At 42.8% G+C, this 118,548-nt stretch overlaps 5 protein-coding genes across 5 annotated transcripts; 3 read left to right on the top strand and 2 right to left on the bottom strand.

Moving 5' to 3' along the window:
• Positions 1-17,495: 17,495 nt before the first annotated feature.
• On the top strand, positions 17,496-52,275 carry baiap2l1b (BAR/IMD domain containing adaptor protein 2 like 1b). Its single transcript, XM_071921210.2, has 14 exons — positions 17,496-17,870; positions 20,482-20,557; positions 21,146-21,232; positions 28,489-28,550; positions 29,862-29,933; positions 31,056-31,190; positions 37,035-37,187; positions 37,725-37,880; positions 38,567-38,708; positions 38,996-39,212; positions 44,018-44,080; positions 45,324-45,561; positions 51,055-51,101; positions 51,200-52,275. Exons 1-14 carry the CDS (start codon positions 17,820-17,822, stop codon positions 51,270-51,272), a joined length of 1,572 nt encoding a protein of 523 aa, XP_071777311.1. The 5' UTR covers positions 17,496-17,819; the 3' UTR covers positions 51,273-52,275.
• Positions 52,276-52,426: 151 nt separating this feature from the next.
• Positions 52,427-59,161, bottom strand: bri3 (brain protein I3). Its single transcript, XM_071921219.2, has 3 exons — positions 58,574-59,161; positions 56,889-56,997; positions 52,427-53,946 (listed from the first exon to the last, which is right to left on the bottom strand). The coding sequence occupies exons 1-3, from the start codon at positions 58,725-58,727 to the stop codon at positions 53,814-53,816; spliced, it is 396 nt and encodes a 131-aa protein (XP_071777320.1). The 5' UTR covers positions 58,728-59,161; the 3' UTR covers positions 52,427-53,813.
• Positions 59,162-60,205: 1,044 nt separating this feature from the next.
• tecpr1b (tectonin beta-propeller repeat containing 1b) lies at positions 60,206-77,363 on the top strand. Its single transcript, XM_071921193.2, has 25 exons — positions 60,206-60,297; positions 61,097-61,329; positions 62,125-62,307; positions 62,924-63,046; positions 63,898-64,020; positions 65,451-65,625; positions 65,895-65,995; positions 66,096-66,197; positions 67,499-67,626; positions 67,864-68,465; positions 69,161-69,276; positions 69,384-69,539; positions 70,482-70,631; positions 70,784-70,941; positions 71,480-71,607; positions 72,327-72,420; positions 72,553-72,649; positions 72,747-72,826; positions 73,425-73,481; positions 73,583-73,757; positions 74,199-74,334; positions 75,054-75,146; positions 75,317-75,423; positions 75,618-75,737; positions 76,190-77,363. The coding sequence occupies exons 2-25, from the start codon at positions 61,105-61,107 to the stop codon at positions 76,328-76,330; spliced, it is 3,570 nt and encodes a 1,189-aa protein (XP_071777294.2). The 5' UTR covers positions 60,206-60,297; positions 61,097-61,104; the 3' UTR covers positions 76,331-77,363.
• Positions 77,364-79,512: 2,149 nt separating this feature from the next.
• Positions 79,513-111,638, bottom strand: lmtk2 (lemur tyrosine kinase 2). The gene is made up of 14 exons (XM_071921191.2): positions 111,149-111,638; positions 102,941-103,074; positions 102,413-102,566; positions 100,330-100,406; positions 98,536-98,654; positions 98,072-98,159; positions 92,691-92,821; positions 89,271-89,355; positions 88,772-88,893; positions 86,037-86,186; positions 82,743-85,854; positions 82,473-82,605; positions 82,122-82,386; positions 79,513-81,817 (listed from the first exon to the last, which is right to left on the bottom strand). Exons 1-14 carry the CDS (start codon positions 111,249-111,251, stop codon positions 81,793-81,795), a joined length of 4,698 nt encoding a protein of 1,565 aa, XP_071777292.2. The 5' UTR covers positions 111,252-111,638; the 3' UTR covers positions 79,513-81,792.
• Positions 111,639-113,883: 2,245 nt separating this feature from the next.
• pvalb5 (parvalbumin 5) lies at positions 113,884-116,040 on the top strand. The gene is made up of 4 exons (XM_071921243.2): positions 113,884-113,949; positions 115,108-115,240; positions 115,607-115,716; positions 116,018-116,040. Exons 1-4 carry the CDS (start codon positions 113,889-113,891, stop codon positions 116,038-116,040), a joined length of 327 nt encoding a protein of 108 aa, XP_071777344.1. The 5' UTR covers positions 113,884-113,888.
• The last annotated feature ends 2,508 nt before the right edge of the window (positions 116,041-118,548 follow it).

The following is a 118,548-nucleotide window of genomic DNA, read 5'->3' as shown; positions in this document are numbered from 1 at the left end:
GTTTGTGTGTATGATCTGTCTTGCGTGTAACAATGACCAGAGATTACGAGCGAGGGAGGACATTTTCATTCTTGTAAATCTACGCTTAATACCTCTCTCCCCCTTGAGCAGCTGCCACGTCCCAAGCAGCTTTATGGATGGGCTGGCCCTGCTCAGGTTAAAAACAGATTCGGACAGCTGCCCAAGACCGGCGGGTCGACAGAGCTCTGAACGCCAGCCGAGTGCCCGGCGAGGGGAGGAAGGGACTGGGCTTGACCTTCAAGGAAGCTCCTTAATCCCTCATCTGGGCAGTAATTATCTGTGTTTATGAGTGAGTGTGGCTGTGAGCAGGATGTAAGCTACTTGGCATCAAATAGTTGCAGTGCATAGGTGTTTCTCAAGGCCAAGCGGTTCTTTGTTGTGTATCATAATGAATTCAACCTTGTGATATATGTTGGATGTGAACTGAGAGGTTATACCACAGCTTTCTATGGACGTTATGAATGTTGCTATACAACTGACTTGGTCTTATTTGACTGCCAATGAACAAGAAGAATAGTTCATTTATATAATAATAATTGATTTATGGACATGATATATATAAAAAAATCTAAGGGAATCAACAGTGGCTTTTGGAATGAACAGCATTACATAGTGAATGAATTTAATGCTTCATCAGCGGCTTAGTTTACATTAATCCTCAATGTTGTGTTGTATATTTGTTTTGATGCTGTTCATTTTTGATTAACAGTAAAATAAAGATACCACAATGCCTGGTATTGGATCCCCATTTGGAGAAGGAAACAATGTTAAAGAGGCAACAAGGACATCAACTTTAGTATCTCTTCTAGAGTTTCTTTTTTTCCTTGTGGAATATCCTTACCCAATAGATTCCAGTATAAAAGCCATTAAGAAGCTTGTTGTCCATATTTGAAAAGAGATGTGATGCAGTAGGTAGCTGGACAGCACAGAATGTTATACAGAAGGGTGCACAGTCAACATTATAATGACTTGCTGAATATGTCACCAACATGTTGTGATTGTTCCTCTTTTGAGTGTCCTTGTTAATGATGTTTAAATGTAAAATCAGAGATTTTATTTCCTGTAGAAAGTGTATTTTTGCTTTTCTGCTCATGATTTTTGTTCATTAGCAGCACATTATGTAAAAATGCAGAGTTGCTAGCAGCGATGCTTTGTTCAAATGGTGAATGGCCTTTTTCGAGCACCGTATGTGCTTTTGGCTTGTGGACGATTCAAACTTTTTGTTCGCTTTTAAAGCAGCGGCAGCACACTGGCAGCTCAGACAATGGGGAAAAAAAAACAAGAGAAAAATCTGTTTATCATTGCTTTAAAGTCACCTTCATGTACCCATTTACGTTTTGCATCTTTATGCCATGTGGTTGAATGTCCTTTTGCACCCAATAAAAGACTGAACAAATTCCAGAAGTGTGCCAATTAAGAGAGCAACCCAATAATGTGACAGAATAACTGAACAGCTGTTTCAATAGTTGAAGGTATACTTCATTAAGATATCAGTACACTGCATTAGTGATGAAAGTCAAAGAGTTGAGTGTAACACAGCCAAGGTTATGAAGCATTCCTCAGTGATCTTTCATAATAGGAGAACAATACCTTAATCTTTGATGCAGATCAACAAAGCATCATAACACACCCACTATTCCAACTTTTTGATCACACTCATTTTAATTGAAATGCAAAAAAGAGGTGTGTGTCCAGTTGGTATATCACTTAGTAGGACGAGCCATAAAACACATGAATGGATGTGTCCTCTCATCTGGGCAGTGTAATGTTGTCAACAGCGGAGAAATCCTTTAGCCTGGCAGATTTCCAGGTGGAAATGAAAAAATCTGCCCATGTGGATTATGGGAGCTGCTATAATGTAGGGCACTGCGTTTGTGAGCCTTCCTCACTCTCCTCTACTCTACTCTGTGTGTTGATGCTGTTGCTGATGCTGATGCATGTGTTGGTGGTGGCACACCAGGGGGTCCCTGTATGTTGGTATAACAGCAATCCCAGGCCCCAATTACAGACTACTAACAATGGATGAAAAAGTGAATGAATTTCTTTAAGTATGTGTTGTAACAGTGACGCACTCTTTGTTCAGACTGAGAGGAGGGAGATCTATCAGACACAGTATAATATCCATCTGGAAAATATTTCAGATTTTCCTTTTCAAGGATCAGACTGCTCTCAAGCTTTCTTTCTTCTGTCATTGCTGCTGTGACGTAATACTTGCAACTTTAATTGCAATCTTGAATTGAACTGAAAAGCAACATCTTTGAGTGTGAGAGATATCTGTCAACAGGATAAACTGTGTGTGTCTCTATGCGTATGTGCATGTTTGTGTGTTTGTCGTGTGGGAGATAGAGAGAAGCACTTTGTTGGTGTATTGGGTTTGAACTGTGGATTTGTTCCAGTTATTGAGTTTTTCTCCCACTGGGGAAGAGTATGTAAGGGGGATTTCCAACCAGTGAAATCCTGGAGGGTTAGTGAGGAAATTATTATAGTAGCTGCTACAACTGTAATGATACCAGTACATCAGAGGAAACAATATTACCAATTCATTGGCGTTACCAGCTTCTGCCTCTCCATTTATCAATTACACACTGCTTGATACAGTGACAGCGGCACCCAAGGCACATAATCATTTGGCACGTAGTTTATTAAAGCTTTGTATTTTCCCCCATCCATACGCTCTTCTCTCAGTGGTTGGGATCAACAGGCATTTCCAACGTTGCCCAAGGTTGTGTTTAAGCGTGTGAAAAGCCCATAATTAAACTCAAATCACATTGAGTGTATTTGATTGTCAGTGGGTACATGCAAGCATACCTGCAGGGGGTGGGGGGAACGGGCTGGGTGGGTGGAATTAAAGTGCCACTGTGCTCCTAGCACCCTTTCACAGAGTCCCCATGGAACCCCGGAGAAGGAGGGCTGTAAAGACTGTGAGAAAAACAAGTTTCAAAATTGAGAGCAGAGAAGTCCTTTGGCTTAGTAATTAAAGCCTGATGGAAGAAAAGCCTGTGCAGAAGGAGAGGCTCTCCAAGGCATTTGAAAGCTGCTGCTTTCTTGGATGTCACAGACTATTAGTCAGACCCACAAACCCCCTTCAGCCTGCATTGCTGCCTTTATAAAATTATGCATCAAAAATATTCTATTCTGCTCCGCTTTTTGGCTCTGTCTGGCAGCCATTTTGAAATTAGAGCCATTTCAAAAGCACCCTTCTCCTTTTTGTCTTTGCTTCTTACATGTCTGTGTTTGGTTCTCGGGTTGTTAGAGACAATATTTTGCCTTCTCTAAATGAAATTGAAATTGAAATTGAAACTTGAGCGAATAATACTGTGTACAAAACTAATGGTGGTCTATAAAACATTATTCACTCAGTTTAGCAGGATAGACATCCCACGTTGTTTTGTTAAAAGAAGTGCTGAACATCTCTCATATAACATTTGCCACCATTTTAGACATTAACCATGTAGTAAGAAAGAATAGTTGTCAAATTCAGTGCTAGCCCAGTGTTTATTAGGCCAAGGAAAGCTACCTAACTGTTGGGGAATGAGAGGAAAAGAGAGTGCAGACAGGATGACATGAAATAAGGATGAACAACTTACACTAACTTACACTAACCAGCTGCTGTATGACAGTTTGTAATGCCACCTCTCTGAAGATCACAGAGCCTTGTGGATGTTAGATGAAGATGCTCATTCATCTTAATTAAATGTTACAATATGTTCAAGTGTGGAATATGGTAAAAAGAAAATATAAAAATTTGTCATTTTTTCATGCACAGACTACAAAGCTTAATAGCATCAAACCTGAAATACAAACCTAAGTAAAGTCTATTCTAAATGCCTAATCTAAATCTAACACTTCATAGAAAAAGGCTATATCATCCTCAGCCCCAAAAGAAATAGAGTACAGAGACCATTTATAAATAATAGCTAGATTTGCACAGAAGGAACTTTAATAATAAATTTGGAAGACAGTCTGGTAATACTTCATTTTTCTAACAGCAAATACAGAGCTTAAATCTCTCTCACTATCTTTTTTGATTCAAGCTTTCTGGCACCTGTGTAGACTGAAAATGTTAACTTGTTCTTTGTCTTTACATCTGCCTTGCAACAAGCAGTGAAGCCCTGCAAACCACCATGCCCTCACTATGCATCGCTTATGGAGCTCCATTATTCTCTCTAAAGCATCTGTGTTCCCCTCTAACAAATAAACATATTGACTGTAAAATGGCCTGTATCCACCGCTCCCTCCTTGCCTGTAACATAATTTATAGGGAAATATCTAGGCTGGTCGGATGAGAAGAAAAGAAAGAAGATGTTAGGAGCTGTAAATCTTCTGGTAGTCGTAAGTTGTCCCTCCGTGTAACGCTGTTTTTAACGTAAATAAGTCAGTTCACCTAACCTATCCACATGCATCTCACATAAATATACAGCATATAATCAGCAAATAAAAGCTACCAAAATATGCTACTCAAGTATTGTCACTTTGTTGTACTTTTACTTAAGTAGAAGTAAAACTACTGGTGTAAAAATCGACTTAAGTGAAAGTAAAAAGACAGAGTTCAATATCGATTCTTTAAAGTAAAGTCAGATTACTCTCGTCTTCTCGACTGACTGACCACTGGTGACTGTCCACATTTGCTATGCAATGCTTATGAGAGCCAATAAAATGTGTACTCTGTAATCTATGTGATTTAAAATGTAGCAAAGTATAATATTTCAGTCAAAACATACTTGATTTATTGATTTCAAATAATACTCTTGTGTAATTACACAAAAGCTACGACTATTACATCTACTCAATGTACAATGCACATTAACAACAGTACAAGTAATTAGTTACTTACACCCTTCTATATCATAAGGAAAGGGGAGAGAGAAAGGCCAATCGTTCTAAATGTACAACTCATTGGGGCGTCCTGGTGACTCAGTGGTCTATTTTATTTATTTTATTTATTTATTTATGTAGTTTATTTGATAGGGACAATGCAAATTAACATAGTGCCACTTCAACTGGTTACAAACAGTTGATGCAACTGATGTTCTGCAAACAGAGATTATAGCTATTGCTAGTTTCCAGCTCCTGTCCCTAGTTAGGCTTAAGTTAATTTGGGTTTGAATGGGTTTGAACCCAGCCCAGGACATTTGTCGTATGTCATCCCCCTCTCTCTCCTAATCTTTCCTGTCTATCTCTACTATAAAAACTATCACAATAAAGGCAAAAAGCACACAAATAAACATTTAGAATGCATTGATATTGGGGGTTATTGTGTATGCTGAATGCACGCTTCCCTTGATACCCCCCAATCCCCAGCAGAGGAGATATTACAGTATAAATAACAATAACTAATTTGTTATGATGGGAAGCAATGAAGAACGAGATCCCTGTAGTGTGAAGGTGAAGTAAAGACAGGTGAGCTGAGTTAGGCGTGGCAGAGTCCACGTCACCCCTGGGCAACTCAATCACTCGAGCTGAAAACACAAAGTACGATCCACAAATCAGTACGTCTTGACTGAAGATTAAACACACTCAGTCATCGCTTTATTATCTGATGTTGATTCAGAGGATTGATTCAGAGGATTGACCGGATACGCACTCCCAAAGTCACCCAGTAATAAAGTAGACATGTGACTCTTGATGATCCTTTTATCTTTGTGGAATCTAATCAGATTTCCGTGGCTTGCCGTCCCCCAGAGGGGCCGTGGATAAGTGTGTTATCTAGATCACTCCACCGCTGCTAACTAAATCACATGGTTGTACCCACACCACCAATCAACCCCTCCTACCCAAGAGATGAACCCACCTGCTGTCACCCAACTCATGGGTGTTTTCACGCATACACATGTGCATACGTAATCACACATGCATATGTATACACACACACACGCACACACACACTGCTCTTAGTGTGATTAAGCTCCACTGCCTTCTGACATTAACAGATCATCTGACTTTCATCAGGAAAAGGATCTGTGGCCGTAAAGCCATTTAAGAGTCTATTTATAGAGCCTGCATGACCGCGTTCTATTTATGAACGTGAATTTGCTGTTCCCACTGGTCACAGGTGAGTCCATCCTGCTTGGGATCAAGTAACAATTTCTCATTTATTTTGCCCTGAACAAAAGACAGAGAAGAGGCAAAGGATTGAAGAGGCAGATGGGAGGACAGCAGCAGCAGTGAGCATGTTCAGTGAACGGTCAGAAAAACAAACGTTAGATCTTGATGTCTGGAAAAAATAAACATCTGTCTGTCTGACAGTAGTGTGAGTGGAATGGTTATGATACAATAAGAGGGAGGCACCCCAGAGATGAGCAGCCCAGCTGCCTGGGTCAGTATCCTCCCGTTGCCCATATGCTCCTCCTGCGGACTCCCTGTGGGGGGAAGGATGCTAGGTGAGGCTGAGGCAGATGCATCTTCACATGTGTTCAACAGGGGAAAAGTGGCCGGTTTATCATATAAATGGTGTGTATGTGTGTGTGTGTGTGTGTGTGTGTGTGTATATATACACGTGTGTTCATGCTCTTTAAAGACTTAGACTTAGACGTAGATCTTAGTCATTAGCTCTGTGTCCTTCCTGTGTGAGATGTGAGATGTTTGGCGCATAATGGGATTTTCATATGTTGGGTCCAATTTATTCCCTACATTTATTTAAACTAATGCGTGTCGGGCACAGATGTAGAGCTAATGAGACCTTTGTAAACTGTAAACAAGTACGTATTGCACAACATAGCACATAAATCCATGAGGCAATATATAGAATCAAAGGAAAGAATTACATAACTAATGTTATTATGTTTTAGCCTTGCTTCATGTTACACAACCGCTCCATCCTTGATAAAAAATGCACCATGAATAGTGGATGACCTCATTAAATACATTGGCAAATATATATTCTGTAAGGAAGACAGCGAAACAATATTGATATGCACAGTTGGAGGAGATTTAGAGGCAGGCAAGCTCTTGCCGCAGACCTGGTTTGTGGCGGTGCCCATCGTTCACCTGAGTTACAGTGGCCATGATTGATCACAACGAGCACTTAGGCTGACTCATTGTGCCAAAGCCCCACAGGAGTTTCAAGGTTGTTCACATTAACGGCAGTGAATTTTGCATAATTGATGACAGGCTTGTACTAGACAAGTAATTTCTCTCAAGGCAATAGACAACTAAAGCCGTCATTTTCCTCTAATAGTGTTTTCAGCCCCATGGTGTAATCCAGCTGGATATGAATGTGCGACATGTGGTTGACGAACTTAAGAACTTTCTGCAAATAGTTATTATGGCTGCCGTTTGGTGCTCGGATGCAACTGGTTTAAGAGTCACAGAGGGTGATTTGAGTTTGGATGCACGTCCCTAGCTGGAAGCTTTTTTCAGTTTGTTTAAGGAAATAAAGTTTCAAGTAGGGAAACATCCCATCCCTATGATGTCTCTCACATATCTCACGACCTAAATGGAGTAGGCACACCGTATGATGTTCAAGGGGCTTTGGGACTTGACTGCATACCCTCCCATAACAATCATGTGTTGTGTCCATGGTGTTCTTTGAGGACAAATCAGGTGAAAACCTATGTAAATGTGTACTCACTCAAGGATAGGTTGCACGTTTAATCAACTGTAGACAAATGCATGGGCACGCATGCACACATACCCGTCCTTTAAGGTTCTTTACATTACACTATACAAGATCCATGAGTGTTCTCTGCCTGATTCTGTATTCTCTCTCTGTAGGATGGCGCTCTCGAACAATCAATTACATACCATAACCCATATGGTGGGAGTAACACTGATTACATCTCAGCAAGACACATGTGAGCTCATCCTTACTTGACTGATGTCCCAAGAGCTACGATACAAGCAGAATAGACATACATACATATAGTAATTATTAAATATTCAACAGGTTTGCTCTTTGGAAACTCTCCCGTTCACATGTCAATCAAACACAAGCATGAATTGTTCATTTTGCCAGGCATTGTGTATGTATTGCTGTGAAAAAAAGAACACGACTCATCAAATGACAGGCACGTAAATATCACATAATGACAGCAAAACACAGCTTTTGCTTGTTGTAAGGCAGCTTTGAACCACATGGTGAATTCAGAGGGATTGGGTAGGTATAATTAACCCAAAGAACAACCTTGGGTATTTAGAGACGGCATCGTGATGGCAGAGACAGCAATTAGAGTGTGTGTGTGTTTGCGTGTGCGTGTGTGTGAAGACCCTTCAAGTGCAGTGAATCAAGGTCCCTGAGCACTGAGCTTTGTAGCTAAAAATGACAGCTCTTGTCTCAGACAAGATTCGTGGGCGTGTTGTGTCTCAGTGCCGCGCTCCGAGCTCACAGCTTTGAGTTGTTTGGCATGATCAAAATGTCTGGATTCCACAAGGAGCTCTACATAAACATGATGATTACAGGATTACTTTAGTGTACACTCCACATTTACTGTAAATGCTGATATTTCAAAATATTCCCTTTCTTACAATGCTGCCACAAGGCATTGAAGTGGGTTTTAAAGCTGTAAGTGGCTCTGTTTGACACCAAATCTGAACCTACGCCCTGCAGGTACGAGTACGAGGCTGTCTTATATCGTTCCAGAGGGTTGTGCAGAGTAATACATGAGTCCCCGGCTTTCCCTTTTGGGGAAAGAAGTTAATTTGTGAACAGCACAAAGTCACCTTTTACAACAGATGACAGGGGCTCGATTCTGATACTTTGAAAATGTGATTTCTCCTCCATTTCAGAAGCAAAAGATGGCCTGAAAAGAGAAAGTAAGCACGCTGCAGCCTCTGTGGAAGCATTTCACCACTGCATTTCGGCATTTTCAAAATTACACTGATTGGTCTAAGGGAGGCGCTAAATCGTTTGTTCTATTGTCCATGTGTCACATGCGATATCTCAAACACCACTGGTCAAATTTTGATAAAGAAATCTTGCATGTCCTCTTCAACATGATCTCACACAAATACGTGAAATGAACGGCGATTTACGTGTTTACACGTATTATGGGAAAATAACGTTTCTCCACCACAAACTGAATCACATTCCCCCGCAATGAATTGAAATGCGTTCCTCCGCCACAATTTGAATTACGTCCCAAAGGTTGGTTAACGGTTAAATTTAGGCGAGTAAAGCGACTTTGGTTAAATTTCGGCAAGTAAAACAAGTTTGGTTAAGGTTAGGGTTAAAGTTATGGTGAAAAATGTTCGTTAAAAATTAAAATGTGACTTACGGTTGAAATGTTCTTTGAAAACGCTGGAAATCGAACCCCGGTCGCCGACATTGAAGGCAAACGTATACGCCCATCCACCACCCCGACCCCGACCCCGACCCCGACCCTGACCCTGACCCTGACCCCACCACCCTAACTGGCCACTGTTCTGGCTACTTCAATGTCACACTACTTCCTGTTTAAAGTCATGTCTCCTTCACATAACCGTTTAGTGCTGGGAAAACGTAAATTTAATGCTTTACGTTCGCACCAACACGTAATTTGCTGTTAAAATGTTGTGTTCATTTCATGTTTTTCTGTGAGATCAGTCTGTGCATGTCACCACTCTAAGATGTGGGGGAAGGAGGGCGCTGCAATTAGGCTACAGGTCAAAACAAGGTTTTTCCCTCACCTCATGCCACACCTCCGGCTCAAACGGCAGAAGTCTGGACAACGTCATCATTCAAACCAGTCAAATTTCGCTAGGGCAAACGCAGTGCCTGCATGTTTACTGCCCTAGGCACAAGGAAGTTGCTACAGTTAGCTAGCTAGCAAAACAAACTGACGTGATACTGGCGTGGGCTATGGCCGTTCCTATTCTGGCTTTTAAATTAAAATGATTGACTTGATTAATCCCTGGTGTGGGCAGTTACTTTCCTAGTACTGGGATTGCTACAATAACAATAAAGATAGAGAGGAATGGTTTGTATTAAGGGAAAATTTGTTTCCATTTTATCTGGTGCTTGTGGTTTTGTTATCATGTCATCAAAGCATCACAGTCTGTCAGCCAAAGTTTGATAAATCAACTTTTACGTTTGCTTGTTGTTAAACGCACCATTGCATCCCTGTCGTCTTCAAGCTCAGAAGCTGTAAAGTTCAAGTTCATTTCAAGTTTAAGTTCAAGTTCATTTATTTATATAGCCCTTCATCACAAGCGTGTCTCAAAGAGAAAGAGTCTTAACTAGATCTAACTGATCAACAGTCGACCGCAGAACAGAATGATGCAACACAAACGTAAAAAAGCAATACAAAGCACAAGACACAGTAGCAAGTAAAGGCTTCATTCAGTCGATCTGGTGTATAAGCACACTTCTGGAAAAACATCTTGATTCTACATTTTCATCCATTTTTATCTCACTCGTTTAACTTAACCAGTTTGTATCAAGATCAACTCAAATTTACTCGGTGAAGTAGCATCTCATACAATTTTGAGCACAAACTCTGAAATGCAGACTATGTGTTGTGGACATGAATTATGTCAAGATTACATTCCTCCACGAATTGGATTATATGACAATAGCATGAATCGGACACACCATTTTCACCGTTAATGGTTAAGGTTAGGCAACCAAAACAATTTGGTTACTGTTAGGGAAAGGCTTTAGTCATGGTTAAATGAGAAAAACTTTAATTAAAAATGAAAACTTCACTCACAGTAGAAATGGTGTGAGTTGTGAATCAAACCCATGTTGTTGGAGTTGAAGGCAAATGCATACATCACACTACGACATGTTTCTAGTCGTGCCTCCACTTACTTACTACTGTAATCCTTTTGTTGTAGGAACACGTATATTCCTCTCAGTTTTCGTGCACAGAGCACGTATTTGCATTTCAAGAGATCATACTCATTTCACAAAATTTCAGGAGACCAGGCTGTGAAGTATCTAGTGTTGTTGCTAAGCTAACGATGCAAACTTGTTCAACCCGGGCAGAAAAAACAAACCAAAAGTTTTCACGGAGGTCGTGCGAGAATCCTGTTTCAAACTCAGAGCCAATCAATGCTGCCTTTGGCTCAGCAAGCTCTTGTTATCCCACATTTTATGATGAGAATTTCTCAGACCTCTGTTGTATTGGACGACTCCGGTTTGGTCGTAGCAATATCACATTAAAGTCAAAATTTATGTCATTAAGCGGGAGGTCAAGTAAATGTCAGATGAGCTGATAAATCATGAGGAACCTCTCTAGTTTTCAGCAGCCGCACTTGAAGCAATATACAATCCGTCTTAATGTCCAGTAAAGGCCAGCAGTCACTGTTGGTACTGGGAGTCATGGCTGTTTTGTTTACCCCTAAATGTTTTGGGGTTGTGTTTTCAGTGGTGCATGGAGAGCTCATGCATGGAAGGGGGGGGCCTCAGTTTTACCCACCACAGCTGATCCAATGAGATGTCTCGCTTGGCATGAGCGAAACATCCAGTTGGCCAGTTATAAAAATTTTACACACCGCTGACTGCAATATTATCAGAACCAGTGACTGCTGCTGTGCCCCTGGGTACCTGTGCCTGCTTTACGTGAGTGTGTGAGTGAGAGTGTGTGTGTGTGTGTGTGTGTGTGTGTGTATGTGAGTGAGTGAGTGTTTGCTTGTTTGTGTTTTGAATTTTCAGAAAGCCAGAGAAATTGTCCCCACCTACAGCACTGGGAAGTCAAATATTGAATACATTCCTGATTTGCTTATTTGCTTATTACAAGGTCACCACAGACCTGACTGCTGGTCCTGAAAATGATGAGGTAGTATTTTGGAATGCAGAGGATGTGTAGCTCACTTTTGAGGGAGTATAGGCGGCGGGGCTCACTCAGTACTGCTCTAAAAAAGATGTCCTCGGTCACTGCCTGCAAGACAGCTCATGGAAGACACCCAGCATGAAATATTTCTCATTGTGTCTGCTGGGCCTTGGTTCAGGGCATGAAACTGCAATATGCTGTGACTGAAGAAATGAAGTGGCACAAGGTGCGGAGGGGTGAGGCTGCCAGTGCTTCAAATGAATCTATTCTGTTAAATGAATTTTCATGTTGCTTACTTACTCTCAATAAGCATGCCTCAGATCAAATCAGCCCCTGCATTCCTCAATATACTGTTAGAAAATGACTGACTCGAAGGTGACCCAGCGATTCAGTGCTGCTTGATAGTGAAGCAGCAGTTTCTCCTCTTAAGAATATCAATTCCAAGCTCTGCTCTTGTCACCGTATAAAGACTGAGGACAGAAATATGCTTCCACCACTTTAAAAAACTGAGGTATGACAATATCTCCATTATGTTCACACCCCACTAATGATAAAGTTTGGATACTTATTATACTTCTGACCCTCTTAAAACTACAAAAAAATCTATTTTCACAATTGACATTTTCCTCTTCACTCAGGTACTTCTAGTACTCCTTCATAACAAAAATCCCCGTTTCCTTTTTTTTCCATCACTATGAGACTGTCAAAGCTCTGTACCTGGTGTTTACTAATGATCTATACCGGGAACACCTTGACATTGAAGAAGGCACTTCACGCGGTGGAAACTTCGAAGCAAAATTAGCCCGTGTATCGTCTGCCGTCCTGTCACTTCAGCTCCCGGAAATATTTTTCTGCTTAATAGACCGTGGCATTCACTATCCATCTTACTCCTAATGGTTACTGGAGCGGTCTTGTCTGCGGAACACTTCTACACTTGTGTGCAACAGCGGCTTGTTGTGCAGTTTTCGCCCTCTGGCCGAGTGTATCCAAGAATTAGTTGTTTCTCTGTCTCTGTTCAAGCTCAGTTTGGCCTTGAGGTCTTCTGCTTGGCTGGTGAGGTCAGATATATGATTGCGGTGAAAATAATGAGCTCGGTCCTGCAAATTTGGCCCTGGTCTTGGTCAAGATGCATCTAGTGTATCTTGAGGACTATGTATCTCCATTTTATTTGGTCTCATTCCACTCATATACCTTTTTAGATATGGATATGGTATGGATAATAATAATCAAAATGCAAACTGGAGTACAGTGTTTGTGAGAATGAAGAGTATATAAAAGGTATTTGTGGATTATTCTTTCACAAAGCTAGTGCTGATTAGACTTGTTAGGCTGTGTAAACCAAATGTACCCTACCTCCAAGGGCGAAAAGCAAATTCTTTAGCCGGCAGCCATTGTCTACCCACCACTTTTGTGAAGCGCTGCCAGGAAAATATGGCATGTCTGAAAAGGAAGCGGCCTTGCTAGAATCACATAAGGAGGCTGTCTTTTGAATGGCTTGATGCACGAGCTATTCCTTCGAGACTGATGGTAAAGTGTCCTTGATAGGGCCTGTACAACAGGAACAATGCAAGAGAGGTCACACATATCTTGGAATATTTTTGGAGAATGTACAGTATCTGCAGAGTTTGTACAATACAAACTCTTTAAGCTGTGCTGAAAGAGATGTGAATCCAGCAGATTATCTGGCAGATCAAGTCTTCCATGAAAAGACCTCAACAACACATTGTTCAGTGATGTTGATACACAGCTTGGTTGGAGAATTATATGTTGGCATGTCATAAACCTTTCCTTGAACCATAACCAATAGGCTGTTATAATTTAACCATAATATGGCCTATAGAGTCGAACAGACTTCTTAAATTGCATTACTTGTAGATTATAAAGTTTGTGTCATAATGATAGACAAACACAATCTGGATAAATAAATAACACAGAAACAATTGTACTTTTTCATGTCTTTATTGAAGACATTATTTAAGCCTTGGATGGAAAAAGTATGTGAACCTTTAAATTTAGAAAATGGTGGAACCTCCTTTAGCAGCAGCAACCTTCAGTCAAATGTTTCCTACAGCTGCTGATCGGACCTACACAACGTTCCTCTTTACAGAACAGTTTCAGTTCTTTGATATTTTTGGGATGTCTTGCATGCATGGCTCGCTTCAGGCCATGCCGCAGCGTTTCAGTCGGGTCAGGACTCTGACTTGGCCATTCCAAAATGTAATTTTTCATCAGTTCAAGCCCCTTCTGTTCTGTAGATTTACTTCTGTGCTCAGGGTCATTGCTGTGTGACCCAACCCCGGTTTCAGATCACAGTTACCCTGATCTTCTCCTGGAGAATTTCCCGACACAATTTGGATTTCATCGATCCCTCGATGATTGTAAGCTGTCCAGATCCTGAGCCGGCAAAGCAGCCCCAAACACATGAAGCTCCCTCCGCCGTGCTTCACGGTTGGGATGAGGTTCTGGTGTTGGTATGCAGTGGGGTTTTTTCCTCCAAACATCACATTGTGTTTTTTCCCTCAAAAGTTCAACTTTTGTCTCATCTGTCCACCAAACATTGTTCCAGTGGCGTTGTGGAACATCCAGGTGGTGTTTATCAAACTCGAGACAGGCAGACATGTTGGTTTTGGTTTTTTTTTGCAGTGATTTCCTCTGTGGTCTCCTCCTATAAACGCCATTCATGTTCAGTGTTTTTCTTATTGTGGACTCATGAGCACAGACATTAGCAAGTGCAAGAGATGCCTGCAGATCCTTGGTTGTTACCCTGGAGTTGTTTTTCATCTCCTTGACTGTTGATTGATGGAGGCCCAGGTCTTTAAAGATGCTTTGTAGCTTGTTCCAGACTTAGGAACCTCAACAGCTCTTCTTCTGAGGTCCTGTGAAGTCTCTTTTGATCGGGGCAGGTTTCATCAAACTTTGTGGATTCTTTGATAGTGCAGGGTACCTCTGAACCCATGTCCCCTTTCATTGAAGTCATTATCGATGAGGTGAACATACTTTTCCCAACCTAGACTTTGGATGCTTAAACAATGTCTTCAATAAAAACATGTACAAATGTTTGTGTATTATTTGTTTATTCAGTTTGTGTTTAGCTGTTGTTATGACTGCGATGAAGATCAGATCACATGCAGGTGAGTCCAAAGCGTTCACAAACTTTTGTCACAACTGTAATGGGTGGAAGAAGTACATCAACTCTGTAATTGAGGTAAAAGTAGAAATACTGAAGTAGAATACTCTTGTAATGCTCTGCTAAAAGTATAAGAACCCTTCATTCAAAATTCTAATTGCATTCAACTTATCTTCAACTGGTCAAGTTTTCAGTGGTCCATTTAAACTTTTCTCATTGTCTCACTGTCATCAGAGTACCAAAATGTATCATTTTCATTCACTTATAATATCTAATATGGAAAATCTTGTTGCTGCAGCTAGTTTAAAATGAATTCTATGTCTACTTTGAAATATACCAACGTTTAAGTATAAAATTACCTTAATTGAAAGTACTTGAGTAACACACAAGTACCTCAAAATTGTACTTAATCACACAGAGAACTTGAATGAAAGCACCAAGTTACTTTGCAGCCCTAGTGAAATGTGAGCAAGCTGTACTAATTGACCCTCACAAAAAAGCCTTATTTCACATCAAAATCCTTTATAATTGATCCCTGCCTACAGGAACATAACGCAGTGTGAGTTTGTCAGGATGGCCAAGCGAGGGATAACAGCAAGAGAAAGAAAAAAACAGAATATCTCACATCTTCGCTTCAGAGACTAATTATGCTATATTTGTCACCTTGCAGCATTTTGAGGGCTGAAAGCACTGGTATGTGTTCAGAGCCTGAGGGCATGATCTCATTCTACATTCACCCCTTTTGTCGCTCCCCATGGTCGCTCCCCAAAGTCTTAACTTCAAATGACATTTAGAAAGCAAAGGCTTGGCATATTTGCTCTCACAATTGATATGCATGACATTTGCCATTGCTCTGTTGGATTTGTTGGCAAGATGTCCAAACAGAATAGCTAGTGTAGGGCCAATAAGTGAGGTGATGCACTGCTCATGGTGAAATATGAAAGGGGTAAAAATGTAATCAAAATATCACTGGGTACTGACAAATAAGTTGTCAATAGATCATCCTCATCATCAGGGATTTATATGAATGCCTTATGGGATTGTATGTTGATTTTGTGTCTCAAAGGGCAAACAGCTTCTCAGGCTGTCTCATGGTGCTGTCACTATCCTGAGAGGAAATCAACTGACAGTGAGTGACATCTAGTGGTAATGATGAGACTTACTCTGATGCAACCATGTCCCACTTCAAACCTGTGGTCCCACCTCTGGCTTTAACAGTGGAACAGATACACATTTGACCACAGACCTCTACTTGATACGAGTTTGTGCTAAGGAACCCCATCTGAAAAGATTTTGTCTTGGTACAATTATGTAGCTGCTGTAGGCTATATTAGAATAATGTAACTGCCTATACTGGAGGTGGGAAGATAACCACAGTGGGGAGGGTACAGCCTATGATCAAAACAGTAATCCCTCTGAACATTCTCTCACTACACTAACTTCTAGACAGTGAAATCATAGCAAAATCAAACCAATTCTCATTACAATGGTGTATTAAAGGTGTAATAGACATGCAATTGGAAGACAGACTATGCAATAGGGCTTTGGTCATCACCACATACAATGCAAGCTCCGAAAATGGCTTTAACCTGAATGCCAAATGCCTCTAAGGTTTTAAGTCAATGATCCTCTGCTATGTGAATTATGTGGCCTTCAAGTGCTCCTCCTAAGCTCCTACTAAAATCAGAAATACGACTTGTCATGCATGCTTGAAATTTGCTGGAAATAATAATGAAATGCACCCTGTAAACAAAGCATTTGTCGGGTGTTATTTTAGAAATCATGTGCGCTGAGCATCTGCAGGATGAAGAGGAGAAAATGAGCACCAGGCATGTAACTGATGTTTTAATTAATTTGTGTGAAGTTGCTGTATATCTTGCAATATAAACAAAGTCTAGGTTGAATACTATTTGCAGTTGTTGTCTCTTCAACATCAAGAGGACAACTTATAAGAATAAGTAAGCACAAAAATGAATGACAACCAAAATAAACAATGAAAAGAAAGAGAATGAAATAATCAAAATATAATCATACAACAATACTACTTATTTACATAGTAGGCCAAACAATATCATAATAGCCTAATACCATTACTGTAATGACTGGCTGATGGTGTGTATTGTCTTGTGGATACATTGCCTCCAGGGAGCGCCCGTCTCCAGCATTTGGTCAGTGTCCACCTTTCCTACCTGCCGGGAGCTGCGTCAAGCCAGCGAAAGATAGCCAGAACAGGACAAGTACGGCCTTCAAAATAAAAGCGTAAATTAAAAACAACACATGATGAATCAAGTATTGGATTTCACAGGACAGCAAAAAAATGGCATCGAAATCCTCAGTGGAATCGTAATCTTAAATAGGCTTGATAGTGAAATCAAATAGAAACTGAAAAGATGTGGCCTATAGTCGTTTAGATACTATATAAAATACATCAGTTTTAATCCATAGAGTCAATATTGTTCCCAAAAGCTGCACATTTGTTGCTCTAGTGCCCGATGAACCACCACTTAATGCTTTTCACTGACATTTCAATGCTTTTCAGTGACATGGTACTTTATAACACTCAAAAGAGATGCAACACATGGTCGTCAAAACGACTTTTAATTTGAAAGTTATAAGCGGAAGTGTTGTTTGTTGTCTTAACTCTGTGTGGCTTGACACCTGTGCACCTTTCTTACCTACCGGCCTCCTCCCCTTCCCTTAACTAACCACCTACAAGTTTGACAGCTCAGCTTTTTGTGCTCACACTGACACACACAGCACACGACCAGACAGCTGGCCTCTCTGCCGTCGGGCTACATTTGTTTTGTTTTTATTTCACAGTTTTATCATTTCGGTTGGTATGTGCGTCTTGCGTCTCCTGCTGGCTATGAGGAATTTCACGCGTCCGTAGGTTTGGTCACTTTTCCCAGTTGTGTGTTGGCGAGTGGACCTTCTTGGTTTGTGTTGTTTCTCCTTTGTCGGACGTCGTGAGGGATATAAACATGTCGAGGGACCCCGACGAGGTGAGCAAGCTCACCGAAAGTACATACAAGGTGAGTACTGGCGTGATGTGAGGCTGTGAACACAACAGGTGCGACCACGACGTCAGAAAATAGTGCTGTGTGTGTGTGTGTGTGTGTGTGTGTGTGTGTGTGTGTGTGTGTGTGTGTGTGTGTCCAAAATCCAGTGACCACCATCGGGACAATTACGCCTGCTGCTGTAACTTTCCAATTCCAGAAAACGACCATTAGAGTTGTCCAGTTGGCTGAATTTTAAAAGGGATGGAGCAGTTTATTGTTTCACACTCATTTAGGTTTAGTCCCCAATTTATTCATTTTAGTTTAAGGTAATTTACCCAGGGATGTAGTGGAGGGTGAACTCACCTGAACTCACTTTACTTTCCTTTTTAGGCTGAGATGCATCTGTAATAAGATGATAGATAATGTCATAGAATAGCCTACATCATAGTAAATGGCTTCAAACAGTTTTAGCCTTTATGAAGCTGGAGTCTTTGGAGGAAAAAAAAAAACATAGATTAATGCTTTTCTGAAAACATAATTATTTTTGCCTTAAGACATTTTTCTTTATATTTGTATATATTTGCCTTATGGTGATCACCAAGCTGAGATCATATAGTTTTTCCATCTTTACATTCACCTCTACATCACTGAATATACCCCAAATACAGACACACCACTGTGTGGAAAGACTTAAAATCATTTTCCTTCAGAAGCAGAGCAGCTGTCAACACTTTGTGCCTGGAGTTGACTGACTTTCTTAGAGCCAGCAATTGACTGCTAATGGTTATGGATCAGTGCTTTGGAGAGAATGGCCACACCCTAAGACTGTCATTCATTCCCTCATGAAAGCCCTACCTTGGTCGACCAGGGCCATTTAAACCGCTTTCCATAATATTAGGCGTTAGTGTATTCTGGTAGCATCTGTCTTCCAATAATGAACTTGAATTTAATTACTGCAGATTAGCAGGTGCTTCAGTGATGTATTGCTGATCCATTTTCTGCACCGTAATGGGGAAATTGTCTTCCAAAAGAAAGCATCACTTGCTTCTAATTGCATACAGTGCGCTTAGTGGCTGCATTGGGTTTAAAAGTGAAATCAAATAGAGGAAAAAAACTGGATAGGAGCCATCCACATATTCACCATCGCACCATCCCTATTTAGGAGCTGTAACTATCACACTGTGGCCAAGGCCTGCACACCTCACTCAACAGGTGGCACAGTGAAGGTGTGTGTGTGTATAAGGGAGCTGTAATACACGAAAGACTGAATGCTTTTTCAGCAGCATTTAACCTTCTTGAATAGCTGTTATTCTTTGTTCTCCTCGCGGGACAGCCCCCACAGCTCCTCGGTGTGATGAAATGCAGGAAAAAGGTTTAATAATTTAGCTGGTTGTGTGTGTTGTGTGGTAAGATTATACAGCAAGCTCCTCCGTAGCCATCACCTCTGGCTCGCAGCAATAGTTAACTGCTTTCCAAGGCTCTGCTGAATACTGCACGTTTACATGAGTGGTGCAGCCAATTAGAGCTCCATTGTACTGGCTATAATGCCCAAAGATTTTCCAGAGGGAATCATTATTTCATGATCTCTGAAATAAGACAAGATTTCGAATTTCTTCATGAGATCTATTTGCAATATTATATGACAGTTCTGACTAACTGGTCTGAATTAATATATGCTATAAATCAGAGGAGTACCTCGTCAATGAGAGGAAGGTGTCATTTCCTCTTTCGTATCCTGTCATGAGAGTGACAGTATCACTACACTATATGTCACTTATTGCCAAAGCTCTGAATTCTCACAGCTCACATTACAAGGCTCATGAAACACTGTTTCTGGTGTTTTGCTTACGGTGCATTGCTGAGGTTTTACTTATCACTTCCTGGATTCTGGGCTTGGGTGTCAACCTCAGCTCAATCCTTATCATCTCAAGCCATATAGATACTAGTGATAACCGGGTCAACATAGGACATGACAAGAAGGAATAGCTCAATAACTCAGATAATTTAGGGATATATGATGCATCTGATAGAGACATATAGAAATAATGATTATGGATGATAATTGCACTTGGTGGCATTGGTCAAGGAATGATTTCGAATGGGGACCCCACCCTCCCACTGGTTTTACCCATTTAAAAACCCACAATGGGGTAGTGGAAATGTTTAAATATTCTTCCATGCTTTGCTTTCCTCTGGGCTTCCTTTTCACTCACTGTGTCATTCATTCTCTTTGGTCTGTCCTCTCTTTCTTTTCCTTTTTTTGCTGGCTTACTTCTATTTTGTGCTTCAGTTTCTGTTTCGTTTGCCTGCTTCCATCTAACATCCTTGTTTCCTTCTGTGACATTCTCTATCAGACAGGCAAGGACTATTGTCATGGCATGCAGTCGAAATTTGCCTGTAGGTCGCAGGCCAAGCTCTGGTTAATGATTAGTCAGTGGCTGCAAGTAGCAACAGGGTCTGAGATGACTGTGTGTACTGACTTACCAATTTCCATCCTCCCTACCACATTCACATCTGATGTCATTCAGTTATTCAGTTGGGCAGTCACCCACTTGTTCACTCATTTGTGTTTCAAGAAAATACACGAGAAAATCTATAATGAAATTCTGGCTAATTATTTCCCCTTTTGCCTCCGCTCTCCCAGAATGTGATGGAACAGTTCAACCCTGGACTGAGGAACCTGGTCAACCTGGGCAAGAGCTACGAGAAATCAGTGGCTGGTGAGTATTTTGACAACCTTATTATTATGGAGCCGTAGTAGCCAAGAGGTTTGGGAAATAGGCTTGTGAGCAGAAGGTTGCTGGTTTGAATCTCAGGACTGGATGTGTAAGTGAAGGCTTTCACCATTGAGCTGCTATTGAGCGGGGCGCTTTGCCTCTTAGCTCCAGTGGAGCTGTACAGTGGCAACAGTAGAAGATTGTATTTGTACTGGGCAGCTCCCAGGTGTGAATGAGTGTAACTATGTGAATGTGAAGCAGGGGGTTGCTGACTTTCCCTGGATAAATTAAGGTTAAATAAAATAAAGCCTCATTAGCCCACTCTATTATCACAAGAAAACAGATTCTTAAACTTTTCATCCTGGTGCCAAGGCTCATTAAAATAATGCTGGGGTCTTGCCATATATGCTCTATAAGTAACAGGCCTGTAATAAGATTTGGAGCCAACTATGCCAGACCACTGTCCAACCAAGCATTCATAGCTCACAGAGAATAAATATTTTAGGGTGTCTTTCAGTGGTTGTCCACAGATACTTAACCTATACTAAACTATTTTGACAAACATTAACATTCAATTCTTTATTTCCCCAGCAATGACCCTGGCAGGAAAGTTGTATTTTGATGCAGTGTCTAAGATTGGGGAGAATGCTGCGGTGTCTCCTGTCTCCAGAGAATTAGGTAAGTACCCGTGTTGTCCTGTCACCTAGCCCGCTACTGGGATCAACCAGGGGAAATGTGCACACTGTGGAAATAGTTTGACTTTGCAATTTACCAATAATAGCTGAATAATTGGCTGAAAGACATTTTCAGGATAAACTCTCTTACATATGTCAGCCCTATGACCATATGTAGAGTAGAGGTTAATGATTTCTCCTAATTTGCCAATTACGTGAATGCTATTCTGAGGTCCGCAAGCCAGGAAGTAGCTGTCAAATGGCAGCAGCTACAGTATATTTTAATTAGTACTAGCACCATGATTTAAGCCTATGATGGAGCGTACTACAGAGCACCATTAAGTGTGACAGTGCCTGGTACGCTTAGCAATACACTGTGGCACAGAGTTTGTTTGTGCCCTGTTTTTTTTTTTTTTCTATCCAGCTCCCAAGGGTTCAGTCCCCAGAAGCTAATTTGCAGTTCAGAGATGTCTGGCATCTTAACTCACTGTGTGTCACTAGTGGCACACTTTCATTTAACCACTGTATGCCTCAGCTCCCCTGCTGATTTGTGCAGAAAAACTGCTGATTAAATTCAGCCACACACAATGAGAGGGGCCGCTGGGTGTTGTAATGTGAGTCTCCAGTCATTTTTAATAGTTAATGCTGTATGTATGTGGCTGTGTATGCTACAAAATAGTCCACTGTGTTTTAGGATGGTCCAAGGTCTTTCCATATCGCAGACTCATTTTTGCAGAAGTAAATGTAAAAGTAATCCGACATGGCAGCAGCTCTCTAGCGCACAATGCTTTCTCCACTGTAGGTTATAAGATGTGTTCAGTTCACAGGTGATGCACTCTCTGTAATGGCTCCTTGCTGTTTGGATAACAGCGGTTCAGAAAAGAGGCTCTGGCATGTGATGACAAACCGCTGTGTAGTTTTAATGGATTTAGGGACGACTTAGACAAGCCATTTGTATTACAAAACAGGTTTAGGTAGGGTGAGGTCATGACGTCTAAGCCTCCTGCTGAGTCAAATTCACCCCTGCCTGGCCTCTGGACACACTCCACTAATCCCTCTGTGTGTGTGTGTCTGTGTGAGTGTCAATGAGAGAGAGAGAAACTCTAGTCTCATGACAGATCGGTTTAGTCTGAGTCATTATGAGGGATTGTGTATAGCAGGGGGTGATTAAAGGCCCACTGCAAACAGCCTCTTCTAATCTAATGAACCAGGCCTGTGAGTCCAACAGCACTGTAGCTGGCTTCTATACTACTGCAAATCCACATCACCCACCAGGAAGTCAAACCTGTGACGAGACACTGAATGCTGTCAGGATTTCACAGACTGCAACAGAGAGACTGAGCTTAAGGAATGATAATGAAGCAGAGTTTTCTTGCTGAAGTCTCCTTTTTGCCAGAAGATATGATTGCTGCACACAGAATGGGAAGTCTCTGCATCTAGTCTCTCAGCCTGCCTGTGGACTTAGTGAAGTTGCCCTGTCAGAAACCTGAGCTCCAGTGACGCGTAGCCAACCAGAAACCAGATACTCTTGAGAGGCATTGGAGGATTGGTGCGCCTCTTCCTCCTACCTTCGTCTCTTCTAGCTTCATTCCTTCAAACTCCAACCCCCTCCTCTGTCAGAGTTCAAATCCTTTCATTCAAAGCACGCAAATATCTTGACTTGTAACCTTCTCCAGTCCAGACAAGGAACAACACCTGAAGGACTAGCAAATTTGAACACCACCAGTTTGGGGCTTGTTGCAAACAGCAGCCGTCTTCACACTCCATATCTGCTTACTGTATTTGAGGTGTAACCCAGCCTTTGCTGCTGCTGGAACCTGACACGACAATATAAGAGCCCACCATGTTGTTTCAAAGCTTGCGTCTCTGCTGGCCAGCATCTCTCCCAAGTCACATTGCTGTCTCAAGGCTTTATCAAGAGGCATGTTGGCTTCTTCAGAGAACATCAGGAGAATGCTGCAGCCGAAGATTGGAAGAGTGTTACGTGTTAGAGTGTTGAACGCCATGACCATGGAGCATTTTGCCGTTCCCAGGGAATTTAATCTCATCCAGTCTTGTCCTTTTGTACCAGGGCCAGGGCTTTGCAGATGCTTCATACACACACACACACACACACACACACACACACACACTCACACGCACACGTACAATGTCCTTTGATGGTTCTGTCCCGTTCAAATGGCATCCAGCCCACTTTACATAATCCAAGCTTGTTTTTACAGTGTGTCAGGTGGCTCATGCAGATGCCAGGATTATTGTGCCCGCAGTCAAAAACAGTGGAAGAACTGTGGGCCACTTTGCATGCTACCAGCAAAATGTTGTTCCCAAAGTCAACTGAGAGCAGGGAGTGTTTGTTTGCACACATTCATTGTTGTTTATTTTTGTTATCAGACAATATTCGGCTCGCAGACTATATTTCCTTCATCTCCTTTAAGCATGGACAGCAATTCACGCTTTATAGAAGGTCTTCATAGAATTTCTTGTCATGCTGTTGGTAACGTGCACTAAATACGGCAAGATGCGTGGATCGCACTTCAAACTAGATTTGCGTGAATCCCTAATACAGTCTCTAAACAAAATAATTATGACACTATTGAAAACAGACAGAAAGGAGCTTGATTGCGATATTAATGAGGTTGAATTAGTTGCAATCAACAGATACATATCACTGCTTTGATCATAGAATTTATTTATGATCATAAACTGTTTAAGCCAAAGCCAACTTGGTTAATACAGTGAATTATAATATATGTATCCTTTTGTGTTCATCTACACGGATAAGGCAAAATAGGTTGTAAAGCAGGCTATGTATGCTAATGGAGACCATTTGAATGCAACAGCATACTATTATATTCATCAACTTTTTTGTGAGCTCAACTTTCATTGATTATTGCTGGTCTTTATTGTCAAATTTGTGCCTTTGCCCATCTTACATTATTACCATCCAGATTAGTCCAAATTCGAGAAAATGAAAGATGTTTGAAATAATCTTGAGCAGATCAGGAGGCAAGAGAATGAGTCCAAACCCCTCTCACACTGCTACCATCTATACCGACCATCTGCCCCAACTGCTCAAAATCTGCTGACCGTTACTGAAATCAAGTTGGGATGAACAAAACAGGGATCAAATCAAGATAAAAGTCGTGTAGTTTGACCTTAGTTTTAGGCAGTTTGAGGCAGAGCATCGCTAAAAGTTATATTTTGCAAACTTGCCTTCCTTTCTCCATGTCATTGTTTTTCTTTATGTATTCTTTTGCAAGTCTCTGTCTCTCTCCACACACACACACACACACACACACACACAGAGGAGCCTGACTCATCTTTCTTTACAGAATGGATTATGGAAAAAGAGAAAGAAACCAAACAATAGCGCTCTCTCTCTCTCTCTCTCTGTCTCTCTCTCTCTCTCTCTCTCATGACATAGCACAGCATGACGTGTTTGTTTGCATGCTGATTTACAGCTCGCCAGAAGCAAACGAGAACTGATTTTAAATCATTCAACGCTGTTGTTCAAACAGCACATACTGACATTGTGACATGAACTATTGTGCCTCAAGGAGGGAACAGCCTTTGGTTTTCTGCTGTCTCACGCATAACTACAGTACGTAGAAATTGACGAACTGTCACAGAGCCACCGTAATAGCCATAACAGCAGCACGGCATGATGCCACATCTAAGCTGAAAGCCAAGCTTCTAGTGATCTTCAGTAAGTTAATAATATAATAATACCACTTTGCTGTTCCACATAATGTCATGATGACATGGATTCACTCATTGCTAATGGCTAGTCCACTCTTTATATATCCAGTGGAAAATAAATACTTGGGAGGCCGAACTGCTCACTCATGAGTAGTTGCCAGCAAGCTCAGTTAAATGCTAAAATGTCAGTTGCTATCTTTTGTATTTAGGTGACAGTCACACCCCTGTAATGTGTGTCAGTGAAATGCTAAACTATTTCCCCCAAGCTCAGTGTCCAACCCCGCTCCTGACTCAAGACACATAAACGTCCTGGCCCGGGTAAACAAGGCCCTGGGCAGCCAGTCCGTATTGTCTGGGTTTATCTAGGTTGGGTTTGTTGGCTAATGGCGATGGATTGTTTCTGGCGTTATCCACATCATGACACGCTTTTGCCCTCGCACCATGCTTGATCGAGCACACTTGTTGCCAGGCAACGTTTTGTATAGAACCTGACAACAATAAACAAATGAGTCTGAACTGTTGGAGAAAAAGACCATTGATTCCTGTGACAGTAGCACGGATATTTTTATACTCAGTAACATGACAATCAGAATGACATTTGCATCGATTTCACTATGCATATTGCATTATATGTTGATGATTTACTTCTTCTGTGAACAAACCCCTCTGTCACCTACCATTGTGTTTGACTCCATTGCACACCTGTTGACCAGTTTAGATTAAGTTGTTCTTTCAATAAGATAAGGGAACTTTGAGGTCAGACTTTAAAGAGTCACAGGTTTTGGTCATTGGTTTATTTTTAACCCAGTGTCCTGGTGAAAACGTGATGGGCTATTCTCACCCTTGCCATGCATTGTGAACTGTGTCCACTGCCGCCGCCCCACCTCCTTCTTTCTTCTTACTTCCTCTTCATCCTCTCTCTCTCTCTCTCTCTCTCTCTCTCTCTCTCTCTCTCTCTCTCTCTCTCTCTCTCTCTCTCCCCCCCTCTGTCTCTCTCTCTCTCTCTGTGTCTTGCTCTCTCAAGCACACAAGGACACTCCCTGTCTCTTTTCTTCAATATTTACCTTTTCTTCCCTCACTATCTGCCTCTTTCACACACTTTCTCTCTCCCCTCCCCTCCCATCCCGGCCTTTCCTCCCCTCCCCTGCCTCCCTGTCCTGCCAAAGGGCAGATTTACTGGGATGATCTGGTGGCCTTTATCCGGCTAGCTGTTTGAACTGTGCTGAGTGAGAGAGCCAGCCTGCTTACAGGGTGAAGTGGGGGGTAAGGTGGGGAGAGACAGAGCAGGGAAGGGCAATGTTTACATACTGACTGTATACCTGATCAGTGTACAAGTCACAGTGATACATTAGACTAGCAGGCTATTGATTGGCTGTCAGGGAAATCATGTACACTAATATTTATTATTCATGGAATGAATGGCTAAAGTGACAGAATTATACTTTGTTAAATAGTGACTGATTTTTATCAGATTAGTATGACTCATTGTAAATGCCATGCTGAACATCGAGACAAATTGTCAAGGCACAAAGACAAATGTTCCTTTTTATTTTTCTGGAGCTTTTTAGAAATCCCTTCTATGAGGTTTCTGTAGACAGGCTCTTTTCACACCAGTATATTTGTTGCTAGAGATTTCGCTCTGCAGCATCCACAACCCTTGAATAAAATGGGAATATTGAATGAATGGACTATTGTTCGTTCACCCAGTCAACAGCTACCTTCTATAATGTCCAAGGTCTTCCTGCAATGTGTTGCGCGGTAGCCCCATGTGTTGGATAAAATATTGCTCTGAAGCAGAAGCCATTCTCTCTGCAGCTTTGGCACTACAATGGAAATTCTGCGTTCAAAGATTTCTTGAGGTTACATCATTAACAGTACAGTATAAGTACAGCTGTAGTTGTTGGCTGCCAGGGAATGTATTGTGTCATGACATTACCCTCAGGCTTAATTCCCTATGCCCGGAAAGCAAATGCCTACGGGATAAGCCAGCCCCGGACTAGTAATAACTTTCTGTCTCAGGTTTCCACTCTGGATGATGCTTTACAGTCTGCTTTATGTCTAAGACGACACATGATCCAGTGGTAGAAATTGTAGAAGTGCTCAGTCCTTCATGTATCCTGCATCTATTCTGCATACACACTGCAGCAGCCAATGTAGACAATTGCCAAATTATTCCCTGTGCCTTGTGGGATTTGAAAACAAAACTCTAAACAATTCTTTGGGTTGAAGCCACAGATCAGCTGCTGTAGTACTGCTGTAGCATTTTCTGTAGCATATCTCTATGGTTTTGCCACTTAATCCCAGAAAGGTGTTACAGTATGGTACCAGTACTCTCTCTATCATGTAAATAATAACAATAATGATAACTCTGTGGGCCAGTGTTCTCTTCTTGATATTTTTATCTCCATCATTCCTCCTCTTTTCCTCTATGATTAAGTGACCCTGCATCTGTGCTAGGCCAAGCTATCAGAATGGTAGGCCCACGCACACATTTGTGCAGACACGCATTGTTCCTCCATGTCTATCAGTCATCTGAGGGGTGTTTAAAATGGTGCATGTCAAGGGGCCACACACACACACACACACAGGCACACAGGCACACACATACACACATAGAGAAGCCTTTTCAATCTGTGAACAGCACTATCCAGGCCACAGACAATATGTTAGAAAGTAACAGACATAAGTCAGCTGAAGGCCATCTGGCCTGCAGTAGAGTGACTATTCTAAGTATTGCATGAAGCCATGAAAGCACAAAACCTAGTCCTTTAGTTCACTAAATCACTAGTCTCAGAAAGGTTCATTTGGCCACTATAAATGAAATTATTTCTGTTCTTACAGTAAACTTAAATCATATCATGCTAATTTAGTGATACCGCACACGGGGCAGTTGTTTTTTTTAATGAGAAACACTTTAATGTGAAATACCCAAGCAGCAGTAAAGAAGTAATGATGTTTGTTAGTAGCATGCATTATTATAATCAGCCACAAATAACTGACGGGATGCCATGTAGCAGGGACATCATTAGGAAATTCAATTATGATTTCCACATTATGATGATGTTTCATAATCCTCATTTGATTGGCTTTGTAAGCAACATGCAGAGACAGAGGGCTATAATATGTGGCCCCCTGCCATTTGAGCTCTTTTTGATTAGCCCAACAGTAGGTGGTCCTGTTTGTCTGGTCCAGGGACATGTATTTATTTTCCTTTCGTTTCAAGGAACAGAACTCAGCTGCAGTTCAGAACTGGTGAGAAATCATTTGTTAGCGTACGACTTGTTTGGTTCAGAGATATCAATAGCTGCTGACATTTGATGGCTTTGGAGGTTTCAAACAGCACATATCATTTAGCACAGATTCACTCATCTACGTGCATATGTGCATTTTGGTCATGAATAGTAAGTTTCTCCATCTCTCTGTATAGAAAAGATTATGAAAGAAAGGGACAAAGAAACCAAATAATACCACTGGCCTATTTTTCATCTGAAGTTAACCTGTACACACTCTCTCTCTCTCGCTCTCTCTCTCTCTTGCTCTCTCTCTCTCTCTCTCTCGCAGGCGTAGTGCTGATGGAAATCTCAGAAGTCCACAGGAAGGTTCACCTTGAGCTAGAGGAAAATGTGAGTATTACGTATGCGCATGTGTTTGTATACGCGTATCCAGGAAAGCCTGTGTCACCTATTTGCTATGGCTCACCCTGTCTTTCTTTCACACTCCCTCTCTACCTGTTGCTCAATATGTTTTCAGCCAAACCTACACTACAAGCTTTATTCACCAAGCGCCATTCAGCCACACACACAGTCACCAGTAGCAGCTTCATTAGCAGTAGCAGCAGTCATTTTCTCTCTTCCTCCCACCTTCATCGGTAGTCACTGCCGTTCCTCCCTTCCCCCCTTCATCAGCTACAATAACATCAGGGACAGGCAGAGAACAAAGAGGCTTGATGAGTAAAGAAAACAACAGGTTTGCGGTATAGGTGCACCTGCTAGTTTATTTCCAAGCTGTTTTACAGGGAACGGGGACAGGCCTCAACATGCCCTGGAAAAACACCTGCTGCATGCTAACACAGCAGTGCTGATAACATGTAGAATATTAAACAAGTCACCACACTTGACTTTTAGTAGTTCCTAACATGGCAGCTACAAGGACTTTGTCTTACAATGTCGCATGAGCTTTGTGATTGGGGAAAAAAACCAACTCAAATACCCTGTATAAGTTGAACTTTGGGGCAGAAAAGTTGCTAGGCGCTCCCCTGAGTCATTGTTGCTAACAGCGTTTACGAGTGGGTTGTCTTGTTAATGGACTCCACTGGGTGAGTCACAATATCAATTCAGCTCAGAAAAAGGATTGGAAGAAAACCTTACCCTGACTGCCATGAGGGTGTGTGTGTAGGTGTGTGTGTGTGTGTGTGTGTGTGTGTGTGTGTGTGTGTGTGTGTGCGTGCACATGGGCAGTAATAACTGTGTGATTGTCTGTAGTCATCTGTGTGTGTGTTCAGTGATTGGGTTTTGTAATTGTAATTTTTTCTGGTGCAACAACACGGGGACTTCATGCCCCATGTGGGTGCCGCCGCCGCACCACAACAAGGCTATGGTGATGTGAGCGCTCCAACACCCTCACACTAATGAGCGAGCTGGAAATAGAGAGAAAGGGAGAAAGCGAGAAAAGTCTGTGGGTATTCCTACGCTTTGTTTCTGACTCATTCATAAGCACAACCTTGGACTCGGCTCTCACCCCCGCCACGCTTGCACTGATATATACACACACACACGCTAAATGATCACTTTCGATTTCTCCCTTTGAGACTTATCTTCCCTGTTTGCCGTTGTCAAGCTGACAAACTGTAACACTCCTTCCACCCGTCCAGTTCATAATCACCTGTCTCTTCTTCCCCTCTCCTCTCTCTCCTCCCTCCTCCTCCTCACCTGAAGTTTAAGAGGTTCCACAGGGAGATAATAACCGAGCTGGAGAGAAAGACTGACATGGATGTCAAATACATGACAGTAAGTAGTTACAGTGTGTGTGTGTGTGTGCATGTACCTGCACATATGAGTGTGTATGTGCGTGTTTATCGGCGTGTAAATTTGCATGTGTGTGAGTCACTCTATGGTTACAGCACTCCATCCCTCCCCCTCATAAGAAGACACACTTCACACACAATCTATCTCATTATCTTTTTTGGTTCTCATCACTGGTTTGTTGTCCAGTATGCATCTTCATTAGAAGGTACTGGCAGTGATGGCAAAGCAAAAATGGTCACATCTACATTTTGCGCTTATTGTAGGCGACTCCGGATAACTGCGCAAGCTAAAGGCTTAAATGTTAAATGTTAGATCATGGAGGAGTGAGATCGTTGAATTAGGCTATTGTCCTTACCTAAACCTTAGAACCGATCAACTCTCCCAATTAGCTCTCCCACCTATGCAGTGCAGCGCTGTGCAGCAGTTCAGTTCTTTAATAGCTGCTCATTATGACTGTAGCTGTGGCAATAAATGTATAATTGGGAACAAGAGTGGAAATTACTATTTTACGGTAAACAAAAGTAGCTGGAGATATACATGGCTTTACAGAGCCTTTATTGTCTCCGTTGAAAGTTTCCTTGTTTCTGTTCGAGTTTCATCGCTTCAGAACGGCAGATGGAGCCACACATAATGATGTCTAGACAGTACGTTTATAAAGTGGCAGAATACATGTATATGTCATATCAGACACACCGATAAAATGTCAGTTAGAGCTAATAAAATATTTAGAATCATGACATATGTTTCGGAAATGGTTGATACTATGTGGCAACCTTTATCCGTAAATCCTGAGAGAAACGGCATTTGCATTTGTTTAGGAATATGTTTTTTTATACACGCATATTGCACAGATGTATGGACATGTGTTGTAAGCCGATGCGGGCTTGGCACCTTCAGTGCGTGGCACTGAAAGAAAACATCAATCAGTCAGATGTCCACACCCTGAGCTGTAAATATCTAGAGGTGACATGTGGGTTGGTTACTTTTCAAAATGCATTCATTCACACTTTTTGGCCATGGATTGAAATTGCCCAGCAACATTGAGCCAGTCAATATCAGGTTGGTTTTCCAGTTTTCCATTCACATGAGTCTGTCCTCCCCCAGGCCACGTTTAAGAGGTACCAGATGGAGCACAAGATGAAGCAGGACTCTCTGGAGCGGTCCCAGTCCGACCTGAAGAAGCTGAGGAGAAAGAGCCAGGGCAAGAACGCCAACAAGTACGAGAACAAGGAGAGCGAGGTGAGATGGACGTGGACACACCTACACACACACACACACACACACACACACACACACACACACACACAAACTCACACACAGATACATAGGTGCTCTTTCTTACACACATATGCACGCACACACAGGCATGTTCACATATGTGCAGACATATTCACACATACAGAAACCTTGACACCTGAGACGTAGCATGTCAAAGCCAGTGTAACATTAGTTGGGGACAATGTGTGAAGTGTCTTGCCTGTGCACTCATGCAAGAGCAGATCTGTTTGTTGTTAGGTTACTGGTCCGTTCCAGGAATATGCCTGCATGCAGCCCTCCCTTATATCACCTCCCTCCACCCGCATGCACATCGACAAAATGGACACGCACAAGCACAAATGTATTTACCAAAAACACAAAAAGGAGATGAACAAGGAAGATGCAAATGTTTTGCCAGACTTGATACTTGATAGATATAAAATACTGTACAGTCTGTTAAGTGCTTAAACTTGGGTACAAATGCAGAACCTCCTCCACACTAAATGGCTGCCAGTAATAACTGACCATCAACAGTTGGGCAACAGTTTGGACCTCCTACTCGCTGGCCCCATCCTGTGAAGTCAGTTAGCCAAAAGCTTTACCTGGCACGTTAAGCCTGGTTATGACGAGGCTTGTTTTTAGACCCGCTGTTAGTGAGGTTTGCTAGACTGCAATGAAAAGTAGCCTTGAGAATGACTGCTGCTGAAATTAACAGCTGTGTCTCTCTCTCTCTCTCTCTCTCTTTCTCTCTCCCTCTCTCACTCCTTCTCTCCCACCCTTACACTCGCAAGCACACATTAACACATTTGCACAAGCACCACACATGCCGATATACTGGAGGATCCAGTCAATGTCACACTGGCCCTGACACAAAAAGAAAAAAACCTCTCGTCCAATTTTTGTCTTTTGTCCTAATTCTGACCATCAGTCTTTTGATAATAAATATTCATAGTTTATTTCATAAAACAGTCTCATGAAAAATCACTCAGTATTACAATTTACAAGCTCCCATTTGGCAGACACTTTTGTCCAAAGCGACGTACACATGAGATTTTAATACAACACAAGCAAGTCTGTATATATTATATAGACTATATTATCACAGCTGGCCCAGTTGAGTGTAATCACGATTATGCATCGTGGCGTGTTGCGTCATAGTTAATTGAAGCTGTTATTACAGCTAAACACCACACCCCAACCGTGACCGTGCAAAGTGATAGTTGTGGATGAGTTTAATCTCAAAACTACGAAATCTTACATAACCTGCCTACCATTGATCCAGTCAGGCAGCCTGTTGGACAGGCTGTGTGTGTGTGTGTGTGTGTGTGTGTGTTTAAGGGTTTGTGTATTCTGTCAACACGGTTTACCCTACCCTAGTCTGGCAGCGGGAACAACCCTCTGACACACACACACACACACACACTTGCTAGGGTTACAGAAAGAGAGGTAGAGACAGAGGGAGACACCTTAAGAGGAATGACACTCCAGCTAAGACGTGAGTCACCATTTCCACTTGAGGTTCATGGCAGCTTTAACCGTCCACATTCACTTTGTGGAAGCCCAGAGTATTGGTTTTGTTTTTCTTGATCGCAGCAAATGAAGTGCTCTGTGGCAAAAAAAAACAGTTTGTCACTGAGTTTCTCAAGTTTTAGCGACTTGAATTGTAGCGCTGTCATTCATGTCCACTTTGAGCGTGCTAAGAACAACATTTTGAAAATATGGTGAAACCACCCCAGGGTGACCCCTCAGACATTAGGTATTACCTCATCCATGCACATCTGGTGAGATATTATCTAGCTCAGTATCTCACTCTCTTCATCTAACTTTTTTCTTGTTGCCCCATCTCTCTCTCTGTCTCTTTACGTCTGCCTGTGTCTTTCTGGCTCTGTCTGTCTCTCTCGTTTTCTCTCTTTCGCCCCCACTCTCTCCCAACCGTTTTTCCTGCCTCCATCCCTCCTTCACCTTCCTCTCTCTCTGCTCTTTCCTTCTCTCTCCCACCTTTCTCTCCCCCTTCACCTTCCCACCCTAGTACGAGTCAGAGTGTTCTCTTGCCGCCTCGCTCACTTATCTGATATAAGGCCAGGTATTAGGAGTTAGACGGCCGACGGACAGACAGATGGGCTGGCAAACAGACAGACAGGGTGTCAGGGCTTAGAGGCAGGAGCTTACGGCAGCAGATGATTCACCAGACACCAAAGACACTTCAAAGCCTGGGAACGATCTGTCAGAGAGGAAAGACAGGATTACAAAAGGCAGGGAAGAACTGTCACAACTGTCAAACAATTGATTAAAAGAATCACCTGAAAAAGGATTCAATCTGCAGGATTTACTCTCACTGTCCGCAATATTAACAAAGATTGAGCTATATTAAGGCTCTTTCATGTCAAACAGATAAAAGTCTGGTTCATTTTTTGTAGAATTGCATTCTGTCTCTTTTTCTATTTCTGTCACATCTCTCTGTTGCCATCCCTCTCTCTTTCTTACCTATAGTTCTGGGGATAAAGATAGGTTGTCCATAGCAACAGGTTTGCTGCAGTGTTGACAGATGTAAAGCGATTAAGAAGACGTGTGTGTGTGTGTGTGTGTGTGTGTGTGTGTGTGTGTGTGTGTGTGGAAATGGCATTTCACAACCCTTTTTTCTCATCCACTTGAACACCGCCCACTTCTTCAGTTCTGGAAAGGTGTATTTTCCCTTCGCTAGTGGAGATGATTTGAAAGCCACAGCATACTCTACTATATTCATCAACTTGTTGTGCATTTATTTGTGAGCTCAACTCTCAACAAATCCAGATTTATCCAAATTCGAGAAAATTAAAGATGTTTGAAATAATCTTGATGGTTTCGAGCAGATCAGGAGGAAAGAGAATGAGTCCAAACCCCTCTCGCACTACTATCATCTATGCCGACCATCTGTCACAACTGTTCAAAATCTGCTGAGTCAGCACAGACTCAGCCTGTTACTGAAATCATGTTGGGATAAATAAAACAGGGATAAAAATCAAGTTTAAAGTCGTTTGACCTTAGTTTTAGAGGCAGAGCATCGCTAAAAGACAGTTATACTTTCCCTTCCTTTCTCCATGTCATTGTTTTTCTTCTCGTTCTCTTGTGCAAGTCTCTGTTTCTCTCCATACACACACACACACAGTTACAGAGGAGCCTGACTCATCTTTCTTTACAGAATGGATTTTGGAAGAAGAGAAAGAAACCAAACAATAGTTCTTGCTCTCTCTCTCCCTCTCTCTCTCCCCCCTCTCTCTCTTTCTCTTTATCTATTTATCTATCCATCTATCTATCTCTCTTTCTCGCTCTCTCGCTCGCTCTCTCTCTCAGAATTTGAATTTTACAGCTCATCTTTCCGATTTCTATGATGCCTTATCTGCGGCTTCACTCCTGTTTCAAAGACAGACAATGATTCCTGTGTATCTGCTCCAGTGCCAGGCAGCCACAGCACAGGTTCCTCTGGCAGCAGGGTGACGTTATGGGATGTCACAGGTGGACACAAACAAAACTGTTGGGGGTACTGCAGAGGGCAGATGCAGAGGGAGGGGACACAGCCAAAGCTTTTAGACTCAAATTACTCCATTTGTGGATATTGAAAGAGAGAAAGAGAAATAAAGGGAGAGCGTACTTCCGCGTAGCATGGGCAGCAAAGAGAAGAGTTTTTTGTTTTGCTTTTATTTGTATAGATGTGTATGTTGGCATTCACAAATTATTTGCATTTGCTTGTTTGTGGACATTATAACCACAAAGGTCAGCTGGTCATGATAACATGCACTTGAGAGTGTGATATCATTTGGCAAAACAACTCATAGAAAAGTAGAGAACAGTAGAGTAGAAGAGTTCATTTGAGGATCGTCTGGCATCCAGACAGCCAGAGAGATACACAGACTCAGTCAGACAAACAGACAGGACTGTTTGAATAAGGATGATATCTCTCCCGCTGAAAGCTACTTAGCTAGAATAAGCTTTTGTCACTGAGATGAGGGAACACACACACAGAAGCACACACATCATGTGATATTTTTTTTTTGTTTGTTTGTTTTAAGAGAGAGTTATGCTCCCCACTGCTGTTTGGAAAAACAATATAATAATAGTAGTGTAATAGTTTTGTCAAAGCAGATATGGCATGACTCCTCTTGGTCTGAGGTTCCAGTTTTTTTTTATTATTATTATTTTATCAAGCAGTGATAAAATAATAAAAAGCACCCATGGCTCCCAACTTCTTTACAACCATTGATGGCTTCCTGGTTCCTCTGTCAACACAAGTGAAAAGCCTCTGCGTTACCCTTGACAACACACTGTCCTTCGAACCCCACATAACAAACATCTCAAGGACTGCACTTTTTCACCTCAGCATCTCCCGACTCGCTCTTCACTCTCCTACGTCAGTGCTGAAACTCTAATTCACGCCTTTGTCACCTCCTGGCTGGATTGCTGTACCGGCATCCTCTCAGGACGTCCCACCCAACCCACGCACAAACTCCACCTCCTCCATCACTACACTCCAGCCCGTGCTTTCTACAATTGGTGCTCGAGCCTTCAACTGTGCAGCACCCGGCTCTGGAACTCCCTGACCTCCCACACCTGCCATGCAGGGACTCTAACTTCTTTAAAAAAAAATAATCAAAACTCATCTGTTTACCCTGTCATACCCCTGACTGTTTCCCCTCCCCGTGCACTCGCTCTGCAAACTCTTATGTCTACTGTTGTTTTCTTTCTAGGATACAATGTTAAGTTGACTTTGGGCAGATTGTTTTGGCTCTGGCTGTGTTGTGCATTACTCTCGGTGAGAAGAAGCATGTCACCCTCTGTTACGTGAAGAATGGGGTTTGGACTGAAAACGATCTTCCATGTGGTTAGAGAAATGCAAAAGCATAGCATGAGCCAGAATTCAAATCCATAAAATCACTGTGTGCCAGCAACATTTACAATTTTGAAGCTCCAAGAAAGGGCTCATTGCTATAATGGATTGCCCTAGTGTTGTAACCAAATAATCTATCGACAGATACATTATATGATAGTTACTGCTTTTTCTGAAACCATTCATCTCAATTCAGTTCATACATTTACCACAGTAAATCTATTCTTCTATTCTTTCTTGGAGTCATAAGTATTAAATGAGTTGATATGGCCACATTGCCATAACAGAAGGAATATCAAATAAAGAAAGATGATAGAATGGAAAAAGCTGAAGATGAAACGATTCCATAAAGACCACACACACACACACACACACACACACACACACACACACTCACTAGTCTAAGAGCCTTTGAGTACCCCCCTGACCTTTCATTATCCCAGGCTGTCAGTGTAGATAAGGCAGCCCCTCCTTACCACTGCTGTGTCCTCTCCCGCTCTTCCTCCTATTCCTCTGTCCACTCACTAAAGACTAAATACAACCCAGTCTGCCTGTATGCTGTTGTCTAATAATACCTGTGTGCCTGCAAGAGAGAGATTAGGACATACAGTTAGGATCCCTGCTCCTTCCATATCACACTGCCCTTTACGTTCTTATATAGCTGTGTGGTGAAAGGGATTGGATGGCTGGGAACCATGTGGACAGGCAGATAAGAAAAGGTGATGATCTAGTGAGATGCTTTGTGATCGTTGCATAAAGGAAGACAAACCTACCAATTCAAATATACTTTGTGTGTGTGTATGGGTGTGTGCACGTCGGCGTATCCAGGTTCATGTATACACACATGCATGTTTTTGTTCCCGTGCATAGATTATGACTGAGCACTTGCATGTGTATGGGCACTAACTGAGGCATGTTGTTCAAGTGAAGTACCATTATATGCGTATGTGTGTATGTGTTTCCAGTGCCTGGAGACGCTGACCAGCCGTCAGATGGACATGCAGAAGTTCATAGCCGACGGCTGTAAGGAGGCTCTGCTGGAGGAGAAGAGACGCTTCTGTTTCCTGGTGGACAAACACTGCAACTTCTCCTACCAGTTCGCTTCCTTCCACGACAAGGTAGAAGACACGCGAACGGCAAACATGCTAGGCCTTTTAACTCGCTGTACTTTCACTTCAACATAAACTTTTCTGCTATAAAACGCTCAATACTAGGAACAACACCAATCATGATGATACACTGTACATGCCTGGGCCGACTTGTGCTCTGCCCCTGTCAGTGTGTTTCATTTAACACCATAATAGATATTTTTGGACTGTGCTGTGCAGGAATATTGCCAGCATGGTATATTCAATACAGATTTGATCTCAATCTCACATTTTATTTTTTCATATTTATTGTTCCACACTTTTTAGAGCGCTTTCACCCAAGAGAAAGGGAGAGAATTCGCCTGGGAGCACTGACTAATAGGGGCAGGGGTCATACTGGAATTAGGTAGCTAAATGGTACATGTGCTCGCTTGATTGACCTGCCCTCTGCAGTGTTAAATCTAACCAAAGTCGGAACAATTTATTCCAAAATGTGTACACCATTTTCACTATGTACTTATGATTGAATCTTACTTTTTTTCTATCATTTTTTTTCCTGGTGGCCAGGCCAGAGACATGCTGACGGCAAAGCTGCCCAGCTGGCAGGACCAGTGCAACGATGCCACCAACATGCCAGAGACCATCCTGTCCATGATTGAGGGGCTGCGCACGCCAATCTCCATCACACCACTGCCCTCCCCCGCCCCCTCACGACACAGCATGGTATGACGGGACGGGAGGGAGGAGGGTACAAATAAGGACAGGTTCTGTTCCCGGATATGTTGCTCCCTTATTTTCTAGTGCCGTTTCTTTTTTTATGCGCAGTACATGCAGGACATTATGTCATCATGGTGGCATCTATCTGTGAGTCTGTGTGTGTAGACACGTTCTTGTGAACACAATAATCAAGAACAATACATGTTAGAAACGTCATACTTACACCACAGGTTCCCCTATAGAACAGATGATCTGATTAGATTTTGGAGCATACATTTGCACATTAATGAGGAAAATTCTTTCTTATAACTTCTTAATGCTTTTAAGGTATAGAATTCATATTAATACCACCCATGTGTTATGTGAAGACAAGTAAGTAACAAAGATGTATAAATATTTGCTAATTAATGCATTAATTACCTTCATTAATTACCTCATTAGCGTAACTGGTCATGTTTAGAACCGTATACTATGGTGATTTGTGAAGATAGTTTAACTAACTTCACAAATCTGCTCTGCACAAACAGCAGTCAAAGTCTGTGTTTTGCTTTTGGGGAATCTGCTCCCAAAACTGTTTCCAGTGTTTCTTTTGTGATGGCAATGCAATTTGATATGCTTAAATAACAGTATTGACCCAACACTTACAGTGTTGCCACCATGCTAACCGGTATTGTTAATGTTCCTGTGGGCAGAACATCTCTGTGGGACGCGAGTCTTCGGCGCTTCCCCCAGCCCCACCTCTGAAGGCTCAGACCAGCCCTCTGGCCAACATGTTCACCCAGGAGTACAGCACTATCACCACCACTACCAACAACAGCACAGATAGGCACTCAGGTACTATAAATATGGCACTGGTTTTCAGTCAGCACCACCCATTGTGCTGGAGAGGCTACAGCATTGTGCTTTTCAACGCGGCGAGTGCAGCGCAAGAGCATTGTTCTCTCTGCGTGAATGGCCTATTATCCTGACTAGAACAACAGAATCTGCGTCGTTTGGGTTTGGGATTTGGGTATCACATGGTTTAAATGCAAGAGAGATTTCTGGATGAAATTCTTTTTAATACATTGTTGTATCTATGTTGATGTCCCTCCTCCTTACCCTGTCCTGTTCCGTCCTCCCAGACCACGGGGGCAGTGAGGAGGGCAGCCTCCCCAGGTCTGTGTCCGTCTCCACGGGCCTCAACAACATGGTGAAGAGGCCGCGTGTGCGCACCATCTTCCCCCACACCGCCGGCAACAACAACACACTGCTCAGCTTTGAAGAGGGAGACGTCATCATCCTGCTCATCCCCGACGAGAGAGACGGGTGGATGTACGGCGAGCTGGAGAAGACTGGAAAGTGAGTCAAGCCCACATGTACTGTGTTTATATGAAACAGACACATGCTAGCAAAGACTAGCCTGTATTCACGCACAAATACAGGAAGTTTTGGGCACGTACGCAATCAGGACATACTCTGTGCACCAGCAGCTACCCTATGTTTATCCAATTATCAACTACAATCCATCCCTTCTTCCTCATTTGTAGCATGCATTTACTGTAATCAACACCTGCCTCCCCATGGCCCAATCATCAGTTGTTTTAAATGTTTGTCTTGTTCCTCCATCCTCCTACTATTCAGTTGATTGATGAGTTGGACTATCCTAACTAGCCAGATGGTCCCCAGCCTGATTGATATCCCAGCCATGCACACACACACAGCCTGAGCTAGAGCACTCGCTGATAACGAAATCAAAGTAAAGTATAGCCAGAGGGTGGGATGTACGATAGAGGACTGGAGCGAGGCAGAGAGAGAAGTTCAGAGTACCACCTGCTCTCCCACACAGACAGGCTCCAACCAAATCTGCTCTCCCCGGGTCTCTGATGTCTGACTTTAAAAACAGGGATTTGATCCAAAGCCCTGGGAAGTGTGTTTTGGAATTTTAATCGTTCATCAGGCTCGATCTCCATCGCTGTCAAGGGAAATTACCTGGCAAATGTATCCAAAAAAATGATCAAGGGTAGAAAGGAATCGGTTCTGAGTTGCTTTTAAAAGTAAGGCTGCCACCAAGTAAAACTTTGGTCTTGCCGCCGTATTGCTGCTAGCGGGGTGAGTCGGAGGGCCTTGAGGCTTAAAAAGTGTATATCATCATGTTTATCAGAACACACCGTCAGATGAGATAGGCTTAATATCCCGGAGGAAATTCGGCTTTGATGCATTCGGGGCTCTTGCGTGGGTTTTTCTCTTTGTCTTACATCAGCTTTGATAACGTATCCCGGCAACTCGCCCCGGCAACACCTCGACCAATTCAAATGCCCGCACAGGCCATTGATGGACTGAGGAATGACACAGAGACATAGATACACATTTGCATCCAGTGGGACAATCATGCACTAGTAGCAATACATTCAGAATCTGAATTATATATAAATGTGACTCTAGTGTGAATGTGAATGTATGTATATAATCTTCACCTCACTTGACTGGTTCAGAAAATATACATAAATTTGATCCCTCTGTCCAAGCCAAGCGAGTTGGAGGAGCAGCTGGCTAGTGAGTTTGCATTCCTGGCTAGGAATCTCTGGAAAAGTGAATGAGTGTCACCCTCAGCTCCCTCTATCAGTATCATGGAGGTGCCGTGGAGCAAGGTTTATAATCCACAGTTGTTTCAGTGAAGCTGCTCAGTGGCCAGCGTTAGAAGACTGTGGTTGCATTGTGCAGCTCAGAGATATGAATGTTTCTGAATGTGTGTAACTGTGTGAATGTGGAGCAGTGCTGAAAAGGAGCATGAGTGCTCAGCAAAAAACCTTTCCCTAAATAAATAAAGGCTATTATTAATACCGATGCGATTGACCGGGGTGTATTTTCCAGTAGGACCTCGGATCCTTTTTATCGCAGGTGCACAAAGGGAACACCCATTTTCCAAGCCAAATGGACAAATATTAACATTTATCGGCGTAGAGGGAGAGGCCGGTTGGCTACACGCTGATTATGAAAGAGTGAACAATCTGTACCAAAACAGCACAATGACACAGAGTCCTTGCTCTGAGCTTTTCTTAGTGACTAGGTGTCACTCATTCTTCTGTGAACCTTTTACATACTGTTATGTGAATGTCTTTAAGTACCTTTTCAAACTGAATGAAACATTTTTTATCATATCAAGGTGAGAAAGCGTGGGGGAGAACTTCAGCACAACTCTGTTTTTTTGGTCCATTAGACACCATTATTAAGTCAAGTTTATTCCTGTGTGTGTGTGTGTGTGTGTGTGTGTGTGTGTGTGTGTGTGTGGGCAGGAACAAATGTCCGCATGATTTCCCTCATTGAAACCACTGAAACCTTATAGGCCATAATGCTCCCAATGCATTGTGTGTGCTGAAAGCCTTGCAGGAGAACCAACTCTGAAATGTTGCTGAAGTCTGAATGAGACTTTAACTCATTTATTAAATACACACAATGATTTAATTCTCAACAGGTGAAAGGTATTGTACTGTACCTCAAAAAAACATTGATTCATTCATAATTTAATTGTTAGTCCCTTTGAAAAACTGCCTTTCTTCATAGTAGCCTAATGAGGAAGATAATCAATTTTCAACCAGAAGGGAAAATGTGGTGTTAATAAAGATTAAGTCCATTAAAACGAAGGGAAAAAGGAAAGCATGTAAACGTTTTTCCATACCAACTACTAGGGTTGGGCGGTAATATGGTAATACGGTATCCCGGGGTATTTGAAAATAGCAACGGTGTCCGTTTCATTACCGTCATAAAAAAATTTCTGGCAGAAGAAGAGGAGAGAGATGCCCAACCTGCACCCCCGAAAAAAAAGATAACTTTGGGCAGTCTCTTGCAAAAAAAAGCTGATGCGGCGGGCGCGGCAGGTCCCGTCGGACTCGGCACCATAGAGGAGCGAGCAGAATCAGAGATGAATGCCTATTGTCGCGAGCCTGTGATTCACGGAGACGAAGATCCCCTTCTCTGGTGGAAGTCAAATGGAGCCAGCCGCTTTCCGCTGATGTCGAGGGTGGCCCGAAAGTACTTGTGCGCATGTGCCACAAGCTCACCATCAGAGCGGGTGTTCAGCACCGCAGGCAAAGTTGTAAGTCCGTTAAGTGCCCTGCTCAAGCTGGAAAAAGTAAATACCGTATTTCCTCTAATAGTGGCCTGTAGTCAATTAAAAGCCGGGTCTCCGATAATGGCCGGGGCCGTGGTCGACACGAACAAATAAAGGCCGGCCTCAAATACAGGCCGGGGGAAAAAACTAGGTCAAAACCTAGTACATGGCTGGACCGTGTCCGTCTCCTCTCTCCGCCGCTGCCTCTCCACCGCGCCTACGGCCCGCATTGATCCTCCCGATCCGACCCCGGACCCCCGCCGAAATCTCGGCCGGGTCACCGGGAACACATCGGTGCCCAGGTTCAGTTAGCTTCAGTTAGCTTCAGCTTACATGCAAACAACGGTGGATACTGGTAAACTCCTGGTGCCTGTTTGTAACTGTAGTTTGTAGTAACGTACAAGTGCCACAAGACGGCTCGGCCGGCGGAAGTCTCTGGAGCATGCCGTCGTCGATTACCGTAATTATCGTAATGCATTGCAGTAACAAAAAAACGTCTACCTAACGTACCGTAACAGAAGCAGATCAGAAAACAAGGAGGCTTCGTACTAAAATAGGAGCAAATATACTTATCAAACAGAGGGAATTAGAAATAAAGATAGATGACATGTTGTTAATTTTGTACATGTTTTGTTGTTATTGTTTCAATATTCTGTTGTAAATATGCAACGTTTGCTATTCCGTTTCTGATGTTCAGAGAATAAAACTGGAACATGTATCACATTTTTGTCGTGTGAAAATCACAGTTGAAGTGCACTGCAGCCACCTTGTGGCGGGAAACGGTATAGCAGCGACTACATAAATTCATCATTTGGAATTAGCGGCTCCCTCCAAGCCATACAATGTGATTTTTAATCAGATGGTAATACCGTATACCGCGGGAAAATTTGGGGACGGTTTAACGGTGTCAAAAATTGGATACCGCCCAGCCCTACCAACTACCAGCTTTTTGCTACCATAATCACAACAGGCATTCATCCATATATACAGCAGCATTGGAGAGAATTATGATAACTCTGTAGTAGTTTTACAATACTCACTGTGAGGAAAGATGGGTTTGGGATTTCTCTCTGTCTCTTACAGTGAGTCAATGTTCACCGGGAGGGAAATTCTCAGGCAAAGTGACGTAGAAAATATGCAGAGGATTGTGGGAAGGTGACCTGCCAGAATTTTGGAGCGTAGCGTCAGGAACGAGTAGACCTCTCAATTACTTTATGCAAATTTTCACGCGGCCAATGTAGGCGTTAACCAATCGGGTGAATAGTGTACTGTGTGTCTGCTCGATTACATTCCTTCATGAAACGTCACAAAACTAGTTCCGCCTGGCGTTTGTTCCTCTCAGTATGGAGGAGTTCATTATTGCCGTGTCCAGTCACCCAGTGTTATATGATCCAAATAAAAAGAGCAGTGGCGTGGAGGACGAAGGCTGAAGCGAAACCTGCATCCGTTACAAACACACCCGCTTCCACGCCCACGAGGCAGCCAGCAGTGTCAAGCATCAGGGGTGTTGTGCATGGACATTCACTGTTGAACTGAGTCTTTATCTCTCTCTCTTTCTTTCTCTCTCTCCGTCTCTCCGTCTCTCTCTGTCTTGTGGAGAGGGGACAGTGGTGGCCATGTGAGGTGAGAGCAGAGCAGCAGCTCTTCACCACAGGCTCGCAATCATTTAGAGAGGCTTTTAGATGCCTGTGGAATGATAGCCGGGATGATAGGGATTCTGGCAGTGGGGTAGACATGTAATCATTTCTATCTCGGTTTCTCTCTCTCTCGCGCTCTCTCTATCTTGGTTTCTCTCTCCCTCTCTCTCTCTATCTTGGTTTCTCTCTTTCCCTCTCTCTCAATTCAATTCACTTTGCATTATTGGCATGAATGTCAGATGAACAGTGTTGCCAGCATCTAAAAACAAAGAAAAATAACTAGAGAAAAGATAAATAAATAGATACAATAATGCTAATAAATAAATATGTAACAATAAATATCTAACTGAAGAAAAACGACTCCTAGTGAACAAAACTGATGTGTGTGTTCTCTCTCTCTCTCTCTCTCTGTCTTTTAGGAGGGGCTGGTTCCCGTCATCTTATTGCCGTGCATACTCTGAGCCACTAGTGAATAACAACAGGTAAGGAGACTCCACGTTCAGGCTAACACACACACACACACACACACACAGGCAGGTCTCATGTTCCAGCCAGCTGTATTGTTGGCAGTGTTTCCTCTCGTTACTCCTGTTAGACTGATAACCTTTCTAATCCTATGGGGGAGTCTCCCCTTCCTCAACCTTTGATTCCTATTGTGTTGAAGTCGCATCCTGCATTCAGTCCACTTGATCATTTGCCCATATTAAACCATTCTATTTAAAATCTATTTAAAATCTTTTAATATAGAGACATGTCACTCACATAACATACTCTTTGAGATTAAAAAAAAACAGCTTTATTTTCAGATTGATTCCCATGCATTTATGAAGTCTGGATGGATTTGTTCGGGCTTCATGGACTCTGATAGACTCCTTATGGTTCATGTGCTCAACCCATATATGGCTGTGTAAACCCTCAGTTCAAGTCATGGAAATGGAAAAAATTGGGGAAAAAATTGGAGTTACACAAGCGCAGCAGTACGTTTATATCAGGAAACAGGATGCCGTGTCTTTGCTGCTGATGAATTGATTTTGCGGCTGATGAGAGAGCGAGAGGGGGTTCAGAGAGTTGACTCCAGGCTTTTCTTCAAAGAGACTAATCCCCGTTGGATTAATTTATTAGATCCTAATGTGCTGCACCTCCCACAGAGAGGCTGCCAGCCAACTGCTACCAGTCACGGAAACAGAAAGTTTACACTATAAGCACCCCTGGGGGACACACACCAACACACACACACACACACACACACCCTCAGAATTCTACCCATAATCAAAATGTATTGCTTCTTTGAACAGCGTGGTTATTTTGAATGCCAACAGCTCAATGATAGTCCATGCGTGCGTGTGCGCACATGCACACACACACACACACACACACACACACACACAGACACACACACACACACACACACACACACACACACATACATATGTGCACATGCCAGGAGACTAATGAGATGTCCTGTAATTGAATGTTTCTATTTGGCTAAGTTCATTCTTTCCTCTTGTTACTCCTTTGTCCCTCCCTTCCTCTCTCTCTCTTCCTCCTTCCCACCCCCCACCTTAACCCTTTCTTTCCCTCCATCTCTTTCTTTATTTCTGACTTTTTCTCTCTTGTTTGCTCTGCCCTACTCTCTCTCTCTCTCTCTCTCTCTCTCTCTCTCTCTCTCTCTCTCTCTCTCTCTCTCTCTCTCTCTCTCTCTCTCTCTCTCTCTCTCCCCTCCAGTGTGTCTGCTGCCCCCTACCGCAGTCGGAGCGTGGTCAACCTGCACCACCAGGACACTGAGACGGACGAGGCGACCATGGTGCTCCCCCCGGCGGACTACTGTGACTCCCCGCAGCGCACCCCGGTCCACAACCCCGCCTCCTCCTCCGTCACCACCATCATCACAAACAACAACCACCACCACCAGCACTCCCCCACGCCGTCCGCAGCCTCCTCCTCCTCGTCCGATCACAACACGGTCAGTCACTGGGCCGGTAGATTTGATTTGGGTCATATGGGAAGAGTCTGTTTTTCTGTTTCTTTCTTTCTTTCTTTTAATCAAATGACGACAAACATCGGGGCTGCCAGCTTTTCTTCATTTACTTTTCATTTCTTCATTTACAATGCAAATTTGCAAACCTTCAGTGACTTCAGCAGAAAGTTATTATACTGTACTTGCATCCTAGTATGGGTGAGCAGGAATTGAACCCCTAACCTTGGCAGAGTCAACCTTAGCCTTAATCCTCTACCTGGGCCGTAAGGGCTGCCGTCCACTTGCCTCTCCAGTTCCAGGTCTCACCTGATACCTACTGCAGCGCGGCTACTGTACCGTCGACTGTACAGCCTTATCTTGGCTGCTGTGGACAGTATGTGTATGTGTGTGTGGTGTCAGGTGAACTTCTAATGTCAGTCTTGGAAACCTGACCGCACTCTGAAGACTCTGTTACGCTCGTTTTCTCAGCGTAGGCAAGTATATTCGATCAAAAATCCAAGTATTGGGACACTGAGACAAAGTCAGTCTTCACTGCTGTAGATGCATCTACTGTGATGTGGATATCGCATGAAAAAAAGCATGGGAGGCAGAAGCACAGACTGACAAGTGTTGATTCTGGGTATTTCACCCTGTGTTAAGCAATATTAATTGATTCAAACAACACTAACTTGAGCTTAGTTTCCTAATACTTAGGCATTAGTCTATCTTTTTACTAGCAAAATGAAGAAGCACACTTAGTATGTCCTCTTCAAAAAATAAATGAGTATCATTGATTATAACTAGGGGGATGGTTGTGTAGAATACAAATTTAGATTAGAAGGTTAGGTTAGAAATGTGTTAGAAAGGCCCCCAGAAGCTTTCAGCTATCATCCGCAATTACAGTCCCAGGTCTCTGATCATCCACATGCTTGTAGGAGATGAAGGTACAAGCTGACTAGGACACAGCTGTAAAGAGGATTGCCCTGTCTGGATAATCCCTGGTGCTCAGACAGGTAACCAGACTCCTGGAGCCTCTACTCCACTCAGAGGCAGCGACACTGGGACACAAGTGGGACCAGGGTCTAGGTCTGGCCTGGATGATTGTCGTCTGTGATAATGAACATACAGCATTCACATTTAAAGTCATGATGAAGGCTCTTTTTCTGCCTTAAAATGGGGGCAGGAAATGTTTTTCAAAAATATGTCCATCCTCAATATTACGTGCCCTTATTTGAGTCGCTCTCCCACACCCACATGGCTACGGCCACGCCTTTAGTCTACGAATGCGTTTCCATTTGCATACTATGCAAAGCCTACAGCCAAAGTTGCGGTTTCTCCCCCCCTGGAAGCTTTTGCAGCTTCCCCATCCTGGCTAAATGGAAATGCAGTGCGGTGTGTCACGGCCAAACACACCTGCCGTGTCCGCACGCTCACATACACACCATCTGAGCTCGATCTCAGTGATACCACTTCTCTAGACTGCCTGTTGACATTCATCATCCATAGCGTGATGATGAGTGTACATCAATTTTCTAAGCATTTTTATTAAATAGCCAAAACAACACACACATACAGCCACCCTATCACGAGAGAGAAACATTTCTGTCAGTGGAAACATCCTGTTAATCACATACACCTACAAGGACAAAGGGGAAACATGAGCTCCTTACATAAGTTACTATACATTACTATACATCCCATTGATTAACATTAATTCTCTGTACCTTAACCCTAACCTTAACTATAACCATTAAATGCCTTATCTCTATCCTAAGAGTTAGGACTGTCAAAATCGAGTCACTTATCAGTATTTTTCTCACCGTTACAGCGTTGTCAGGACGTTTTGTTCACAGTACAAGAACATCACCAATGCACACACACACACACACACACAGCCAGTGTGACTGTTAAGGTGCCAGTAGTTTGTGATGTTTGACCCAGCTAGAGGTTGAATGGACAGATAGTGAAAGGAGATCCTTTTCTGTTCTCTTTCTCGGCCCTGCAATATTCATTATTTACCTCTCATTTGGTATACAGCCACAGGCATAGTAGGGCCAACCACTACCATGCTTATGCCGTGTGTGAGTGTGTGTGTGTGTGTGTGTGTGTGTGTGTGTGTCTCCGCTGTCAGGCTTGTCACTCCACATCCGGCCCACGTCTCTCTACCACTGACTCTGCCTTCTGGTGGAATTCCACTCTGGGTGAACCTGATACCTGCCTTCCCCTCTTCTCTCTCTGTCTATTTTCTCTCTCTCTGTTTTCATTCTTTCAATTTATCTCCCTTTTTTGTCTTCAACCAACTATGTCTTTATCTCTATATCTGCCCACTTGCCTATCGTTCTCCCCTAACTTACCTCTCTTGCAATCTCTCGCTCGCTTGCTCGCTCTCTCTCTCTCTCTCTCTCTCTCTCTCTCTCTCTCTCTCACTCTCTCTCTCCTCCTCCCTCTGTTTCCAGGGTAGACAAGAGTCACTTCCAGGCAAGCTTATCCTCCATTCATTCTTTAGTGACTCACAAAGCTCTGCTCCACCTCCATTCATAACACACACACACACACACATCCCAGAATACGTGGCTAGCTTGTGGGAAAAAGGCTCTTGTGAGGAGGTGTGGATCTATCTAGTATAATACACAGGTTCATGTACAGTGCAGTGTATGAGTGGGCTGCCGAGGGGGCGTGTGTGTGTGTGTGTGTGTGGGGGGGGGGTTTGTGAGCAACTTGTGGCTGCATCTTACTTAAAACTGAATTTTAAATATGAAACGTATAGGTGAAAGGCCTGATGCACTGCGTCAATTTAAAAATGATTGAGTGGGAAAAGTGTGTGTGTGTGTGTATGTGTGAGTGTGTATGGGCGCACGCTATTGTGTGTATTTGTTTGTTACATTGCCCATTGGCAGGGGCAGTAGCACCAGAGGCTGTCTGTGAGTCACTTGTCATGACTGTGTAGGTGACAGCACGACAACGAAAGGTTTTTGTTTTTTTTCTTTTTTCTCTCTGTGTGTCTGTGTCCGAGAGCGTTAGAGAGACAGAGATTAGTCTGCTTAGATATAGGAGGAGGTGATTTTTCATAAATTGAGCTCAAGCCCTTTTCATTCTTGTTTAATTGTACCACTTTCTTTCTCCTCCCCTTTAGTTTACTGTTGTTCATGTTTTATCGTGTTTATAAGGCCTGCAAACACTTTAACTATATGCAGTATTTCCCTCTATTTATGATAGCATTGGTTGACCACCACATCAAGAGAAATTGTGAAATTGTAAATATATTTAGCTATAGAAACGGGGCGATTAGATAATATCCCAGAGGAATAGAGATTGTGTCTATTCCATGAGTTATGAGACATGCAGAATGAAAAGCATTGTATGCTTTCCTGTCCTTTGTATATTGAATTGAGACAGTTATATAAGCTTAGTGACCTTGACTGGTTTTCTTTAGAGGATGGACACTGACTCGCAGTCAGACTCGCAGTGTTTGGCACTGCTCAGTATGTGTATAAAGCTTAGGAAAGAAGAAAGGATTTATCATTCACAAAAGATGGCTAAATAAAGACAAATTTGTTTTTATTTATTAAAATGAGAGAAGGATATGAACTCCAATTAAGACTAGTTAACCTAGTGTAGATATGACGTCAATCTTGTATATTCTATAACTTTGTATATATTGTGCATTTTCTGTTTGATCTTTCATTGCATATAATTAATATTGTGACTTATGGTGCATGACACATAAGCACTCATTGGTCCATACCAACTACCCCCATATAGACAAGCACAAGGTCAATGTTTAGAATTGGAGTTTGGGAAAGATATTAGTGCTGCAACTTACCGGGGCCAAAACAGGAACGGACATGGAACCGAAGGTGAAACACTGCATAACTTTCTTTTTTTTTTTTAATTCACACACTAACGAATATGTCTATTTTCAGTGATCAGTGATCGGTATCAGCAAAGTCTTGGAATGTTTTTTTGTTTTTTGTTTTTTTTACATCATGCAGGTTGGACCGGAGGAGGAAAGGTGAGAGGAAGAGAGGGAGGGAGGGAGAGAGGAGACGGGAGGGTTTGGGGAGGGGGGGCGGAATGCACTGTCACCATGAGAAAAAATGCACCCTCACTGGTTTGGTGGTTAGCAGGTAACCACTTACAGGAATGGATGTGTTGAGAAGAGAGGGAGATCGATCTGAGAGATGGAGAACAAGAGAGGAGTGACGAAGGGGAAGAGAGGGCTTTGACCTTCCTGTGGAGTATCAGTGAAAAGGAAATTGAGAGTAGCAAAGACATTCCTGGCTGTTGATACCCAAACAAGTGCAACAGAGCAAAAAAGAGACAGAGGTGAAGGCATTCCTGGTTCCCCGGCTGCGCTGTGAATCGGCACGCAGAACCATACTGCAGCCTGAGAGCGTTAACGAGACCGTGATCGTGTTTTGACCAAAGTAAAGACACAGTCAGGTGGACAGCATGCTGCCTGGATGTGCCAGTCGGAGCGTGCGTGTGTGAATGAAAGAACGTGCGAGTTTCTGCCCTTAGCAGCCGCTTCCCACAGCTCTGATTAGTGCTCAGTGATTACTAATCCAAACATCTGGAGGAGGAGGGGGAGGAGGAGGAGGAGGAGGAGGAGGAGGAGGAGGAGGAGGAGGAGGACAGATGTGAAACTGTCTGGGTCCCATGAGAAGGAACAGCGGTCACAGTGTGTGGGACGGTGCCAAGGCTAAAACTCTCTGGCCCATCTGGTGGCAGCAGGGTTAGAGAGGAACGTCGCCGTCACTCTATCCACTGCTGACCTCTGGTGGGATTTATGCAGTACTGCAGCAGCGAGGTTGAGGACTGTTTTGACTGTTTTGAATAGCGGCGCCAGTTACCAGGAAAATCAACAATTTATGATCAGTGTGTACTCAAGCAGGCTTTATGATCTGTGTATCTGTGGTGCACGTCCCAGACGGGAAGACAGAATTTGTTTTTCCATCTGCAGTAGAAAATGAGAAACTGTTATTCCTCTCTGTTGATGCATACCTACAGCCTGTGTATTGTGTATTGAATGTCTGGAATTTGTGTGTGTGTGTGTGTGTGTGTGTGTGTGTGTGTGGTACAGGTACCATGTGCCCAGTCTGTTCCCCACCTCCCAGCTGCCTCAGTTTCTCTGCCTGTCACACACACAACAATGACGCTGACTTTGGCTAGTCATGGGAGCGCTTCATGCCGCTGATTGTGAACCAGACTCGCCTTTCCAGAAGGCCCAGATTCCACACGGCGTCTCGTGACACGACACTGCACACCGTCTTTCCCACACTTCCTCTTTCCCATCCATTCATCTAGTGCGTGTGTGTGTCCAATCCTTCAACAGCCTCAAATTTATGTACTGGGTTATAGATCAAACAAACGCGCCAAACACGGTGGGAAAGATTATCATTAACGTATTATCTACAGCGCAAATATGTGGGATGGATTTTGCGAAAGGCCTTGTGACTCACAGGTTCACTGATAATGTATCTGTGTTTCTGTCCACAGGCAACCCAGCCCAACGGTATCTCAAGGCCTCCAGCTCCATTCCTCACGTAAGTCACATGACAAGGCGGGGAGGGGGGGGGGGGGGGGATGCTCTCCCTTTCTCTCATTCAGGCACTCACTCACTCATCTTTTTCTGTGTTCCCAGGGGAGGGAACCCGTTCGCCACAGTCCGGCTACGTCCGACTGTCACCAACGACCGCTCTGCACCAGTCATCTGATAATCCATATTTACACACACACACACACACACACACATACACACCATCCCCGGTCCCAGCCCACCTCCCTGTGTCATCTACCCAGGACACGCAGCTCTCCTCCGGTCCGTACCGTTCAGCAGCAGCTCTTCGTCAGACAAACCTTGGCCAGCATTGAACAAGCTGATGTCTACACACACAAAAAATGCTATTTGAATCTGGTGTTGTTGTTGCTTACTGCTGCAAACCCTATACGGAAATATTTTGGGACCATTTTATTTACGGAACAGATGCTCATATATTTAAGATATATATTTTCTATATCTATTTTTGTCCGACTGTTTGTGGTGGTGATATTGAAAAGACCACATTCTTACCTGGACATGAGAAACTGATCAGAGAAATTGAACTGTTGCAATGTATTTATGCTGTTGATGTCGCTTGTTTGTCGTTGAAATGACTGCTGGAAGATTTTTCTGTTGCCATAGGACAGTAGAAGAATGTATTGTATGGGACCTCTGCATTTCACCTTCAGGTCCGCATGATAGTGTTGCTATTAAGTGTCTAATGATTAAAATGTATTATTCATTCGATTATGTCGCATCCACTGTTGCAGTTAGGAGATACAATGAATTGCAAATGATTTAAAGACAGATACGTCCAAAAAGGCACACAAGTGAGCTTTATCCCCAAGTCCCTCTTGTATATACATTTGTACCACAGATGTCATAAATTGTGTCATTTGCCATCTAATTTAACTTTTTGTAGAGCTAGACGAGTGTGGAGACAGGACTTTTGCCTTAATGAAACAAACCTACTGTACTATCACTGTAAAAATATCACTTACCTGAACATGAGTTGTGACAGTCAGCTCATCCTCACATAGTCAGACAGTGCAGTCATTTCTGCTTCAATCATTATTAAGCCCTCAATATGTACTCTGGTTCTTTTGGTCTTTGGCCTGCCCCACATTATGCCCTTAATAAAAACTGCTGTATGGAAAATAAAGATTTATTTCTTCAAATTGTTTTTCATTTTATCATGCACAACTTTAATTTTCTTACCATGCGTTGCTTTGCTTCTAGGGAAAATTGACACCCAATATATATATATATAAGAAAAGCATGAACTTGTGCATCCACTCAAGATGAAGAAAATCATAGTCAAAAACCATGTTGAGTAGCATTCATTTTTAATTACAATAACTCTTATATAAAAAGTAAGAACCTCAATCATTACAGCGTGCGTAGTGTGTTTCTAAAGCGAGAATATTTCAAATCCCCCCCTTTACCCCCCCAGTCTATTTCTCTTCCTTCTGCCATGGACAGAAAGGAAACACATCCTGCTCTGATGGAAGACGAAGACACATGGAGATACTGCAGATACAGAGACGAAGACATTCTTGATTGATTGTCTGTGGTCGGGAGGAATGGGGCAGGCTGAGTTGTCACAAAGTGGAGTACTAAGATAAACGTCATCCAGAGATTATACATCATTGAGAGATTTCTACGCTTTATTTCTCTCTGCATGCTTCCTTTTAATTGCGACTTTACGCATTAAAATAGGAGTCTGCGCTTCGACATGAGAGTCTCCTTAACGTAGGAGTCCAAAGTCAGACAGTGATTGAGGTTGTAAAGTCGAGGGCATTTCAGATTGTATGTACCTGAGGTCTGCATTGGCCCTGGAAAAGCACAACCTAGCAGAATCATCATCAAACAAACGGTCAGTGCAAATATGGCCCCAAGAAATATCATCAACAAAAACAGACAAAATGCTGCAGAGACTATTTGTCTGACGAAAGTCCATTGTTTCAGCCAGGACACTTTATGTCCGAGGATTTTTCCACAAGTCTCTTTAAACTGGTTGTATATTGTTATTCCATGTGACAGACTGAGCCGAAAAAGAACAAAACAAGATTCCAAAAAAGGGCTGCGTTAAGTGGCGTTCGCTTGACAAAGCTGATTCATCAGTGATCTACATGGATGCTGTGATGAGTACAAAGTCACCAAGCACAAAGTTAACCAAAAATATGTAAAATATGTGAGCAGTGTGGCAGCAAAGGAAAACACCTAAACAAAATCAAACCTCTGGCACAAAATCGACTTGTGCCTCCGTTCATTCTGACACGACAAAACACAGAGGAATCTGCTCAGGTGAATGAGCTGAGCTACATCTAATGAAGAAATCATGATTGATGGAATCTCTGACGATCTCTCAGCTTGCATGTAGTGAAGGCACTGACAACAGCCGGACAGTTAAATACACCATGATCTATCCTAGAAAATGGACACATTTTTCCACACGTGCCTCTAATAAAAACTTGCGTCTGGTTATAATTCATAGCAATATCTTCTTGATCATTTGTTGTACATAACATAATGGCAAAATCGAAGTGCAATATTAAGAAAGGATAACAAAATAAAAGACACGACAATGCTGGACTGCGCGCGCGTGTGTGTTTATGTGTGTGTGTGTGTGTGTGTGTGTGTGTGCGCGTGTGTGTGTGTGTGTGTGTGTGCACGTATAGGAGCGTGTGTGTGAGTCAGCTGCAGTTTGGTCCCTCTAGCCGAAGGTGGCGCCACAGTTGGGACACCTTCTCTGGCGCAGCGCGAAACAGAAGAGGAGGCCCAGAGGGAAGAAGAAGATGGCACACATGATGCCCAGGCAGGTGAAGTCATCCTCCAGGACGCCCACTCTGCAACACACACACACACACACACACACACACACACAGCAGAAAGGTTAAGTAACATAGGAACATTGACCAAACATTAAATATACTGAATGATGCACGTTATTACAATAGTTTCCAAGGTAACATAAATTCATTAAAAAGTGCATTTACGCATTTAATTACGAATCAAATAATGGATGCACTGGGTATTATTTTGAAGAAAAAAAAAACATACAGTATGTGCTTGTTCAACTGTCAGCCAAAGGCTACACAAGACCAAGTCAGATCTATTTTAGAGAGCTTTCATGAGCATACGAGGCCTGATCACAAGTGATCACACTGTCCTAACTACAGTTCATTGAAAGCTTATCTCTAGGCTTGTGTGTCTGAACCATGTACAGACATTTCATGGTAAACAAGCAACCGAGCAGCCAGGAGGAATTGTACAGCTGGAGCGTGACCTGATTCTGAGGGGACAGAAAGTTAATTTTGCAATGTCTTCCCTTTATTCCATTCTATCTTTTCTTCAAAATCCGTTGGAGTTGAAACTCGACGTCTTCTGAGTCATTCTGAGCATCTAAAAATGAGCTCGTTTTCGTTTCCTTTACAACTTCTTCCCCCCCGTAGAGTTCTCTCATAGCCTTAATCTAGAGGCCAGGGAAAAGAGGAATTTCAGATGATGTGAACAGTTATTCTCTAATCGTCTTTATGGTGGGAACAAAAACTTGCTATTCTGATCTGCCCAAGTCTCTCCCAGCAACACGGCACTGGGAGTCAATAGGGCCGTCTTGTGATTGTCTAAAAAACATCTAACCTTGTGCAACTTTGTGAATTAACTCACAGAGCAGTACTCAACATGTTAAGTCTGCTTAGCTTTTGGCTTGCAGTGCCCCGCGGTTTCGATGAGGAATGCCAAGAAGCTATTTTAGAGAAAGGGAAGGGCAGCGTAGAAACTTTTCTACACTGTGCAACAAATATCTAATGAAGATAAATAACCAATTAAGATATATCAAAATATCAAGGGATTCCTTTGAAGGAGAGATTTTAGACAAACAGAAAGCAACCGTGTCTCAGAGGAGCTTTAATCCAGAGTCACTGTAAACAAAGTGCTAACCAGGGTCTCATGACTGCACCATGCCGACCAGCGTGGCCAGTAAATCTGCTGGAGGCCCTCAGGAGGAATTAACATACAAAACACAATAAATCAGCCCAGACCTTGACTGATCAGAGGTGAAAGAGTAGCTTTGAAGGCACTACGCTGTAGCTAATGCTACAAAGTGTATCAGATATGTCCTGGATGTCACACAAACCCCATTCCATCTGTGTGTCTGTTAGCAGGATATCTCAAAAAGTTATGAGTGGATCTGCACAAAACTTTGTGGAAAAAGGAAAAACTGATTAACCTTTCACATTGATTGGCCAACGGGGGATGAGTGGGCGTGGCTTCTCACTAAAAGGCATATAACTTCTGAACAGAATCATGCAACACCAGCAAACTTTGTGGCCTATCAGCAGACATGAGAAGAGGCAAACCCTCTGACATGGAGGCGCTGCAGAGCTCATTTCTGGTTTAGACATAACCATCCTGCCAATTTTTCCAGTGGTAGAAGGGCAGCTCTAATGGTCTGAACAGATATAGAGCTGATTGGCCATGTGGTGTTGTGATAATCGGCTAAAATAGTTTTAAGTGGCTAGAATTTGAACAGGCAGATCTCATGTCCCATTTCAGGTCCAGTCATGAAAATGTGAGCATCTCCTGATGTAAAACAGGTTAGTAATGGGATATGGAAGAAATTATTACCTTTAAGTGGAAATCCGACATGTGGAACTGGCATATATTGACGATTGCATACCGTTGGCAGAGGTATGTGTTCTACTGAGTGCCATCTAGTTTTAATTGGGCTTAACCACGCACATTAATATTATCCTAGCTCCTAAAACAAGGCTTGTTTACATGGCGTCCGAACTCAAAATGTGTGTGTATGACCTACTGTGGCACTGCATCATGTGGTGCTGTGCCATAGGTGTTTGTATTTGCACAGCTTATCTGTACACCGGTGCCAGGAACTGTGGCTTTTATTGACTCTGGCGACCTGGCAATGATGCAAATGGTGACCAAAAGTGTACCAGCAAGCAACAATAAACAATTCTGTTGCATTTACAAAGCACTATGACCGGGAAACTATGAGAGCCGGTCTACCCAGTTACTCAAGCTCCCCAACCAGATGTACAATTTATAATTCAAAAGGAAACAGTGGATGGGAGCACATGTGATTTCCAGAGTTTGTCTGCTAGTGAACCGTGTCCCGCGGTGACCTTTGGCCCCGTGTGGCCTGACCAACCCAGTCACATGTTTGGGGCTGAAATCATCTGACTGACAGGATGTTGATTCAGGCACATTGAAACCAATGTGAAACCACACTCTGTACAACATACAGTATACACAGGCACAATGAGAGTAGATGTGTAGATAGTATACATGTATATATACACAAATAAACACACACACACACAAACAGATGATATGAGCCTCAAGAAGGAACTGTGCTCAGAAACCGGCTTAGTCACACAGTGAACATGGGACACTCATACTAATCACCTGCTAATCAAGAGACCTTGGTGGTAAATATCTGAATGGTCTTGTTTTCATCAATAGACGAGCTGAATGTCTTGGTGCCTCGCTGTCTCCATCCTGGAGTTATGACTGTAAATGTGGTTCCTCTCACTGAATGATTATCCATTCTCTCATGTCAGTCATCCTCATCATCCTTAGCTCAGTGTGTATGTAGTGGCTAGAGGTGTTTCCTGGTATTTTTAAACTAAGATTATTATACTCCTTACATACTTTTGGACTTTTGTACTCCACTGTTAGGTGGTAGCGGAGGTGACAGTTTTTATGTTCTAAATATCCAAGTATAACAATGACCAGATATGCGTGTGTGTGTGTGTGTGTGTGTCCTCACCTGCAGGCAGGGCAGCCCCCCACCACCACTACAGAGGGTTGGATGATGGTGTAAGTCCCGGGGTAGGGCTGCTGGGATATGGCAGGGCCCATTTGGGCTGTGGGGTACCCTGTAGTAGAAAAGGTGAGATAGTACAGACAGAAGTTATAATGAGGTCAATAATTTATCATTTCTCAAACCCTCCTCTGCTTGTATTCACACTTGTATGTTATTTTTTTTTTTTACTTTTATCCAGGGAGTGTTTGTTGAGCATTATTCAGCAGGCTGCTGATTTTGTCGAGTGTGTGAGCAGGTCAGCAACACAGAGACAGAACTCACATGACACAGCTGTTGAGTCATCCCAGGACTGTCAATATAATTTACAAATAGTACTAAAACACATGAAGCCATAGTGCAAGACAATAAACTTCTTTTTTAAGCACCAACAGGAAAAAAAAGGAATAAAGACGAAGCGAAACTGGCTGTTCAGTGCAAGTTAGTATTTGCTGTTTCAAAGTCAAGGTATATAAGCTTTAGCTGAGTATTTGGCCAACACAAGGTATTCTGGAGGAGAGGTGAAGGTGCGAAAAACTATAAAAGTAACTTAGTACATATGGCATTGTATAGACAGCTAATACAGTATATCAAATAGAAATAGCTGTCGTAAGAAACTACTCGGTGTACTCAGTTCCCATATATTCAGGACAGTATAAGCTATGGGGGTAAAGGGCACTGGAACCACTTCTTTCGGCAGTGACGTTTGTGCGGTACAATAACCTTTGTTACCATACATACAGTACCACAAAAGTTGGCCTACAGCTTTGCTCTGGTACAAACACATCCTTGTTCATTTAACACACTGTGCACACAGTGTTTTATAGTAATTACACACTATCCCTTCCAGTTGCAGCAACAGTCTAGTTCCCTTTAAAGATGAGGTGGCATGGAGGATGTGACTGCACAGCAAGCAGGAAATGATAGGCCAACAATGCAACTGCAGGAGATGAGATGTTGCTACTTAATATGACAGCACGACTCTGTTGGTGCACCAGTGCAGCACCGACACTGTTTCAGCTCTGAAGCAACAACAGGCAGAGGACAGCGGCCTGCTTCACACGAGACAGGCACACACTGGACCAACTTTTTTTTATGTCAAGGACCCCCGAAGTACAGCAACGTCGTATTGACTGGGGGGCGAGCTTTGCACCACTGGTTAGGTAATCACAAAGAGCCTAAACTTAACTATCAAGATAATTCACGTCCAATAATTTCAGCCTATGAAAGTCGTTGTCGGCTAGACCGCAACTGGACAGGGGCGGGAAATCATCTGTCTGAAATGACATTATTAAGAAACGGCCAGCTAGCAGGACATTTTGCCTAGATAATGCGCATAGCACCTAATATATTCAAAAAAACACTCGTGAATATGCATTACTGGCCACAGCCACCACCATACTACGCCCGCGCACAACAGGGGCGCCTGCTAAACTAAATTGTTTATACTCATTTCAAGACATGGTATCACGACCCTGTCATAGCTTAGGAAGACCTCACATCACGCTGGTCGGTTAAATCAAATAAGCCTATAAAAAAGATATGTAACCGACTGTGAGCGACAGACGAAGACGGAAGTAAGCAGGAGGCAAACCTCTCGCTTCGCCCGGATAGTTTCTGGTAAATGTCTGGACCAGTGTCGAGCTACTTGCCTTGGCCGTCTGGGTACTGGTACGGCGGCGGGGCCGGAGCGGGGATGGCCCCATAGCCGTGCTGCTGCTGCTGCTGCGGGCCGTACTCATATGTCCCCGGGACGGCGTTGTACGCGGGAGGTCTGTCCTGAAGAAGTGGTTTGCTGTCCACCATCTCCCCCGACGTGTTGCGTCCTCAAGTTGCCTCCTGCTATGCCCTTAACTTAAATCCACAGCAACGACAACAAGCGCGGACAAAATTGTGTCAGGCTACTTTGCTTCTGTTGCCTGAAGAGCCGTGCGACTTTCGTTGACACGCAGTAGCGACAAAAACAAAGAAAACAAAGAAAACACGCTGCGCAAAAATGAAACTTCGTCCCTCTCCATGCGCCAACTTTGTCCCCGACAGCACAACACCCCCAAAACACTCGCCAAATGTACACTTGAAAGACAGGAATGGTCGCAGGCAGTCAGGTAATGGTTAACTTAACTCCATTTCCCTCTCTGCAGTTGGTCCTTTATCGCCAAAACAAGCCTCTCTGTCATCGCAGCACCTTATAACTCGGCTGAAACTCACGAAACGCTTTTCCTTTCTGCCTGGATTGTCACAAGAGAAGAATCATGTGATGCGCTGCTGTAGCGCCTCTGCGCAGAGGAAGGCTTCTTAAAGGGGCAGTTCATGAAAACAGGCTGTACAGACTGTACAGGCTGACAGCAGCGCACTGCAGCAGGGCTTCCTCTCGTTACAGAAGCAGACAATTATATTTCCCTGTGCCATTCTCTGCATCTATAATATAAACAAATCTGGGATGTTAGGAGATCTACCTAAGCTACTATGCAATTGTTGGAATAACACACACTAAATAGGCTAATGAGGGGTCACGGCATGGTTCAGTGTGTGTGTGTGTGTGTGTGTGTGCGTGTGTGCGTGTGTGTGTGTGTGGAGGGAGGGGGGGTGCAAACTTGCTTACACTTCCTCATAAAGCTTGGCAAGAGTCAAGCACAGGTGTGTAGGTGAACGGAAAGATACAGACTAAAGTGCCCATGTCTGCATTATAATGCATTAATGCATTATACACCTCACTGATGAAAAGTAGCGCTGTTTGTCGGTTTCGTCATGGTTTATGATGAATTATTCCAAAGTGTAACAGGTAAAGCCAACCTTGTGCCTGAATAATTCATCCGGCGCGGAATAAATTATTGAAATATGCGCGACAATCAGCTGCGGCCGTCGGAAAAATATCAGACCCCGCTCTGGTCGACCAATCAGAGGAGGGGATTCAGGACACCTGCCGACTTTCAACCAATCGCACCAACACTTCCTCCATTTCCTGTTGTGGCGTCGGGAATTGGACGGAGCATTCCTCTGGTCCAGAATGGGAATTAAATGCCACTGCCGGGATGTTTATTAATAAGTTTGCATTTCACATCAAAAGGTGCATGAAAGAGCCTCAAACGTAAGTAGGCCATGTTTGAAAATCTCTTTATGTGCGTTACCTGCTGGGCTGCCTGTCCCGTGGAGATGTAAACAGCTTATAGCCGACTTTGCAGTGCAAGAATCCTTATACCTTAGCTACCTGTCTTATTGCGCTGACAGCATGCATCGCCTCCTGTTCATATCGTTTATTAACAGGCATATTGAATCTCTTTAAGCAAGGGCCATGGGTATCGGCTGTTGCACCTGATGTCATGACGCGTCTGTTGATATTCCCTTGACAACCGCGGATCGGATACCAAATATTCAGGTACTACTTGTTGTGTGTTAAAGAGCCCATAATGTTTTGATCCATTTTGTAAACAACATTGCGTGTGTGTAAAGCGCCACTGCAGTCTATGAGAAACCTAGAATTCATTCTTGCAGGCTTAAGAAAACTCTGCAGGCTAAATTTACCCCATCCCGTGCTGTTATTTATAGACAGCACACCTAGTGCATTCAATCTGTATTCAATTAGAAACTCCAAACGATTGTTTAGCGCCAGTGATTGCACATTTGTGTTTATAGGAGAGAGCGTTGTAAAAGGCCTGTTTGGACGGATGGCAGAGGACTGGTGGCAGCCAGGATATACTGTATGGCGGATTAGTATTAGCCTATGCTCTCTGTCCAACCAGTGAGTGTAAAGCCAGCCAGAATAAAGATAGGACTTCCGCTCAAACATTTCAAAATAAAACCCTTTATGTTGAAACTTTTTGTGTACCAGAGTGAAAATAAAGAATGCATTTAAGGATGAATCTGCAGTAAATGAAAATAATCTGTCCTCTAATAATCTTCTTATATTCATAGCCATAGACCTATTCAAGATACCAAATAAGGCTGCCAATAAAGACTCAAATATAAGGCAAGGCAAGGCAAGTTTATTTATATAGCACATTTCATACACAACGGCAATTCAAAGTGCTTTACATAAATAAAAGAAAAATAAAGACATAGGTGAAAGACGGTGCAAGAAGATTAAAAAGATCAAAAGATAAAGAAAAGTGAAAGTGCATTAAAGGATATATACCAGGATGCGTATATGTTGAAACTGTGCAGGTGTCTCTGCCCAGGCCCCATCATGCCCATCACGCTGCTGTGGGCGGTGGATGTGTACGGGAGGGTGTACAGCCTGTCCACTGCCAGCGGGCGCTGGGAGCGCGCCGACGACAAGCTGCTGGAGCTGAAGCGCGTCACCGCCGGGAAGGGGCGCAGCTGGGGCATCGGCTGTGATCACCATGTTTACCTCAACATGCTGCCCAGCGAGACCCCCATCCGCTACCGGGAGGAGACCTATGAGAACCAGGTAGGCTGTTCCCCACTGGGTCATTATAGCTGAATACAACTAAAAGTATGCCTTCTTGCAGCTTGTTTATCCTATTGCTGTTATGTATGTTTTAGCATCCATTCTTATCTTTTTATCTTGTGTTGCCTTCTTGTTCTTAGTTGTTTCAATTTAGAGTATGATGTCTGCATACTGTGAAAGCAATGTGTAAACTGTTATAAAAGTGCTATACAAATGAAGTTGATTATTACTTACAAAAACTAGGCTCAAACATTTTATTAAATGAAAATTTAAAAAAAAAAACTGGAGTGTGCGAGAAATAAATGAAACTAAACTAAAAGCATAATGATCAAAAATGAAGTATATAAAAATGAGTGAGAGCCACATCTACAAACATTACATTGCTACATATGAAACTCTGAAGGTATAGGAGTATTTTCCTTTTTTATCATTGGACACATGAATAGTGACTCAGGACACATTCTCCACATCCATTACGGTCAACATAATTAAAATATTAACTAAACTAAAACTAGCAAACCCCATTTGAAAACCAACTCAAACTAAACTAAATTGAACTCTATTTGAAAATAAATAAGTAAATAAATAAATAAATAGAAATGAAAACTAATGTAAATTGGAAAAAACTATTACTCCGTGATTACATATACATCCACTCTAAATTGTTAGACTGAAAAAACTGTTGTAGTATGTCGTTTGAAATGTGTTTTTTTTGTGATTTTACTGATAGGCTGTAGTGTTTTAAATAGATCGCTGTGTGCGTGGGTGATGCTGAGTTTCTGTGTGTGTCTTCAGAGATGGAACCCAGTGGACGGCTTCACCGACGTGCTGCTGCCCACCGACCGCTGGCCGTGGAGCGACGTGATGGGGATGAATCCCCAGCCGCTGCACAGCTTCCAGCTGCCCTGCCTCAGCTGGGAGTGGGAGGGAGACTGGTATGTGGACCAGAGCTGTGGAGGAGAACCCAGCCAGACAGGGGTGAGGGGCAGCACACACACACACACGCACACACACACACACACACACACACACACGCACACACACACTTCTTTCTTTCTTTCTTTCTTTGGTCACACTTTATTTGGATAGTCCAATGTTGATACTCAACTTCCTATCAAGTGACTATAATGTGTCACTAACAAGTCAGCTGAGTTTTAAGTGATTACCCATAACTGTGTGAAAAGTATCTATAGATATTCAGTGTCTGGGCTCGGGTTCCTTTTAGGATTAGGGTTAGGTTTACAAACAGGGTTAGGTTTAGGTTTAGGGTTAGGTGGTGGTCAGGGTTACGGTTACATAGAAATGCAAAAAATAGACAAGTGATACTTTGCTGAACATCTGCTTTTTGTCACCTGATAGTTTCTTTCTTCCTCTCTCAAACACACATGCATAAACAAGCTACTCATGCACCTTGCTACACACACTCAAACAAAACCACCATTGTCAGGTCTGTCTACAGCAAGCCATTTTAATATTTAATCACTTGAGCAAATTCAAATTATAGATACCTTTTATAACTGCTTCTAATTCCAGTCAGCATATCCATCTGTAATTTTGATTGAAATTTAAGCGAGGATCCTGTGTGTCTCTCCAGGGTTGGGAGTATGCAGTAGACTTCCCGGCCAACTTCTCCCCAGACAAGAAGTGGAACTCCTGTGTTCGTCGCAGGCGCTGGATCCGCTACAGGAGATACACAGCACAAGGCACCTGGGCCAAGGTGTGGACAGTCTCCGGTTATATCAGTCAACAATCAATAAAAACACACACATCCTACAGTAGGTAGTGTAGGTGAGCGCAGGTCAGATCAGAGCTGAGAGCGGCGTGTTTCTGGAACAGCAGAACATACTGTTGAGGCTTGTGAAGATGCTGTGGGCCTAATGCAGAGAAATGCCCACTTAATAACCTCAGTGACATATCTGCTCTCAGCCACCCACCATTTCTCTAACATTCAAGCCAAGTTCCTGTGTAAATGCTCCTCATAGTTTAGTAGGACAAGGGATTGTTACATCAGTAAATGTAGGCAGAGTGAATCAGGTGAAAGAAAAGATAAGAGCTTCCACAATGTATCATGAACACTCCCAGTATACTGAAAATTAGAATGTCAATCCTTTTATTTTTCTTTTATATTATTTCATTTTTGTACCACAAAGTTTTTTAAAACTTTTAAAAAAGTAGAAATTCTGCAGCATCTTGTGCAGACAACATGCTGCTACGCAAGTCTGTCCTAGAAGTGTGCTTGATATAAATTTTAAAACAATGACCAGCAACACACTTGGCAGCTCAAGCCATTTTACTACAGCAGGTTTTTGAAGTAGGTAATGCTAAAGAGTTACTTTTAATAAAGAATAACTTTGTAATGTAGTTACTTTTTAAGGTAAGTAACAAAGTAGGGTAACTAAATACTTTTAAATGTAACTTTCCCCAACACCAGCCACCAGGCCTTTTTACTGTAGCTGGTGGTAGTAAAAATGTCCATTTTAGCCAGTTACAGGCCCCGAATGTGACCGGTACATCAGGTTTTCTCTGTTGCTCTTCATCAGTGGTGGTTGACTGTCCGTCCCTCCCCAGATCCCCTTGGACCCCCCCAGGAAACCCCCCCTGCCGCTCTGTGACATCAGCTGTGGAGGCTGGGAGATGAGCGACCAGTCTGGGAGGTACCCCTACCTGTGGGGGGTGTCCCAGCAAGGACAGGTCAGTCCAGCTGAACATTAGAACATATTGAGTACACCCAACTCTTTCTCCAGGCTTACTGAGTGTGGCAGAGTTGGGGGTCGATTCACTTCCACTTCAGTTCAACATATAAATTGAAACTACAATGCACTCAGAAATGGGAGATGTTTAATTTCTCAAATTTTGTAGGAAAATGCCTCTAGCAATGGACATTTAGAAAAAAAAACAAATTTCATAGAAAATTCCCTTACTCAATAGCCTGAATTGAAAGTGAATTGACCACAACTCATACACACTTCAATCAATTCATTTCAATTATCTTCAGTTGAGCTTGGTTCAAATTCAACAAACATGTTGTCGCTGTCAAGTGAAAACCAATCTTGTTGATTTTCATATTTTAACTTCAAAAACCAATTGCATAAACTAAAAAATGCCTGGCAAGCTAAAAACAAGGTTGTTCCTCTTAGTTCCTGAAAAGTTAACATTTTGGAGATATCAGGTTTTCACCCAACAGCAATTTTACTCCCACAGGGCAATTTTCATGGCATACATTAAAAGCAAAATATGCACTATCCATATAAGCCTATTAGTCTAATTAGCACTGTTGAGATCACAGTATTGAGTGTACCCACCTCCTGTTCAGTGTATATTCACTTTCTCAGCTTTCTGTCCACACTGCTGTTGACCAAACACAGTTCACTTTTCGGTTTTGACCACTAGGGGGCAGCACGACTCCGTATCATTTACCAAGTCAAACTTGAAGCGACCTCTTGAGCCAGCTGAGTCCTGTCACTTTCCCAGTGCATCTGTGCAAATGTAAAACCATGCCAGGGATTCCTCAGCATACCACGCTCCAGCCAACAAGAGGAAGTAGAGGACTTTTAAAACTGAACGCTGTAATTTGAAGCAGGAGTTTGTCCCGCGAGGCTCTAGATACGGTTTCTAGAACAACACTGTAATTGTTATTGAATAATGACAATATGTAAATGTTCCTATATTTTAGCAATGCATTTCTAAATTCTTTAGGTTACATTCAAAATGGTAATATGCAGGCTCAATTCCCATGGTTTGATGTTCTGTGAATTAACTATAAAATGGGCTGTGTGGCTCACTTGCATTGACCTTCATATGCCTTTACTATGTACATACCATATTAAAGCCAGAGAGCATGTTACACACTACCAGTCAAGAGTTTGCACACACACATTATTCTGCCTTGATGGGAAGGCAAAGGCTTTGGAAAGAAATTCATACATAGGCATCAACTTCACTATTTATATTTGTCTAAAAAACAAATTTCAAGCATTTAAGCATAAGCCTTTAGATCAAAATGGCTTTAAGATAATGCAAAACATAGTACATTCAATCAGGTGAATCTAAACTTTTGACTGGTAGTGTACGTTATTCCACCAAGCCCCAGAAAAACATAGGACTCTATCTGTGCCCTGCAGGTGTGGTTCAGGGAGGGCATCCACCCTCGGGTCCCAGAGGGCTCCAGCTGGGAGGAGGTGGAAGTGCCCAAGGAGGTGGCCCAGATGTCGGCCGGTCCCGGAGACCTGCTGTGGGCCCTGCTGTGGGATGGGAACCTGCTGGTCCGCACCGGCCTCAGCCTGGACAGTCCCATAGGTCAGCAGTAACTGCAGTTCACCCTCTCCTCCCAAAATACATCCCCTCTAATGCTCGGCTAAGCTCTCAATTTTCTTTTCCCCGAGCACTTTGCTTTTACATGAACACAAATTCACTGTAAGCCTAGGAGCAAGTCTCATAGAATAGAATAGTACTCTTACAGAACAGGGCTTAAAATATCACATTTCACGGTGACAGCTTGTTTATTTGAGGTCTTGACTCAGTGTTGTGTAGTAAAGTAAACGTATAGCCCTTTCTCCTCCTGTCAGGTACGTCGTGGGTAGAGGTGGAACCCCCGGGGAAGGAGGTTGAAGCCCTTCATGTGGCTGTGGGAGTCAGTGTGGTCTGGGTGGTCACCAAGGACTACAAGGTGAATCAATACTCCTCACATCTTATTATACTCTGAAGTGTGGTGGTTCAGTGCGGTGGTGGTGAAATGTGTGTATCTACATGTGTGTGTGTGTGTCCAGGTTTGGTTCAGGCGTGGCGTGAACTCCCACAATCCTTGCGGCTCAGGCTGGATCAGCATCGGAGGGGAGATGATGATGGTGGACGTCGGACTCAATGACCAGGTAGAGAGATTTCTATTGCGCGTTTCAGTATCACAGCCTGGGCCTAGTCACATTTCTATCATCCACTTGAAGGGAAAATCAATCCAAAACCAACTTAATATGTCAATTTTGTTTATGTACTAAAATATCACTATTGTGCATGTAACATGGATTTATTGCAGCTAGTGAGGTTGGGCTTTAGAAGTCAAAAAACACTCGAGTACGAGTACAAAGTCTATGCCATTTGAACCCACCTTCAGTTCCAAACACCATATCTACTCTATATTCTTTCCAGGGGAGATGGAGCAAAGTAAAACATAGGATTTGATAAGGATTAGATGAGGTCATAACATTTCACTTCTCGCCTCTCTAGATTTGTTTTGTCAGTGAAATTTAATCTTGAATCTTACAATGATTTTTTGTAGTACCCTAGTATTTTTCCTTTAACCCAGTCTCCAGCCTGTCTCCCCCCCAGCCTCTGTGCTCCTGGCTCTGCTCGTACCCCTCTGACCGATTCACATTACCCTCGCTTTGGATTTGGTTTCAGGCCAAGCCAGATCAGGGCCGGGGCTGGCGGGGAAAGTCTTGGCTCTATAACCCACTGCTGAGTCTTATAGAGTGGACTTTGCTAGCTCTGCAAACCCTTGTCTCTCACCTCGTTCCCCTCTGTAACCCCCCCCTCCCCCTCCAACCCCTCCCCCCTTCTACCTCTCAGCCTCTAGCCCGGGCCCCTTGGCTGCCTTGTAATGCGAGAAGCCAGCCGTTCCTGCCAATGCCCTGGCACTAGCACCCCAGGCCCAGCCTTATATATCATCGGACTATATTCCTACTGGCCTGACATATGGGAGACTCCCTAATTAGAAGCTGGCCAAGCCATCGTCATCACATCCCATATTTCATATTTCAGGCCTGCGGTTATGGATATGGCTTGTTAGGTGGTGGGCGCCAGTTGTTACAGTATATGGCCTTATAAAGTAGCAGTTGCTGGTGTCCCACTAGTGCCTCCCATGGATCCTACAAGACTGAATACAATTTAATTTAATTTGATAGTTATGGAGGATTATGGCCACATTTATCCTAATGGGCTTTCATGATGTTATTGAATTTCATGCTTGTAATTACTGAGTGAGAGTAAATTTATTCAATGGCTCAATAAAGTCAATATATGACATGAGCTGAGGTTATGACAGGTGTGTGTGTTTGTGTGTGTGTGTGTGTGTGTCAGCAGCGTGTATACATTTGTTATGTGTGTGTGTGGGTGTGTGCCTGTTTAATTCACCTCTGTTGTTCTGCTCCATTGCTTCCTTCTATCTGTGTGTCAGGTGTGGGCGGTTGGTGAGGACCGGGGCCTGTATTTCAGAATAGGCGTTACCCCGTCTGAACCAAGTGGGAACGGCTGGATCCCTGTTTCTGCCCAATGGGGCAGTCGCAAAGAGATTGCTCCGCCCAGGTCTGCAATATTAATAATTCAGTTGAACCTTGTCATATGATGTATCCACCGAGTACACAAAAGACAGGCATTTTTAATGACATTGACTGACAAGCCAAATCCAGGTAAAAGCTTTGTTCCCTCATTAGTTTCACCTATAAAAACTTAGAATTAGAAAGGTGTACCTAATATTTAGTGCACTGTGTATATGTGTCCATTATTTCTTATAGTGGTTCTGTGTGTATATGTGTTTTGTAGGAATGACTGCGAGTTTGGTGGCCAGATGACCGAGGCTTCCCAAGGCTCAGTCCTGAGCTGCACCGACTCAGACTCGGAGTTAGGCCTTACTGACCCACCAACCAACACGACTAATGCCCCAGCCCTAGAGGCAGCAGACCCCTCTGTCGTGCCCCTAGGGGCAGCCGACACGCCTACGCCTCCCCTCGAGGCAGAGGACGCCCCCTCGGCCGCCCAAGGGGACGCCCCCAAACCCTTCATCCCCGCCAGCGACAGCTTCATCACCAGCCTGGTCTCAGACCGGGAGAAAACCTCCACGCCCCAACCGTCCATCGCAGAGGCACCCCAGGTAGAGAGCGGAGAGCCCTCCCCGGCCCCGGTACTCCCTACCCCGGAGGCGGCGGGCCAGGAGGATCCCTGGAGCAACGTGGATCTGGAGGGGGCGGAGGCGGCCCGAAGGAGGAGGATTTCGCTGGGTGATGGCGGCGCTGCGGCCACCTACGCCCTGGGCCTGGAGACCCCTCAGGGGGTCGGGGAAGAGGACGGGCCGGTGTGGGCCTGGATCTCCGGTGGAGGCTGCGATGTGGACGCGAGCTCGCAGATCAGCTGGCTCAGTCCCACAGGTAGCATATGGACAAACCGTGTTCAGTGATTTAAGGTTTTATATAGTCACATACACTACCAGTCAAAAGTTTGGACACACCTGATTGAATGTATTACGTTTTTCATTATCTAAAAGCCATTTTGATCTAAAGGCTTATGCTTAAATGCTTAAAATTAGTTTTTTTAGACAAATATAAATAGTGAAGTTGATACATATGTATGAATTTCTTTCCAAAGCCTTTGCGTTTCCATCAAGGTAAAGGGCGGCTACTTTAAAGAATCTAAAATATAAGATAGTTTTGATTTGTTTTGACACTTTTTTGGTCACTGCATAATTCCATTTGTGTTATTTCATAGTTTTGATGTCTTTACTATTATTCTAAAATGTGAAAAATAGTAAAAATAGTAAAAGCTTTTGACTGGTAGTATTAAAAAATAACAGCCATAGCAAAATTTGGAGGTGAGATGACGGCTTATGAAGCATCTCATTAAAAGACACTTCATTTAGAAAGTGGGGTTATGTTCGCACAAAGTGAAACACATCCCGCTATCAATACAGTATCTGTTATATATCGATCTCGTCTGAATGTTTACAACTGTACACTGTGTGTCTCTGTGGTGTGTTTGGATTGTTACATGTGTAGAGATATACCTGTTGTCTCTATGTCTGCCTGTCTGCCTGCCCGTCTGTCTGACTAGTGTGTCTGTCTGTCAGGCCCTCTCACCAGCTCCCTGTCGCTGACTCCTGTCCAGTCAGCAGCCTGGAGCGAACAGCAGCAGCAGCAGGAACACCGAGAGGAGATCAACAAGAAACCGCTGGAGAGGAGCAACGTAAGACTGACTCTCCCCTGACTCTTTACATGTGACTCTGTGACTCTCTTTCCCTGTATTTGACACTATTTGTCCCTCTGTTTCTGTCTGCCCCCACCCTCCTCCAGTCGGTGTGGGTGCGTAAGGGTGCGCTGCGCTGGTGGAGGGACTGGAAACCTCAGCGCTGGGTGGATGTGGGTGTTGCTCTGGAGCAATCTACCAACTCTGAAGGCAGGAAGGACAGCATTTTCTTCGTCTACTACACCCAGTATGACGAGAGGAAGGTTGGTGATGCTGTCAGGTCGTTTGCCCTTCAATTTGCCCCCTGATGTCATCCCTCCAAAGCTTCTAAAACAGGTCCTTGGTGCCGTTGGGACAGATATTTTATCAGTTGTTAATAGCTCCCTGGTTCTTTCCCTATTGGTTTTAAACATGCCCTGGTCCAGCCTTTTTTGAAGAAACCCACTTTAGATCCTCTTGTTCTTAGCAATTTTAGACCTATTTCAAAACTATCCTTTTTATCCAAGGTTTTAGAGAAAGTAGTTTCCTCTGAGCTAATTGCTTTTATGAATAACAACATTTTTGAGGAATTTCAATACAGTTTTAGAGCCCTCCACTACTGACTGCCAATGCTGGGGATTGCTCTTTTTTGTTTTAATCCCTCTTGATCTTAGCGCTGCCTTTGATAGAAGATTTATTATCAGTTTATTTTATCATTGTGTCTTCGTCACTGTTGATGGTTTTGGTTGTTTTATTGTTTTCCTTGTATGTTGTTCTGTGAAGCACTTTGCAACCTTGTTTTGAAAAGTGCTCTATAAATAAAGTTGTTATTATTATTCTTATTAAGGGTTGAAGTTGGAGACATGGCAGCAAATTCTTAGACGGCCCACGGCTAGCATTACCTCATGTATCTCATTGACTAGACAGGTGACACAACTGGGGCGACTGGGTGGCCCGGTAGCTATCCTGTCACAGAAAGGTCAAAGTTCAATCTCAGCAACAACCAGTGTGTGTCCATCAGCAACCATGTGACCTGCCGAAGTGTCATTGAGTGACACACCTGCTCACTTATTTTAAGTTACTCTGGATAAGTGTCAGATAAATGCAGAAAAGTGAATGTAAAATGTCTACTCACAACTGTCATTTGTTACTTATAGTGTCTCTCTCTCTCTCTCTCTCTCTCTCTCTCTCTCTCCATTCTCGTTCTCCTTCTCCCTCTCTCTCAGTACCTTCATGTGTTTATAAATGAGGTGACGGCGCTGGTTCCAGTGCTCAGGGACTGCCACTATGCCTTTGCTGTGTATACAGCCCAAAGGACCAAACAGAGGTGGCCTCTGGTCCTGGCAGCACAAACTGAGAAGGACATGAACGACTGGGTAACACACTGTAACGCTGAAAAGAAACTAATTAAAAAAAAAAGCTAATTTCATGTTCGCGAGAATTACACAGCCAGTCTCTAGTATTTAACGTAGAATACATTACTGACTACACTCCTTGTCTCTGAGGCTTGTCTCTCCTGTGTATTCAGTTGTCCCTGTTGTGTGAGTGTTGCTGTGAGTGCCGAGGGATCAGGGGTCCTCCGTCCAGACAGGCCCTGTGGTCCACCACCTCCAAAGGAGACATCATGGTCCATGAGCCCTCCTACTCCCTGGAGGCTCCTGCACACACACTGGCCTGTGACCTCATGTGAGACTGATGCCCAGTGGTGGAACCTGTCTGTCTATCTGTTTTTATTTATTCTCTCTCTCTCTGGTGGTCTTGGCCCAGTCTCCCATTAGCTTCTTTGTGTTTACATTGTCTTAATTCTGTTACAAGCCAATAGACGAACACAGTATTGAACCAGTTTTTGGGAAACTGGTCCCTGCTCTATCTCTTTCTCCACAGTTTTCAGTTGTTAAAACACAAACTCTTGCATGCCCCACTATTGCATTGGTGCCAGTACTCAAGTCATCTCATCCTTTTGTCTGGTCTCTTCTTCACACTGTACACACTCAAACCATCAACAACAAACTAACAAGAATAACATCATCTGAATTTCTTTATCGCTAACATGCTAACATATCATTCAGCCTGGTGAAAGTGTTTTCTTATGTGGGTATTATTTGTGTCGTTAATGTACCAACTCTCACATAGTGTGTGTGGTGGCAGTCTGTCTTCCTGTGCTGAAGTGTGTGCTAACAATAATGTGGCTAACGCTGGGTGCTCCCGCTGTGTGGTGCTGCAGGTTCTGGCGGCAGGTCCCGGGCCACCTGCGCTGTGTAGAGTCTAACAGTCTGGGGCTGGTGTGGGGCATCGGGTGGGACGGCACCGCCTGGGTCTACAGTGGGCGCTATGGGCAACAGCCCACCCCGGGTAAACATGTACCCATATGTACCCACTGCCTTAAAGGAACGGTTCACCCCAAAATGAAAAATCAGTCATTATCTAGATTATGTAACCCCATATCAGTCGAAACTCCACTGAAGGTAACAGGGACATCTTGTTACAGCTCTAAAAAAAAAAGCATAAAATGCCCAGCAGATTTCCCCAAACATCTTGTGCAGCATAATCCAAGTGTTTTGTAGCCAAACGATTGCACTGTGGGTCCAAGTGCAATATTTACCTCATTATCTCCCCTACTTTCCTTCAGTAGATAATGACTGAATTTACATTTTGGAGTGAACTATTGCTTTTTTCCCCCGCTTAATCTCTCTCTATCAGCCCTTGGCCACAATCTATTCCTTACTGATGAATCCCTTGAGTTGATTCTTGATAAAACTTTTGATGGATCCTTTAAATGCATTTTATTTATCAATGGCCCTTGCCTCTTAAATATTTCTTAATGTATTCACTATGCATTTCATAACATTCCCAATTAAATGAATTGATTTGCAAACACGCAAGGGAGAATTAATCCACTTAATTTATTGCTAACAGCTTGCTACTCCGGTGTGTAATTGCTTGAGCATGGTTCAAGACTTTGCCATCTGTTGCAATTATAGAGATTTATATGCACACATACCCACACACACATCTTACAAATACAGACTTATATGCATAGAATATTAGCATGGGTGGTGTATTTATTGCAGGAGATGCGGGTCAGACGCACCCACAGACCGATGTCAGGAGTGTGCACGTGTACGAGAATCAGAGATGGAACCCTATGACTGGATATACAGACAAGTAGGACCACTTCGTGTTTTGTACACAGTATACAAAAGCCACAGTTCAGCGATCTTTGCAGTTACGTGTGTTAAAAGGCTGTCGACAGACTAGTCCACAAATACAGCCTGTGTTTGTGTGTCACTCCTCCAGAGGTCTTCCTACAGACCGGCCTATGTGGAGCGACGACAGCGGGCTGAAGGAGTGCACCAAAGGCAACACACACCCTCCTTCCCCTCAGTGGTCCTGGGTAGGTGGTGTCCTAAGTAGAAATCCAACATAACACGCATTTCATTTTCTGTTTCGCTATAAGCTAATTCTGCCCCATCAACCTCCTTTCCTCCCAGGTGACAGAGTGGGCCGTGGACTACAACGTCCCAGGAGGGACGGACAAAGAAGGCTGGCAGTATGCTGCAGACTTCCCTGTGTACGTAACAAAGAAACTGTGTCGCAGCATGTTGTCTTGTGATAATTCAGCAGAGTGAGAGAGAGGTGTGAGGCTTGCAGTGGTGGAAAAAGTACTCAAATCCTTTACTTAAGCAAAAAAAGCAATACAATAATGGAAAAATACTTCATTAAAAGTAAAAGTTCTGCATTCAAACATTTAATTAAGTAAAAGTATAAAAGTATTAGCAGTAAAAGGTACTTAAGGATCAAAAGTAAAAGTACTCATTCTGAAGAACGATCCCTTTCAGAGTGTTAAATTATTGAAGCATTAACCTGTAAGAAGTATTTTATTGTTGTAGGTCTAACTGCTCCATATACTGTTGGGAGATTTAAACTCTAACAATGCAACATATTTTATGAGCTTATCGTATATTTTGCATGTAAAACCTTATTCTGCAAAGTAACTAGTAACTACAGCTTTCAGATAAATGTAGCAGAGTAAAAAGTATAAAGTCTCACAAAATGGAAATACTCAAGTAAAGTGTCAGTACCTCAAAATTGTAATTACATTACTTGAGTAAATGTATTTAGTTACTTTCCACCTCTGGAAGCTTGTCTGATTTATCTCTTTCATACAGGACATTCCACGGCCACAAGACCATGAAAGACTTTGTTAGACGCAGAAGATGGACGAGGTATACACACACACACACACACACACACACACACACACACATTTCATTTTCTGTTTTCTATAACTCACATCCTTCTCAAACATTGAAATGATCACATCCAGGAGGTGTAAGATCACACTGAGAGGCCCGTGGCAGCAGGTCCCACCCATCCCTCTGAGTGACATCTCGGTGATGCCGTGCCTGGCCCAGAGCCAGATGGAGCAGGTCCCTGTCTGGGCCCTCAGCGACAAGGGGGACGTCCTGTGCCGGCTGGGGGTCAGCTCCCAAAACCCTGCGGTGAGGAACACGTAAAAAAAAAACTCTCTTTTCTGACAGTACTGTACACTTTACAGTTACTTTAAGAGACTTTCAATGCCCTTACAGTATTCCCGAGATCTTAGAATGATAATGTAAGAGAGAAGTGCAAGGAAAACAATAACAATATGACCTAAGGAGAAAGGTAGAAGGGACTTTTTGTTATTTTTCATGAGAACAGATTAGTAGAGGAGTAGAGGAGGAAGAGGAAATAAATAGATGAGCCAGCACCCTACAGTGGATGTTCTTTAAAGCCCTTGACTCAAGCTCGTCGTTGAAATCTTTTTCATCTGTCCATTTCATTTGAATTCCTTTGAAGTTCTCTTTCAGTTTGCCTCTCTCATTTGTACTTGACCACAAGCACATCATGTTTATTTTGATCAACAAAACCACTTCCTAACTCCAGTGTGTCTGATCCCATAGGGCAGTTCCTGGCTCCACGTGGGAACCGACCAGCCCTTTAAGTCCATCTCCATCGGTGGAGCCAACCAGGTGTGGGCCATCGCCAAGGACGGAGCCGTGTTCTACAGAGGATCTGTGTCCCCCCAAAGCCCTGCAGGTCAGTCAATATGATGTGATGTATTTCATTACATTATATCATATCATGATTTATTTCATTACATATAATACACATTACATTTGCCACTCTGCCTATCCTCACTTGAGTGTATTTAATTACATCATATCTGCAAGAAAAAGAATCAAAATGTTCAAATAGAAATCTGTAATGTATAAACATTGCATGCCTGTCATGCATGCAGCATGTGAAGTCAATAGAGGTTTAATTCTGAAACAAGGCAACAGTAAACATGTCGTCCCCCATGAATTATGTGCTCTCCCTTTGGGCCAATCAGTAACAGGTCAGCAAATGTTGTAGCGCATGCCTTAGGCCAATCTGTGCAATTTTAAAAATAGCCAGAATGGAGCAGTGAGACACATCATTCCCTTAAATTTTGTGAAAATGTGATTAGCAGCATCAGCGATATTGTGACATACAGAGCGCCCCTCCTTAGGCCAAATGGTGTAATTTTAAAAATGCCGGAATGGAGCAATGACACGCATCATTCCTTGAGTCAGTGGCGTCCGAGATATTGTGCGTGACGGACAGATGGATGGACGAATGGACAAGGGCCGACCCATAGTCCCTCCCATGATTTCATCATAGGGGACAATCATCTGATTATTCAGTATATGAATGACCCCTAATGTTACACCCACTGCAGGCAGTAGTAGACCGAACAGAGCAAAACTTCATCCAGAGCTCTTGTCCCTCTGCAGGAGAATGCTGGTACCACATCCCCTCTCCCCCCAGGCAGACCCTCAGACAGCTGTCTGTGGGCAGGACCTCTGTCTTTGCTGTGGATGAAAACAGTGAGTAGCCATTCACATTAGCTGTGTTTTTTTATTATTTTATCAGAACCAAGGAATGCACATACAATTTTCCTTTAAAATGAAAGATCATGAATTAAGAGTAGATAAATATTATTGGCATTATTAGTAGTACTCTCTCTCTCTCTCTCTCTCTCTCTCTCTCTCTCTAGGTAACCTGTGGTACAGACAGGGCCTCACCCCCAGCTACCCTCAGGGTTCGGCCTGGGAGCTCATCTCCAACAACGTCACCAAGGTTTCTGTGGGACCGCTGGACCAGGTCAGTGTTACTGCAGCCTGCTAGCCTCCATCTTAGCTCCTTGTTCCTCTAACACTGGCTGGTCCGTCTTACCTCTGACCCTGGTTAGACAGTCAGATGTAGTACAGACAACCTGGAGCATGCCCAGTGTGAAATGCAGCCGATAAAAAACCATCCACTGCTGGCGTGTGGCTCAGTGTTGTTGTCTGCTGCAGGTGTGGATCATAGCAGATGGGGTTCCAGGTTTCCCCGGCGAGATGCCTGGAGCTGCCTGCCACAGGCTGGGGCTGGGACCCATGCAGCCCAAGGGCCAGTCCTGGGACTATGGTATAGGGGTGAGTCTCTCATCATTCTATCGCCTTCCCTAATTCACATTGCATAAACAACCCATGCTTCTGTCTTGTTCATTTAAACAAAAAACTCTTCTACCTTTTCTTCCTTATTTCTTTGCCCATTTTATGCTTTTTTTTTTATTATACATGATCATAACATTGCCAATGTTACTTTAGGTTCCTCTGTGTATTGCTGCTTTAGTTACCAATTCACAGTGCACCCAAGAATGGTGTGTGTAGTCCAAGAAAAGTGTTTCTCCCAGAAATGTTCTTCATGTGGTAAAAAAACAGCAAAGTCAGATTATGTGACATGACTTGTATTGAAATCAATAAATGATGGGTTTTTGTTGTTTTTTTGTTAGTGTGGCAGCTCCTCTCACTGGGGTATTCAATGGTAGCAGAAACAGTGTAGTGTACAGTGCATTTACAGTGATGTATGTGTGTTTGACCTGCAGGGAGGATGGGAGCACCTCAGCGTGAGGGGGAACTCGACAGAGGCTCCTCGCCCGCCCCACCCGGCTCCTGCTGGCCTCCCTCGCAGCCCCCTCCCCTCCAGGCCCAACACACAAGTGAATGGGAACGCTGTGGGTGTGTAGGAGCCTCCCACCTCCTCCGCTCCTTCTCCCCCAGCCCTGTTTGTGCCTGGTTCCACATCTGTCTCCTCAGAGCCCCCCCCCCAGGCCCTTATCCCTTCATGTAAAGGGACTGCACAATCATACCACTGAGTTTATATCTTTTGGTTGGATTTGGCACACGATCGATGGATGAATGTTACTCCCTGGCTCGTCTCCCAGGCGGAAATCATGTCGATATGCAGTGATGAGAAAGGAGGAAAGAGAGCTCGAGGGCATTTCGGTGTAACGGATCTTGATGTATGGTGGGATAGAATTTAAAAGGTGACAGTGCATGTGTTTGCTCTTCTTAGGCTTTGGCTACTGGGGTGTCTTTGGGATCTAGCAATAGCTTTTATTCATCCACACAATATTCTGTAAAAACCTAAGAGGGGAGGGATTTAGGTGAAGGGCTTAGGCTTGGGTACCTAACTGATTTCTCTTCACACACACACACACACACAATCCCACTGTAGCTTAAATGGTCTTGGTTTGTAGAATCTAGTTTGTTGTTTTGTTTGTTTTTTTTGTCTGATTTGCCTGATTGACATACATTTTCACCTGCATGCGATTTTAAATTATGAATATATTTATTACGTATTTATTTGTTGAATTTTGTTTCTCCATATGTTTTGGCCTGTTCCATGTTTGCGATGGAGTGTTTTTCTCCCGTATTGTTAAGATAAGCATTCCTAATATTGTGGGCTTCCACAAAAAAAACTGGCAAAATGTGTTATTCATACTATATTGAAATATATGACTCTTTTATTACAAATGAAGGCATTGGAAAACATGGGGAAAAAAATCAACTGCAACTCTTCAATTCTTTGCCGGATAATACCTCTCTCTCCTCCTGCAATAAAAGTTTTTTCCTGTTACTATTATGTCCATACAGATACCGCTATGACCATGCTATGACCATGACTGTTGAAACTGTGCACAGCAGGATCGAATGTCACCATGACTTGACATCCTTCTTACAAGGGCATTGAACTGTGAAATAAAACTCTAAAACTCCTTTCAGACTCCTCATATTGTCTCACAGGAGCTGTTGGGCAGCCTCAAAGTCATCAGCTGCAAACAGAAGAGTGAAAATGAAAAGTTTTGTTCCAAAAATGAAACCTACTTTGATAAAATGATTCCTGGGATGAAAGTAAAACTAATTATGGAAACATTCATTAGCTATTTCAAGACATTTACCTGTACAATAGCAACTTTTTGAGAAGTGACTTGTCTATATTTTTGTAGTATGAGTGATGAATTTTGACGAGATTTGATTACATTTTTTCTGACATAAACCCCAACTGCAGGTTTTATTGACTCTTGGGCCCAAATCTGCTTTAAGGTTTGTTATGCTATTTTAAATCAAATAGCATAAATCTGATGTACTAACAGCACACAGGGCATTTGCACTTGGGTCTATTGTGCATGGACTTTGTTCTAAAGAAACCTAGCCCATGTATAATGTTATTCTGCCTTGTAATCCAATTGAACACACAGCGCGCACACCAAATGCAGGCATGTTCAGGTAAAAGCACACACAGGCATATGTACTTGTTCATTTATTTACACTTCATGTACATGCCTGTTATTCATTCTCACACAGATATTAGAGACAACATAAGTGAAAGTCCATTTGGCTTTGGTAGGATGGGGATTAGCTGTTCAACTAACTGAGACCAACTTCTTGATTTCTTGGGCCGGTCGCCAGCTGTCGGCACCTACTGGCCCGTCCAAAAGTGGGTCAATCTGGATTCCTTCCTTCTTTGCCCTTTTGCAAAGGAGCAGGGTTCAGTCTCCATGACCCCGTCCCTTTCTGTGTGGAGTTAGCATGTTGCCCCTGTGTTTGCGTGGGTTTCCTCCCACATTCTAAAGACTTGCAAGTCAGGTGGATTGGAGACTCTAAATAACTTATAGGTGTGAGTGTGGGCACCAAGAAGACAAGCAGTCGCTGAGCCATCAGCTAATGGGGATCCCATTGATTACTAGAGATGGGTAGGCCTATGGTTAATGGTTCATGCTCTGTGGGACCCCAGCTGGTAGTGCAGAGGCTTTGTTTGTGGCATCCTTTGCGTTGGTTGGCCTTATATTTGTAATGAATTATTAATAGTGTTCATTTCCCTTACAAAATAGTTTGCATATGTGAGGCTAATGGTGCCTGCACTTGTAGATCTAGACCTTGCTGTTATCATCAACTGTAGCATATCATCAGCATCTACATTTTGTTTTAGAGCTGTGCCAGCACACCTGCTGCACACTAAGTGTGAAACACTTGAGTAATGTCCCGATTATGCCAGCTCATCTGAGCCAGAATGTTATACTTGACACTGAGGATTCAGGGAAATGTTCACATTAGTTTTCGTTACCGTGTCTTTTTTCCTTCAGTGAAGTTTGTTGGGGTAGGCACAGCAGTTGTTTCAGCTGTATGCCCTGAAGTAACCCTCTAACCCTTTCCAGATAGTCTACTACAGATGATACAGCTGCCGCACATGTTCTTCTGTCCTTTCCATTTGCTGAACTGAAGTGTTCCTAACAGTACTCTCATTAGCTTGAAGGAAGTTGACAATAAAAGTATACCTTTGTTTTGTCAAGAACCAGCTTCTGACAGGCAGCAAGTGTCACTCTGGCAGTCGAACAGCTCCACAGAAAAGGTTGCCACCCCGATGGAGCAGACTCATACTTTAGCAGCTGTAGCGGATGCTCCCACAACCAGCCTCTTTATCTTTGAGCTTAGTCCTATCACCACCATCAGGCCAGGAGCTTTCACTGCCTCCCCTCAGACTTATCTGGGATAAGTTTGTCCTCACTCGGCCTAATCTTTAAGCTTCTTGGCCAAACACCAACCTCATATCAGGAAAATGTCATCCTCACTACGCCTACTCTCTCCACTTTCCTCAAGTGTGCTCCCACTACCAACCTGGCCACTTCCGTCAGAGATATTTGACATTAACTGTTTGTACTCTGAGGTCAGAGCAGATGTAGCACAAGTCAGTCTCTGTCATTCTACTAGATCCGCATTGCTTCATGAGTATGAAAACACGATGCAGCTAAAGCTTTACAGCCTCTGTAGCAAAATCTAGCACAATAAATAAGATACAAATCCTAATTAGAAGTACATTTGTATTTATTTTCATATTAAACAGTGTAATTATAAACATGTCATTCAATTACACTAAGCATGATCAATATGAAGTAAAAATATTACAATTTTTAAAATCTACAAGTTTAAAGGACAGAATGAATTCACATCTGCTTTTGTGTCTTAATTTAACTGCTCTTAGCTAATGACTGTGATATGTTGCTCTTATCAATTCAGCTTTAAATTACAAAATGAAACCTCATACCTACAACTCAATTACATCATTTCCCATTTACAGACAAAAAATTAACATTTATATACATCAGTACAGTTCAACATTAAGTTACACTTCTCAAATGTGCAAGATTAAGCAAATGTATACTGTAGTCGAATAAAACAAGATTTCCTTAAATAAAATGTTCAAGTTTAACTGAAGCACAGGCTGCTGGTTTTTAACAGAGGTTAACCTTGTCTAAGATACAGTGCCTACTGTATGGGAGGAAAATAGACATCTATCTACTACAGGTGAAGGATAGCTGTTCATTAGATCACCAATGACAAAAATTTCAAAGTGTCCTCGATGAGTCACTAAAACGAGAGAGAGCCATACAGTTACGACTGTAAAACCCACGGAGTCTGGAAGAACTGTGTTTTGATAGCTGTAAATAAACATAAAGACTTTGGAAAAAACAGACATCTCTTGATCTTGGCGTCACCATTTGAATTATGTTTCTGTACATAAATTGATCATGATACACATACCCCAACCAACCCTGCTGTACAGCCACTGAGACAATGGTATTGGCTGCAAATGATAAAAAAATGGTGATAAAATATTCAAAATTGCAATTTGGGGGGTACCATTTGCAGCAAAAACGTCATCTGAGCAGGTTAACTGGTTTGACACAGTAAGAGAAAAGCAAAAGGCAAACAGAGAACAGTTAATGATACTTAAGTGATAACAGTAGCAGAGTGATTTTTGTTCTAGCAGTGAGTTCTCATGGAGCTTAAAGTCCCTGCACTTTACCAAAGAAACGCTGCCACGTTCATTAGGTCATCCTATCAACTCATACCTAAAGTTCAACTAATTAATGAAAGTCATTGCACATCGGTTTTACAAACAGCTCAATACATTTTTACATTCTGACATTTAAAAATAAAATCTCCCACTTTTTACACAATCTCACTAAATGTGTGATTTGCTATTTTGTAGTGATGGTGAATGGAGGGGTGCAGTTATCTTTACAGTATAACAGGCACTGTGATAAGACCCATTGATAAGTAATTGGGACAAATCCATTAAAGCAACTTCCTATCCATTCAGAGCATGGCATGAGGCATTCAGCAATAAATAACTTATTTGCAATTTTTTCCTCTGAATTTCCTTTCATGTGGATCTCACCTGTAAGGCTATGCTTGACGATCCTTGTCTAATAACACCTAGCATTCTTACTGAGGTGTCTCAAAAAGATTAAATTAAAGTTCCTTTGAAACACAAAGGAAGGGACATACAGTATGTCATCTCTAGAGATAAGGGCTTTGTTAGTTAAGGTAGTTATCCAATCATCCTATGACCAAACTGACAAAACTTGGTGCTTCCTAAAATGCTACCCGTCTCATTCAAAAGCTGCTATAGAAGCATACCATACATACTTCAGTTTCTCTCCAATTAGGAGATTGTGACTACTCTCCAATTAGGAGATTGTGACTACACCTGACGAGAGGTAAAGAAAAAACAAACCACTGTTCCAAAAAGGCAACCACCGTAATAATCGCACAATATTGTGAAGGAGCAAAATGAACAAAGTTATTGGGCAACCTCGGGTCTTGAGTTTTAGGTCTGCCGAATGCAAAGAGCTTATTCTTATTTGGCTGCAGACATAGGTTTGCCAGGCCCACTGTGTTGAATTCAATGGTTCAGGGCTTAAAAAGGTCCAAGTCTTTTTTTTTGGTGATGCAAAAGTACTGGGAACGGAGTGCATTGACTAACACAACAAAAGAGACAGCCAAACACTTGGAATGCGCTGGATGAGTCTTTAAAGCAAACATTAAGAAGCTAGGCCCGTTTTTACTTGTTTTTCCAGTGGAATTGCACTGAACAGAAATCACACACACACTAATGTAGCTAGAGAGGTGATGTGGCTCAGACTGGGACTGGGCCTTGTCTGTCTTATTTGCTAAAAGTCAATTTATAGCAGTCTTCCTCATGGCCATCTCCATGAAGGAAAAGAACAGTTCTGCCTGAGAGAAGCGTCCACGGTTTGCACCAAACCATCCGTCCTTATCCAGCCATTCTCCATTCCTGAAAGTGCGAGTATGGGTTCGTTCCTCGATAGTTTGAAGATAGATCGTCCCTTCATTCATCAGGCTAGTCCTTCTCCCCGTCTTCACTGCTTCCTGAGGTGAACAAAAGAGAAAGAGAGTTTGCACAAACACATCACACCTGTATGTCTTTTTGAACTACTTTTTTTATTTTGTCATATTTTTGTCAATACTAGAATGAAAAAAATATTCAAATATCATCATTGGACAGAATATTTATTCATCATTCATCATTACTAAAAATTTAATAAAAACCTTCATCAATGAGCATTTTAGTCATTAGTTTCATGATGAGATTAACACTGGGACTGGAATTATCCATTTTATAAGTCTGTGTATAACCCCATACAGGTTCTGTATGACTGCATGCTCCACTTGCCTCCTTGCTCGATGTCAGAGTCGGTAAGATGTGTAAGGGAGAAGCTGGCAATGCTGGCCGGTGAGATAGAGAAGCGGGAGTAGTTGGAGGAGCTGGTCCAGCTGGGCTCCGGCATGCGCCCTACTGCAGGGGGTGGAGAGGAAAACCGAGATGCTGCAGACGAGGATATAGCCTTGGACACTAGGTCCTTAGCGGTCTTGGACAGGAAGGAAGGCGCAGGCGCAGGGGAGGAGAAGTCATCATCCCACTCGAAGCCTCCACCTGTAGGATTTAATGAATGAGTCAGCACACAACATGCTGTACACAATGTTGAGGAGCTGCAGACATTTGGTAAGTTTTCCTGTTACCTTCTTCATCTGTTGAGCTTTCAGAGTTGGTGAACCTGTTCAGGTAGCTGGCAGTAGGAACTGGGCTGCTGAACTCTGATACCTGGCTGTTGGCACCCGAAGAGTGGTCACCCAGTTCCTTGGTGGGAGTCTCCTGAAAACAGAATGTGTTGGATTTTAGTTACCAAGTGTTGTATAAATTAGATAACAGCCAAACAAACACTAAACAACTTCATACTAGTTACACCAACAACAACTCTGATAAGCCCCCTAAAACATGTAATACTGAACCTGGTCAAACAGGTAGACGGTGACATCATCAAAGAAGGACACAGCTCTTCTGGAGTTGTCTGCATCGCTCCTCGCAGCAAACAGGGAAGATGTTGCTTCAATGTTCAGTGTGGTGGGTTTCAACAGGCTCTTCAGGTTCTTCGCACTACTGTCGTCTGAGATAATAAGTGGCACCGAGTGCACAGTGTCATCCTCACTTTCTGAGCTGGAGCTGCGTAGTCGGTATGCACGCATGTCGTCATCAGAGTCATCACTGTTCTCGTCCTCCTCGTCTGCATCCATCCCGTCCTCCTGTCCATCTGTGCCAGAACCCTCCCTCCTCCCCAGGTACCGTCCTTCCATGTCTGGCTCTTTTATTTTAGGACCATCACTGGCATAGGTCCTGGTTAGTTTAGCATGAACCATGTTCTCTGGCAACAGCTTTGATGGAGTAGCAGAAGGAGGTGGAGTTGAGGGTTCTAGATCTGCTGATGGGTCACCGCACTCTTGCTGATCGCAAGACATCAAGTCCGGGAAGAGCTGCAGTTTATTTCCATCCTCTTTATGGCTGTCGACAGACACTGTCACCTCCTCCTTGCAGTTTCCCTCAGTAGTTGAATCTGGCTCTGGAAAAATGCCCTCAACTTGAGGCCCAGGTGTTTCTCCAACATCAGCCAGTACTTCAGCAGCTACAGGAGATTCCTGCTGAGAAATAGAGGAATCTACATCTCCTTCCACTATAACCTCAACTGATGGACCACCAGTGGCCCCACTGCCCGTGTCACTAGAGTTCCTCAGCCACGAGACCTCAACAGAACTTCCTATGTGGGTTTCTTCAGACTTCTTCTCAGGTTCTGATTCATTGTCTGAGAAGTAGGCAGAGTCTCTGTAGTTACCACCCATGAATGGTTCCTCAACAGGAACTATGGGCTCTGGCTGCTGGTCTTCACTGTTCTCCTCATTTTGAGCATCCAGCACACTCTCTACTTCAGAGATAATGATTTCTGGTGGAACCAGTGTTGTAGCAGCTGTGGGCTCCTCTGTTTCTTCTTCTTCTTCAGCAACACTCATGCCATTTTCGACCTGGGAATGGTCTCTGACATTGGGCTGAGAGTTCCACTCGGGAGACTCTAGGTTCTCTGTCTCATACCCACTGTCTGCTATTTTGTATGGGGGCTGGAGTTTGTGTGGGGCTACTGGAGTGTTTAGCTCTTCAACCTGTTCTCCTAGCCTATGGATGTCAAGAGAGTCTAAAGAGTCTGGTGTCTCAGCTGAATTATCTACAGTTGGCAGAGTGGTGGAGACGCTGTCTTCCAGTAAGCTGTCCTGGCTGATCTGGTCCAGAGATGGCCCAGAGACCAGCAGAGAGGACCTGACAATAGGACCCCCGTTAGCATCCATAAAGGATTCTTCATGATCAGACAGAGTGGTTTCCAGTTCTACCTCTGCATCATCAATCAGTTCACTCAATACATCATTACTTGTTAGGCCTTCACTGTGGCCGTTGTCTGGAGACAATGCATGGACTTCTACGTTAACAGGCATTATACTTCCTATGGGCTGAATGCTATCCTTTGAGGTTCCATGGTCGTCTTCAAGGCTGGGGATTTTGGCATCTGTGAACAAGGAGTCTGTAGTGGCACTTTCAGAGAACACAGGGGTTTTGTGACCATCATTTAGACTAATCAAAACCTCAAATTTCTCTGAGGTAGAATCAAAAGCAGAGTCTATCCCCGTATCTGAGGAATGCAGCAGACCAAGGTCTTCAGTGGAAGAACTATTTCTAACTGGCAGCTGGTTGCTTGAGATATCTTCAGTGACCACTGTAATGGAAGGCACCAGTGTTTCATTTTCTACCACAGACTGACAGAAATCTCCCAAGTTGGTACTTGAAGAGTCTAAAAGTTCCTGTCTTGAGGATGTGCTACTTGCAATGGGTTTAAAGTTGGTTTCTGCTATGTTTAAGCTGTCCAAGCTCTCAAGGTTGTCCCAAGAGCTCATTTTGAATCTTTCCTCAGGTTCGTGGACTATACCAGGCAAAAGTAAATTCTGCTGTGGACTGTTAATTTTCCTTGATAAACTACAGCCATCTTTCAGCAGGTTCTGCTCTTTGAGAAACAGATAGTTGCCAGCTAGTTTTTCAGTGTTCAGAAGCCTCGTCACGTCCACGTTCTCCCTCTCTACTTCCACAGAGTGCTCCAGGTGTGTGGCTTCTGGACAATCCCCTAAAAAAGAATCCCCTAAGCTTTTATCTGTATCTACCACCTGGACTTCTGAAGATGCACCTTCATGGAAAGGGTTCCCATTGCGTTCTGGAAGCTCCATAAAGCTCTGTCTCCAGGAAAGGGAGTCCTCTTGTTTGGACTCCCCCTCAGTGAAGATGTTGGTGTGGTAAGGACTGTCATTCTCAAGAGAAGACCATATGTGGCTGTCTGGTAAAAAGGAGTCCTTGGAGTCAATACTTTGGTGGAAAAAATCTGCATCAGTACTAGACTCATCCAGACGGACATCTTGGAGAACAATGAACTCTTGCCTGTCTGAACTTGTGTCCATGTCTGGCCTTCTATTCCCATTTGCCCCTACAATGCTCTCGCCTTGTTCTTCTAGTTGTATGTAATACTCATTCCCATTAGACGGCTTCTGTGCATCAAACACCGGCAGGATCCCAGGAATTCCTGAAGGGGTGTTACCAGATTCTGTGCCTGCTGTTCTGGCCAGAGGATCTGGAAAATGGGCCTGAATGTCTTCACTGGAAACAGGGAAGAACATGCTGTGGTAGTTCAACGTTGTGTCCATGCCTGAACGTCCATGGTTGCTGTCATAGTGGTCGTGCTTGGCTGCCTCCCAGACATACTCAAAGCTGAGGCCTTTGCTAGTTTCAGTGACAGTGAGCACCTCATCAATCTCTTGTCGCAAGGCATCGTCAGCAAACTGCTCCAGGATTGGGAAAGAGGAGTGGCTAACAGTGGTCTGCCTTGTGGAAGGGTTAGGCTTGAGAGCATCCCAGCGTTGCTCAAAATCTTCCTCTATGTCCTTCTGGCCTTGCATGCGCAGGTAGATAAGCAGGCGGTGCACTTCCTCTGCCGTGGCCCGCTTGTCTGGGGACAGCCAGCAGAACTGCAGCACCTCATACCTGCAGTTAGAAGAAAATGCCTTTTTAGACAAGATACATTTACAGTGGCCAAATAACTTCAATCAAGTCGCACTTGATGTGAGCAGTACTATTTATGTTAGATTTTCTAGTTTTACAGTGCTCTTCTAATGCACATATTCAATGACACAAGAATCAAGTGCATCATGGAAAAAAAGTCTCACCATCTGTCAGAATAGGGGAGCTCCAGCTGTGGCTTAAAGAGTTTGATTTGCTGCTCCTTGATCACATGATTGAGGACCTCACGGTCAGACAGATGTGGGTACGGATGAGCTGCATTCTCAAAGAGCTCCCACAGCGTGACCCCCAAGGCCCTGCAGACACGTGAGAACAACACAGCTGTTGGGACTTACTGAAGGACAAGAGCCATTTAAATCAAGATTTTCTGCAGCAGAGTTCCGCAAATGACTTTAGCCTCTTAACACAAGACCAGGATACGTCACCAAATGAGTTGTTTTGAATATCCCAAACCAATGAAAACACTGCAAAATATGTATGAATCATATAGCAGCTATCATACCCTATGTAATAATGGTTCTATTGAATCAGAAGCCCATGTACTCTTACACTGTGAACTCTATACAGACATTCGTTCTGAATTATTTTTTCAACTTTCAAACCATGTTGCAAATTTTAATGAGTACGATGATTTAAATAAATTGTGTGTAGTTTTAGTTGGTAAATATTGTATCAACGAATGTGCCAAAGCTTGCCACTAAGGGTACTCCGATCGATCGGCCACCGATCGTTATCGGCCGATATTCGTTCTAAATAGTTTGATCGGTGGTCTCTATAAAGGCCGATCAGAAGAGCCAATCAGATGATGCAAAACACGTGAGACAATTTCTCTACGCGCCGCTAAAATGGCTTCACCGGTCTGGCAGTTCTACAAGGGGTCTGAAAAAGACAATAAATTTGCAAAAACGGAGACGAGTTGGGAAGAGATCCAAACAGAAGTAGTCTCTTTGTGCGGTCTGTCTCTCGCTCTCTCTTTCTCTGTCTCTCTCTCTCTCTCTATGTGTGTGTGTGTGTCGCGCTCTCTCTCGCTCTCTGTCTCGCTCACTCTCTCTCTCTCGCTCGCTCACTCCCTCTCTCTCACCGGACCCATCTGTTCGCCTCCCACTGCACACGCGGGCGTGAGGGATATTTTTTTTCCATGGCAAGAAGACGACCGGCTGAATTCCCAAAAAGAAGAACTAAGGGTTATTAACGTTACTGGGAATACAGCTGGGTTTCCGAGACTAGCAGATTAGCTGTATATAGGCTACTGTAGGTGCTAGTCAGTATCCACTGAGTGGACTGAAAACGTTAATATTTACTTTTTAACTGTGACTCTGAATGTTTGCTCCCTCAATCCAGATTAATATTGAAAAATATTTTGTTATGTTGCAGTTTTTATAGTCTCTAAAGTTGGAATAAATTGATAAAGGCCCTGTGTTTTCCGTCTATTGGAATTGATTTTTGTTGCCCCAGTAGGCCTATATATAATTTATTGTTCTAACTTGGTGTGTTGTGCACATTTAGCTTTTATTCTAATTTTTATTTTATAACATTTTATTTATTTTATTCCACAGGAAAGCTATATTTGTTAAGCTCTAAGCTGCTCCCAATAACCAAGCGTAGGCTGCTATGGTTTAAGTTGTGTCTCTAAGAGAGAGAGTGGAATATGTTGCACATGTTGCCTGCCAATAAACAGTTGTCAATTCATGATACTTTCTCATCTCTTAATTTTAATACTTAATATACAATGTTGTTAAGAATACTTAAATAAATAAATAATGCTACACGATGAATAGAAGGCTTCAAATAGACCCCGTGATCGGTATTGGCCGATACTGCTTCCAGCGATCGGTGATCGGCCCCAAAAATCCTGATCGGAGCACCCTTACTTACCACCTCATCCTTAACAGAAGACGTTCATTCATGAGTGTCTAAATCTTATAATGCAATACTAAGATTGTTTTATATTCTTTGTGTTTGTGTGTGTGTAATATGACCTCTATTTTTTTTTCATGTGTGTGTGTGTATGTACTTATGTGTGTGTATATTTGTGTGTATGTGTATATATATATATATATATATATATATATATATATATATATATATATATACACACACATATATATACACATATATATACACACATATATATATATATATATATATATATATATATATATATATATATATATTCTAGTATTTTTTTTTTATGTGTATTATTTTTAGCCTGTGTCTCATAACTCTAAATGAGTGGTCCTCAACCTCCTTTTTTATTGGGGTACTGTGTTTGTTGCTCTGTTTGACCTGTATGTTGAGGAGTGACACATAAATAAAATTATATCTATCTATCATAACTGGTGCCAAATATAAACATTCTCCTAATGAAAGGTGAGTCGCTGATTACATAAGGAACTCTTTTACAACTTCACATATTCTTGTTCAGGGGTAAATCAACTCTTGTAACTAGAGCCATCTTATGTAAGCCTGTGATTTACGACTGGAAGACATTTGGGCAGTCGTAAGATCATCAGGGAGGGGCTGAAAAGGAGTGTACAGTGTGGAGAGATGCTTAGCTGATGCAGTGTCAGTGTCTTTTTCCACTCGGTCTCCGACACCAGCCAGACTTGGGATTTCGAACCTCTGCTATCAGTAGAAAGGGCTTGTTTTGCTTGCTGAAGCCCCAGCAATGGGCTAGAGGTTTACTGCAGAGCCGATACTCTTACTCTGCATTAACTCCTTTCTTTTTAATCTCTTGGGAGAATTATTTTGAAATAAATTTGGATTGGATTCCACGTTCACCCACAGTTTTTTGAGTAATGGGTTTTACAACAATCTCCTTCTGTTGGCTTGTCATAGATGTAAGTGGCAGGAAGGAGCTGCACTCTGGCACTGTACCTACCACACATTGCTAGGCTTGGTCTGCTCCATAGTAATCACACCGCCATGGCGTTCGCCCACCAGCTCAGGAGCCAACCAGCGAAGGGGTGCAAATACATCATCCTCTGTGATGACGTAATCCTCCTATAGTAACATGGTAAAGGGACTCCAGTCAGACACAACAGAAACATTGGGTGACCTTCTGATCTTATGAGCATTACATTCAGACGGACAAATTGAGAGATTAGCAGTTTTTGAGGAATGCAGCACACAGAACTGCTTTAGCACATATGCAGTGTCAAGTTACACTTAAGTAAGGTCTTAATTCTTCAGTGAAATATGCAAGGTCAAAGGTAAACACTGGTACAGCCCCACATGGATAACATATATCTTCTTTCTGCTTAGTCATCTGGTCTTAAAAGGTTAAGCTCAAGAGCCAAGACTCAAGAGAATATACAGATCCATAATAAGATTGCCAAAATCTCTATGTAGATAGCATCTGAAGTCAGGTATCTGCTTACTTTGTATCTGTAAGGTCCAATTCCATAGTCTCCCACTTTGACTGTCAGATCTGCAGTCAGGTAGCAGTTCCTCAGGGCCAAATCACTATGAGAGGAGCGAGAAAAATGTCAGCATGAGACATAGGGATATTTATAGATCAGATTCAAATTCACAATTTCAAAATTATACCAATCATTTATAATAATAAACTTTATTTATATAGCACTTTTCTAAAACCCAGTTTACAAAGTGCTTCAGAGTATATAAAAAGACAAGGTGAAATAATAAAACAAATAGTAGATAAACTCCCAACACAATAAATAAAGCCCAAAAAATAAAGCAAGATAAAACAAAACTAAAAAATAAAATTAGATAAAAGAGTTTAGAACTGAAGAATTAATTACAGAAAAGTTTATAAAAATTTCCTTAGGCAGGGTGTTCCATAGTCTGGAGGTTTTAACCGCGAAAGCCGGATCACCCTTAGTCTTTAACCTGGAGCTTTGAGTGGCCAGGAGAGCTCTGCCCGAGGATCTCGGGCTGTGATTTGGCTCATAGGGGGTTAAAAGATCAGAGATGTAGCTTGCTGCGCTTTGAATGTGATCAGTAAAATCTTAAAATCAATTCTGAACTGGATTGGTAGCCAGTGAAGGGATGCAAGGAATGGAGTGACGTGATCTCTGCGTTTAGCACCTGTTTGAACCCTGGCAGCTGCATTTTGCACTAGTTGTAGATGGGAAAGTGACCTTTTTTTGACCCTGACTAGACAACTTTCTTTGCTTGCTCATCAAATGTTGGATTACAGTCAAAGAATACACCAAAACTTCTAATAACTGGCTTTATGTTTGACAACAAAATGTTTGAAGTTTAACTAGGTGTAATGTTAATGTAAAGACAGGGGCAGGTGAATACAAAATGTAAACCCACAGACACAGCTGCCACAGTAAAAGTGTTCATTGACTGTGCTGTCCTCATGTGGTAAATCAATGGAAATGCATCTTTGGATGGGAAAGCCATAATTCAGTGACACTACTGCTGTGAAAAATCTGATTTAAAAAATGTGATTATGCCCAATCTTGTCAAGAAGTTTACCATCTGCTGTAAATTTTTACAAACACCAATGACAAGAGCCAGGGCACAGGGAGCTCCGACAAGGATCACAAATGAATGATGGAACTACAGGGAATTATTACAAGGGGTTCTGTCATTTGCTTCTGCTCTCCCCCTTAACAACAAAATCACTGATACTGGAGCTATTCCCGACTCGCTCACACAGCAGCAGGATATTGTTTCCAGAGAGAAACACAGGCTCTGCAAACTGGTGGTGGGACCGCCAGGAGAGGGCATAAGAAGCTCCGCGGCTCTCATGAGCATTAGGGGGACATATGGTACCTCATTCAGATTGAGACACTCATGGAGGCGTAGGCTTCGGTTTCCCCTTAACCCGGCGGCATTCTCTGTGCACAAGTTCCAAAAGTGTGTCTCTCTCACCCCCCTATCGACAAACACTGCTGACACTAGTGGTCTTGCTTGCACGCGGCCCAGCTACTGTCAGACCCACTGAAACCTCTGCAAGATAAATGGAGAGATATTTTAAACTCTCCTGTCCTCTGCTATTGGCAAAGGGGCCAACATACAGTAACACTGGTGTCTCCCTGAGAATTGGGTCCAAGATCTTAACCCTACAAGGCAAATTGGTGGCGCGGCAGTGATCACTCCCACACCACCGGACATGAATGTTGTGCAATTTGTGCAAGCAGATGCTTGACCTCATCTGGTATTCAAGGACAAATTAAAATAACCCACTCATGTAGAGGTTTTGAATTGAACTCCAAAAACATGACTCAAATTGATAGATGATCTTAGCCAAATCAAAAAAAACAAAAAACGAACAAACTTAATCCTTGTGCTGAAAACACAAGTAGAGCTAAAACTGAACCATGCCTCAAAGACACTTCCTAGCAGAGTTTCAAAATGAGCATTATCAAAGCTGCGGGTGAACGCCAATGTCTGTTGACAAGCTAGAATTACAAGATGCACCAAACATTCATGCTATGTGAGCGCATGAGCATCAAACACTCTTTAGCTGCCAATTCTCACCCTCACATTGCAAGGCTAAGGCCTCGGATGTCAGCCCACACTGCCCTGGCCCAGAGGGTTTTGTGTTTGTAGCGCTGCACCATCCACAGCCACCAATTAAATTCTATCAGCTCTTTGTGGGCGTAGCCAGAGTCATTCGATTTTTGTGGCTCTTTAATATTTCTGGCTCTTAAAAAAAAAGAGTGCCACAGAAATATTTTTACGATGGTCATTTACAGTACTCCACATGGGGGAAGCTCGCAGAGCTCCTTTTGAGTTGCAACATGGATTAACAAACGACGCCCAATATGAGGCTATCCCTTTACATGCAAAAAGCAGAATCATCATATCCCTCTGGCAGAAGACAGCTGACACCGTGGCAATGCGTGGGAGCTGTGTAATTGGAACCCTTTGAGCTTATTCTGAGCATGCAAAATAGAGCCGACGAGCTGAGCATCGTATGCTACCCCAGAGCCACACATTCCCAACACCCCCAGTACCCCGCTGGCTGCTAGTAGCCAGACACCCAGTACTCGCCGGGGTAAAAATGAAAACGAAACAGACCCTCTCTGCTGTACACACCTTTTTTGGAGAACACTGGTACTCATGAGACTGGTTGGACAGTAAGGACTGAAGAAAGACTAGACCAAGGTCTTTACAGCCTTATCTCAACAGGTTTGTGACCGAGCGTTTACCACATGATAAAGGAATTGAATTAAGATCTGTAAGAAAAGTATGACTTGCTCCAACAACAAACAAGTGTTTGTCCTTAACCTGGCCTGAGGTAAGCTGTAATTTTAATATGATGAAATGAGTCTAATTTAAAATACATCAAATTTCAGCCTAATCACCTCTCAAGCCTAATCACCTCTCAATTTTAAAAATGACAAAAAATATTAAACTCCTTAAAAAGCCCAAGAAGCAAATGATGTGTTATCTTGTGCCAGACAAGAGAGGCACAAGTGAATGGTGAAGGGTCACAAAATTAAGATTGACTAACATTAGCACATTTATTACCCTCTAGGGAAAAAATTGACTATGACCAAATGTATATATCAAGATAACTAGTTACTTGTTTGCTAGATCAAATTGTTTTGGTTCACAAACACACAAAATGTTGACAATTGTGATGGATGTGGGAGGAGGGTGTGTAAAGGCAATATATAAATGAGCAGAGAGATGCCCTGTGTTTGTTGTCATTTCCTGCTACCACTGACAGGGCGAGCATTACGCTGTCAACAGTTGTATTATTTGACAAATAAAGGGGTGGGGAACACTGTGTTTAGCTTAGTGAGTGTAAAACCTGTGAGCTTAGCTAAGCCCTTGCAAAATGGCAAGAGAGTGTTGCAATTCTGAAGTGCTACCTGTGCAGGAAGTTGTGTTTGTGAAGGTGAGTGACACCGGCAGCGATTTCGCAGGCCATCCTCTGCAGCTGCAGCAACTCAGCGTTTCTGAACATCCAATCCTGCTGAGACAGATAGCCCCGCAGATCCCCCTGCAAACACAAACACGAAGACAGACACGCACACACACACACACACACACACACACACACACACAGTCGGCTACATTAGTTTATTAATACCAAACATTACAAACACATAATAATTCTGGCACAATCTTAATTGTGGCATAGCATTAGTGGTCAGCAGCAGTGGTTAATGTTAAATGCACTGTGCAGATCCCGCCGCACAGGGGCAGTAGACTCTCCTATTCCTGTCTCCTCAGCACTTCTTACTGCTGATGAGGGAGAGGACCAAATAAGGGTAAGGCTGTTTAATAGACCTCTATGCTGTGTCACAGGGATTTATAAATAAAAGAGCCCAGCTCAGGTCAGGGGAATAGAGCTGTGCCTCTCTGTCCGCTCAGGTTTCTGAGCCCATGATGGGTGGGGAGAAAAGAACAGGGTGTCCCGTGAGGGAAGAAAAGGCAGGGTAATTCAAGTCTTAATTACGCCCCACCACAATAAACACACACAGGTATATGGCTAGAAAGTGACATTAAGTGACTTATGCTAGAATCAGTTCACCGGTGTGTCTGATCACGGTGCAATGAAAAGTCAATACAAAGATGTGAATCTGGGACAAGAGGTTTCCCTCTATTCAAATCACAGACTGACATGGGTCTTTGTGGCTGGATAGACTCCTGAGGGATTGTAAATTTGAATTACAACAAGGGTCTCAGCTGTGTAGATTCACACCCCAGGGCAGGTTGGGAATTTCTGTGGTCCACCATAATGTGTGCAAACAGAGTCAAAGTGCATTTTGAATGTGCATTACACCAATAGCTGACACTTGGGTTAGAGATAGTAGACATCAAAAGATTAAATACAACCATCCCCAATACCATGACCATCATTTTAAAAGGGGACAAGGATGCAATGTCATTGTTCAAGGGTATTCTCATGACTGGCTCTTAACTTTTATCTTAAGTCTAATTTGCCCATTGTGTGAGCGAAGGTCCAGCTGAACCATGGGCACCTTTGAGATCATGTTCACCTCTGTGGCTGAGTCCAGGAGACTCCTGGATCACCCGGCACAAGAGAGCTCCCCAGAGGAATGTGCTACTGAGAACACACACTCTACACGGAGTCACTTAATATATGAGGCGCTTTCGGTAAAAGTGTCAAGCCACATGACATAAACTTAATGGGTGTGTTTGTGTTTGTGTGTGTGTGTGTGTGTGTGTGTGTGTGCGTGCGTGCGCGCATGTGAAGGAGTGCTTCATGTGTGTCTATTTACAAAGGGTTCACTTTTCCTTGAGCTATGTGGCTACAAGCAGCTTAGATCAGTCGTCTTACGTAAGCGCCATAGCTCTTTCTTCTAACCACGTTCACCCGCACCCCCTAACAAACACACAGCTCTGAGAAGAGGTCTTCACAGAAGATAGATATTCAATGTATGGTAAGTGATACCCTCTGCCTGTCTTTATTTTTGAAGGCTCCACAGCAGCTGACTTGGTCTGGGTACTATGGGGAAGGTCCAATGCTGTTAACCAAACACCATAAAGAGTGAAAGCCCAAAACAATTAAGCCTTGTGTCTGACTCGTGAATAAGCAAGTATATCTGACAAGACCCACTGCATGGATCCATGTCTGGCTCAACCACCACATGATCGACTTATGCAAATAAGAGATTTTCAAACTATTTTGTTAAGTGGTTGTCCTCCATGCTACATGGTGGATGTTGGTTGAGGTTACCAACAATACTAGAGAAAATGGATATCACATCAGTTTCAGGTTGTTTTTTATGTAAATTGTTTTGCAGGTAAAATGATATATTCCGAATGGAAAACTTACAAATAGTTACATCCTGCTCAGTGTCTTTGCTCACAAGCCAAACAGAGCTAGTGGAACATTGGTAGTAGAGTGGGATTTTGTCAATGTTTAGTGTGAACAAAAGTGTAACAAGACTAAGAGTCCCTAGTGATGGCTGGGCCATTCTGGCCATGCCTCCGGGCATGCGCACTTTTAAACTGGCAATATGTTACACCCTGGGACAATGTATGGTGCTGTGCCAATGGCCCATCCCAAAAATGAGAAAACCATAAAAAAATTTGGTACAAAAGCCAACTGAAAAGGAATTTTAGTGTAGAGCCAAATGCTAAATGAGTCATTTTGGTCCATAGTACAAAGTACATAGGTACATTTGGTACAAACTACCTAGGTTATAAAAACTAATAAGCTAGCTTTTTCAAGTTGGGTGCCAAAGAGAAATATTTTTGATATTGAAATCTGATATTGAAAAATATGGAAGGATAAAACAAGATGTTTTGTGAGAGTTCAGCATGTGCTCTGCCTTCCTAACAGTTGTCCTTCTCAATGTCCTCCCTGACAGCTACACACAGCACTCTACATGCATATCTGGTGCAAAGAATGTAACTGACCAACTGTCCTTGTTAAATCATATCTAATTTATTGAGTGAGCTACCACCAGCAGAGACAGGTCTGAATGTGCTAATTAGCCTATAGCTAGTCAAAAAGGACACTAACCAGAAAAGGGCAACTTCACCCACAAGGTGAATTATAATGGTCGACATGCTTATGGGCAGAGCATGGTCAGTAATGCATAATTTAATAAATACGATGACAATAATATGAACAGCATTGCCATCACACTGCCTGGATTGTGGCTTTAACAACCACAATAAATGTAGGAGATCAACGACTTTCAAAAGCCAACAGTCAGCTGGACTCAGGTCGCAGACCCTGAACCAGAGAAAGGCCTGACAAAAGTCCAGGCCAGGCACCAGACAGAAGATCCATACAGTAGAGGCTGTCACTCACACCATGGTCTCTGGCATTCTGTGGCCCCGGCACCAGTTGCTTGCTGTATTTTGGTGTCTAAAATGCTAGGAGTCAGGGTTACTCGGCACGGGTGATACAGGACGGAAAAAACACCATCAATCACCAGGCTGTCCAAGCGAACGTCGTGGCTTTGGGATTCACCTTGTCCACTAGGCAACGGCGGTGTCACATTTCATGTTTGGAGGTTTTGGACATCCATAGGATGACTGACATGGCCTCAAGCAGTAAGAGGCCATGCCTGTTTCTGCTGTGACAGCCTGCTGAGTAGTCGTCTTTTACTTTGCATACAACCAGCGAGCGGGCCTAACGCTTGTTTCTGCATTAATAAAGTGTTTTGAAGTTGCATTTGTAAGTATCCATAGGAAACAAGAGCTGTGTAAGACAAGGTCCCTCTTGGATGAACTCCTCAATACTCCTCACCGAGCGAGAGATAGCCTAGCTAACAGACACCACTCAGTCGCACTACCCTCACACATTACCACCTTCAACATATAGGACCTGCTCCTCCTCACACTATCCTCACACATGACTCACAAACACTAGTGATAAGTCATTCATCCTGACTCATTTCCATCTCCTGTTAGAGGCATTACTAGCACTGACCAGTAAAGACCACAATGTCACGACACCTGCCAGCCCTGGGCAGCTGACAATAGCCCAGACCAACTGGGTTATGCAATGGCTGGCAAGATGAGCTCAGCTGGATCCTGCTACACCCCACCAGGATGGATAAGTGGGAATGCATGCTCCACAGTTCTTCACAGCCCCAAATTCCTGGCCCAGCACCTGAAACCCACTGGGTTTGCGTTACCTGAACACCAGACAGGTGCTTCATTCCTCTCCCTAATGAAATGGGGCTTAGCAGCCCAGCAGGGTGAGCTGCTGCCCGCTGCTCTGGGCACAAGGCCATGTGTGGCCGCCAACATGTACACCAATGGGGGTTCCACAGCCACAGCAGGAGGGCGGTCTGGGAAGGGAATGAATACGCCGTCTCACCTTGTTCTGATAGTTTAACTTGTGCCGAGAGAATCTCCATGTGGTACAGTTAGCTGGGACATTTTTTCTATGTTACTTGGCTTCAGGCGTAGGTGGACTCTGCACATTTGTACATGGGCAACTTCCTCATACGCTGCTTTAAAATCATCAGATAACCTTCAGTGATGTTTCCTTCTAAAAGAGTGTGAATTCACAGTTAATGGCTCAGGTGGTATGTGGTCCACTCAGCCATGGGTGCCATAAAAAGGGGCATTCTGTAAATGGCATCGAGCAGTAAATCATCAGAGGACCTGTGCACAGTCTCTTTCTAACCTTCCCTCCCTCCTGTACACACAGACACACCTCAGCCAGATACACTCTGCAGTTAATTTATAGCTGTCAGAATAGGGAAAGGGTGATCTCATGAGGTACAGTCATGAGATGAACAATAAAGAAATAAAGAGGAAAGGACAAGGGAACAGGAATCTCCATTAGAAATCGAGGAATGCATGGCATCTTGAAATATGGTTCAGGTAATGTATTGTCCTTTCTTTTAATTTTGTCATGTTCCAGAAATGTTTCATATAAGGTTTTATTTGGTCCAGTTTCAGTTTTAGTATTTGAGTCTTATTCCTATTCTACACCAGTAGAAAAATACTTCTGTATGGGCACAATATGGATCAATGTATTGACAGTTGATCTAGGGTCATTCATTATTCTGAATCCTCATTACTCTCTTCTTACAGATGCACTTAACTGTCATTACTTGCCAAAACGCCTACATCAACGTAATATAGTATACAGTACATAAAATACCATTTTTGGCTGCTTGCTTAGTGGGCACTGTAACACTGCTTAGTGGGCTTATGAAACTGCTTATGTTGGGTTTCTAAGCGTACTTTAGATTGAACTCAACAGTCCCTAACATACACAAGGTGCCATCATAAAAATGCACAAACACAGCAACTGGTGGGGGGGGGGGGGGCGGGGGGGGCGTAAATGGAGCCTGTTGCTTTACTGGGCGAGGTGGGAATGTGAGAAGTCCCAGGCTTAGACCTGCTATGTGACTTGGGGAGGGGAAGAGAAGGGGAGAGGAGGACAAGGAAAAGGAAGAGGAAGGGGCTCCCCAGCAAGCATGCCACCCAGAATAGATCAAGAAAAACAGTGAATAAATCAGCTGCCATGATGGAGTCTGAGTCACATCAATATGTTAAGATGGATGGAAGGGCTAATTTGGGAATGGGACAGTGGGCTTTATGTCCAAACGGACCATAGGGCAGGTGAGTTATGCCTGGTTGCTGGACACTATTTAAAGGGTCTTGCCCTATGAACTTGTCAGCTTACGGGACAGACAGGAGCCAATTTTCTGTTTTCTCAATGAATGAACTCCTCCAACTGGAAAACCACTTAACTAGCAACTAGTGAATAAATCATTTCAGGCCTTTTTTTTTTGTGGTCACTCACCATTTCACAGTACTCAAAGACCAGCAGGAAGGGGATGGCCTCGACACACTGTCCCAGACACTGCAGAATGTTTGGGTGCTGCAGCACTCTGTAAACACAAAACAACATTTAATCAGTCAACATGCACCGGACTGTTATTGTCGCTTATTAGGGCAGAGGTAAGCACGATACTCTCAAATAAAAATCTATAAGATATTAAGTCTAATGCAGTGTCTTAGAAGAAAGGTAGAGGGTGCTGCTAACCTTAGAGGAAGCCACAATGTCAATGATGTGACATTGATGTGGCTATTTTTCACATTTACTGTATACATAATCTCATTCCACACACTGCTATTAAATAAAAGCAAGTAAATATAAAAGTGTCATTATCAATCAATCAATAATTAAATATCTACGCTATAGATCAGCTGTTGAAAAACCTCTAAAAATGCTAGAGGGTGAGCAAGTGCAAAAACTCTATTCACCTGTATGGGTCCCCCTGCTGTAGGAAGTCATTCTGTTCCTTGGCACTAGCATTAGCTTTCAGCTCCTTCACCACCACTCTGGCTGCACCTGGGTCTGTGTAGATCTCACTCAGCAGGACCTGGTAATACATGAGCACACTTTAGAGAAAAAAAAGAAACTAAACAGAAGCCCATACGGCACTTGTGCCTCTAATTCTGTGTAGATCCCTTCAAAAGAGGTCAAAGGATGGCAAACACTGCAGAGAAGAAGAAGCGAGTGAAAACAGCAAGAGGACAGATTTGAAAAATGTGGGAAGAATGGGTACTCCGGTCGACAGGTGGAGGATTAAGTAAGCAGCGAGCATGTGTATTGCTCCCAGAGGAAGAGTATTTAGTGGTGGGAAAATGACCTGGGAAGAGAAGGTCAACGAATTTGGATGTGTGAATGCTTGGTTCTGAACTAAAACAGAGAGCCAAACTGGAATAACCAGCTGGTCGTATGGGATGATACAAAGATACAAGAATGCCAATAGTATGGTAAGAATTAGCCTATGAAAACTCAAATCACCCAATTAATTCTTTAATTCAATTCTTGTATTTTTATATCAAAATCACATTACTTTTACTTCCTGTCTATAGTGGTGACTTCACTGTGTACCTGGAGGTGTATATAAAAGTTCCAACCAATAAAACCATTACAGATTTTTTGAACAACGCTGCCCCTCCGACCTTCCCATCAAATAAAACTGCTCTTGTCCCCCTAACTGATATCCCATTGGTTTACACTGGTTTACATGCCCATAAAAGTTTGGGCCCTTTATTTGAGTTGACATGACAACTGAGTTCTCTGAGGATTTTACAACAAAAAACGTAATATATATTATATATACACACAGACATACTTGGCCATGATGGTAATGTTTCTTATCCAGTTTGCCAATTCGTTGGTTTTAATATTTGCATTAAGGATGAAAAATTAGAGTATCCAAGGATACCATTAGTGCTCTTGCAGTCTCCTCCATAATTGCAGTGAAAATTCAATGGGTTTTATTAGTATGTCATGTAGGTAGAAAAGTCTGACCCACACTGATCAGGGTAGGTTATGGCTGAGGTTAAGGGTGATAGGTGTTTTGTTTTTTGGCACTGCTCATCTGATTAGATTTTCGCTGTCATGTACATGTAGTTATGATGTACTGACGTGGTAGTAATAATATATTTGCGTGTGTGTGTGGTGGTGGTGGTGGTAGGGGGGCAATGCACGATCCATGATCTTGCCTAGGGCACCAACAATGCCAGAACCACTCCTGCCAGCAAGGAAGAGGGTTAGTCACACAACACTCACGCTTTCCATGTTATCTTGTCGGCTCTCCACCTCCCCTTTCCCTTGTGTCTATGTCTACCTCTGTTTCTCTGTAACACACATTCTTTCAATAGCGCTTTCTTATAAAAGAGAAAATAGCCAGAGCAGCTGTAAAATCTAGGCGACTGGGACTAACTTGTTCAGGTTTAGCATGTTAAATAAAGAATGAGCTTAAACACGAACAGCTGGCTGTTTTTGTCTTAATGCTCGGCCAAATTTAGCATTGAGATCACGTATAATTAGGGAACTCAGGTAGACAGAAAGTGTCTCTTGATCCCCCCTTAAGAGAGTTACGGTGTGACACTGTCGCCATTAAGAAGTCATATTAAAGATCAGATGTCATGTTCCATTCCAAAGGATTTTATTTACACAGACTCACATATACTGTACACATGTGCACACACAGGATTTCTGTGCTGGGAAATATTACTGCAAAACCTGCACATTAGTCTTACCTTGCCAAACCAGCCGTTGCCAATCTCTTGGATGTAGCTTAGACTGTGGCGTGCCACCTGGAAGCCTGTGGATCCCTCTGTGAAGCCAACCAGAAAACACAGGGTTATTTAAAACCCCTACGGATGACATATTTCACCTGGGGTCATCAGAAAAGTGATATTTGCTCTGAACTGCGGTAATTTTAAAGGTCGATCCGAATGACTTTAATATTACCAGAGGTGCCCAGAGGATGGACTTGTCACATTCTGTCCAGAACTATGTGAAATGACAGTTAATATTGTGTGTCTTCAAAAAAACCCAACAAAAAAACAAAACTGCTAATTATCACCGTAGTGTGGCTTTAAATACAGAGATGGCGCTCAAGACTGAAATAAAATCGCACAGGACATGAGAAAAATCCCCCAGGTAGCTGGAGGAAAAATAAATTATATACATGATCAAATTGAACAGAATAAAAACATTGGAGGTGCTTGGGAGAAAAATTGCAAACACCAAGTCTCCACTGGTAGTATTTGAAAACACACAAAGCTTTTGTGTGTCTCTGCTTGACATGTGCCTGCTGAACTCTTACTCACAGCATCCCGGAGACAGACCAGACTTACTCGATAAGGCTAGTCACGAGAAATTTTTGGACATTTCATGTCTGGAGAGATTAGGCTAGACATGGAATATTAGTCTGCTTTTGTTATCTAGCTGCATACAGTGACCATACTCTAATATTGGACACTAATACAGGACATTATTCTGATTGCAGAGACTTATTAAGAGGCAAGTGGTTCACCACTTCCTGACAGGCAGACATACATCTACCTTTAATTAGGACCTCGACACAAGCAACAGCCTTCCCATCGCAGGCCTGTACTAATCTACTTGGAAATATTTTACCTAAAGAAAAAAATAACCATTTGAGTGGATTATCTACTGTATGTAAACTGAGACCATCAACAGAAGTTGTGTAATACTTGCCTACAAGCAGATCAACAAATCCTATTTAATAAGCAACAGTGTTAAGCAACACTTGCCGCATGTATACACAAGGAAATTCAAAAGGTATTAGAGTCCAAAAGAGTACTTTCTTTAATGTAATCACTCCTGCTTAGATTGCTGCATTTTCAATTATGCTTTCAGAACTACCTATTTATTTTCTCCACTTATGGTATAATTGTTTTCCAAATTAAATTTACACAAGCAGTCATTAATAAGCTGTCTAAGCATTCCAGTAAATCCTCACAATCGCACATGATATAATCACTTACATAGGCCTACTACTAAGACAACAGAACATGTCTTTGTACTATAAACAGCCATTTCTTATAGCCTCTTTGGGTAAGCATTAAAGGAAATGTTCAGTGCAATCTTGCTATAAATGCGTTTTGACTGGCTGGAACAGACTCAGGTCATATCAGGGAGTGCAGTACAATGATTGGTAAAATGCCCATCAGATGGGTTGTTTTCCTCAGTGCATGACAGCCCTAATTAACACTAGAAAAGCCAAAGACGTATGCCAGTGAGTGTTAGATTTTAAATTGAAATTTCTCCACCATTGTAAATGCAACGGTCTCCCCTTCCAAGATCTAAATATTTTGTCTTTTAAAAGGTTTGCATTTTTAGAATAAAAAAAAAAAATCAACTTAAAGTAAGGACAGTTTTTGCAGTTTTCTTGCCACAAAATACCCCCATTCTGATGTTGAATTGGATTTTGGCTGATGGCGATTGGGGTTCTGTAATCAGTATGAGCCGTGAGTGACACCGTTTGGATAGAACAGACGGGTGATGCACAATCAAACAGATTGCCTTCACATAATATACTAATGGAGGCAGTAGGGTCAACTCGATACACAAAATAACAGAGGACGCGGTCAATGTGTGAAAACGCTTTTTTTTTTTTTTACTTTTTTGCTTTTGGTAACATGCCTGTAATATGTAATGTGTGCAGGTAATGTGTATACTTTTTCCCCTGTATATATCTGTAATGCTCTAGGCCTCTGGGCGCAGTTGCTTGTGTGTGTTTAGGTGTGTGAGCTGCAGTCAGTGTGTGTACGCATGCGCATGTGTGTCTTCGAGTGTGTGTGCGCATCAGACCTGTGATGCGTGGAGGGGGTTGGAGGTGTGGGGGTCCAGGCAGGGCCACAGGAGACACGGCAAGGGTGTAAACCTCGGCGGGGGACTGCATGGATGGTGTGTCTTCTGCCGGCGGGGTGAAGTCGATCTCATCGTCAAAGTGGTCCTCAAACTCCTGAGTCAACGGACATTTTAACGAACGTTTAATGTTATTCAGATGAAAACAGGCTTTTTTGGACTCAGCACAACTTCATTACAAGCTCAGGACTTAACAAGAATTCATTGACTTTAACAAAAAGGAGTAACCTAAATTCACCAACACTAATGAGTTCATGGGAGTTTAAGAGTCATGCACTATATGATATTCATGAATCACCAAAAGACATATGTTTAGTGTCATTCCTTGTTGAGCTTACATGATTCATAGGTGTTAAGTGTCCGTTACAGCCCAGTCACTACTACATTACCTCCAGCCATCTCTGTATTTATTAGATCTAGCCTGGGTGGGTGCAGGCGGAGTTTTCTGCCTGCCTGCCAGTCCTGTCTCACCTTGAAGTTGATCTCCCTTTCCTTGCAGCAGGTCACACAGTTCACCAGCAGCACCACCAAGGCCACAAGTGCCGTCAGTGACACCACCAGGGACAGGTAGAGAGAGACAGAAAACACGTCCCCCATGCTCCCACCTGAAATAACAAACGCAGATAACATCAGCCCTACCCATCCACAGAAATAATGCTGAATCATTCACATTTCTAGGTGTGCCAAGAAAATAATTTAGAAGTGAACAAAGGAAGGCGCCAGGCAGACGTGTTAAGTTACAAGCATAAACACAGGTTTGTTTGATAGCGATACAGTACACCGATTATGGATCGGCTCTTCTTTTAATCCACCAACATTAAAGGCACATTTAAGCTTGACAACAAAAATGCTATGCACAATGCCCTTACAATCCAATTCCTTCAGCCTATTGACACATTTCACTAGCAACTCTGCTATAGTTGGAAAACAGTCAAGATGCTGACATAAAATGACAAAAATGCAGTGTGATAGTTTTAATAATCAAATGATTTAACGATCAAAATAATCAATTTTGTCACAATTGTGAAGCTCTAGACCAGAACCCCGCCCACTCAACCCCTTCAGACAGACATTTGTCGAGGGTGAGACAGGCTGTTGGATAGCTGATGGTGCAGTAGTGGTGATAGTGGGTGTGGGTTTGGGCTGGTGAGGATGCTGCTGGGCCAGCGGTTCAGATGTCAGCGCTGACAGCAGCCTTCCAACCCACCCACTCCCTGCTCAGCTGCTGCTCTGTCACCATGTTGACGTCAACCAACGTTCAGAAAAACCAGGCCTCCAGTGTTTCCTTTACATTCCCCCCAGCAGATAATTTGGGGCCACCAATACTTTGGTCCAGAGACTGCTTCACACGCAGCAAATAATATGTTGACTATTGAAATATGTTGCCCATTGAAATTCTGGCTATTGAGCTGTATTAACAGGATAAATGTAAATCATGTGCTACAATAGGTAATAAAGTGGGCTATATTAGGCAGCTCTGTTCGAACTCCTCTTTATGCCGGATTTTGTTTTGCCTTAGTCAGCTCTGAAGAGTTTCAATCACAAATCATGTGAATTCTGTTGTCTTTAACCAAAGGTTTTTTAGAAATACTTGGACCAAATGACGCTAATGGACAAAGATAGATACCTACAGAGCTGTCTCACTTAAGCTGCCTTTATGTGCTCCTGGTAAGCTCTGACTTCCAAGTTTGGAAGCTGGAAATATGACTTCACAAGCTTTTGGTCGGAAATAATAACAAAATGGACCCTCTAACAAAAGTACTTTTTGGTGGCTGTTTAATCTTCAAAAACAAGTGGCACCAAAATTACTCACACACCTACAAAGAATTCTTCAGAAAACACTCTGCTTATATACAACAGGTTACTTCCTATAGTCTGGCTATTGTACCATAGACTGTTCATTAATGATGCATCTAATCATTTCCCAGCCCATTACACGTCTCAGCATAGCACGGTGCGTGTGCGACTGTGTGTAAAGAGAGAAGAGAGTGTGTGTGTATGAGAGAGAGAAAATGAGTTTGTGCCCCCTCAACCCTCCCTCCCTCATTTATTCCCTCTCCCACTGGTCATGGCGTGTCAGGTACATCCTGTCTGCCAGAGGGGGAATCAACACCCACCGAGTCTCCTTCTGCTGGATTACAAATTCCTGACAGATGAAAGCAGGTGCTGAATACATTCCAACTAGGAACCTACTTCCAGTTGTCTCGTGCTTTTACATCAGCGCATAAAGGGAAAGAAGAAGAGTCTTGACAACTGCGACACAAATAGTCCCACCCCTTTGGAATAAATGGGCTACCAGGATAGACCAGTAGCTGCATCGCTCTTTAGGGCAGCGGGCGGCAACTTATGCCAAACCCTAGCCTTAGTTCCAGAGGTCTTGAGTATAACTTAATTAATTACCTTAGCACCCAGTCCTGCCATCCCCCACACTGCTCATTAATAAAATCTCTTTTTTAAATTAAATAAACCTTAGGGGAGAGCTTGAAGAAGTCATGAAGGAGGTAAACGATAGACTGAGCAGTAATCGTAGTATCAGCGACAGCGTGTGGTCGGGTCAGATGGAGCCAGTGGTGTACTGACAGCACAGTTCATCAGAGAGCAGTAATCACTTCAGCTCCCTGGGGAGCACTAGATATGATCCAAAGTGTCAGCCATGAGTGAAGTTCATTTAATTTCTGCCGGGGCCAGGAGCAAGCCATCACTGACGAAATGAGTAGGACTGCTTAGTCTAGTAAACAGCCCCTTTACACATCAAATTGAAATACTTCCATGTTGCATAGCCTGTGTCATAACAATTCTAATGGAGTTATTAACATTCAACGTTGATGCAGTTCTACCATTTGTGTCAACTAAAACAACATCATCAACATCAACAACATCATGTGTCTCAACTAAAACATCAGTCATCTGTGGTCCATGTGTGGGCTATACCACAGGCAAATATGGGAAATGCAAACATAGGCCTAGGCTGCCAAACTGGGGTCTGTTTAAGGCAAATACCCACAGGTTTATTTTACTTGTCATCTGTGTCTATATCCCTGCCAATATTGCAAATAAGGAAGTTACTACTTACTGCTACTGACTGCACATTTCTTCAATTTTGTTTACCAAAATCACATTGTCTAACAAGTCTGTGCTTTTATTAACAGGGATGGCCTGGTGAGATATAAATCAGGGTGCAGTCCCACAATGACAAAGACGTTGGACACTAGCTAGGCTAGGTCTGTGGTCTCAGATTTTATGTTTTGCTAGACAAAGAGGCAAGAAAACAAATCTCCTGGTAGAAATGAATGGGAGATGCATGTCCAAAAAACCCTGAAATCCTGAGAAAAAAACATAATTTCTGACAGACTATTACTGTTGTTATTTAGAAGGTCAAACAGAGAGAAAGTAAGTTGAAACTGAACCTGGCCGTATGCTTCCTTTTTATTCTGCATCACTATAGTGGACAATTAATTAAACCTGACTAGTGTCTTTTAAGTTCAAACGCTCTCCTGTCAGAGCTCAGTAGGTAATGCACAGTACGGTAGGGCTCCCAGCATATATCAGCTAACGCAGCCAAATCAAACTGCTGCCTAGTCAAACCTCACACTTCCAAGCTGCATCTAGTCAAGTGTGCTTGCTGCTACCTTCCAGTCCCACCTGTCTGGGACATAAAAAAAGAGCTACAGTAGAACAAGACTTGTGTCTGTTGACGACAGAGGTTTTTCTACATCAGACACTGCTCAAAGCACTGTTATTTGTCAAATTTGAAAAGATAGGATTGGTTCAATAGAGAATAATACAATAAACCGTCATCTCGAAAAGAAGCACTGAAAAGAACAACTGAAAGCTTAAATTTACATGGTTCAATATCTCTATTGATTACAGCCAGCCAAAGGACAGACCTATGTTGCCTTCAAGCGCTGTCAAAAAAGTCATAATTACAAGTTGAGTGCACATGAATGACCCAACAAACCCGCAAGTAGGACTGGAAAATTATTCTGTGATCAAGTGCATGGAAGAGCATGGAAGTCGTGTCTGATGGTAATATTGTTGCATTTTATTATTATATGTTAATGTTTGGCATTCTATGTACAACATAAGAATTGTTGTATTTTTTATTTTCACTCATTGTTGTCACTTGTTTGTTGTCATATTTTCATACATTTTTTCCTCATTCTGCTGCTGAAGCTGAAAGAAGCTCTGCGCGGCTTGATTTCTAAAACTAATCAACAGCCAACAAAAAAACGACTTTGTTACAGGGTCCATTTTGTTAATGTTTCTGACCAGTAAGAGTCTACAAGCAGCATTTGAAGGCAGCATCAGACGCTGCCAGTCATTTGAGAAAAGCACTCCATATGAAAAGAAACGCAAACACTGGCAAGAAGCAATGGCTGCTGTAACAGTCAACCCAACAAAACATGCTTCCTATCAAAACAGTCGAAAATTATATTCTTCTGAAGCCGCTATTCCACAACTGAATGCAAAGAGAAAATAGCAGGCCAGCTCAAAGATGTACAATGTTTTGCTACAATGAGTGATTTATGGTCTAGTCATTCAAGGCCCTATTTGAGTCATACTATTCATTTCAATTGTGACTGTAAACAGTGCAGTGCATTTTTACCTATTGAAACTAGAATTCATTATAATAGATCTACTTGGACTAATCCTGCCAGTCTTTGTTCACCTCAAATTTTCTAATTTGTTTTTTCTTGTTGGCATATACTTGTTTTAATGACTCCAAATGGGTTAATGTACTGTTACCATTTCGGCTATTCTTTTGAGTAAATTCTAACTTAGGCTTAGAAAAGCAAAATGAAACATTATGACACAAATTGAAAATGGTGAAAATATCGGAAAATAGTGATATTTTGTCCACATTGCCCACCCCTTGTGGATGGCTGTGATTTTCCATATGATTCCTATCCCTTTATATAACACAGAGACACGGACTTCACTCTGCGCTAAAGATGGCCATAGAGAAAGAGCGTCTGCAGTGAAATATTGATGAGGGAAGGAATTAAAGATTCAAAGGGGTCCATGGTTGGTACACTGGCCCAGTGGATGTAGCTCTAAATGGAGATGTGTACTTACTACAGTTGAACAAAAGTGTTTCCCCACCTTGCAATTTATCACCTACATAGGAGGAGGGAGGTGATGGGCTGAGCTAGGTCTTATGTGGGCTGCTGGAGGTGCTAAACAATTCCTGCCTGGCACAGAGGTGAATGGGAAGAACTGGAGGAGAACTGATGCTTGCTGACTTAACAGACTGCCTTTGCTTACCAAGCGTCAATCAAAACCACTGACTGGACTAGATATGAATGAAGAGGAGGACGGCAAAGGCAATTTCTTTTCATCGAGAAAGTCACCTCATACACAAAACCATAGCCGTTAATCTGTATAAGACGAGGACAACATCAAATGAGGCTGGATGTGACACCTTTTTATGCTTCACACCGTGTCGTTAGAGTGGCCAGGCTCTCAGGAAGCTTCGGCCTAGCTAATCATAAACTACAACATAATAGGCCAGTTCCACACTCAAATCCTAAACATGTCACGGGTGGCTATATTTCATGAAATATTTCCTCCATCTGGAGTTACAGCCTAACCATGGGCTCAAGGGTCACAAAAAAGGATTTTGTGGTTCATAGGAGCAATTAGACTGTTTAGAGAGTATTCCAATAGGCCTAAATAAAGTCAAATCTTATCTCAATAACACTCTTGCACAAAACGTTTGGCTGTAATTACAGGCAGCTTTATGATGCAACACACCCCCTGCCTGTTTCACCTGAGCGACGGGGTTCCAGGCAGTACAGACTCCCTGAGAGGCTGCAGCAGAAGTGAGAGGGAAAAAACAGGAGCCGGGTCACGGCAGCTCTGCATGGGATCAGTTCCCCTCGGTTAGGCCTTATCTGAGTCATGGGTTCATATTATGATTTGGCAGGCCCCACCAAATGACTCAACTGGTTTTTGGGACCAATACGGCAGGGAGCTGCCAGCTCTTATTTCGGTTCCTCTGCATATTTCAGTAGGCGTTCACACAGAGGAGGAGCTGACCCATTTTTGCAGGTTTCACCCGCCTGTGTGCACAACAGTGGAGGTACATTTTTGTTAGATACAGGATGGAGGATGGTAGTGTCTGGTTGACATGCTGGGGTTCTGTTGAGATGAGTTTCCTTATGCTGAAATACAATGCATGTTCATCAGCATCCAGCAAGTAGGAGTAGGTGTCAGCAATCAAAATGACCAGGCCTGGTCATTTTGAGGCCAGGTGTCTGATACCATCACCAAGTGTTAGTGGATTTGGAATTGTATGCCATTGCCTTGCCAGCAAGATAATTTCCACTTTAACAAGCCTGAGTTGACCTTTTCACTCAAATACAAACATTTTGCAAAGAAAAAGCTTGTATAATTGTAAGAGTCAAGGAACATTGCTAGACTAGCGTAAATGTTAACAAGCAAACATTTTCAGAATCTGTCCACTGGCCAAAGGGTTTGTTGACGTTCAACACTGAAAGGCAGACACTAGTGACTGCCATAATGCCCTTGTAGGGATCCAGACTTAGTCTGTACAAAATACAGGATCGTATTCTGTCAATCTCAAGTCCCACTCACCATAATGTCTCCGCTGTTAAAAACTGACATCATAACAACACTGTACAAAGGTGACTGGACACAGCTACAAACCAGACATTTGCCTGCCTTGTGGCAACATTGGCATGCATTCTCCTTAAAAACATGACCACCAAAAAATGCTCCCATTTGGTATAAAAGATGTGAAATGAAGCAATCATTTGGAAAACAGCCCAAAGTGACATCCTAGGAGTTCAGCATAGGGTCTGTGGCCATTTCAAAACACTATGCTGTTAGGCCTTGGCCCCAAACAGCAGCATAACAGCAGCATTTTTAAAGGCAGCATCCCCTATAGCCTGGGGTGATGGTCACTGAATCACTGAGCAGTGAGGTGGAAGGCCAAGGCCAATGTCCAACACCACAACAGAACAAAAGAGGCCCTGACTGACAGAACAACTGTGAAGCTGTTGAGTGAGCCACAACACAGGACTTGCCACTATGACCTGGTTGTTAAAAGGTTGCAATCTACCTTCTCCTATATTCGAGTGTGTAAGGAGAGCCTGCACGTCACTTGCAGACTACCCATGCATCTCAATTCCCCCTTTCTTAGATGTGCGATCTTACCCACAACCTTACCCTAAACCTTACACAATCAAGAATTGCTGTAGCACATCTTTACCCCATTTTGATTGCTGAAGGGAGTAGTAAATGAGTAAATGATTTCCAATGGAAAGATTGCACAAGTGGGACAAAGACTAGGTTGCCATGTAATAAAAGCATAAAAAACATGTTCATATTGCTACATCACTTTACTGTAAGCTGTATTATGATTAAACAAACATCTGTTGCGTTAACCATTGACTGGTGCTGATAAGACTGGAATGTGTTACGGTTACACATTACCGACCTCCACTATGACGTGTTATTCACTTCTGCCTCCATTCATTTCTCATGAGTGTCAGGCAATACCAACATAGGCCATTATCACTGAGCCTCCTGCTGTGAGAAAGTGCAATCCATTGAGAAAACAGAGAGCCCATTCATTTACCTCTCAGTGGTTTACCTCATCCATACCACTCTCCCTGTAGTGTCCTCAGTAGAACTGCTGCCACTGAATTGTTGTAAGCACTTACTTCCAGTTTCTGTAGTTCTAACATGAACAAGTCTCAACTTCATGCAATAAGGATAGTTTTAATAATAATAATAATAATAATAATAATGATAAGAAGAAGAAGAAGAAGAAGAAGAAGAAGAAGACGGCCTTTACCGCTCAGATTCTAAATCATATGAAGCCAGTTTGATTTTGACGACAAAGTCTGGGTACTAATTAACACATAGGCTACTTACTATTCACCAAGATTAGGTATTTTTCCCATTGGCATCTGACAAAATGGCAGGCAAACTGATCTCTTTCATAAAGTAGGTCCTGATGGCACTTATGACTAGGGCTGTGATGTAAGAAAAGTGTGAAGATGCTGTGATCAACATCAAAGAAGGCACTCAAGGTGCACTTCAAAACAAGAAGCAATGTTTCCATGCTGGTGGGCCAACATCCATTCTATTGTCCTATAAACTTAGCTAGATGCCATTGACTGGACCAACCCCAAGCAGAGGTTGCAATCTCTCTACCTACAATTAGACTGTGCCATGTTAAATGACACAGATTATTATTACCGGGAGATTGACCTGTAATAGTGTTAAATCTGGAATTAATGATTAATTCAGAAAACTGGTAGAGGAAAAGTCCCAAGTATATGTTTAACAGTCTGCTATAAGCTTAATAATGTAAGCCATGTCGTGACAATGAAAGGCTGTGACTTTCTATTATTAGCACTGTCATCAAAATTACCAGTCAATGACAGACAGGAAGTAGTGGTGCTAGGCTGACAGTTGGTAGGTAGTTGTCAGGTAGAATTAGCTATTAACTTTGCTAGTTAGCTGGAGAGCTACAGCCAGGCTGTTGTGTTGTTAGCTTTTTAGCAGCTGATTAGCAGTAGCTAACTCAGCCAGCAAACGCTAGCTAACTAGTAACATCTGCTGGCTAAGCAGCTGGATAGACTTGAGTTATGGTGAGTGAACAAACAATCGATTAGCTAGATAGTAACTGGCAGACAGCTGTCTCACCTGGTCTGTGAGGATACTGAAGAGGGGCACCTTCAGACGGCAAAAATGCCGACAGAAAAATTCCACTGGCCAGCAACAAAACAAATCCATGACGGTTCTCCATCCTTCTAGCTTAGCTAACAAAATAACATTAGCTAATTAGAATCGTCGTCCTAAACAACAAATAGCTGATAAGAGGCTAAATAAAATCTTATATTCATTGATAGTTAGTTTAATTTGAGTGTAGGCTGCGTAAACAAGCCCGCAGAGCAAGCATATTTTCTGCCTGTTTAGCGATATCCTATTAGCCAGCTAGCTTCAGCTAGCATGTGAATGCTAACAGGTCCAGCTAACGACAGCAACACCGCTATGGAATTTGTTGTTCCATTGTCCATACAGACGAAGAGGAACGATTACCTTTCACGACCTATCATATTTAATGTAGGTACCTTAACGCTATTTAAATGAACATATTTAAAGGAAATAAAGGATAAATAGCCCTAACTGTCAGGAAACACCTCTCCTCCAAAGCGCCATGTTCCTGTACAACGTCACATCATGGAATGGGGGCGTAAATATTCGCAAGACTGACATGTACTAAAGCCAATCACAACCCACAATACCTTCACATTACACAGACACAGCCAATCACCATCGAACTTTATTACCGGTAATGTAAATCCAATGCTTTGTATCAAAGCTAAAAGAAAACCTTTTACATCCACAGACACTTGCCAACCATGTGAGGCATGCACGCAATGTTGATTAGGAAAGACGACCTACCCACAATAAATGTTTATTCCTGGATTTACGCCCATAAACCACCAAGCTGTCTGATTTTATGACGAGTGGACAGGCTACAGCCTTGTTGCTACAATTGGCTATTTTCAGACACAATTTAGCTGGTCAATGCAGATGTTGCCTTGGGCATCGGGATTTTTTTGTTTGTTTGATGGATTGGTTTTCTTTTTTTATTGTCTTACCAATAGAAACAGCATTGATTGCTGGAGATCAGATTCACAAGGGAAATTGAGCTTTCCCATCATTCAATAATTACAGTAACATAAAATTCATTATTTTGACAACAGCAGCTCCGTATGTAGGGGTGGAACTGGAAGAGGTAAAGGTGTGTCGTTGTAGGTTGTCAGTCAATGTGCTGCTTGAACTGTGGGTGATATATTATTGTTCTTAAAGCAATATTTCACTTTGCTGAGCCATTTTCACCTTTTAGTGCACATACATCTGTAGGACCAATTCAGCAAAGAAGACTCAAAGCTATATTATTTAATTCTTTGGCATAATTTGCAAGAATTACTTTCCCCTTTTTAAGTATCAGTATTGAGAGCTGGGATTGAAAGCCTGGATGGTGACAGGAGATACATATCTAATGTCGCAGGTTGACTGCTTCTGAATTCCTGTGGAGGTGTAAAAAAATGAATAAATTGTTTTTCATAAATAAAATATTGCTTTAAGAACTTTCATGCAATGGTATAATCATTGACTTTTTATAAGATGTGAGGTGTGAGTATAAGGTGTAGAATATAAAATTACCACTTTTTTAAGAATATTGAAAGATTAAGTTATCTTAGTGCTTTGTGTTTGATAACAGAACAAGCTCACATACTTTCCCCATTACTTATAGTGTCACAATTGCATAATCATATGTTCACACAGTCTCTTTTATATTACCAGAGATCATTAATGCTCAAAATTAAGAACACACATTCATTTTTGTTGATAATTGTCACATTCATGTATTTGGTGTATGGAAAGATTTTGTATTTCCTCAGGGACTGAAATACACCTATTTCTACATCTGATATTATCATTATTATTAGTAGTAGTAGTAGTAGTTGTAGTAGTAGTAGTAGTAGTAGTAGTAGTAGTACATTAATTATTATATAGAAACTTGGCATTGGTGACAGTGATTATTTTTGCATTAAATATTTTTTATTACTAGGTTGAAATGTCATTATGTTTGGAGTGTCATTTTTATTCTGCAAGTTTGCAATACAATACCAGTGAAAAAATTATCTGCTCTGATTAACTGATGAAGGGGGAGGAGGCAGTCCGCGGCGTGGGGGAAATCTCCCTGGGTTTGAGGACAGAGACGTCAGGTTGCTTCTTGCACTCTGGATCACGAAGCTGCAGGAGAGTGGTGTTGGCTTATAGGCACGAAGCAAGAGGCAGAGATCTGCACATCAGAGGCTCGCAGAGTGCAAACCTCACCCCACACACGGTGAGTACCAGGCTTCTGCAAATTCACGTGCATGGACAATGTTTTTTGATGGTAGTTGGTGTTGGGTCAGTTCTCTGTGTGTGCATTCGTGCCTTGATGCATCTCAGCTCTTTTGCTATAAAAAGAGGTAAAAATAAATGTTATTTTGTAAGATGGAAAAAAAAAAAACAGGACAATACAGTCAACCCTCTTGAAGTCTTGCTGGAAAACGCTTCCTTCAAGTTGCATCAACTTTCTCCCTGGAAATTTTTGTCTTTCGTTTTGTGGGATTGAATAGTCAGTCATTAGTCACATCGTTTAAATCATTCCGTATGATCTTTGGTATCGAGATATTTTTCATCTACCTGAAGAGGATTACCTGAGGAAGAGTGATCATGCTTATTCCATCCACAAGCCCCGACTGTTTCCAACTGACAGAGACTGTGTTATCTGTCAGCGGAACACACCTGTGCCAGTTTCATTTACTGTCACTTTGCGCTTCTTCTGTGTGTGTGTGTATCCCTCAGGCAGGCACAGAGGACCATGGCATTTGCAGGGATGCTGAGTGACGAGGACATCAAGGCTGCAGTCCAGGCTTGTCAAGGTGAGTCACGCACACACACACACACACACACACGCACGCAGGGAGACATGCACTTCACAAGTTGCTCACACAAGCACAAATGCTTTAAATGAACATACATCCATGCTCACATACACAGGGAAAGGGAGAGAGCCAGTAATAAACCCACTCCCACTCCCATGGGAGCGTACCTGTACGGTGAGTGGTGTACGGTGGGGACAGGGAGGCTGCAGGTAACCAGGCAGCCGCGGGGCTGGGGAGCAGTTACCACCCAGATACCGAAGTGTTTATGCTGAGCATTCACACAGAGAATACAAAATCACACCAGCCATGCAGTCTTCACATCCCACCAGCTCTTAATTATTTATCTCTAGCCATTACGTCTGCTTGACGAGGCACACACAGCATACCCACCCCATTGAAAATCAAATGTCAATGCTTGTGTACTCATTTTTTTTCCAGAAAACCCCCCCTCTTAGCACTGTTTGGGGCAAAATACCATTCAGACTTTGTCAGTCCCACTTCACGTTATGCATGCACTATGGAGGTGAAAGGGGTAATCTGTAGTATGTAAGTGTGAGTTATTGTAAGCAGAGAAGAAAAGCTATAGTGTCACGTAAAAATGGAGATAGCAGGCAAATAACCTTGCTGGATTAGGGTCCAAATTTCCTGAGGTCCTTCCCTTAGGCATTACTATTTTCAAACCAGAGCCTATATGCATTTAATTTCTCACATGGGTCTACAGTCATGAAACAAGTCTCTTTGAACTTCTCATTTATATTTACCTGAAGGGAACACATCCTTGATCAGCATTTCCAGTCGAAAAGGCTTGAATAAATAAATAAATAAGGGGCTTTTAGCATTTAGGTTTGCATTAGAACTATATCCATGGGCTATAGTCAGTATGATGGGAGTGTTTCAATGGCATAATGATATAACAACCTATAATGGTATAGGACAGTGATGCGCTAGAGGGTGTATATTGGTAAATGTCATCGGTTGTAGAATGAAAGTCATCTGAGCGCATGAGTAAATGTGACATCTCTATTCAGCCCCTCGCCGTTCTTGCTCTCTTGTCATTCTGTGATCGACCTCTCACTCCCACGTCTGTCTGTCTCTCTCATTCTCTCTCATTCTCTCTCTCTCTCTTTCTCTCTCTCTCTCTCCATGCCCACGTAGCTCCAGGCACATTCAACTACAAGTCGTTCTTTGCACAAGTGGGACTGACCGGCTCATCTGAGGCAGATGGCCAGAAAGTGTTCACGGTCCTGGACCAAGACAAGAGTGGATACATTGAGGAGGAGGAGCTCAAGTAAGGATGGAGTGTCGTTTTAGGGCTTGAGGATGAATAGGGGGTGGTGTTGCGAGGGGGGGGTGGGGGGTGTTCATGTAGTTCACTACACAGATATAACCTGCCTGCTTGCATGGGTCCTCAGGCGTAGATCACTGTATGAATGGAGCAGCACTTGGGCAAGGGGTGAATTCAATAATGCAGGAGGGAGGGGAGGGGGGGTGAGTGAGTGGGGTAGGGGGAGGGGGAGTGGGGGGATTCAAGACAGCTCAAAGAGACTTTGATGTAAATGTGGAAAAGGAAGAACTGCAAATACCATCGCACCGCCGTGAATTCTATCATAAAATAAGCTATAACTTATCACGCATCTCTTTGTCTCCCCATCAGGCTGTTCCTTCAGAATTTCTCCCCGGGGGCCAGGGAGCTGTCCGCGTCCGAGACCCGGGCTCTGATGGCTGCAGGAGATAAAGACGGGGATGGCAAGATTGGGATGGAAGGTAGGCTCATGTAAAGCATCTGAAAAACCTGTAGGCAGAGAAGAAAGAGAGCTGTCTGCAAAGAGAGCTGTCCACTAGTCAGTGCTGAAATAGCAATCTATAAATAGCACACAATTGTAGCTTGCAAGACAAAACGACAATGAAACTATGCACACAAACAAACAAAAAATAGTCATTTGTTGCATGTTTAGTCATCTTGCTTAACTGTTATGTTGTGTGACACTCACTTCTTGCCTGGAGGATACTGTTGTGCTTAATAGGGATCACAGATTAAATCCACTGTTTCTTTTCTTCCCCACAGAGTTCTGCGCTCTCCTGAAATAAAGCAGGAATAAAAAAAAGTTACACGACCAGGGCTGTCTCCCCTTATTTTGATTTCAATGGATTTTTTATGGAAACCTCAAATTTCCGGATTGATGCAAAAACAAGAAACCTCAGATATTCTGCCTGCTGCTCCCCTTGTTGATTTGATGCAATGACGCACAAGCCGGTTGGTGGACGGACAGCTAAAATTGGGTCTTAGTTGTGTGTGTTCGATCAATCAGGTAACTGGAATGCATTAATAAAAAAAAGATTTGAGACGTGATGATGTTGTCTGCTGGTCTTTTCTTGCTCTGCATGTGATGTGCAATTCATATAGTGTCATTTTGTGTCTGTATACAAGATGCTGCTCCAAATGTGAAGATATAAGCTGAGAGCCAATGGGCAGTGTAGCCCTATATCTCTACAAGCTGTTTTTCCCCCCATATAGTAACAGTGAAGGTATTCAGAGACGTCAATTCACTAAAACCCATGGCAAAGTCCCTGCACAGTTTTCCATCAAAAACTGAAACCTGTTTACATCGACTACATTTCAGAGACAAATGGATCAATGAGAGATGGCTGACAAGATTAGCCTAATTTAGAGTGCGATAAATTATTAGACAAAGGCCACCAAACTTTATCTTGCACAGACGCTTACAGCAGAGAGGGAACACTGGTCCTCAAGACCTGATGTGATGGTTTTTAGATATGGCTTCCAAATAGATATCTGGCGATTTTTGTTCGATCTTTGCTCTCCATTTTACTAGGCTATTAAAAACTACAATATCAGATTTGGACTGACTTAGGCAAAGGTATGGTCCAGCTGACACCCATGAAATCACTAATATATTCAGTTACATATCTTGCCACACCCAACTGACAAAGGGGGGGAGTCTGACAAGTGTCAAGTCGGTGGATCCAAGTACGTGTTACTAATCGGACGGGTCCTTTATGAGATGTCAATAAGCTAACTCGCGGTTTCTTTTAGAAATTAGATGTCACCATGTTGTCCTCATTACGACTATACCGCCTTCTGCTGGGGAGAGTTCAAATAAAAATGCTCCTAAAACATTACTGGCTGAGCTCTACATTTTTTTATGAAAAACATCGCGAAAAAACAATATTGGTCAGTTTAATTAATGCATAACTGAGATAATTGAGTTTTCTGTTTTGATCGTTAATTGTGTTATTTCAATGCGTAAAATTCTACTTGGCAATTAAAACCTTTACGCCGTGCTTGCTACTATAGGTCCTATAGTTAACACTTTCCATTGAATTCCACTATGACACAAAGTTCAGTATGGCTATAACATCGGGAGGAAGGTGTAAAGGACCTCAAAAGGTTAATGGTTTAGGCTACAGGCCACAAACACCGAAGGATGTCACTGAATAGTCACGTACAGCTGACTATTAAAGAAGTACAATCAGGATCTTTGGTGAAGTTGTTAATGTGAGAGAAAAATCAGCAGCTTCAGTTGTGGAAGACTGCGCCAAGTGTTACAATGCAAACATGTTGGAGTAAAACCAGTTGCATGAATCATCAACATATCGCTAACTTGTTCACTTGTTCACACACACACGCACACACGCACGCACACACACACACACACACACACACACACACACACACACACACACACACACACACACACACACACACACACAAATAGCCTGAGTCTGGATGATTCGTGCACATTGCCTACTAAGGACAGCGATCCGGGGACATGGGCCCCAGGAGCGGGGCCTTGGCCCAGGCCGCTGGGTTCGTTTGAAACTCGATTCACTGGATCTGCAGTGCAGATGGACCTTATGGAAGTACGCGTTGGGCATGGATAGGCCTATGAACCCCTTCAGTTAATGCCTACATCATCTGAAACCGCATCAGGGCTTGCCTGATGTCAGACAGAATTGCCAACTCGTTACACTCCATATCCATCTTCAACTCGGTGGAGTGGGCGGATTCAAAGGTCTGGACCCAGGCAACATCAGGGCCGTTTTGCAACTCCAACCCTCCAACTCAAATGAACTAGAATTCTGACTCCAAGACTTAAATAAACAATAACATTTAGAAGAATGTTAAGCAAATATCTCAGCAAAAGCCCCTGTAGGAATATTACAGATATATTATAGTAATAGCATAGAAGATAAACATGCCAGAAGCCACTATAAGGTCACTATAAACTCACTATTGAGTACCACAGACACACCATAAGTCCCTATAAGGATATTAAGCTATGGGAATATTACAGTTATACCATCAGAGATTAAAAAATACCGTTGATAAAGTCAGTATTATTGAGTAGTCCTATTGTAGATACACCATTACAAATTAGATGAATGGCGTTAGTGATTTCTCTTGAGATGACGTTTCAGATCTTGGATTTAACTCTTTTTTTTTTTTTACCTGTTAGGCTACTCAATGGCCTAAAATGCGATCATAGCATTGGCTATTGGCTATCAGTAGCCTACAAACTCACGTGGCATTTTGGCTTTAAGTTTTGTCTCAGAAACACAAATCAGATTTGAATG

The sequence above is a fragment of the Centroberyx gerrardi genome, chromosome 7, assembly GCF_048128805.1.
Source record: "Centroberyx gerrardi isolate f3 chromosome 7, fCenGer3.hap1.cur.20231027, whole genome shotgun sequence".
NCBI lineage: Eukaryota > Metazoa > Chordata > Actinopteri > Beryciformes > Berycidae > Centroberyx > Centroberyx gerrardi.
Note: the sequence above shows the minus strand (reverse complement) of the source record. Positions and strands in the feature narration are given on the sequence as shown.

Excerpts from the sequence above, each read along its gene's own strand:
- baiap2l1b (XM_071921210.2), top strand. The coding sequence starts at position 17,820 with ATGTCGAGGGACCCCGACGAGGTGAGCAAGCTCACCGAAAGTACATAC. Across the intron at positions 21,233-28,488 it reads TCCTGTCTCCAGAGAATTAG|GCGTAGTGCTGATGGAAATC; the intron begins GTAAGTACCCGT and ends TCTCTCTCGCAG. Across the intron at positions 28,551-29,861 it reads ACCTTGAGCTAGAGGAAAAT|TTTAAGAGGTTCCACAGGGA; the intron begins GTGAGTATTACG and ends CCTCACCTGAAG.
- bri3 (XM_071921219.2), bottom strand. The coding sequence starts at position 58,727 with ATGGTGGACAGCAAACCACTTCTTCAGGACAGACCTCCCGCGTACAAC. Across the intron at positions 56,998-58,573 it reads CCAGTACCCAGACGGCCAAG|GGTACCCCACAGCCCAAATG; the intron begins GCAAGTAGCTCG and ends TTTCTACTACAG. Across the intron at positions 53,947-56,888 it reads GGGGGCTGCCCTGCCTGCAG|AGTGGGCGTCCTGGAGGATG; the intron begins GTGAGGACACAC and ends TGTGTGTTGCAG.
- tecpr1b (XM_071921193.2), top strand. The coding sequence starts at position 61,105 with ATGCCCATCACGCTGCTGTGGGCGGTGGATGTGTACGGGAGGGTGTAC. Across the intron at positions 70,632-70,783 it reads AGAAGGACATGAACGACTGG|TTGTCCCTGTTGTGTGAGTG; the intron begins GTAACACACTGT and ends CTGTGTATTCAG. Across the intron at positions 74,335-75,053 it reads GTCCCCCCAAAGCCCTGCAG|GAGAATGCTGGTACCACATC; the intron begins GTCAGTCAATAT and ends GTCCCTCTGCAG.
- lmtk2 (XM_071921191.2), bottom strand. The coding sequence starts at position 111,251 with ATGGAGAACCGTCATGGATTTGTTTTGTTGCTGGCCAGTGGAATTTTT. Across the intron at positions 89,356-92,690 it reads AAACACAACTTCCTGCACAG|TGATTTGGCCCTGAGGAACT; the intron begins GTAGCACTTCAG and ends CTCCTCTCATAG. Across the intron at positions 81,818-82,121 it reads GACATCGAGCAAGGAGGCAA|CAGTGAAGACGGGGAGAAGG; the intron begins GTGGAGCATGCA and ends CACCTCAGGAAG.
- pvalb5 (XM_071921243.2), top strand. The coding sequence starts at position 113,889 with ATGGCATTTGCAGGGATGCTGAGTGACGAGGACATCAAGGCTGCAGTC. Across the intron at positions 113,950-115,107 it reads TGCAGTCCAGGCTTGTCAAG|CTCCAGGCACATTCAACTAC; the intron begins GTGAGTCACGCA and ends ATGCCCACGTAG. Across the intron at positions 115,717-116,017 it reads TGGCAAGATTGGGATGGAAG|AGTTCTGCGCTCTCCTGAAA; the intron begins GTAGGCTCATGT and ends TCTTCCCCACAG.